This window comes from Ranitomeya variabilis, chromosome 2, assembly GCF_051348905.1.
Source record: "Ranitomeya variabilis isolate aRanVar5 chromosome 2, aRanVar5.hap1, whole genome shotgun sequence".
Classification (NCBI taxonomy): Eukaryota; Metazoa; Chordata; class Amphibia; order Anura; family Dendrobatidae; genus Ranitomeya; species Ranitomeya variabilis.
In genome coordinates, this window is record NC_135233.1 from 1,100,376,377 (window position 1) to 1,100,520,555 (window position 144,179).

General features: G+C 46.5%; 1 protein-coding gene across 2 annotated transcripts; it reads left to right on the forward strand.

Moving 5' to 3' along the window:
- Nucleotides 1–21,150: 21,150 nt before the first annotated feature.
- On the forward strand, nucleotides 21,151–114,263 carry LOC143808795 (fucolectin-4-like). Of its 2 annotated transcripts, none has more exons than XM_077291837.1 (4): nucleotides 21,151–21,663; nucleotides 107,576–107,648; nucleotides 113,112–113,397; nucleotides 113,817–114,263. In XM_077291837.1, exons 2-4 carry the CDS (start codon nucleotides 107,588–107,590, stop codon nucleotides 113,980–113,982), a joined length of 513 nt encoding a protein of 170 aa, XP_077147952.1. In that variant the 5' UTR covers nucleotides 21,151–21,663; nucleotides 107,576–107,587; the 3' UTR covers nucleotides 113,983–114,263. The 2 variants fall into 2 exon arrangements, with proteins under 2 accessions (XP_077147952.1, XP_077147951.1); XM_077291836.1 differs by having other exon boundaries at nucleotides 21,153–21,663; nucleotides 107,576–107,771.
- Nucleotides 114,264–144,179: the final 29,916 nt, after the last annotated feature.

Sequence of the window (144,179 nt, forward strand, 5' to 3'; positions counted from 1 at the left end):
CTGCCAGAAATTTCGGAAATGGTCGGTGCTTACTCAGTGGAATGAGTGTGCTCTGGCTGCAAATTACTCTAGTCATTCAGATTGATCGGCGGTTGCGGGAGCTCAAACCTGTGCACCATTTGGCGGTGTCTTCTGAACAGACACCTGAATCTATGCAATGTGACAGAATTCTGACCAGAAGTGAACGGCAAAATTATAGACAGCAAAATGGGTTGTGCTTTTACTGTGGTGACTCAGCTCATGTTATCTCAGCATGCTCTAAGCGCAAAAAAAAGGTTGATAAATCTGTCACCATTGGTACTTTACAGCCTAAGTTCATTTTGTCTGCTACCCTGATTTGTTCCCTGTCATCTTACCCGGTTAATGCCTTTGTAGATTCAGGTGCTGCCCTGAGTCTGATGGATTGGTCATTTGCCAGGCGCTGTGGTTTTGATTTGGAGCCTTTAAAATTCCCTATTCCACTAAGGGGAATTGACTCTACGCCATTGGCTACAAATAGACCTCAGTACTGGACACAAGTGACCATGTGCATGACTGTCATGATTCCCCAATGGCATGGGAACATCAGAAACACAAAAATAACAGACTAGCTCTCGGGTGATGGAAACTCAAGCTGACCGTGACCTAAATCTACCACACAACTAACAGTAGCCAGGAAGCATTCCTACGGCTGCCTAGATGCCATGCGCCAGCCGGAGAACTAGCTACGCCTGGAAGAGGAAGGAACAGACCTGGCTTACCTCTAGAGAAATTCCCCAAAGATGATAGTAGCCCCCACGTATATTAACGGTGAGTTCAGAGGAAAAGACATACACAGTATGAAGGTAGATTTAGCAAAGCGAGGTCCACTTACTAGATAGAGGAAGGATACAAAAGAGGACTTCACGGTCAGCTGAAAAACCCTTTCAAAAAACCCATCCTGAAATTACTTTAAGACTCCTGTGTCAACTCATGACACAGGAGTGGCAATTTCAGTCCACAAGAGCTTCCAGTAACAGGAAATGACAAAACTGTAAACTGGACAAGAAAAACAAAACAATAAGGACAAGAGTCCTTTTAGCTGATCAGCAGACTAGTAGCAGGAACATGCAACTGAATGACTCAGGTTACAATGATGACCGGCAAGGAAGTGACTGGAGAGCAAGGCTAAATAGGGAACTCCCAAAACTGATGGAAGCAGGTGAGCTGAGGCAGAAAAGCACACACAAGTCTCCAGTACCACCAGCCACCACCAGGGGAGCCAAAAAGCGGATCACAACAGTACCCCCCCTTAAGGAGGGGGCACCGAACCCTCACGAGAACCGCCAGGGCGACCTGGATGAGCCCTATGAAAGGCAAGAACCAAATCCGAGGCATGAACATCAGAGGCAGTTACCCAAGAATTATCTTCCTGACCATAGCCCTTCCATTTAACCAGGTACTGGAGTCTCCGCCTGGAAATACGGGAGTCCAAGATCTTCTCTATAACGTACTCCAATTCACCCTCAACCAGCACAGGAGCAGGAGGCCCAGCAGAAGGAACCACCGGCACCTCGTATCTCCGCAACAACGACCGATGGAACACATTATGGATAGCGAAAGATGCCGGAAGGTCCAAACGAAAGGAAACAGGGTTAATAATCTCCAAAATCCTATAGGGACCGATGAACCGAGGCTTAAATTTAGGAGAAGAAACCCTCATTGGGACAAAACGGGAAGACAACCACACCAAGTCCCCAACACGAAGGCGAGGACCAACCCGACGCTGGCGGTTAGCAAACCGCTGAGTCCTCTCCTGGGACAAATTCAAATTGTCCACCACTTGTTCCCAAATCCGATACAACCGATCCACCACAGCATCTACTCCAGGACAATCCGAAGACTCCACCTGACCAGAAGAAAAACGGGGATGAAACCCCGAATTGCAAAAGAAAGGGGAAACCAAAGTGGCAGAACTGACCCGATTATTAAGAGCAAACTCCGCCAACGGCAAAAAGGCAACCCAATCATCCTGATCCGCAGACACAAAACACCTCAAATACGTCTCCAAAGTTTGATTAGTTCGCTCCATCTGGCCATTAGTCTGAGGATGGAAGGCAGACAAAAAAGACAAATTAATGCCCAACCTGGCACAGAATGCCCGCCAAAATCTAGAAACGAACTGGGTACCCCTATCAGAAACGATATTTTCAGGAATACCATGCAAGCGAACCACATTTTGAAAAAACAAAGGAACCAACTCAGACGAGGAAGGCAACTTCGGCAATGGCACCAAATGAACCATCTTAGAAAAACGGTCACACACCACCCAGATAACAGACATCCTCTGAGAGACAGGAAGATCAGAAATAAAGTCCATCGAGATGTGCGTCCAAGGCCTCTTCGGAATAGGCAAGGGCAACAACAACCCGCTAGCCCTAGAACAACAAGGCTTGGCCCGAGCACACACATCACAAGACTGCACAAAAACACGCACATCACGAGACAGAGATGGCCACCAGAAGGATCTAGCCACCAAATCCCTGGTACCAAAAATTCCAGGATGACCCGCCAGCGTAGAAGAATGAACCTCCGAGATGACTCTACTGGTCCAATCATCAGGAACAAACAGTCTACTAGGTGGACAGCGATCAGGTCTATCCGCCTGAAACTCTTGCAAAGCACGTCGCAGATCTGGGGAAATAGCGGATAATATCACCCCATCCTTAAGGATACCTGTAGGTTCCGAATCACCAGGGGAATCAGGCTCAAAACTCCTAGAAAGGGCATCCGCCTTCACATTCTTAGAACCTGGTAGATATGAGACCACAAAATTAAACCGAGAGAAAAACAATGACCAGCGCGCCTGTCTAGGATTCAGGCGCCTGGCAGACTCAAGATAAATCAGATTCTTGTGATCAGTCAAAACCACCACCTGATGTCTAGCACCCTCAAGCCAATGACGCCACTCCTCAAATGCCCACTTCATGGCCAAAAGCTCCCGATTACCGACATCATAATTTCTTTCGGCGGCAGAAAATTTTCGAGAAAAGAACGCACAAGGTCTCATCACTGAGCAATCGGAACTTTTCTGCGACAAAACCGCCCCCGCTCCGATCTCGGAAGCATCGACCTCAACCTGAAAGGGGAGAGAGACATCGGGCTGGCGCAACACAGGGGCAGACGAAAAGCGGCGCTTAAGTTCCCGAAAGGCCTCCACAGCGGCAGAGGACCAATTGGCAACATCAGCACCCTTCTTAGTCAAATCCGTAAGAGGCTTAGCAACACCAGAAAAACCAGTTATAAATCGACGATAAAAATTAGCAAAGCCCAAGAGCTTCTGAAGACCCTTTAGAGAAGTAGGCTGCGTCCAGTCACAAATAGCCCGAACCTTGACAGGGTCCATCTCAACAGAAGAAGGGGAAAAAATGTACCCCAAAAAGGAAATCTTTTGAACCCCAAAAACACACTTAGAACCCTTTACACACAGAGAATTCTCCCGCAAGACCTGAAAAACCCTCCTGACCTGCTGAACATGAGACTCCCAGTCCTCAGAAAAAATCAAAATATCGTCCAAATACACAATCATAAATTTATCCAGATATTCACGGAAAATATCATGCATAAAGGACTGAAAAACTGAAGGCGCATTAGAAAGGCCGAAAGGCATTACTAAATACTCAAAGTGGCCCTCAGGCGTATTAAATGCGGTTTTCCACTCATCCCCTTGCTTAATTCGCACCAAATTATACGCCCCACGGAGATCAATCTTGGAGAACCACTTAGCCCCCCTTATGCGAGCAAACAAATCAGTAAGCAGCGGCAACGGATACTGATATTTGACAGTAATTTTATTCAGGAGTCGATAATCAATACAAGGCCTCAGCGAGCCATCCTTTTTAGAGACAAAGAAAAACCCAGCTCCTAAAGGTGATGAAGAAGGACGAATATGTCCCTTTTCCAGGGACTCCTTAACATATTCTCGCATGGCAGCATGCTCAGGTACAGATAGGTTAAACAAATGACCCTTTGGAAATTTACTGCCTGGAATCAGATCTATGGCGCAATCACACTCTCTGTGGGGAGGGAGAGAACCAATTTTAGGCTCTTCAAAAATATCCCCAAAATCCGACAAAAATGCAGGAATCTCAGAGGGAATAGATGACGAGATAGGAACCAAAGGTATGTCCCCATGAGCCCCCCAACATCCCCAGCTTAACACAGACATAGTTTTCCAGTCCAGTACTGGGTTATGAGATTGTAACCATGGTAATCCAAGCACTAAAACATCATGTAAATTATACAACACGAGGAAGCGAATCATCTCCTGATGGTCTGGAGTCATACGCATAGTCACTTGCGTCCAGAACTGTGGTCTATTACAAGCCAGAGGTGTAGAATCAATACCCTTCAGAGGTATAGGAACTTCCAGAGGCTCCAAATCAAACCCACAGCGCCTGGCGAAGGACCAATCCATGAGACTCAGAGCGGCGCCAGAGTCCACATAGGCATCCACGGTAATAACTGATAATGAACAAATCAGAGTTACAGACAGAAGAAATTTAGACTGTAAAGTGCCAATAGAAACAGACTTGTCAACCTTCCTAGTACGTTTAGAGCATGCTGATATAACATGCGCGGAATCACCACAGTAGAAGCACAAGCCATTTTTGCGCCTATAATTCTGCCGCTCGCTTCTTGACAGAATTCTGTCACATTGCATTTTCTCTGGCGTCCCTTCAGAAGATACCGCCAAATGGTGCACGGGTTTGCGCTCCCGCAAACGCCGATCAATCTGAATCGCCATTGTCATGGACTCATTCAGACCTGTGGGCGTAGGAACCCCCACCATGACATCCTTAACGGCATCAGAAAGGCCCTCTCTGAAATTTGCCGCTAGGGCACACTCATTCCACTGAGTAAGCACAGACCATTTACGAAATTTTTGGCAGTATATCTCAGCTTCATCTTGCCCTTGAGACAGGGCTATTACAGCTTTTTCAGCTTGAATCTCCAAATTAGGTTCCTCATACAGCAACCCTAAAGCCAGAAAAAACGCATCCACAATGAGCAACGCAGGATCCCCTGGTGTCAATGAAAATGCCCAATTTTGAGGGTCACCTCGCAGCAAAGAAATCACAATCTTAACCTGCTGAACAGGATCTCCAGAGGAGTGAGGTCTGAGAGAAAGGAATAATTTACAATTACATTTGAAATTCAAAAACCGAGATCTATCTCCGGAAAATACCTCTGGTGTAGGAATCTTAGGTTCAGAAATAGGAGTACGTATAACATAATCTTGTAAATTCTGAACCTTCGTAGCAAGATTATTTAAACCTGCAGCCAAACTCTGAGGGTCCATCCTTAAACCGGAGAGATCAGAGCCATTCAAAGATTAGAAGGAGAGAAAGGCAAGGCTGTAAATAGAGCAGAAATACAACTGAGCCAACTAAGTAGCAAACATGAGAGGAAAAAAAAAAAAAAAAAATCTACAGACTTCTTTTACTCTCCTTTCTTCTGCCAATTACTTTAACAGCGGCCGGTCATACTGTCATGATTCCCCAATGGCATGGGAACATCAGAAACACAAAAATAACAGACTAGCTCTCGGGTGATGGAAACTCAAGCTGACCGTGACCTAAATCTACCACACAACTAACAGTAGCCAGGAAGCATTCCTACGGCTGCCTAGATGCCATGCGCCAGCCGGAGAACTAACTACGCCTGGAAGAGGAAGGAACAGACCTGGCTTACCTCTAGAGAAATTCCCCAAAGATGATAGTAGCCCCCACGTATATTAACGGTGAGTTCAGAGGAAAAGACATACACAGTATGAAGGTAGATTTAGCAAAGCGAGGTCCACTTACTAGATAGAGGAAGGATACAAAAGAGGACTTCACGGTCAGCTGAAAAACCCTTTCAAAAAACCCATCCTGAAATTACTTTAAGACTCCTGTGTCAACTCATGACACAGGAGTGGCAATTTCAGTCCACAAGAGCTTCCAGTAACAGGAAATGACAAAACTGTAAACTGGACAAGAAAAACAAAACAATAAGGACAAGAGTCCACTTAGCTGATCAGCAGACTAGTAGCAGGAACATGCAACTGAATGACTCAGGTTACAATGATGACCGGCAAGGAAGTGACTGGAGAGCAAGGCTAAATAGGGAACTCCCAAAACTGATGGAAGCAGGTGAGCTGAGGCAGAAAAGCACACACAAGTCTCCAGTACCACCAGCCACCACCAGGGGAGCCAAAAAGCGGATCACAACACATGACTCCTGTTCATCAGGAGGTGATTCGCTTTCTTGTATTGCATAATTTGCATGATGTTGTCGTGTTGGGTCTACCATGGTTGCAGACTCATAATCCAGTCCTGGATTGGAAAGCTATGTCTGTGTCAAGTTGGGGTTGTCAGGGAATTCATGGTGAAGCTCCTGTGGTGTCAATTGCTTCGTCCACTCCTTCTGAAGTCCCTACGTTTTTGTCAGACTACCAGGATGTATTTGAGGAGCCCAAACTCAATTCTCTACCTCCTCATAGGGACTGTGATTGTGCTATAAATTTGATTCCTGGTAGTAAGTTTCCTAAGGGACGACTTTTCAATTTATCTGTGCCGGAGCATGCTGCCATGCGGAGTTATATAAAGGAGTCTTTGGAGAAGGGACATATTCGCCCGTCCTCTTCCCCTCTTGGTGCGGGATTCTTTTTTGTGGCTAAGAAGGATGGTTCCCTGAGACCTTGTATTGATTATCGTCTTTTGAATAAAATCACGGTCAAATTTCAGTATCCTTTGCCATTGTTTACTGATTTGTTTGCTCGCATTAGGGGGTCTAGTTGGTTCACCAAGATAGATCTTCGTGGTGCATATAACCTTGTGCGTATAAAACAGGGTGATGAATGGAAAACTGCATTTAATACGCCTGAAGGCCATTTTGAGTACCTGGTGATGCCTTTTGGACTTTCTAATGCTCCTTCAGTCTTTCAGTCCTTTATGCACAACACCTTCCGTGAATATCTGGATAAGTTTATGATTGTGTATCTGGATGATATTCTGTTTTTTTCGGATGATTGGGAGTCTCATGTTAAGCAGGTCAGGATGGTCTTTCAGGTCCTGCGTGACAATGCTTTATTTGTGAAGGGCTCAAAATGTCTTTTTGGAGTCCAGAAGATTTCTTTTTTGGGTTTCATTTTTTCTCCTTCTACTATTGAGATGGACCCAGTCAAGGTTCAGGCTATTCATGACTGGATGCAGCCTACATCTGTTAAGAGTCTTCAGAAGTTCTTGGGTTTTGCTAATTTTTACCGTCGCTTCATAGCTAATTTTTCTGGTGTTGTTAAGCCTTTGACGGATTTGACCAAGAAAGGTTCTGATGTGACTAATTGGTCCTCTGCGGCTGTGGAGGCCTTTCGGGAGCTGAAGCGCCAGTTTTCTTCGGCTCCGGTCTTATGTCAGCCAGATGTCTCACTTCCCTTCCAGGTGGAGGTTGATGCTTCCGAGATTGGAGCGGGGGCTGTTTTGTCGCAGAGAAGCTCCGATGACTCTGTGATGAAGCCATGTGCTTTCTTTTCAAGAAAGTTTTCGCCTGCCGAGCGGAATTATGATGTCGGTAATCGGGAGTTGTTGGCTATGAAGTGGGCATTTGAGGAGTGGCGACATTGGCTCGAGGGAGCTAAGCATCGTGTGGTGGGCTTGACTGATCACAAGAATTTGATTTATCTCGAGTCGGCCAAGCGGCTGAATCCCAGACAGGCTCGTTGGTCGTTGTTTTTCTCTCGTTTTGATTTCGTGGTTTCGTACCTGCCTGGTTCGAAGAATGTGAAGGCTGATGCTCTTTCTAGGAGTTTTGTGCCTGACTCTCCTGGAGATTCAGAGCCGGCTGGTATTCTTAGAGAAGGGGTGATTTTGTCTGCCATCTCCCCAGATTTGCGACGTGTGCTGCAAGAGTTTCAGGCGGATAGACCTGATTGCTGTCCACCGGAGAGACTGTTTGTCCCGGATAGATGGACCAACAGAGTCATCTCCGAGGTTCATTCTTCGGTGTTGGCGGGCCATCCTGGAATATTTGGTACCAGAGACTTGGTGGCCAGGTCTTTTTGGTGGCCTTCCTTGTCGCGGGATGTGCATTCCTTTGTGCAGTCTTGTGGAATTTGTGCTCGGGCTAAGCCTTGCTGTTCTCGAGCCAGTGGTTTGCTGTTACCTTTGCCTGTCCCGAAGAGGCCTTGGACGCACATTTCCATGGATTTTATTTCGGATCTCCCTGTCTCTCAGAGAATGTCTGTCATCTGGGTGGTGTGTGATCGTTTTTCTAAGATGGTCCATTTGGTGCCCTTGCCTAAGTTGCCTTCCTCCTCCGAGTTGGTTCCACTGTTTTTTCAAAATGTGGTTCGTTTGCACGGGATTCCTGAGAACATTGTTTCTGACAGAGGATCCCAGTTTGTGTCTAGATTTTGGCGGACCTTTTGTGCTAAATTGGGCATTGATTTGTCTTTTTCGTCGGCCTTACATCCTCAGACGAATGGCCAAACCGAGCGAACTAATCAGACCTTGGAGACTTATTTAAGATGTTTTGTTTCTGCTGATCAGGACGACTGGGTTACTTTTTTGCCGTTGGCCGAGTTTGCCCTTAATAATCGGGCTAGTTCTGCTACTTTGGTTTCTCCTTTCTTTTGTAATTCGGGGTTTCATCCTCGTTTTTCCTCAGGTCAGGTGGAGCCTTCTGACTGTCCTGGAGTGGATGTTGTGGTTGATAGGTTGTATCAGATTTGGAATCATGTGGTGGACAATTTGAAGCTGTCTCAAGAGAAGGCTCAGCTATTTGCCAACCGCCGTCGCTGTGTGGGTCCCCGACTTCGCGTTGGGGACTTGGTGTGGTTGTCTTCTCGCTTCGTTCCTATGAAGGTCTCCTCTCCTAAGTTCAAGCCTCGGTTTATCGGTCCTTATAAGATTCTGGAAGTCCTTGGCCCTGTGTCATTTCGTCTGGACCTCCCAGCATCATTTGCTATTCATAATGTGTTCTATCGCTCGTTGTTGCGGAGGTATGTGGTGCCTGTGGTTCCTCCGGTTGAGCCTCCTGCCCCGGTGCTGGTTGAGGGAGAATTGGAATACGTGGTGGAGAAGATCTTGGATTCTCGTATTTCTAGACGGAGGCTCCAGTATTTGGTTAAATGGAAGGGCTATGGTCAGGAGGATAATTCTTGGGTTGTCGCCTCTGATGTTCATGCGGCTGATTTGGTTCGTGCCTTCCATGTGGCTCATCCTGATCACCCTGGTGGTTTTCATGAGGGTTCGGTGACCCCTCCTCAAGGGGGGGGTACTGTTGTGAACTCTGTGTTCAGGCTCCCTCTTGTGGTCACTGGTGGTATGGTGTGACTTTTGCTTTGGGCTCCCCCTGGTGGCTTTTTCTGTTATCCTGCTGGTCTCTGGCTATCAGCTGGTTCGTTATCCTCTGGGAGGTTCCTATATAGCTCTGTTTTACTTCCACTTGTGGCCGGCTGTCGATGTAATCAGTGCTACTCAGATTCCTTCTGACTTCCTTGCTCCCAGTCCATCCAGGACAAGCTAAGTTTTGTTTGCTCATTGTTTGATCAGCAGTGTTTATCATGTTTTCTGTTCCAGCTTGCTAAAATGTAATGCCCTTGCTTGTTGGTTGCTCTAGTGGGCTGAGTTTCTCCCCACACACCGTTAGTTGGTGTGTGGGTTCTTGAAATCTCAGGATGGATATTTTGTAAGGGTTTTTTATTTATCGCATAGACCCCTGCTCTATTTTCTGCTTTCTAGTACTAGTGGGCCTCTTTTTGCTGAATCTGATTTCATCCCTGTGTATGTGCCTTCTTCTTACTTCACCGTTAATATTTGTTGGGGGCTTATATATCTTTGGGGATTATTTCTCTGGAGGCAAGCGAGGTCTTTCTTTCTCTTTAGGGGTAGCTAGTTCCTCAGGCTGGCTCGGGACGTCTAGGAATTTTTTAGGCACGTTCACCGGCTACCTCTAGTTGTGTTGGATAGGTTCAGATTTGCGATCAGTCCAGTTACCATCTCCCTAGAGCTCGTCCTTAGTTTAATCACTTGCTGGTCTATTTGTGATCCTCAGCCACTAGGGATCATAACACTCCCCCCGTCGCAGCCACAGCAGTGAACTATACCGGCGTCTATGATGACGGTACAGTTCAAAGCAATGATGGAGGAGAGAGTGTCAGCTGATGCTCCGTCTCCCATCATTCCACCTCTGCCTCTGACACTGCGGGTGCGTGATGACATCACTTCATCGCGCACCCGCTGTGTGTGGGGCCCAGGCAGTGCAGCATCTGCACAGGTGATGGTGGCCGTCATATTGGCAAAGCCTGTGGCGGCTGCTAGGACCGGGAACAGGCGGCTCCGGAGCTGGTGGGTGGCACGTGGACCAAGCCGCCCAGGAGGGGGATGCCGCAGTGGGTCAGCCATGTGGAGGATCCGGGGATGAACATGGAGGTGTATGGGACCGGCAGAAGTGAGGTGTGTCTGCTGCCCGTGTGTCGCCGTCCTTGGCCCCCAGCGTCCCTGGCCCCCTGTGACACCAGCCCCGTTTCCTCCCTGCTCTCCCGTGCCCCATGTCCTAGTAGGTCCCCAGGTTCTGGTCATTGTGTTCCTCCGGGCCCCCCATACACGCCTTGTTCCTCCTCCCCTGGTCCCCCAATGCTCCCCATCTTCCATGCCCTGAGTCCTCCTGAACCCCCCATGCATTCCCTGCCCCTTGTCCACATGTGACTCGTCTGCCCTGCTCTCAAGTCTCCCCTGTCCCCTTTCTCACCGTGTGTTCCCCATCTACCCTGTCCTCGTAATCCCTGTGCCCCCTTCTTCCCTCCTCCCAAGTCTCCCCCCGTCTTCCCCTGTCCCCTTGCAGCCCTGTCTCCCCGTGCATTCCTATCTACTCTGCCCTCGGAGTCTCCTTGTGTCCTTTTGTGCCGTTCTCCCCTTCCTCCTAGTCCCCATGAGTCCCCTTGTGCTTGTGTCCCTTGATCCGTGTGTAGCCTTGTGTCAGTCTCCCTTGCCCACTAGTCCCTGTGCGTCCCCTTGAGCCTGTCTCCCTTGTCCCCTTATGCTTGTGTCCCTTGTCCCCGTGTGCCAGTCTCCCTTGCCCATTAGTCCCTGTGAGTCCCCATGTGCCTGTCTCCTTTGTCCCCTTGTGCTTGTGTCAGTCTCCTTTGTCCCCTTGTGCTTGTGTCAGTCTCCCTTGCTCACTAGTCCCTGTGTGTCAGTCTCCCTTTCCCACTAGTCCCTGTGTGTCCCCTTGTGCTTGTATCCCTTGCCCACTAGTCCCCTTGTGTCAGTCTCCCTTGCCCACTAGTCCCCGTCTGTCCCCTTGTGTCAGTCTCCCTTGCCCACTAGTCCCTGTGTCCCCTTGTGCCAGTCTCCCTTGTCCACTAGTCCCCATGTGCCCCTTGTGTCAGTCTCCCTTGCCCACTAGTCCCCGTGTGCCCCTTGTGTCAGTCTACCTTGCCCACTAGTCCCCGTGTGTCCCCTTGTGTCAATCTCCCTTGTCCCCTTGTGTCAGTCTCCCTTGCCCACTAGTGCCCTTGTAACCTTCTCCCCTGCCTCCTAGCCCCCATGTTTCCCCTTGTGCCTGTCTTCCTTGGCTCCCTAGCCCCCCTATGTTACCCTTGTGCCTGTCTCCCCTAGCCCCCTTGTGCCCTCTCCCCTGCCTCCTCATCACCGTTTGCTTGTGTCTTTCTTACTGCCCCTGTATGGAGGGGCTGCATTATACTATGAGGGGGCTGCATTATATTCTATGGGGGTTACATTGAATTGTATGGCAAGGCTGCAGTATACTCTGTGGGGTGGCTGCATTATACGCTGGGGTGGCTGCATTATACTATATGTGGGCTACATTATACTGAATCGAGGACTATGGGGAATATATTATACTATATGAAGAACTATGGGGTGCATTATACTGTGGGAAGTGAATTGTGTGACATGGATGATGATGGCGGTGCATTGTACTATATGGAGCACTATGAGGAGTGTATTATACTATATGGAGGACTGAGCAGTGTATTTTAATATATGGAGGACTATGTGGAGTGTATAATACTAAACGGAGGACTGAAAAGTGTATTATACTATATGGAGGACTATGAGGGGTGCATTATACTATATGGAGCACTATGAGCAGTGTATTATACTATATGGAGGACTGAGGAGTGTATTATACTATATGGAGGACTGAGCAGTGTATTATACTATATGGAGGACTGAGCAGTGTATTATATTATATGGAGCACTATGAGGAGTATATTTTAATATATGGAGGACTATGAGGAGTGTATTATACTATATGGAGGACTGAGCAGTGTAATATATTATATGGAGCACTATGAGGAGTGTATTATGCTATATTGAGCACTATGAGGAGTGTATTTTAATTTATGGAGGACTATGAGGAGTGTACAATACTATATGGAGGACTATGGGGAGTGTATTATACTATAAGGAGGACTGATGATGGATGATGATGGCGGTGCATTGTACTATATGGAGCACTATGAGGAGTGTATTATACTATATGGAGGACTGAGCAGTGTATTTTAATATATGGAGGACTATGTGGAGTGTATAATACTAAATGGAGGACTGAAAAGTGTATTATACTATATGGAGGACTATGAGGGGTGCATTATACTATATGGAGCACTATGAGCAGTGTATTATACTATATGGAGGACTGAGGAGTGTATTATACTATATGGAGGAGTGAGCAGTGTATTATACTATATGGAGGACTGAGCAGTGTATTATATTATATGGAGCACTATGAGGAGTATATTTTAATATATGGAGGACTATGAGGAGTGTATTTTAATTTATGGAGGACTATGAGGAGTGTACAATACTATATGGAGGACTATGGGGAGTGTATTATACTATAAGGAGGACTATGAGGAGTGTATTATACTATAAGGAGGACTATGGGGGTGCATTATACTTCTTATAAGGATCCCCATGACTTCTATGTTAGCCCCTGATGAGTATAATGGTTTATTTTCTTTTATACATTACATAATAATGGTAGTACAGGGGACAAATATATCCCAGGATGGGGCACCGGATAGTTATGCCACTGAGGTCACACTATACAACTTTGCAATAAAGCTATAGTGTGCGAAATGAATAGGGAAAATGTGAATTTGGGAGGAAAATATTTTGGCATGGTGGGGGGGGGGGGGCATTTGAAAGTTCACATCAGGGCCCATAACTTTGTAGTTACGCCACTGGTAACCAGGAAATACTTTTGAGACACAGTGCAAAGCTCAAAAGGGAAAGAGCGCCATATTATTGTGCAGATTTTACTATTATGGTTTGAGGGTGCCATGTTACATTGGCAGAGCCCCTGAGATGCCAGAACAGCAGAACCCCCCATAAGTGACCTCATTTTACAAAATACATGTCACAATGAATTCATCTAGGGGTGCAGTGATCATATTGACCTCACAAGTGTGTCACAGAATTTCATACCATTGGGCAGTGAAGAAAAAATAATTACAATTTTACCACAAAAATTTTGTTTTAGCCCCAAATTTTACATTTTCACACGAGAAAATGGGTAAAAATTGGCACCAAAATTTGTCCCACAATTTCTGCTGAATGTAGAAATACTCCATATGTGGCTGCACAGTACTGGGAGTGATGAAGTCCTATTTGCCTCCTGGAGTGCAAATTTTGCTACAATAGTTTGCGAACTCCATTTACAGAGCCCCTAAGTACTAGAGAGCAAAATCCTTCCACAGATGGCCCCATTATGGAAATTATACCCCTGCCAAACATGTGGATGCTATATATGGTTTCGGTACACTGTGGGGCTCAGAAGGAAGGGGGTCATTTAGATTTGGTAGCGCAGAATTTGCTGAATTTCTTTTGCCAAATGAGAAGCCATTTCACTTTTCCAGGCCTTTGTGTTACCAGTAACGTGGAAGCCCCCTATATTTCCATTAAAAGATGACAGATCTGAGTGGGAACTTGCTTTTTTTGCTGATTGAGTGAAGATTTTATTGGGAACATTTTACATAAAGTTTGGGATCACATTTATCCGGCACTCTACGCTGAGCACTTACTTTGGGGTTTACATCTAAATCTTCGAGTGACGTGACAGATGAAACTCTCGTGGGATCCATTCACTATAATGAGGCAGCAGAGTTAGTCTGGCCTCTGTTCAGCGTTATCCTTCCTTCCAGAGGTGCACAAAAGTACGGTGGACTACTTTTTTATGCATGCCTAAAAAGATGGACACCGCCGGATCACAGGCCAGACGGCATCCACAGTGCCTCCATCTGACTCATTACAGGGAATCTTCGGCCAGAGATTCTGTCTGAATCATGTATTTCAGAGATTTACACGGAAACCCCAGTGTAAGCGCTCAGCGTAAAGTGCAGGATAAATGTGCGCCAAGCCTTGCTGCGATCTTTGGGAGGAAGAATGAACAAATCCACCGCATGTAAATAATTGGTTTTATTTATTTATTACAACGTTCCTGATGCGGTACGTGATTAGGCGACTTTATTCTTTGGGTCGGTGCGATTACAGCGATACCAGATTTATATCGGGTTTTTATGTTTGGCTGCTGTCACTGTTATGACCCCAATGGCGAGGGTCTCAGAGGAACGTGGAAGTCTGCAGAATACAAAAATCCAGCTCATAGGGCAGTGGTAACTGGGTTGACCATATATCTACTCCTAACGCCAACACTAGAAGTAGCCGGGGATCATTCCTACGTTGATTCTAGATGACACGCGCCAGCCGGAGAATCTAGCTACCCCTAGTAGAGGAAAACAAAGACCTTTCTTGCCTCCAGAGAAGGGGACCCCAAAGCTGGATAGAAGCCCCCCACAAATAATAACGGTGAGGTAAGAGGAAATGACAAACACAGAAATGAACCAGGTTTAGCACAGAGAGGCCCGCTTACTGATAGCAGAATAAAGAAAGGTAACTTATATGGTCAACAAAAACCCTATCAAAATCCACACTGGAAATTCAAGAACCCCCGAACCGTCTAACGGTCCGGGGGGAGAACACCAGCTCCCTAGAGCTTCCAGCAAAGGTCAGGATATAGATTTGGAACAAGCTGGACAAAAATACAAAACCAAAACAAATAGCAAAAAGCAAAAGGCAGACTTAGCTGATATAACTGGAACCAGGATCAGTAGACAAGAGCACAGCAGACTAGCTCTGATAACTATGTTGCCAGGCATTGAACTGAAGGTCCAGGGAGCTTATATAGCAACACCCCTAACTAATGACCCAGGTGCGGATAAAAGGAATGACAGAAAAACCAGAGTCAAAAAACTAGTAACCACTAGAGGGAGCAAAAAGCAAATTCACAACAGTACCCCCCCCCCTTAGTGAGGGGTCACCGAACCCTCACCACGACCACCAGGGCGATCAGGACGAGCGGCATGAAAGGCACGAACTAAATCGGCCGCATGAACATCAGAGGCGACCACCCAGGAATTATCCTCCTGACCATAGCCCTTCCACTTGACCAGGTACTGAAGCCTCCGCCTGGAGAGGCGAGAATCCAAGATCTTCTCCACCACGTACTCCAACTCGCCCTCAACCAACACCGGAGCAGGAGGCTCAGCAGAAGGAACTACAGGCACAATGTACCGCCGCAACAAGGACCTATGAAATACATTGTGAATAGCAAACGACACAGGAAGATCCAGACGAAAAGATACAGGATTAAGGATTTCCAATATCTTGTAAGGCCCAATAAAACGAGGTTTAAATTTGGGAGAGGAGACCTTCATAGGAACAAAGCGGGAAGAAAGCCATACCAAATCCCCAACGCGTAGTCGGGGACCCACACCGCGGCGGCGGTTGGCAAAGCGCTGAGCCTTCTCCTGTGACAACTTCAAGTTGTCCACCACATGATTCCAGATCTTCTGCAACCTATCCACCACAGAATCCACCCCAGGACAGTCAGAAGGCTCCACATGACCCGAAGAAAAGCGAGGATGGAAACCAGAGTTGCAGAAAAAAGGCGAAACCAAGGTGGCGGAACTAGCCCGATTATTAAGGGCAAACTCAGCCAACGGCAAGAATGTCACCCAATCGTCCTGATCAGCAGAGACAAAACACCTCAAATAAGCCTCCAAAGTCTGATTGGTTCGCTCCGTCTGTCCATTAGTCTGAGGATGGAAAGCAGACGAAAACGACAAATCAATGCCCATCCTACTACAAAAGGATCGCCAGAACCTGGAAACGAACTGGGATCCTCTGTCTGACACAATATTCTCAGGGATGCCGTGCAAACGAACCACGTTCTGGAAAAACACAGGAACCAGATCGGAAGAGGAAGGCAGCTTAGGCAAAGGAACCAAATGGACCATCTTGGAGAAGCGATCACATATCACCCAGATAACGGACATGCCCTGAGATAGCGGAAGATCAGAAATGAAATCCATGGAGATATGTGTCCAAGGTCTCTTCGGGACAGGCAAGGGCAAGAGCAAACCGCTGGCACGAGAACAGCAAGGCTTAGCTCGAGCACAAGTCCCACAGGACTGCACAAATGACCGCACATCTCTTGACAAGGAAGGCCACCAAAAGGACCTGGCCACCAGATCTCTGGTGCCAAAAATTCCCGGGTGACCTGCCAACACCGAGGAATGAACCTCGGAAATGACTCTGCTGGTCCACTTATCCGGGACAAACAGTCTGTCAGGTGGACAAGACTCAGGCCTATCAGCCTGAAATCTCTGCAACACACGTCGCAGATCCGGAGAAATAGCTGACAAGATAACTCCATCTTTAAGAATACCAACAGGATCAGCGACTCCAGGAGCATCAGGCACAAAGCTCCTAGAAAGAGCATCGGCCTTCACATTCTTTGAACCTGGTAAATACGAGACAACAAAATCAAAGCGGGAGAAAAACAATGACCAGCGGGCCTGTCTCGGATTAAGGCGTTTAGCAGACTCGAGATACATCAGATTTTTGTGATCAGTCAAGACCACCACACGATGCTTAGCACCCTCGAGCCAATGACGCCACTCCTCAAATGCCCATTTCATGGCCAACAACTCCCGATTGCCCACATCATAATTTCGCTCGGCAGGCGAAAACTTCCTAGAGAAAAAGGCACAAGGTTTCATAACAGAGCAACCAGGGCCTCTCTGCGACAAAACGGCCCCTGCCCCAATCTCCGAAGCATCCACCTCAACCTGAAAGGGAAGTGAGACGTCAGGCTGGCACAAAACAGGCGCCGAAGTAAACCGGCGTTTCAACTCCTGGAAAGCCTCCACGGCAGCAGGAGCCCAGTTAGCTACATCGGAGCCCTTCTTGGTCATATCCGTCAAAGGTTTCACAATGCTAGAAAAATTAGCAATAAAACGACGGTAGAAGTTAGCGAAGCCCAAGAACTTCTGAAGACTCTTAACTGACGAGGGCTGAGTCCAATCAAGAATAGCTCGGACCTTGACTGGGTCCATCTCCACAGCAGAAGGAGAAAAAATGAACCCCAAAAAGGGAACCTTCTGTACACCAAAGAGACACTTTGAGCCCTTGACAAACAAAGAATTTTCACGCAAAATTTTAAAGACCAACCTGACCTGCTCCACATGCGAATCCCAATTATCAGAAAAAACCAAAATATCATCCAGATAAACAATCAAAAATTTATCCAGATACTTCCGGAAAATGTCATGCATAAAGGACTGAAAAACTGAAGGCGCATTGGAGAGCCCAAAAGGCATCACCAAGTACTCAAAATGACCTTCGGGCGTATTGAATGCGGTTTTCCATTCATCACCTTGCTTAATGCGCACAAGGTTGTACGCACCACGAAGGTCTATCTTGGTGAACCACTTGGCACCCTTAATCCGGGCAAACAAGTCAGACAACAGCGGTAAAGGATACTGAAATTTGACAGTGATCTTATTTAAAAGCCGATAATCAATACAAGGTCTCAAAGATCCGTCCTTTTTTGCCACAAAAAAGAATCCCGCACCAAGAGGGGAAGAAGACGGACGAATATGTCCTTTCTCCAGAGACTCCTTGATATATGAACGCATAGCGGTATGTTCAGGTACCGACAGATTAAACAGTCTTCCCTTAGGAAACTTACTGCCTGGGATCAAATCTATAGCACAGTCACAGTCCCTATGAGGAGGCAGTGCACTGGACTCAGACTCACTGAAGACATCCTGATAATCAGACAAATACTCCGGAACTTCCGAAGGCGTAGAAGAAGCAATAGACACAGGCAGGGAATCCCCATGAATACCACGACAGCCCCAACTTGAGAGTGACATAGCCTTCCAGTCCAGGACTGGATTATGGGTCTGTAACCATGGCAGCCCTAAAACAACCAAATCATGCATTTTATGTAAAACCAGGAAACGTATCACCTCGCGGTGTTCAGGAGTCATGCACATGGTAACCTGTGTCCAATACTGCGGTTTATTTGCTGCCAATGGTGTAGCATCAATACCCCTAAGAGGAATAGGATTTTCTAATGGTTCAAGAGTAAAACCACAGCACTTAGCAAATGAGAGATCCATGAGACTCAGGGCAGCACCTGAATCTACAAACGCCATGACAGGATAAGATGACAGTGAGCAAATCAAAGTTACAGACAGAATAAATTTAGGTTGCAAATTACCAACGGTGACAGGACTAACAACCTTAGCTATACGTTTAGAGCATGCTGAGATAACATGTGTAGAATCACCACAGTAGTAGCACAAGCCATTCCGGCGTCTATGAATTTTCCGCTCATTTCTAGTCAGGATTCTATCACATTGCATTAAATCAGGTGTCTGTTCAGACAACACCATGAGGGAATTTGCGGTTTTGCGCTCCCGCAACCGCCGGTCAATTTGAATAGCCAGTGCCATAGTATCATTCAGACCTGTGGGAATGGGAAAACCCACCATAACATTCTTAATGGCTTCAGAAAGGCCATTTCTAAAATTAGCGGCCAGTGCACACTCGTTCCAATGTGTCAGCACGGACCATTTCCGAAATTTTTGGCAATACACTTCAGCCTCGTCCTGCCCCTGAGACATAGCCAGCAAGGCCTTTTCTGCCTGAATCTCAAGATTGGGTTCCTCATAAAGTAAACCGAGCGCCAGAAAAAACGCATCAAGATCAGCCAATGCCGGATCTCCTGGCGCCAGCGAAAAAGCCCAATCCTGAGGGTCGCCCCGTAAGAACGAAATAACAATTTTTACTTGCTGAGCAGAATCTCCAGATGAACAGGGTCTCAGGGACAAAAACAATTTACAATTATTCACGAAATTCCTAAACTTAAACCTGTCTCCGGAAAATAGTTCAGGAATCGGTAATTTAGGTTCTGACCTAGGATTTCTGATAACATAGTCTTGTATGCCCTGCACACGAGTAGCCAGCTGGTCCACACTTGTAATCAAGGTCTGGACATTCATGTCTGCAGCAAGCATAGCCACTCTGAGGTAAAGGGGAAGAAGAAAAAAAAAAAAAAAAAAACTCAGAATCTTCTTTCTTATAATCCCTCTTCTGCAATGCATTAAACATTTAATACTGGCCTGGCAAACTGTTATGACCCCAATGGCGAGGGTCTCAGAGGAACGTGGAAGTCTGCAGAATACAAAAATCCAGCTCATAGGGCAGTGGTAACTGGGTTGACCATATATCTACTCCTAACGCCAACACTAGAAGTAGCCGGGGATCATTCCTACGTTGATTCTAGATGACACACGCCAGCCGGAGAATCTAGCTACCCCTAGTAGACGAAAACAAAGACCTTTCTTGCCTCCAGAGAAGGGGACCCCAAAGCTGGATAGAAGCCCCCCACAAATAATGACGGTGAGGTAAGAGGAAATGACAAACACAGAAATGAATCAGGTTTAGCACAGAGAGGCCCGCTTACTGATAGCAGAATAAAGAAAGGTAACTTATATGGTCAACAAAAACCCTATCAAAATCCACACTGGAAATTCAAGAACCCCCGAACCGTCTAACGGTCCGGGGGGAGAACACCAGCCCCCTAGAGCTTCCAGCAAAGGTCAGGATATAGATTTGGAACAAGCTGGACAAAAATACAAAACCAAAACAAATAGCAAAAAGCAAAAGGCAGACTTAGCTGATATAACTGGAACCAGGATCAGTAGACAAGAGCACAGCAGACTAGCTCTGATAACTACGTTGCCAGGCATTGAACTGAAGGTCCAGGGAGCTTATATAGCAACACCCCTAACTAACGACCCAGGTGCGGATAAAAGGAATGACAGAAAAACCAGAGTCAAAAAACTAGTAACCACTAGAGGGAGCAAAAAGCAAATTCACAACATGTCACACACTAAAAAAATGCATCTTGTTGCCAGAAGAAGGTTTTGCATCCCCATATTTTGAGAGCTATAATTTTTCCATATTTCGGCCGACAGAGTCATGTTATGGCTTGTTTTTTGCGGGACGAGCTGATGTTTTTAATGGCACCACTTTCAGGCACATAACTTTTTTGATCGCTTTCTATTCTGATTTTTGGGAAATAGAATGTACAAAAGCCGGCAATTCAGGAATTGTTTTTTTTTTCCTGAGTTCCGCGTGTGGAAAAAATTCATAAGGCAGCTTTATTCTTCGGGTCAGTATGATTACAGCGATACCTCAGTTATATCTTTTTTGATGTTTTTCCGCTTTTACACAATAAAAACTTTTATAGAAAAAATAATTATTTTTGCATCGCCTTATTCTGAGAGTTATATCTTGTTTTATTTTTCCGCTGATGTTGTTTTCTTACGGGACAAGATGGCGTTTTCAGCGGTACCATTTTTATTTACATTTGATTTTTTGATCGCGTTTTATTCCACTTTTTCCAAGCGGTATGATGGTGGAACATGGTTTGCTTCTTTGTTTGTGTTTTTTTGTGGCGTTCGCTGAAGGGAATAACTAGAGGACAATTTATAGATCAGCTGAGCTAATCATGGAAGTTTCACAAGTCTGATCCTATAGTAGTAGGTACAGTAATTGCCTGTGTGCATGGACATGAAATGTTTCATAGAATTATTTAGCTGATAAAGTTAAATGTACAAATATCCCACAGGTTTATAATAATGAATATTACTAGCAGTTTATTTAATATTTACAAATACCCAAGGGAAAAAAGGTCATACTGCATGACAGTGATCATCTCCCCTACCACGTGCTTCACCACTGCTCCATCACCATATATTTGTGTTTCTTCAGATACTTTGTTATCCCTGACACCTGAGGAAGAGACCTAAGACGTCCTGAAAGCCGCTCTGTAACATTGTTTATTTTATTTTTGCTGCCATTAATAGGTCTCATAACTACAAGGTTATTATTTTGTTCTTCCAACCGGCGACACGGAACCAAACCCCTTTTTTTCTTTGTGAGACGCCACATTCAGTTACTGTGCTACATCACAACAAGAAGCTGCAGCCGTTCCAGACCCGCTGTGCCAACCATCACATATCCTCTGGATTATAGAAGGATTATTGGAGTTTTTTACATGTGCCGTATATGGCGGTCATCACTGAGCAGATCCATAGTTGGTTAGAACAGATAATAAATTGTGACAACGACTTCGTTCTTCCTATACATACCTCAGACTTCATGATCCGGTGCATTGAGCAGTAAGCGACGACTCGGGCATCTGCTTGGACAAGACTCGGGGTTATCCGCAAATATATATCACGGGAGCAAATAACCTGCACTTCAGTGTCCACGGGTAAGAAATGGTTTTTACTTTTATCTTTAATGTCAACACAATGGAAAAGTAGAGTGACACCGGCATGTGTAGTCCTAATTGTCAAGTGCAAGTTTGGAATTTGAATTTACTTTTCCAACTTTCCATAACTTTTTGGAACTTTTCCTAACTCTCCACTGCTATAAAGTGTGGTCTGCACTTAATAACAATTAATGTGTTAAATGATGCTTGTATACCATAAAACAACAAAACAAATCAGCATCATTTTCTTGTGTCCAATGCAGTAACACTTACACTCACAATCTTAAGATTCATGTGTCTGTCTGGGTTTCCTCATAGCTGTAGCGTTCATTACGGCTGGTTACTATATGCATAAAATTTACCACTTGGCTGTTAGCTCAGAGTTTTTGTAAGTGAAACTCAGCCCATTATGCCAGGTGCTGCTGACCTTGGAGAGATCACTATGGCTGACCATGGAGAGGTGGCAATGGCTGAACGTGGAGAGGTGGCAATGGCTGAACGTGGAGAGGTGGCAATGGCTGACAATGGAGAGGTGGCCAAGGCAGGCCATGGAGAGTTGGTGATAGCTGAACATGGAGAGGTGGCGATGGCTGACCATGGAGAGGTGGCCATGGCTGACAATGGAGAGGTGGCCAAGGCAGGCCATGGAGAGTTGGCAATAGCTGAACATGGAGAGGTGGCAATGGCTGAATGTTGAGAGGTGGCAATGCCTGACAATGGAGAGGTGGCCAAGACAGGCCATGGAGAGTTGGCGATAGCTGAACATGGAGAGGTGGCGATGGCTGACCATGGAGAGGTGGCCATGGCTGACAATGGAGAGGTGGCCAAGGCAGGCCATGGAGAGTTGGCAATAGCTGAACATGGAGAGGTGGCAATGGCTGAATGTTGAGAGGTGGCAATGCCTGACAATGGAGAGGTGGCCAAGACAGGCCATGGAGAGTTGGCGATGGCTGAACATGGAGAGGTGGCGATGGCTGACCATGGAGAGGTGGCCATGGCTGACCAAGGAGAGGTGGCGATGGCTGACCATGGAGAGGTGGCCAAGGCAGACTATGGAGAGGTGGCCATGGCTGACCATGGAGAGGTGGCAATGGCTAACCATGGAGAGGTGGCGATGGCAGGTTTATTCAGCATAGAACTTCCACCATCAACGAACTGAGCCACACAAAAATAGCTGCCATACCACTGACAGGTGCACCCGGCAGGGGAAGGGCAATAGAGGTGATAAATACACAGCGGTTCAGGTAGGCCACCGTAAAGTTATATAAATACAAGTGCAAGGGTTAATCACAGTTTACTGTATTGTTGAAGATATGTGATGTATTATATGATCTGGCCCGTAGAGGTCAATGGCGAGAGGTTGTATTCGCAGCGCCGAGATTTGGTAGTTAGTGACAGTTGCTAGAGGGAAAGAAGCTGGCTTATTTCGTCTGGGTAGAGTGATGTGACTCTTGATCGGTTGTTGGTGACTTTGAGGCTAGTGATGAGCGAGTGTGCTCATCAATACTCATCACTTGCTCGAACATCAGGGTGCTTGGGATGCTCGCTACTCGGCGAGTGTTTTTTAATGTTCGAGCTGGAGCTCGAGTCCCCACCCCGCATATTTGCATATATAGTTTTGTAGATAGCCAATGAACATGTGGAGATTGCCTGCCAGTCACTGCAATGTCGCAGCCATCTTTGTTGTGGCATTACTGTGATTGGCTAACCACATAGCTTCATCAGGTCTATATAAGACCCATGACACCATGCTTGGCACATTGGATTGTAGCTGTGTATTAGCCAGGGATTCAACCACAATTATTTTTCTATGCAGTACAACAACAGCCCTTCTTAGGGCTAATGATAATTAATAGTAATACTGCTGTTAGCAGCTCTTATGCAGAGATTGTGCTGAAGGAATAGGGTAGGACAGGATAGCGTGAATTGTATGTCCTTCATGCTGCAACTCAAACCAAAACCCCTTCTCAGGGCTAATAATCTTTTTTTTCTTCTCTTAATCCTGCAAATTGTTCTGAGCAGGGAAATATTATACACCATTTATACTGCGGCAGTTGTGTGTTAAAAGCTACAGCCAGACTTGGTTGGATTTCAATCGCATTGCTATATTGATACTGCAGTGTAAACAGTCCATCTCAGGTGGGCAGAATTTCCTGCAATAGTAATACTGCAAATGTTTTCAGTAGTAAAAATTTATACTGCATTTATCATGCTAGAGCTGTGCCTCATAACACCCCCCAAAATTATTTGTTTTACAAATCACATTGCTATATTGATACTGCAGTGTTATACGTTCATCTGAGGTGGGAATATATTGCTGGCATACTGCAATTTTTTTCAACAGTGACATTTTATACAGCATTTATCATGCTACAGTTGAGCCTCAAAACACACAAAAAACTTTGGTTACAAATAGCATTACTGTCATGATTCAGGCAGGGATTTCCTTGTTTCTCCTTTCCCAGTCTGATCATGTCAGGGGTTAACCTTCCCTGCTTCGTTCCCATTTCCGGTGTGCTATATCTCGGTCTTGCTACCTGTGTGCAGTGCCAGTTATATTTCTTGCCTTCGGTGTGAGTAGCTGGCTCTGGAGAGTTCTTGATCTGTCCTGCTCTGTTCACCTGACCCTTCCTATGTCTGCTTACCTTATCCTGACCCGTGTCTGCTTCTCATCTCTCTGTGAGTTGGGATTTCCCTGTATTTGACTTACTCTCATCTTTGACTTGATTCAGCCTCTCCCTGCTGATATCTCTATTAGTGACCAGTTACTGACCTTGGCTCGCTTCCGACTTTGTCTTTTTCTTTGCCCTTCTTTGTACTTCAATGACCTCTGGTGTCTACCTGGCTCTCTGTCTACTCCTCTGTCATCTAGTGATTGCTTCGCTGTGTTACTACCAGTCTGCTGCTTAGCCATACATTCAGCCCACTCACCTCTCTGCTGCCAACTAGTGGAGTGTATGTCACTTTGCATGAACTCTCAACAGCTGGGGCATTGCCAGACCCCAGAAGTGGATAGAATCTGTTGCCCCGGACCTAAGACATTAACATGGGCATTGCCAGACCCCAGGAGGGGAATAGGATCGGTTGCCCTGAAACAAAGACTGGAACACAGGCACCAGGACCATGTAAGGGCCCCGCCCAAAGGGACTTTAAGCATCCAGATTCTGAAATGGGGGACTGCCACCTCTTTAGGCCGTCGTGGCTGTTGTGGGTACGGCTAGGGAGAGAGCAGGAAGCAAGTGTTTGTACTTTATTTAACTCTGTTATTAAAAATTGCTATCCCTGTTGGACTGCAGTGGTGACTTTAATACGTTTGTTCTGCCTTTCTCTGTGCAAGGTGCCGGGGTGTCTACTGACTGTGGCTTAGTTGACTCGGCTGGGACTATCACCCCGGGTCACCTTGTTACAAGAGCACAACAAACAAACATCATGTCGATCTAGCTTCCTGTCCTACATTATAAGGGGGGGGCAGAATACCACTCTTGAAGCCAGACTACTGTAAAAGGTTGTTGGATGAATAGCAGATACTGCTTCCAGTCACTTTGCAACACCACCCTGTCTTCCACACGTTCCAGTCTCAGTAGTTGTGAGTCTGGACCACATAATACTCACCCTGATCCTCCTTCCTGCCACCATGCCAAGTGCATGGAGACTGTGATCCTACACTTGGACACTCCAAAGAGCTGTTCATATTTCCATTTATAGATTCTGGCCTCATGCCCTACCCATTTCAAGCAGGACATGAGGACTTTGCATGTAGCGATGTTCAAGTATTTGAGCAGCCACGCTCCCAAGAAGGCGACAGTGGGAAAATGCAAATACTGTCACAAGAGCTGGATGATGATGAGACACAATTGCCAACAAGTGGCGTTGTTAAGTCAGCAAGTCAGCACTAGGACCAGTGTGCAGAAGTGGAAGACAAGGTGGTGGACGATAAAGTCACTGACCCAACCTGGGAAGGTGACATGCAGTGCGAGGTCAGCAGCTCACAGGATGAGAAATCTGCAGCACCACAACAGGCAAGAAGAGGCAGTGGGGTAGCCAGAGACACGAGGCGGGCCACTGTCCCCAGAGTACCAACACGGCTGAAGTTGCCAAGCCAAGGTTTAGGTATTCTTGAGTCTGGCACTTTTTTAAAGACAGTCCAGTTAATGCAAAAAAGGCCATTTGTAACACCTGCCATGCCAGCATCAGCAGGGGCAGCAAAACTACCAGCCTGACCACCACCAGCATGCTCAGGCACATGCAAGCAAAGCACCCAACTACTTTGGCCGAACTCCAGGGTCCAGAAACAGTATCTGCAGGTGACACCATTGCCTCTTCTCCTGTTCTATGTGCACGCTAATCCCCTGTCCATGACATAGACAAGGATGCCTCCCACCCTGCACCTGTCATTGCACATTTGCAACCACTGTCAGCCACCACGTCCACATCCTTTTCCCAGCGCATCACTCAGTTGTCCCTACCCCAGTCCTTGGAACGCAAGCGTAAATACGCAACCACCCACCCATAGGCTACAATGCTAAATGGCCACTGGAAATATTGCTGTTTAGGCTTGTGGAGACAGAACCTTTCCACAACCTCATGGCGGCAGCTGTCCCTCACCACCACTATTTCTCCCGGTGTGCTGGCCCCACCTTACACAAGCACATGTCCCAAAACATCAGCCGTGCTCCAACCAATGCTGTGACTGGAAGGGTCCACTTAAACATGTGGACAAGTGCTTGTGGCAAGGGACTCTACATTTCCCTGATGGCACAATGGGTGAACATTGTGGAAGCCGGGACCCAGTTGGACCCTGGAAAGGAAGACGTGCTATCGACACAGAGGATTGAGGGCCATGGTTCAATCAGGGTTGTCCCCACTTTCTACAGCAGTTTCTGCACTTTCTCCTTCTCCTCACCCTCTATCTCAGAAACATCAACATCAGTTGCCAGCTGGAAGCACTGCAGCACTGCCTCGGCCACGTGGCAACAAGCTCTACTGAAGCTAATCTGCTTAGGTGACAAACCGCACACTGCTGCAGAGTTGTTGAAAGGTCTAACAGATAAGACTGATCTGTGGCTCTCGCCCCTGAACCTACAACCAGGCATGGTCATGTGTGACAATGGCTGAAATCTGGTGGCAGCTCTGAAGCTTGGCTACCTTGCACATGTACCATGGAGCGCCCCCAGACGCAGGGCCGCGGGGTACTCGGTACCGGGCCTCTCAGTCTCGGTCCTGGGGTTGTCACGGTGGCTAGACCCGGTCCGTGACCCTGCTAAGGGGCGTCCAATGAAAGGTGTGTTGAGGGTGCGTAGTGCAGGTCGCGATGAATAACGAGGACACAGGGTTGCAGTCTCTTTACCTCTTTACTGAAGGCTTCAGGATCCGCAATACAGAGCACTGCTAACAGGGCTGGCTGAGACCGGCCGGTCCGATGGCACATCCAGAGTTCCCTTTGCAGGTGGAAATCAGTGCCTACCTTCTAGCGCCTGTGTGTTGTAGTACCTCCCTGCTGAGCACCATGGGATAGTCCTCACAACTGTTGTGTCTGTTTCTGATGTTCTTTCTCACAACTTGTATCTGTTCTGATGTTCTTCTCCGTCCCCCAGATGATATGGCTAGGACGCACCCGTATGATGGGTAGGCCTGGAGTTCTTCCGGGACCCTAGCGTCACCCCTCTCCCACAATTGCCTCCTATGTCTGCTTAGGTGATTTAGGTGAGACAGCCAACCTAAAGTCAACTGTCCTGCCTCTGTTTGAAGTATTGCTTGGAGCCTAATACTTCCTCGGCGTTTCGGCCACCGGCTACGCGCCTCAGTAGGATGTTGCCACGATCTTAAGGCACGACTCCTACTGGTTTATCTCCTTTTTGCTGCGATTTCATTTCTCACTTCTCCACAATAAACCTCGCTTCTTATCCTTCCTTAAGATACCGCCGCAATCAGGTGCAGGCGCGGTTCTGTAACGTTCTGTCCTTTTCGCCAGGCCTCTGTCAGGATCCCACCCCTGACAGGGACCCCCCTGAATCTTCCCCCGCAACACCCTCTGCCACAGGATGTTGCCTGGATCCAACCCAGTCAGATTCTGGCTAACCCTATCCAGCCCCCAGTTTTACCAGATTGTGAGGAGTGGCCTAATACATAGAACCCTTTGCTCCCCCTGGTGGCCAGAGTGTGAAGTGTAATGTGTGACTGTGATACCTGGTCAGGTGAACTCCTTTAGTGCCATCAGACGTACCATCACTCCCCTTAGTGGCGGAGCGTCAGTACTGCAACGACCAGGACTCTGGGGTGCTGCACTCCCCTGTTGTGGATTCTGTTTTTGGGCTCCCTCTGGTGGTTACAACTGGTACTGGGTGACTTTGGTGGGTTGCGGTCTCTGGTTTCCACCTGTCCATCAGAGGCTGGGTGTTTCCTATTTAACCTGGCTTTCCTGTCATTCCCTTGCCGGCTATCAATGTACTCAGATGTGCTCAGTTTGGTTCTGACTACCTGCTTCCAGATCTCTCAGGATAAGCTAAGTTATGCTTTTCAGTTGTTTTGTTTTTTGTCCAGCTTGCTAAATATTACTCTATGCTAGTTGGAAGCTCTAGTGGGCTGAGGTGCTCCCCATGTGCCATGAGTTGGCACATGGGTGCTTGTAATCTCAGGATGGTTTTTGATTAGGGTTTTTTGCTGACCGCTCAGACCCCTTTTGTATCCTTCTGCTTTCTAGTTATAGCAGGCTGTCATGGTTCCCAATGGCAGGGGAACGTCAGGACACATAAATAACGAACGAGCTCTTGGGTGATGGAATCTCGAGCTGACCGTGAGCTAAACCTACCACACAACTAATAGTGGCCGGGGGGCGTGCCTACGTTTTATCCCTAGACGTCTCTCGCCAGCCGGAGAACTAACTTACCCTAGTAGAGGAAAAAACAGACCTGGCTTACCTCTAGGGAAATTCCCCCAAAAAGGAGACAGAAGCCCCCCACATATATTGATGGTGAGTCCAGAGGAAAAGACATACGCAGTATGAAGGTAGGTTCAGCAAAGCGAGGTCCGCTTACTAGATAGTAGAAAGATACAAAAGGGAACTGCACGGTCAGCTGAAAACCCTTTTAAAATACCATCCTGAAATTACTTTAAACTCATGTGTCAACTCATGACACCGGAGTGGTAATTTCAGCCCACAAGAGCTTCCAGCTACAGAGAATGACTTAACTGTAAACTGGAACAAAAATGCAAACAAACTTAGGACTAAGAGTCCAACTTAGCTGATCAGTAGTCTAGGAGCAGGAACATGCAACAGAAAGGCTCTGGTTACATTGATGGCCGGCAAGGCAATGACTGAAGAGCAGGATTAAATAGGAACACCCCACTACTGATGAAAACAGGTGAACTGAGTCACCAGTACCACTAGCCACCACCAGAAGGAGCCCAAAAGCAGATTCACAACAGTACCCCCCCCCCTCAAGGAGGGGGCACCGAACCCTCACAAGAACCACCAGGGCGATCCGGATGAGCCCTATGAAAGGCACGAACCAAATCAGAGGCGTGAACATCAGAAGCAGTTACCCAAGAATTATCTTCTTGACCATAGCCCTTCCACTTAACCAGATATTGTAGTCTCCGTCTGGAAATACGGGAGTCCAAGATTTTCTCTACAACATACTCCAATTCACCCTCAACCAGCACAGGAGCAGGAGGCTCAGTAGAAGGAACAACCGGCACCTCATACCTCCGCAACAACGACCGATGGAAGACATTATGGATAGCGAAAGATGCCGGAAGGTCTAAACGAAAGGATACAGGGTTAAGAATCTCCAAAATCCTATAAGGACCGATGAACCGAGGCTTAAACTTAGGAGAAGAAACCCTCATAGGGACAAAACGGGAAGACAACCACACCAAGTCCCCAACACGAAGATGAGGACCAACACGACGACGGCGGTTAGCAAAATGCTGAGTCTTCTCCTGGGACAACTTCAAATTGTCCACCACCTGTCCCCAAATCCGATGCAACCTATCCACCATAGTATCCACCCCCGGACAATCCGAAGACTCCACCTGACCGGAAGAAAAACGAGGGTGAAACCCCGAATTGCAAAAGAAAGGAGAAACCAAAGTGGCAGAACTAGCCCGATTATTGAGGGCAAACTCTGCCAACGGCAAAAAGGCAACCCAGTCATCCTGATCCGCAGACACAAAACACCTCAAATAAGTCTCCAAGGTCTGATTAGTTCGCTCAGTCTGGCTATTAGTCTGAGGATGGAACGCAGACGAAAAAGACAAATCAATGCCCATCCTAGCACAGAATGCCCGCCAAAATCTAGACACGAACTGGGTCCCCCTGTCAGAAACGATATTTTCCGGAATACCATGCAAGCGAGCCACATTTTGAAAAAACAGAGGAACCAATTCGGATGAGGAAGGCAACTTAGGCAAGGGTACCAAATGAACCATCTTTGAAAAACGGTCACACACCACCCAGATGACAGACATTTTCTGAGAAGCAGGGAGATCAGAAATAAAATCCATAGAGATGTGAGTCCAAGGCCTCTTCGGAATAGGCAAGGATAACAACAATCCGCTAGCCCGAGAACAACAAGGCTTGGCCCGAGCACAAACATCACAAGACTGCACAAAAACTCGTACGTCTCGAGACAGGGAAGGCCACCAGAAGGACCTAGCCACCAAATCCCTAGTACCGAAGATTCCAGGATGGCCTGCCAATGCAGAAGAATGAACCTCCGAGATGACTCTGCTGGTCCAATCATCAGGAACAAACAGTCTACCAGGCGGGCAACGATCAGGTCTATCCGCCTGAAACTCCTGCAAAGCCCGTCGCAGGTCTGGGGAAACAGCAGATAATATCACCCCATCCTTAAGGATACCTGTAGGTTCAGAATCACCAGGGGAATCAGGCTCAAAACTCCTAGAAAGGGCATCTGCCTTCACATTTTTAGAACCTGGTAGGTATGAGACCACAAAATTAAACCGAGAGAAAAACAACGACCAGCGCGCCTGTCTAGGATTCAGGCGCTTGGCAGACTCAAGATAAATCAGATTCTTGTGATCGGTCAATACCACCACCTGATGTCTAGCCCCCTCAAGCCAATGACGCCACTCCTCAAAAGCCCACTTCATAGCCAAAAGCTCCCGATTACCAATATCATAGTTTCGCTCGGCGGGCGAAAATTTTCGAGAAAAGAACGCACAAGGTCTCATCACGGAGCAGTCGGAACTTTTCTGCGACAAAACCGCCCCAGCTCCGATCTCGGAAGCGTCGACCTCAACCTGAAAAGGAAGAGCAACATCAGGCTGACGCAACACAGGGGCAGAAGAAAAGCGGCGCTTAAGCTCCCGAAAGGCCTCCACAGCAGCAGGGGACCAATCAGTAACATCCGCACCCTTTTTAGTCAAATCAGTCAAAGGTTTAGCAACATCCGAAAAACCAGTTATAAATCGACAATAAAAATTAGCAAAGCCCAAGAACTTCTGCAGGCTCTCAAGAGAAGTAGGCTGCGTCCAATCACAAATAGCCCGAACCTTGACAGGATCCATCTCAATGGAAGAAGGGGAAAAAATGTACCCCAAAAAAGAAATCTTTTGAACCCCAAAAATACACTTAGAACCCTTCACACATAAGGAATTAGCCCGCAAAACCTGAAAAACCCTCCTGACCCGTTGGACATGGGAGTCCCAGTCATCCGAAAAAACCAAAATATCATCCAGACACACAATCACAAATCTATCCAAATACTCACGGAAAATGTTATGCATAAAGGACTGAAAGACTGAAGGGGCATTTGAAAGACCAAAAGGCATCACCAAATACTCAAAATGGCCCTTGGGCGTATTAAATGCGGTTTTCCACTCATCCCCCTGCTTAATTCGCACCAAATTATATGCCCCACGAAGATCAATCTTAGAGAACCACTTAGCCCCCTTTATTCGAGCAAACAAATCAGTCAGCAGTGGCAAAGGATACTGATATTTGACTGTAATTTTATTCAAGAGTCGATAATCAATACACGGCCTCAAAGAGCCATCTTTTTTAGATACAAAGAAAAAACCGGCTCCTAAGGGAGATGAAGAAGGACGAATATGTCCCTTTTCCAGAGACTCCTTAATATACTCTCGCATAGCAACATGTTCAGGTACGGATAAATTAAACAAACGACCCTTTGGAAATTTACTGCCTGGAATCAGATCTATGGTACAATCGCAATCTCTGTGAGGAGGGAGTGAACCAAGCTTAGGCTCCTCAAAAACATCACGATAATCAGACAAAAATGCCGGAATCTCAGAGGGAATAGATGATGAAATGGAAACCAAAGGTACGTCCCCATGAGCCCCCTGACATCCCCAGCTTAACACAGACATTGCTTTCCAGTCAAGGACTGGGTTATGAGATTGTAACCATGGCAATCCGAGCACCAAAACATCATGTAGATTGTACAACACAAGGAAGCGAATCACCTCCTGATGGTCTGGAGTCACACGCATAGTCACTTGTGTCCAGTATTGTGGTTTATTACTAGCCAATGGCGTAGAATCAATACCCTTCAGAGGTATAGGGACTTCCAGAGGCTCTAGATTAAACCCACAGCGCCTGGCAAAGGACCAATCCATAAGACTCAAAGCGGCGCCAGAGTCGACATAGGCGTCCGCGGTAATTGACGATAATGAACAAATCAAGGTCACAGATAGAATAAACTTAGACTGTAAAGTGCCAATTGAAACAGACTTATCAACCTTCTTTGTGCGTCTAGAGCATGCTGATATAACATGAGTTGAATCACCACAATAGAAGCACAACCCATTTTTTCGCCTAAAATTCTGCCGTTCGCTTCTGGACAGAATTCTATCACATTGCATATTCTCTGGCGCCTTCTCAGAAGACACCGCCAAATGGTGCACAGGTTTACGCTCCCGCAAACGCCGATCAATCTGAATAGCCATTGTCATGGACTCATTCAGACCTGTAGGCGCAGGGAACCCCACCATAACATCCTTAATGGCATCAGAGAGACCCTCTCTGAAATTCGCCGCCAAAGCGCACTCATTCCACTGAGTAAGCACAGACCATTTACGAAATTTTTGGCAGTATATTTCAGCTTCATCTTGCCCTTGAGATAGGGCCATCAAGGCTTTTTCAGCCTGAATCTCTAAATTAGGTTCCTCATAAAGCAACCCCAAAGCCAGAAAAAACGCATCCACATTGAGCAACGCAGGATCCCCTGGTGCCAATGCAAATGCCCAATCTTGAGGGTCACCTCGCAGCAAGGAAATTACAATCTTAACCTGCTGTGCGGGATCTCCAGCGGAGCGAGGTCTCAGAGAAAAAAATAATTTACAATTATATTTGAAATTCAGAAAACGAGATCTATCTCCGGAGAAAAACTCTGGTATAGGAATTCTAGGTTCAGATATAGGAGCATGTATAACAAAATCCTGTAAATTTTGAACTTTTGTGGCAAGATTATTCAAACCTGTAGCCAAACTCTGAGGATCCATTTTAAGCAGGTGAGATCAGAGCCATTCAAGGGTTAGAAGGAGAGGGAGACAAAGACTGCAATTAGGGCTGAAATGCAACTGATTCAACTATAGAGCAAACACAGAGGGAAAAAAAAAAAAAATTTGCAGACTTCTTTTTCTCTCCTTTCTTCTGCCAACAGTTTTAACACGTGGCCGGCCATACTGTCATGGTTCCCAATGGCAGGGGAACGTCAGGACACATAAATAACGAACGAGCTCTTGGGTGATGGAATCTCGAGCTGACCGTGAGCTAAACCTACCACACAACTAATAGTGGCCGGGGGGCGTGCCTACGTTTTATCCCTAGACGTCTCTCGCCAGCCGGAGGACTAACTAACCCTAGTAGAGGAAAAAACAGACCTGGCTTACCTCTAGGGAAATTCCCCCAAAAAGGAGACTGAAGCCCCCCACATATATTGACGGTGAGTTCAGAGGAAAAGACATACGCAGTATGAAGGTAGGTTCAGCAAAGCGAGGTCCGCTTACTAGATAGTAGAAAGATACAAAAAGGAACTGCACGGTCAGCTGAAAACCCTTTTAAAATACCATCCTGAAATTACTTTAAACTCATGTGTCAACTCATGACACCGGAGTGGTAATTTCAGCCCACAAGAGCTTCCAGCTACAGAGAATGACTTAACTGTAAACTGGAACAAAAATGCAAACAAACTTAGGACTAAGAGTCCAACTTAGCTGATCAGTAGTCTAGGAGCAGGAACATGCAACAGAAAGGCTCTGGTTACATTGATGGCCGGCAAGGCAATGACTGAAGAGCAGGATTAAATAGGAACACCCCACTACTGATGAAAACAGGTGAACTGAGAAAGAAAACAGACCCGAGTCACCAGTACCACTAGCCACCACCAGAAGGAGCCCAAAAGCAGATTCACAACAGCGGGCCTCGTTTTGCTAACTCTATTTTCATATCTATGTGCGTGCCTTCCTCTCATTTTCACCGTCAATACATGTGGGGGGCAACTATACCTTTGGGGTTTATTTCTCTGGAGGCAAGCTAGGTCTTTATTTCCTCTGCAGTGCTAGTTAGCTCTTAGGCTGGCGCGAGGCGTCTAGAATCAACGTAGGCACGCTCCCTGGCTATTTCTAGTTGTGTTGGTCAGGAGTAGGGCAGCGGTCAGCCCAGGTTCCATCACCCTAGAGCTCGTCCGTTATTTGAGTTATTTTTGCTTGTCCAGTGCGATCCCCTAGCCATTGGGATCCATAACAGTATAGCCGGCCCACGAAGTGTTAATTGTTTGGGCTGAAGCAGGAGAAAGAGAAGTGTTGAGGGGAAATTTTTTTTTCCCTCAGAGTTTTGCTGCCTAGCCTTTAATTGCTGTCTAGCTGCTTCTTACCTCCTCTTAACCCTTGAATGGCTCTGACCTTAGCTGTTTAACATGGATGTCCAGAGTTTGGCTTCCAGCCTGAATAATCTTGCTGCAAAAGTTCAAAACATACAGGATTTTGTTGTTCACACTCCTATGTCTGAACCTAGAATTCCTATTCCAGAGTTTTTTTCTGGAGATAGATCTACCTTCCTGAATTTCAGGAACAATTGCAAATTGTTTCTTTCTTTGAAATCTCGCTCCTCTGGAGACCCTGCTCAGCAGGTCAAGATTGTAATATCTTTCCTGCGGGGCGACCCTCAGAATTGGGCATTTGCATTGGCACCAGGGGATCCTGCATTGCTCAGTGTGGATGCGTTTTTTCTGGCACTGGGATTGCTCTATGAGGAACCTAACCTGGAGATTCAGGCTGAAAAGGCTTTATTAGCCCTCTCTCAGGGGCATGATGAAGCGGAAGTATATTGTCAAAAATTTCGGAAATGGTCGGTACTTACTCAGTGGAATGAGTGCGCCCTGGCTGCAAACTTCAGAGATGGTCTTTCTGAGGCCATTAAGGATATTATGGTGGGGTTCCCTGCGCCTACAGGTCTGAATGAGTCTATGACTATGGCCATTCAGATTGATCGGCGTTTGCGGGAGCGCAAACCTGTGCACCAGTTGGCGGTGTCTTCTGAACAGGCACCTGAGACTATGCAATGTGATAGAATTCAGTCCAGAAGTGAACGGCAAAATTATAGACGGAAAAATGGATTGTGTTTTTATTGTGGTGATTCAGCTCATGTTATATCAGCATGCTCTAAACGCACAAAAAAGGTTGATAAATCTTTTGCCATTAGTACTCTGCAGTCTAAGTTCATTTTGTCTGTAACTCTGATTTGTTCACTGTCATCCATTTCCGTCGATGCCTATGTGGATTCGGGCGCTGCCCTGAGTCTTATGGATTGGTCATTTGCCAAACGCTGCGGTTTTAGTCTGGAGCCTCTGGAAGTTCCTATTCCTTTGAAGGGAATTGACTCTACACCATTGGCTATGAATAAACCGCAGTACTGGACACAAGTGACCATGCGCATGACTCCCGTTCATCAGGAGGTGATTCGCTTCCTTGTACTGTATAATTTACATGATGTACTAGTGCTTGGTCTGCCATGGTTACAAACTCATAATCCAGTCCTGGATTGGAAAACAATGTCTGTGTTAAGCTGGGGATGTCAGGGGGTTCATGATGATGCACCTCTGATTTCAATCGCTTCATCTAATCCTTCTGAGGTCCCTGCGTTTTTGTCTGACTATCGGGATGTTTTTGAGGAGCCTAAGCTCAATTCGCTCCCTCCTCATAGGGATTGTGACTGTGCTATAGAATTAATTCCTGGCAGTAAGTTCCCTAAGGGTCGTTTATTTAATCTGTCAGTGCCAGAGCATACTGCTATGCGGAATTATATTAAGGAGTCCTTGGAAAAGGGACATATTCGTCCATCTTTGTCCCCTCTGGGAGCAGGTTTTTTTTTCGTGGCTAAAAAAGATGGTTCCCTGAGGCCTTGTATAGATTATCGCCTTCTGAATAAGATTACAGTCAAATATCAGTATCCATTGCCATTATTGACTGATTTGTTTGCTCGCATTAAGGGGGCTAGGTGGTTCACTAAGATAGATCTTCGCGGTGCGTATAATCTTGTGCGGATAAAGCAGGGTGATGAGTGGAAAACCGCATTTAATACGCCTGGGGGCCATTTTGAGTATTTGGTAATGCCTTTTGGACTTTCTAATGCTCCTTCAGTCTTTCAGTCCTTTATGCACAATATTTTCCGTGAATATCTGGATAGGTTTATGATTGTGTACTTGGATGATATTTTGGTGTTTTCTGATGACTGGGAGTCTCATGTTCTACAGGTCAGGAAGGTGTTTCAAGTTCTGCGGGCCAATTCTCTGTTTGTGAAGGGCTCAAAATGTCTCTTCGGAGTCCAGAAGATTTCTTTTTTGGGGTACATTTTTTCTCCTTCTACTATTGAGATGGATCCCGTCAAGGTTCAGGCGATTTGTGACTGGACACAACCTACATCTGTTAAGAGTCTTCAGAGGTTCTTGGGTTTTGCTAATTTTTATCGTCGGTTCATTGCTAATTTTTCCAGTGTTGTTAAACCTTTGACTGATTTGACTAAAAAGGGTGCTGATGTTGCTGATTGGTCTCCTACGGCTGTGGAGGCCTTTCAGGAACTTAAGCGCCGGTTTTCTTCTGCTCCTGTGTTATGTCAACCAGATGTTTCACTTCCTTTTCAGGTTGAGGTTGATGCTTCCGAGATTGGAGCGGGGGCGGTTTTGTCACAGAGAAGTTCCGATGGCTCGGTGATGAAGCCATGTGCGTTCTTTTCTAGAAAATTCTCGCCCGCCGAGCGCAATTATGATGTGGGTAATCGGGAGCTTTTGGCCATGAAGTGGGCATTTGAGGAGTGGCGTCATTGGCTTGAGGGTGCTAGACATCGTGTGGTGGTCTTGACTGATCACAAAAATCTGATTTACCTTGAGTCTGCCAGGCGTCTGAATCCTAGACAGGCTCGTTGGTCGTTGTTTTTTTCTCGTTTCAATTTTGTGGTTTCATACCTGCCAGGTTCAAAGAATGTGAAGGCAGATGCTCTTTCCAGGAGTTTTGTGCCTGACTCTCCTGGAGACTCTGGGCCTACTGGTATCCTTAGGGATGGGGTAATATTGTCCGCCGTCTCCCCAGACTTGCGACGTGCATTGCAGGAGTTTCAGGCGGATAAACCTGATCGTTGTCCACCAGAAAGACTGTTTGTTCCGGATGATTGGACCAGTAGAGTCATCTCCGAGGTCCATTCTTCTCTGTTGGCTGGTCATCCGGGAATATTTGGTACTAGAGACTTGGTGGCCAGGTCTTTTTGGTGGCCTTCCTTGTCAAGGGATGTGAAGTGTGTGCTCGGGCTAAGCCTTGCTGTTCTCGGGCCAGTGGGTTGTTGTTATCCTTCCCTATCCCGAAGAGGCCTTGGACGCACATTTCCATGGATTTTATTTCAGATCTCCCTGTCTCACAGAAAATGTCCGTTATCTGGGTTGTGTGTGACCGCTTTTCTAAGATGGTTCATTTGGTACCCTTGCCTAAGTTGCCTTCCTCCTCTGAGTTGGTCCCTTTATTTTTTCAGAACGTGGTTCGTTTGCATGGGATTCCGGAGAATATCGTTTCTGACAGGGGATCCCAGTTTGTGTCTAGATTTTGGCGGACGTTTTGTGCTAAGATGGGCATTAATTTGTCTTTCTCGTCTGCATTCCATCCTCAGACGAATGGCCAGACGGAGCGAACTAATCAGACCTTGGAAACTTATTTAAGGTGTTTTGTTTCTGCTGATCAAGATGACTGGGTTGCTTTTTTGCCACTGGCCGAATTTGCCCTTAATAATCGGGCTAGTTCTGCTACTTTGGTTTCTCCTTTCTTTTGTAATTCGGGGTTTCATCCTCGTTTTTCCTCTGGTCAGGTGGAGCCTTCGGATTGTCCTGGAGTGGACGTGGTGGTGGACAGGCTACATCAGATTTGGAATCAGGTGGTGGACAATTTGAAGTTGTCTCAGGAGAAGGCTCAGCAGTTTGCTAATCGCCGTCGCCGCGTGGGTCCCCGACTTCGTGTTGGGGACTTGGTGTGGTTGTCTTCTCGTTTTGTCCCTATGAAGGTCTCTTCTCCCAAGTTCAAGCCTCGGTTCATCGGTCCTTATAAGATCTTGGAGATTCTTAACCCTGTATCTTTTCGTTTGGATCTCCCAGCATCGTTTGCTATTCATAACGTGTTCCATCGGTCGTTATTGCGGAGGTATGAGGTGTTATGACCCCAGTGGACAGGGTCTCAGAGGAACGTGTAAGTCTGCAAGATACAAAAATCCAGCTCATAGGGCTGTGGTAACTGGGTTGACCAAATAGCTACTCCTAACGCCAACACTAGAAGTAGCCAGGGATCATGCCTACGGTGATCGCTAGATGACTCGCGCCAGCCGGAGAATCTAACTACCCCTAGGAGAAGAAAACAAAGACCTCTCTTGCCTCCAGAGAAAGGGACCCCAAAGCAAGATACAAGCCCCCCACAAATAATAACGGTGAGGTAAGAGGAAATGACAAACACAGAAATGAACCAGGTTCAGCAAAGAGAGGCCAGCTTACTAATAGCAGAATATAGCAAGATAACTTATCTGGTCAACAAAAACCCTATAAAAATCCACGCTGGAGATTCAAGAACCCCCGAACCGTCTAACGGTCCGGGGGAGAACACCAGCCCCCTAGAGCTTCCAGCAAAGGTCAGGATACAGATAGGAACAAGCTGGACAAAAATACCAAACAAAACAAAAGCAAAAAGCAAAGAAGCAGACTTAGCTTGAAAAACAGGAACCAGGATCAGAGGACAAGAGCACAACAGATTAGCTCTGATTTCAACGATGCCAGGCATTGAACTGAAGGTCCAGGGAGCTTATATAGCAACGCCCCTGAACTAACGGCCCAGGTGAGGATATAGAAAAAGACAGACGCTCTAGAGTCAAATCACTAATGACCACTAGAGGGAGCAAAAAGCAAAATCACAACAGTACCCCCCCCTTAGTGAGGGGTCACCGAACCCTCACCACGACCACCAGGGCGATCAGGATGAGCGGCGTGAAAGGCACGAACTAAATCGGCCGCATGAACATCAGAGGCGACCACCCAGGAATTATCTTCCTGACCATAGCCCTTCCACTTGACCAGGTACTGAAGCCTCCGCCTGGAGAGACGAGAATCCAAGATCTTCTCCACCACGTACTCCAACTCGCCCTCAACCAACACCGGAGCAGGAGGCTCAGCAGAAGGAACCACAGGCACAACGTACCGCCGCAACAAGGACCTATGAAACACGTTGTGGATAGCAAACGACACAGGAAGATCCAGGCGAAAGGATACAGGATTAAGAATTTCCAATATCTTGTAAGGACCAATAAAACGAGGTTTAAATTTGGGAGAGGAAACCTTCATAGGAACAAAGCGGGAAGAAAGCCACACCAAATCCCCAACACGTAGTCGGGGACCCACACCGCGGCGGCGGTTGGCAAAGCGCTGAGCCCTCTCCTGTGACAACTTCAAGTTGTCCACCACAAGATTCCAGATCCGCTGCAACCTATCCACCACAGAATCCACCCCAGGGCAGTCAGAAGGTTCCACATGACCCGAAGAAAAACGAGGGTGGAAACCAGAGTTGCAGAAAAACGGCGAAACCAAGGTGGCGGAACTAGCCCGATTATTAAGGGCAAACTCAGCTAACGGCAAGAAGGTCACCCAATCGTCCTGATCAGCAGAGACAAAACACCTCAAATAAGCCTCCAAAGTCTGATTAGTTCGCTCCGTCTGTCCATTAGTCTGAGGATGGAAAGCAGACGAAAACGACAAGTCAATGCCCATCCTACTACAAAAGGATCGCCAGAATCTGGAAACGAACTGGGATCCTCTGTCTGACACAATATTCTCAGGGATGCCGTGCAAACGAACCACGTTCTGGAAAAACACAGGAACCAGATCGGAAGAGGAAGGCAGCTTAGGCAAAGGAACCAAATGGACCATCTTAGAGAAGCGATCACATATCACCCAGATAACAGACATGCCCTGAGACACCGGAAGATCAGAAATGAAATCCATGGAGATATGTGTCCAAGGTCTCTTAGGGACAGGCAAGGGCAAGAGCAACCCGCTGGCACGAGAACAGCAAGGCTTAGCTCGAGCACAAGTCCCACAGGACTGTACAAATGACCGCACATCCCTAAACAAGGAAGGCCACCAAAAGGATCTGGCCACCAGATCTCTGGTGCCAAAAATTCCTGGGTGACCTGCCAACACCGAGGAATGAACCTCGGAAATGACTCTGCTGGTCCACTTATCAGGCACAAACAGTCTGTCAGGTGGACAAGAATCAGGCCTATCAGCCTGAAATCTCTGCAACACACGTCGCAGATCTGGAGAAATAGCTGACAAGATAATACCATCCTTAAGAATACCAACAGGTTCAGCGACTCCAGGAGCATCAGGCACAAAGCTCCTGGAAAGAGCATCGGCCTTCACATTCTTTGAACCTGGTAAATACGAGACAACAAAGTCAAAACGGGAGAAAAACAATGACCAGCGGGCCTGTCTAGGATTCAGGCGTTTAGCAGACTCGAGATACATCAGATTTTTGTGATCAGTCAAGACCACCACACGATGCTTAGCACCCTCGAGCCAATGACGCCACTCCTCAAATGCCCATTTCATGGCCAACAACTCCCGATTGCCCACATCATAATTTCGCTCCGCAGGCGTAAACTTCCTAGAGAAAAAGGCGCAAGGTCTCATAACAGAGCAACCAGGGCCTCTCTGTGACAAAACGGCCCCTGCTCCAATCTCTGAAGCATCCACCTCAACTTGAAAGGGAAGCGAGACATCAGGCTGGCACAAAACAGGCGCCGAAGTAAACCGACGTTTCAACTCCTGGAAAGCCTCCACGGCAGCAGGAGCCCAATTAACCACATCGGAGCCCTTCTTGGTCATATCCGTCAAAGGTTTCACAATGCTAGAAAAGTTAGCGATAAAAAGACGGTAGAAGTTAGCGAAACCCAAGAACTTCTGAAGACTCTTAACTGACGAGGGCTGAGTCCAATCAAGAATAGCTCGGACCTTGACTGGGTCCATCTCCACAGCAGAAGGGGAAAAAATGAACCCCAAAAAGGGAACCTTCTGTACACCAAAAAGACACTTTGAGCCCTTGACAAACAAAGAATTTTCACGCAAAATTTTAAAGACCATCCTGACCTGCTCCACATGCGAGTCCCAATTATCAGAAAAAAACAGAATATCATCCAGATAAACGATCAGAAATTTATCCAGATAGTTCCGGAAAATGTCATGCATAAAGGACTGAAAAACTGAAGGGGCATTAGAGAGCCCAAAAGGCATCACCAAGTACTCAAAATGACCTTCGGGTGTATTGAATGCGGTTTTCCATTCATCCCCTTGCTTAATGCGCACAAGGTTGTACGCACCACGAAGGTCTATCTTGGTAAACCACTTGGCACCTTTAATCCGGGCAAACAAGTCAGACAACAGCGGCAAAGGATACTGAAATTTGACAGTGATCTTATTTAAAAGCCGATAGTCAATACAAGGTCTCAAAGATCCGTCCTTTTTAGCCACAAAAAAGAATCCCGCACCAAGAGGGGAAGAAGACGGACGGATGTGTCCTTTCTCCAGAGACTCCTTGATATATGAACGCATAGCGGTATGTTCAGGTATCGACAGATTAAACAGTCTTCCCTTAGGAAATTTACTGCCTGGAATCAAATCTATTGCACAGTCACATTCCCTATGAGGAGGCAATGCACTGGACCTGGACTCGCTAAAGACATCCTGATAATCAGACAAGTACTCCGGAACTTCCGAAGGCGTAGAAGAAGCAATAGACACAGGCAGGGAATCCTCATGAATACCACGACAGCCCCAACTAGACACTGACATAGCCTTCCAGTCAAGGACTGGATTATGGGTCTGTAACCATGGCAGCCCCAAAACAACCAAATCATGCATTTTATGTAGAACGAGAAAACGTATCACCTCGCGGTGTTCATGAGTAATGCACATGGTAACCTGTGTCCAATACTGCGGCTTATTTTCTGCCAATGGCGTAGCATCAATACCCCTAAGAGGGATAGGATTTTCTAATGGTTCAAGAATAAAACCACAGCGCTTAGCAAATGAGAGATCCATAAGACTCAGGGCAGCACCTGAATCTACAAACGCCATGACAGGATAAGATGACAGTGAGCAAATCAAAGTTACAGACAGAATAAACTTAGGATGCAAATTACCAACGGTGACAGGACTAACAACCTTAGATATACGTTTAGAGCATGCTGAGATAACATGTGTAGAATCACCACAGTAGTAACACAAGCCATTCCGGCGTCTATGAATTTTCCTCTCATTTCTAGTCAGGATTCTATCACATTGCATCAAATCAGGTGTCCGTTCAGACAACACCATGAGGGAATTTGCGGTTTTTCTATCACATTGCATCACATCAGGTGTCTGTTCAGACAACAACATGAGGGAATTTGCGGTTTTGCGCTCCCGCAACCGCCGGTCAATTTGAATAGCCAGGGACATGGTATCATTCAGACCTGTGGGAATGGGAAAACCCACCATAACATTCTTAATGGCCTCAGAAAGGCCATTTCTAAAATTAGCGGCCAGTGCACACTCGTTCCAATGTGTCAGCACGGACCATTTCCGAAATTTTTGGCAATACACCTCAGCCTCGTCCTGGCCCTGAGACATAGCCAGCAAGGCTTTCTCTGCCTGAATCTCAAGATTGGGTTCCTCATAAAGTAAACCGAGCGCCAGAAAAAACGCATCAATATCAGCCAATGCCGGATCTCCTGGCGCCAACGAAAAAGCCCAATCCTGAGGGTCACCCCGTAAGAATGAAATAACAATTTTTACTTGTTGAGCAGAGTCTCCAGACGAACAAGGTTTCAGGGACAAAAAAAATTTACAATTATTCCTGAAATTCCTAAACTTAAATCGGTCTCCTGAAAACAGTTCCGGAATCGGAATCTTGGGTTCAGACCTAGGATTTCTGGTAACATAATCTTGTATACCCTGCACACGAGCGGCAAGCTGGTCCACACTTGTAATCAAGGTCTGGACATTCATGTCTGCAGCAAGCTTAAGCCACTCTGAGGTAAAGGGGAAAAGAAAAAAAAAAAAAATGAGAGAGGGAAAAAAAAACTCAAAATTTTCTTTCTTATAATCCCACTTCTGCAATGCATTAAACATTTAATACTGGCCTGGCATACTGATATGACCCCAGTGGACAGGGTCTCAGAGGAACGTGTAAGTCTGCAAGATACAAAAATCCAGCTCATAGGGCTGTGGTAACTGGGTTGACCAAATAGCTACTCCTAACGCCAACACTAGAAGTAGCCGGGGATAATGCCTACGGTGATCGCTAGATGACTCGCGCCAGCCGGAGAATCTAACTACCCCTAGGAGAAGAAAACAAAGACCTCTCTTGCCTCCAGAGAAAGGGACCCCAAAGCAAGATACAAGCCCCCCACAAATAATAACGGTGAGGTAAGAGGAAATGACAAACACAGAAATGAACCAGGTTCAGCAAAGAGAGGCCAGCTTACTAATAGCAGAATATAGCAAGATAACTTATCTGGTCAACAAAAACCCTATAAAAATCCACGCTGGAGATTCAAGAACCCCCGAACCGTCTAACGGTCCGGGGGGAGAACACCAGCCCCCTAGAGCTTCCAGCAAAGGTCAGGATACAGATAGGAACAAGCTGGACAAAAATACCAAACAAAACAAAAGCAAAAAGCAAAGAAGCAGACTTAGCTTGAAAAACAGGAACCAGGATCAGAGGACAAGAGCACAACAGATTAGCTCTGATTTCAACGATGCCAGGCATTGAACTGAAGGTCCAGGGAGCTTATATAGCAACGCCCCTTAACTAACGGCCCAGGTGAGGATATAGAAAAAGACAGACGCTCCAGAGTCAAATCACTAATGACCACTAGAGGGAGCAAAAAGCAAAATCACAACAATGAGGTGCCCGTTGTTCCTTCGGTTGAGCCTCCTGCTCCGGTGCTGGTGGAGGGAGAATTGGAGTATGTTGTTGAGAAGATCTTGGATTCTCGTGTTTCCAGACGTAAACTCCAGTATTTGGTTAAGTGGAAGGGTTATGGTCAGGAGGATAATTCCTGGGTGGTCGCCTCTGATGTTCATGCGACTGATTTGGTCCGCGCCTTCCATAGAGCTCATCCTGATCGCCCTGGGGGTTCTCGTGAGGGTTCGGTGGCCCCTCCTCAAGGGGGGGGTACTGTTGTGGATTCTGTTTTTGGGCTCCCTCTGGTGGTTACAACTGGTACTGGGTGACTTTGGTGGGTTGCGGTCTCTGGTTTCCACCTGTCCATCAGAGGCTGGGTGTTTCCTATTTAACCTGGCTTTCCTGTCATTCCCTTGCCGGCTATCAATGTACTCAGATGTGCTCAGTTTGGTTCTGACTACCTGCTTCCAGATCTCTCAGGATAAGCTAAGTTATGCTTTTCAGTTGTTTTGTTTTTTGTCCAGCTTGCTAAATATTACTCTATGCTAGTTGGAAGCTCTAGTGGGCTGAGGTGCTCCCCATGTGCCATGAGTTGGCACATGGGTGCTTGTAATCTCAGGATGGTTTTTGATTAGGGTTTTTTGCTGACCGCTCAGACCCCTTTTGTATCCTTCTGCTTTCTAGTTATAGCGGGCCTCGTTTTGCTAACTCTATTTTCATATCTATGTGCGTGCCTTCCTCTCATTTTCACCGTCAATACATGTGGGGGGCAACTATACCTTTGGGGTTTATTTCTCTGGAGGCAAGCTAGGTCTTTATTTCCTCTGCAGTGCTAGTTAGCTCTTAGGCTGGCGCGAGGCATCTAGAATCAACGTAGGCACGCTCCCTGGCTATTTCTAGTTGTGTTGGTCAGGAGTAGGGCAGCGGTCAGCCCAGGTTCCATCACCCTAGAGCTCGTCCGTTATTTGAGTTATTTTTGCTTGTCCAGTGCGATCCCCTAGCCATTGGGATCCATAACACTCCCCCCCGGTTAAATCCAGTACTCCGAGACCGGGAAGAAAACAACAATACATGTCAGCAAAAGACATACAAAATTTTGAAATGCAATGAACAAGTAAATATAACAGTGCTTCCCTTTATGGGAGGTGAGGACTCTTGAACGTTACAAACAAAAACATGTTTAAATATTTTAAATAACATACTATAAATAACTTCTATTACCCAGCCGGGTATTCTACTAAGTGCAAATTCTGAACAATAATTTAACTTTCCTTTAAGGGCGTATAGGCTGAACCCACTAAAGGCTTACTATAAAACTCTGAAATATAAATTAACTTCTTCTTTACTTCTCTTTTCTAAGTGCAACATTTTTCTTTTTTTTTTTTTTTACTCTCTGATTTTTCATATGCAGGACTGCCTGTCTCTCTGCCCAGGCCTACTGCCTCTTTTCTTAGTACAGGATCAATTAACCATCTCTCTATGGCTCTCAGGAGGACTCACTAACTAACCCCTACGGATTTACTTTATTGAAATTCAGCTTTCAACTCTTTCCTGTCCTCAATCTCTAGTAACATTATTAAACATTCTCTATAACTATCTAACTAACTACATATTACTTCTATGTAAAACATTATTACCATTTACTTTCTTTAAGGCAACATTATACTTTAAGTGCAACTAGTGAAGGTTCCCTTTAAGAGGGACCCAAGTCTTTTTGAGGTAATGCAGACTCTCTATCTGCAAGTCCAGTTATGGCAAGAGCTTCCATGCTGTACTCAGGAACAGTCTCTTCAGAAATCTCTCCTTCTTGTAAAACCAGTAAAGGGCACCTTTAAGAAGGTGCGAACTATTTACAATACAGTTTGTGAACCAATCACTGTCCATGATTCGGCAGTCTTTGTAACATTGATGAACAAAAGCAGAAATAAAAAGCAAAAACAATAGGGATCCCGGGTAAACAAATGGATCCCTTTAAGAATAACCCTGGTCAGGTTTAAAGCAGCAAAACATCAGGAAGACAAACAAGTAACTATTTACAGTTGCAGAATATCGGAGCTTACTCTGGTTCTGGTGGCCGTAGCTCTGCAGGCAGCAGTGGGCGGGGCCATCCGCCCGGGTGCCTGCAGCTACCAAGTGTTGTACCAGAAGCCCCCTCGCTCCAAACAGGGGTCTGGGTACCCACAGTCTTGGATCCTGAAACGACCTGGGTACTGGTCATCACTGCGGCCAAGCTTCCGGCTACCACAGTGGTAGCAACAGTGCAAGTGGTGGTCTTGACAACGGTGCAGGTTGGGGTAACCACTGTGGTCTTTGTGGTAATGGTAGACCGGTCACAAGAGGGCGCCTTCGCCACAGGGGGCGGCTTCACCGGCACCTTACTCAGCGGCGTCGCGGAGCCCCGCCTCTTGTTGACGTTCAGGGCGAACCACCCCTTTTCCCCAAAGTGGCGGGTGTAGGTGACTTCATCCCCCGGGTAGAGATCCCGATCCGGGTGGCCCTCTCTGAGGTCGGACTCTACATCCCTCCGATTCACGAACACTTCGGCGTACAGGCCCGGCTCCTTAATAAAGCCCCAGCTCCCGTGGAGTTTAAAGGCGATGATAATGCCCTGCCGACGCGGGGCCTGGTGAGTGGTGCAGTCCTTGCGGGCCCGGTCCTTCACCGCTAGGTCCCGCTGGTGATGGGCCTCCCACCCGGCCTGGTACTCTTTCTCCTTCTTCTCCCACTGTTGGTTTAGCTGGACCTGGTACTCTTCCCAGCTGAGGGCCTCCACCATCTCCCCTTCCTGCGTCTTCACCCCGGGGAACCCCATAAAGTTGGACCCCGGGTTCACCCAGCGGCACACCGTGCGCTCTGCATAGACCGCGCCCGGCAAGGTGATTGGCGAGATCGGGGCCTTTAGGAGGTGCTCCATGCCTGTGGCCTGGTCCCAGGGAAGGAGGCGCTGGAGTCGATAGGTCCCAGGGGAAGGTGGCGCTGCAAGTGGGCCTATCAGCAGGTCCTCCGCTAGCGGGGCAGGGTCGGCGGGCTTACTGGCTGGTGCAACGTCCTCCCTCATGGCTGGCTCCGCTGGTGGTGACATCGGTGGAGACATCAGCAGCAACTCGAGCAGCGGTACAGGAACCGATGTTGGGGAATCCTCCGCTGGCGTCTCCTGGGGTGCGGCCTTGGTCTCCACCCGCAGTTGGAGGAGTTGTCCAATTAAGTCCTCTATCTCAAGCTGCAGGAGACCCGCATCGGCTGTGGAGGATGGGCCTCTATGCTCCTCCGGGTAGCTGGGGGAGTTCTCCACTTCAACCCCACACTCTGGGTCTGAGCGGTCAGCCATCGCGTCCTCCACGTGGGTCACTTCCTGGCCTTTTTCCCGCTCTCTCCTACGTTTCTCTTTCTTTGCCTCCGCCCCCCATTGAGGATTAGGAGGCGGATCTCGGCTGCTGACGGACACGTCCTCAAGGTACAGAAATATTTAGACTGGGCGGCCATTGTCTTTCGCGCTCTTCAGCTTGTCTACGCCCACTTCCACGCCCTTCTTCTTCTCCTGCGCTCCCCTTGGCGCTGCAATGGCAGCAGTTTTGGCGGGAAGTGGCAATACACAGTCTTTGCAATAAGTCACAGTTCAAGCACAATTCAGACACAGTTCCAAGGCACACATGACCTGATTCTTCAGGCTTAAGTAGATCCTGTTTGTGACGCCAAGTTAAAGCGCACCCAGACGCAGGGCCGCGGGGTACTCGGTACCGGGCCTCTCAGTCTCGGTCCTGGGGTTGTCACTGTGGCTAGACCCGGTCCGTGACCCTGCTAAGGGGCGTCCAATGAAAGGTGTGTTGAGGGTGCGTAGTGCAGGTCACGATGAATAACGAGGACACAGGGTTGCAGTCTCTTTACCTCTTTACTGAAGGCTTCAGGATCCACAATCCAGAGTACTGCTAACAGGGCTGGCTGAGACCGGCCGGTCCGAAGGCACATCCAGAGTTCCCTTTGCAGGTGGAAATCAGTGCCTACCTTCTAGCTCCTGTGTGTTGTAGTACCTCCCTGCTGAGCACCACAGGATATCCCTCACAACTGTTGTGTCTGTTTCTGATGTTCTTTCTCACAACTTGTATCTGTTCTGATGTTCTTCTCCGTCCCCCAGATGATATGGATAGGACGCACCCGTATGACAGGTAGGCCTGGAGTTCTTCCGGGACCCTAGCGTCGCCCCTCTCCCACAATTGCCTCCTATGTCTGCTTAGGTGATTTAGGTGAGACAGCCAACCTAAAGTCAACTGCCCTGCCGCTGTTTGAAGCACTGCTTGGAGCCCAATACTTTCTCGGCGTTCCGGCCACCGGCTACGCGCCTCAGTAGGATGTTGCCACGATCTTAAGGCACGACTCCTACTGGTTTATCTCCTTTTTGCTACGATCTCGTTTCTCACTTCTCCACAATAAACCTCGCTTCTTATCCTTCCTTAAGATACCGCCGCAATCAGGTGCAGGCGCGGTTCTGTAACGTTCTGTCCTTTTCGCTAGGCCTCTGTCAGGATCCCTCCCCTGACAGGGACCCCCCTAAATCTTCCCCTGCAACACCCTCTGCCACAGGATGTTGCCTGGATCCAACCCAGTCAGCTTCTCCCTAACTTCCTATCCAGCCCCCAGTTTTACCAGATTGTGAGGAGTGACCTAATACATAGAACCCTTTGCTCCCCCTGGTGGCCAGAGTGTGAATGTAATGTGTGACTGTGATACCTGGTCAGGTGAACTCCTTAAGTGCCATCAGACGTACCATCACTCCCCTTAGTGGCGGAGCGTCAGTACTGCAACGACCAGGACTCTGGGGCGCTGCATACCATACCCGGTCCCTGTGCTCAACTTAGTGGTTCATTGGTTTCTTAAAACCTACCGAGATCTGCCTGATCTACTGTACTTGTGAAAGTATGCCGCGTGTGTGCCCATTTCCGCAAGTAGGCTACTGCTGCTGCAACCATGGTTGTGCTGCAGCAGCATCTGCAACGTCCGAATACAGTACCCAATTTTATAAAGATAAATCATAAAAAACATAACTTTTAATATTAAATGCTAAAAACATTATGCAGTTGGAGCGCCCCCAGACGCAGGGCCGCGGGGTACTCGGTACCGGGCCTCTCTGTCTCGGTCTTGGGGTTGTCACGGTGAGCTGACCCGGTCCGTAACCCTGCTAAGGGGCATCCAATTAAAGGTGGTGGTGCGTGGTGCGACAAAATAACGAAGACACAGGGTTGCAGTCTCTTTACCTCTTTACTGTAGGATTCAGGATCCGCAATCCAGAGCACTGCTAACAGGGCGGGCTGAGACCGGCCGGTCCGAAGGCACATCCAGAGTTCCCTTTGCAGGTGGAAATCAGTGCCTACCTTCTAGCGCCTGTGTGTTGTAGTACCTCCCTGCTGAGCACCACGGGATAGTCCTCACAACTGTTGTGTCTGATCTTGATGTTCTTTCTCACAACTCTCGTTTCTATTCTGATGTTCGTTCTCTCCGTCCCCCAGATGATTTGGCTAGGACGCACCCATATGACAGGTAGGCCTGGAGTTCTTCCGGGACCCTAGTGTCGCCCCTCTCCCACAATTGCCTCCTATGTCTGCTTAGGTGATTTAGGTGAGACAGCCATCCTATAATTAACTGTCCTGCCGCTGTTTGAAGTACTGCTTGGAGCCCAATACTTCCTCGGCGTTCCGGCCACCGGCTACGCGCCTCAGTAGGATGTTGCCTCGATCTTACGGCACGACTCCTACTGGTGTTATCTCCTTTTTGCTGTTATCTCGTTTCTCACTTCTCCACAATAAACCTCGCTTCTTGTCCTTTCTTGAGATACCGCCGCAATGTAGTGCAGGCGCGGTTCCTTAACGTTCTGCCTTGTTCGCTAATCGCTAGGCCTCTGTCAGGATCCCACCCCTGACAGGGACCCCCCTGAATCTTCCCCCTGCAATAGCCTCTGCCACAGGATGTTGCCTGGTTCCAACCCAGTCAGCTTCTGACTAACTTTCTATCCAACCCCCAGTTTTACCAGATTGTGAGGAGTGGCCTAATACATAGAACCCTTTGCTCCCCCTGGTGGCCAGAGTGTGAAGTGTATTGGTGCCTGTGATACCTGGTCAGGTGAACTCCTTCAGTGCCATCGAACATACCATCACTCCCCTTAGTGGCGGAGCAACAGTACTGCAACGACCAGGACTCTGCGGCGCTGCACTCCCCCCCGGTTAAATCCAGTACTCCCGGACTGGGAAGAAAACAACAATACATGTCAGCAAAAAGACATACAAATTTTGAAATGCAATGAACGAGTAATAAGTAATAATAACAGTGCTTCCCTTTATGGGAGGTGAGGACTCTTGAACGTTACAAACAAAACATGGTTAAATATTTTAAATAACATACTATAAATAACTTCTATTACCCAGCCGGGTATTCTACTAAGTGCAAATTCTGAACAATAATTTAACTTTTCGTTTAAGAGCGTATATGCTGAACCCACTAAAGGCTTACTATAAAACTCTAAAATATAAATTAACTTTTTCTTTATTTTTCTCTTCTAAGTGCAACATTTTCGTTTTACTCTCTGATTGTTCATATGCAGGACCGCCTGTCTATCTGCCCAGGCCTACTGCCTCTTTTCTTAGTACAGGATCACTGAGCCATCCCTCTATGGCTCCTGGGAGGACTCTCTCACTAACCCCTACGGGTCTACTTCCTGTCCTCAATCTCTAGCAACATTATCAAACATTTTCTCTAACTATCTAACTGGCTACATATAACTTGCTATGTAAAACACTATTACTATTCACTTTCTTTTAAGGCAACATTATACATTAAGTGCAACTGGTGAACATCCCCTTTAAGAGGGAACCAAGTCTCTTTGAGGTAGCGCAACTTCTCAAGTCGCAAGTCTGTTTACAGCAGGAATTCCTGTACTGTTTCCAGGAACAGTTTCTTCGAAAAGAGTTCCTCTTCTTGTAAAACCAGTAGGGGGCACCCTTAATAAGGTGCAAACTATTTACAATGCAGTTTGTGATCCATTCACCTTCCATGATTCGGCAGTCTTTGTAACATTGTGGAACAAAAGCAAAAAGGAAAACAAAAGCAAAAATAAAAAGCAATAGGGATCCCGGGTAAACAAAGGGATCCCATTAAGAACAACCCTGGTCGGGTATTAGCAACAAAAAGCAGGAAAACAAGCAGTTAACTATTTACAGTTTCAGGTTTCCGAGGTTTAGTTGGACGGCTTCCAGGGCTGCACCTGGCACTTAACCCTTCTTGGCCCGGGATGGGTGACGTCCAGGGTTGCACCCAGTGCTGGATAAACACCGTTAATCCGTCTTTCATGTACGGTTAAGTCATGCGCAGCGATGGAGGTCTGCGTAGCTTGAGTATGGGCATTTGCTGCAGCAGAGGTAGCTTCTGCTGCAAGATCAGTCACTGTAACGGAGTCAGCAGCCGTGGCACTAGCAGTCGCTGGAGTGGTGTCGGCCATCAGGGCAGGGTCGTTCTTCATACCTGCTTCAGATGCGGTCCCTCCGGTGCCGGTCTGCTCGGTCTCCGCTGGGGTCTGGAACGCTGGTTGCGGGCCCTTGTGCTGCGACGTTGCCATCTTTGTTTGCAGCATCTCGCTTTCCGGCAGGGCCTTGCTTTCTGGCCTCAGAGCGCTGCGACTTCTTTCCTGCTCCGGACCAGACGATGCTGCCCACAGGCGTCTGGCGAGGCTTCCGACGAAAGTCTTCTTCCACCCGGTCTCAGTGCTCAGCTGCATCCGCCGGGGTCGGTCGCTGAGCTCGTCCACTCCGGCCTGCAGGAATTCAGCATCAGCGGTGGAGGCCTGGTTACTAGAGTTGAGCGACTTTCATTTTTTTAAGATCGAGTCGGGTTTTGTGAAACCCGATTTTGTCCAGAGTCGAGTCGAGTGCAGTCGGCCGATTATCGCTAAAAGTCGGGGATCGACCGAAACACGAAACCCAATGCAAGTCAATGGGGAAGCATAGTCGGCAGTGAGTGGAGGCCAGGAAAACACCTACAGTGCCCATTTTAATGCCAAAAACATCCATTCTTGTTTCTGAAGCTTGTCAATCTTAATTAACTTTATAATAATAGTTGGGCATAGGGAATTGGGGGTCATTTGGCAAAAGTTGTGGGGGGAGTAGGGCCGGCTCAAGTTTTTCGTGGGCCCAGGAAATGCGGACTACGTCGGCGGTGTTGCAGGGAAAGGTAAGTATTTCAACGTTGCAAGTGCTGTGATCCTGAGCAAGCAGGGGGGGCCCACTCGTTCGCATTGGCACTGGCACAGGGCCCCTCAAAGTACAGCGATGTGTGTTTGCATGGCGGGGGCGCCTCCCACCAGCAGCGACACTTTTGCGTACTCTGAGGGGCCCTGTGCCAGTGACGTCGCCAACGAGTATGCCCCCCCACCTGATGACGGAACCTGCACTTTCATCTGCACCTTCCTCTCTGTCCCTGTGTAAGGTGGTATAACATGCGGGAAGGGGAACCTTACTTTCAGCAGGGTCAGATTCTGGCTGTGTAGAGTATAAGGTCTAGGTCAATGTACCAGCAGACTCATCTAGCAGTGGCTGGGCAATGGGCAGGATGAGGAGGAAACAGATATAGGGCCAAAGAATAAAGTAGGCTAAATGCAGTTCAAAATTGGTAACAGGACTAAACAGGCGGCATTGCTTTGTTCAGTGGAGTAGCAAACCCAAGAGCAGCAGACACTGTTTCAAGGGCATAACCACACTAGTAGGCCAAATGCAGTTTAATATCTGATAGTATAGGCCGAAAGCCAGAATGTGGAAGCTCAGCTTTGTTCAGTTGAGGACAACACCAGGCAGGGGCAGACATTCACCTTTAGTAGGCCGGAACAGCCAATTGCATTTTTAAAAATGGTAATTTGGAACTGAAGGTTGAAGCTCAGCTTTATTCAGTTGAGGACAACACCAGGCAGGGGCAGACAGACACCTTTAGTAGGCCGGAACAGCCAATTTTTAAAAAAAACAGCAGTTAGTAAGAGGCAGAAGGTAGAAGCTCAGCTTTATTCAGTTGAGGACAACACCAGGCAGGGGCAGACAGACACCTTTAGTAGGCCGGAACAGCCAATTTTATAAAAAAAAAGCAGTTAATAAGAGGCAGAAGGTAGAAGCTCAGCTTTATTCAGTTGCAGCTTCTTGGCAATAATATAAAGAAGACGCGACAGGACAACACTCGGTGGATGCCATATCTGTGTTTTCAATGGAAAAAAACCTTTCAGTTAACTACTTGCAGGAGAAAGTTTTTGTAGCTGGTGGCCAATTTTTGTACTGTACCAGTTTTTTGTTGTATGTGTTTTTGTTTTTAATGTTAAAATGTCTGCATTTGATATCTCTCCAGTATTTTCTTTTTTATAAGCAAAATACTGCAGTTTTACATCGGTTACATGGATACACAGGCAGCTTGGTAGTGAGTGGAGGAGTATTTAAAGTAGGGACCGCAGACAGGCTATCAAAGGCCTAAAATAACAAACAATAGGCTCATGGCAGCTTTACAGCGGTTACATGGATACACGGGCAGGCAGCTGGTGATGAGTGGAGGAGTATTTAAAGTAGGGACCGCAGACAGGCTATCAAAGGCCTAAAATAACAAACAATAGGCTCATGGCAGCTTTACAGCGGTTACATGGATACACAGGCAGCTTGGTGGTCAGTGGAGGAGTATTTAAAGTAGGGACCGCAGACAGGCTATCAAAGGCCTAAAATAACAAACAATAGGCTTATGGCAGCTTTACAGCGGTTACATGGATACACGGGCAGGCAGTTTGGTGGTGAGTGGAGGAGTATTTAAAGTAGGGACCGCAGACAGGCTATCAAAGGCCTCAAATAACAAACAATAGGCTCATGGCAGTTTTACAGCGGTTACATGGATACACAGGCAGCTTGGTGGTCAGTGGAGGAGTATTTAAAGTAGGGACCGCAGACAGGCTATCAAAGGCCTAAAATAACAAACAATAGGCTCATGGCAGCTTTACAGCGGTTACATGGATACACAGGCAGCTTGGTGGTGAGTGGAGGAGTAGTGCAAGGAGTGTCTGTCCCAGTACTCCCAAAATATAAATAGATGTTAATGTCTCGCAAAACAACCAAAACAAAAAAAAAGGTGGCATACTTAGGTACAGGGGTGGGCTCATCTGCTGAGTTTCTGACATAGTAATTTGGCAGTAACTATTTAATGGTGCCAATATAGGACACAGACACAGACTACTTTAAGTTGCATCATAGATGTCTACAAATTTGTATTGTCAGTGCCAGACATTGAATGATGTCAGCGAATAGACTAAAGATTGGTGGAGCTGTGCGACATAATTTTGCACGTGGTAGAGCACATTTTGAGCTGGGGTAGGGGGGAACTCTCTTGAGGCCGGCGGGACCGCCCCAGGGCCCCTCATGTTACAACGGTGTGTCTGACGTTGGGTGCGCACCACCACCGCCAGAGACACTACATTGTACTATGAGGGACCCAGTAGCAATGCCGTCAACCAAAAGCGAGCACACCCACCTCTTCAGACAAACAGCAGTCTCACGGGTGCTTGCGCCAAGTCGCGATACCACGGCCCCGTGTGGGGAGTTTTGCCATTTAGGGAGGTGTAAACATGTCGTATGCTGTACAATCAGCTGCAGCAAATTAGACATTAGAAAAGTAATTCACAGGCAAGAGCTTTTCATAGGAAAGCTAGGTGTCGGCCGGGCAAGGTGGGGCAAAAGATTTCGAAATCCAGTTGTGGTTCATTTTAATGAATGTTAGATCGTCAACATTTTGGGTAGCCAGACGAGTCCTTTTTTCGGTTAATATTGAACCTGCAGCACTGAATACTCTTTCTGATAGGACACTTGCTGCCGGGCAAGCAAGCTCCTGCAATGCATATTCTGCCAATTCTGGCCAGGTGTCTAATTTGGAGGCCCAGTAATCAAATGGGAATGACGGTTGAGGGAGAACATCGATAAGGGATGAAAAATAGTTAGTAACCATACTGGACAAATGTTGTCTCCTGTCACTTTCAATTGATGCAGCAGTACCTGTCCTGTCTGCGGTCATAGCAAAATCACTCCACAACCTGGTCAGAAAACCCCTCTGTCCAACGCCACTTCTGATGTGTGCACCCCTAACACTCCTAGTCTGCTGCCCCCTGGAGCTCGTGTGAGAACGATCACGTGCGCTGTGTGCTGGGAATGCCTGAAGCAAACGGTCAACAAGAGTTGATTGTTTGGTTGCTAATATTAGTTCCAAGTTCTCATGTGGCATAATATTTTGCAATTTGCCTTTATAGCGTGGATCAAGGAGGCAGGCCAACCAGTAATCGTCATCGTTCATCATTTTCGTAATGCGTGTGTCCCTTTTTAGGATACGTAAGGCATAATCCGCCATGTGGGCCAAAGTTCCAGTTGTCAAATCTCCGGTTGTGATTGGTTGAGGGGCAGTTGCAGGCAAATCTACGTCACTTGTGTCCCTCAAAAAACCAGAACCCGGCCGTGACACGCAACCAATTTCCTGTGCCCCCGGGAAAGGTTCGGCATTAAAAATATACTCATCCCCATCATCCTCCTCGTCCTCCACCTCCTCTTCGCCCGCTACCTCGTCCTGTACACTGCCCTGAACAGACAATGGCTGACTGTCATCAAGGCTTTCCTCTTCCTCTGGTGCAGACGCCTGCTCCTTTATGTGCGTCAAACTTTGCATCAGCAGACGCATTAGGGGGATGCTCATGCTTATTACGGCGTTGTCTGCACTAACCAGCCGTGTGCATTCCTCAAAACACTGAAGGACTTGACACATGTCTTGTATCTTAGACCACTGCACACCTGACAACTCCATGTCTGCCATCCTACTGCCTGCCCGTGTATCCTCCCACAAATAAATAACAGCACGCCTCTGTTCGCACAGTCTCTGAAGCATGTGCAGTGTTGAGTTCCACCTTGTTGCAACGTCTATGATTAGGCGATGCTGGGGAAGGTTCAAAGACCGCTGATAGGTCTGCATACGGCTGGCGTGTACAGGCGAACGTCGGATATGTGAGCAAAGTGCACGCACTTTGAGGAGCAGGTCGGAGAACCCAGGATAAGTTTTCAATAAGCACTGCACCACCAGGTTTAAGGTGTGAGCCAGGCAAGGAATGTGTTTCAGTTGGGAAAGGGAGATGGCAGCCATGAAATTCCTTCCGTTATCACTCACTACCTTGCCTGCCTCAAGATCTACTGTGCCCAGCCACGACTGCGTTTCTTGTTGCAAGAACTCGGATAGAACTTCCGCGGTGTGTCTGTTGTCGCCCAAACACTTCATAGCCAATACAGCCTGCTGACGCTTGGCAGTAGCTGGCCCATAATGGGACAACTGGTGTGCAACAGTGTCATCTGCCGATGGAGTGGTTGGCCGACTGCGGTCTGTGGAAGAGCTGTAGCTTCTGCAGGAGGACGAGGAGGAGGAGGAGGAGGGGGTGCGAACGCCTACAGCCAACTGTTTCCTAGACCGTGGGCTAGGCACAACTGTCCCTAAATTGATGTCGCCTGTGGACCCTGCATCCACCACATTCACCCAGTGTGCCGTGTTGGACACATAACGTCCCTGGCCATGCCTACTGGTCCATGCATCTGTAGTCAGGTGCACCTTTGTACTCACAGATTGCCTGAGTGCATGGACGATGCGCTGTTTAACATGCTGGTGCAGGGCTGGGATGGCTTTTCTGGAAAAAAAGTGTCGACTGGGTAGCTCGTATCGTGGTTCAGCGTACTCCATCAGGGCTTTGAAAGCTTCGCTTTCAACTAACCGGTAGGGCATCATCTCTAACGAGATTAGTCTAGCTATGTGGGCGTTAAAACCCTGTGTACGCGGATGCGAGGATAAGTACTTCCTTTTTCTAACCAGAGTCTCATGTAGGGTGAGCTGGACTGGAGAGCTGGAGATCGTGGAACTTTCGGGTGTGCCGGTGTACATGGCAGACTGAGAGACGGTTGGAGACGGTATTGTTTCCGCCGGTGCCCTAGATGCAATATTTCCTCCTACAAAACTGGTGGTTCCCTGACCCTGACTGCTTTTGGCTGGCAAAGAAACCTGCACAGATACTGCCGGTGGTGCGGAAAATGGTGGCCTTACAGTGACGGAAGGGATGTTGCGTTGCTGACTAGCTTCATTGGCCGAGGGTGCTACAACCTTAAGGGACGTTTGGTAGTTAGTCCAGGCTTGAAAATGCATGGTGGTTAAGTGTCTATGCATGCAACTAGTATTTAGACTTTTCAGATTCTGACCTCTGCTTAAGCTAGTTGAACATTTTTGACAGATGACTTTGCGCTGATCAGTTGGATGTTGTTTAAAAAAATGCCAGACTGCACTCTTCCTAGACTCGGATCCCTTTTCAGGGATTGCAGACTGAGCTTTAACCGGATGGCCACGCTGTCCTCCAACAGGTTTTGGCTTTGACACGCGTTTTGGGCCAGATACGGGCCCGGCAGATGGAACCTGTTGCGATGTTGATGCTTGCTGCGGCCCCTCCTCCACCTCCGCTTCTGAACTACTGCCGCCTGCACCCTGTTCCCCCAATGGCTGCCAATCGGGGTCAATAACTGGGTCATCTATTACCTCCTCTTCGAGCTCGTGTGCAACTTCGTCTGTGTCACTGTGTCGGTCGGTGGTATAGCGTTCGTGGCGGGGCAACATAGTCTCATCAGGGTCTGATTGTGGATCTGTACCCTGAGAGGGCAATGTGGTGGTCTGAGTCAAAGGAGCAGCATAGTACTCTGGCTGTGGCTGTGCATCAGTGCACTCCATGTCAGAATATACTTGTAATGGGCATGGCCTGTTAAATGTTTCACTTTCTAAGCCAGGGACGGTATGTGTAAAGAGCTCCATGGAGTGACCCGTTGTGTCGCCTGCTGCATCCTTCTCTCTTGTTGTAGTTTTTGCTGAGGAGGACAAGGAAGCGACTTGTCCCTGACCGTGAACATCCACAAGCGACGCGCTGCTTTTACATTTACCAGTTTCGGAAGAGGAGGCAAAAGAGCTAGAGGCTGAGTCTGCAATGTAAGCCAAAACTTGCTGTTGCTGCTCCGCCTTTAAAAGCGGTTTTCCTACTCCCAGAAAAGAAAGCGTTCGAGGCCTTGTGTAGCCTGACGACGAAACTGGCTCCACAGCTCCAGACTTAGGTGGAATATTTTTATCCCCACGACCACCTGATGCTCCACTACCACTACCATCATTACCAGCTGACAATGAACGCCCACGACGACCTCTTGCACCAGACTTCCTCATTGTTTTAAAATCTTAACCAAAGTAACTTTATTTGTTGCTGTCAAACAACTTACACGGTGAGCTATAACTTCAGTATGATTTCAATATCCCTTAACAGGTTGGTGAGACCACAAGGAAAATCAGGCACAATGTTACACACTCTGTTTTCTGTGGCACAAAATCACAGAGATGACACACACGCAGGACTGTCACTCAAGCACTAATGTCAATATTAATCTCCCACCTAATTTATTTATTTTTTCAGGGAGACTTTAGAAACCAAATAATATTAAAAAAACCAAAAAAATAAATAGCCTTTCTATGGCCCACTGAATGAGAGAGAGAGGTGGCACACCCAGGAGTCAAGACTGGCACACAAGCTGAAAGGGCAATATTACTCTCCCACTGTTTTTTTATGTATTTTTTGTTTTTTAAGGGAGACTTTAGAAACCCAATAATATTAAAAAAAAAAAAAAAAAAAAAAAGGCTTTCTATGGCCCACTGAATGAGAGAGAGAGGTGGCACACCCAGGAGTCAAGACTGGCACACAAGCTGAAAGGGCAATATTACTCTCCCACTGTTTTTTTAGGTTTTTTTTTTTTTTCAGGGAGACTTTAGAAACCCAATAATATTAAAAAAAAAAAAAAAATAGGCTTGCTATAGCCCACTGAATGAGAGATAGCACACACAGCAGTGGCACACAAGCCCTGACTGAGGCCAATATTTTTCTCCCACTGATTGATGTAGTGTTTTTGTGTTGAGGTAGAATTTAGAACACAAATCACGGAAAAAATAAATAGGCTTTCTATGGCCCACTGAATGAGAGGGAGAGAGGTGGCACACCCAGGAGTCAAGACTGGCACACAAGCTGAAAGGGCAATATTACTCTCCCACTGTTTTTTTATGTATTTTTTGTTTTTTAAGGGAGACTTTAGAAACCAAATAATATTAAAAAAAAAAAAAAAAAAAAAGGCTTCCTATGGCCCACAATTAGAGAGAGAGAGGTGGCACACCCAGGAGTCAAGACTGGCGCACAAGCTGAAAGGGCAATATTACTCTCCCACTGTTTTTTTATGTTTTTTTTTTTTTTCAGGGAGACTTTAGAAACCAAATAATAAGAAAAAAAATAAATAAATAAATAGGCTTTCTATAGCCCACTGAATGAGAGATAGCACACACAGCAGTGGCACACAAGCCCTGACTGAGGCCAATATTTTTCTACCACTGATTGATGTAGTGTTTTTGTGTTGAGGTAGATTTTAGAACACAAATCAAGGAAAAAAAAAAAATGCTTTCTATGGCCCACTCAGTGAGAGATGGCACACACAGGGATGGCACTGTAGCAGAAATGCCAATCTTAATCTCCCACAAAAAAAACAACAAAAAAAAACCAGGGACTGTCCTACAATTACTATCTCCCTGCAGTAATCTAAGCCAGGTATGGCAGGCAGCAATAGGAGTGGACTGATGCACAAATTAAATAAAAAGTGTGGACAAACAAAAAAGATAGCTGTGCAGAAAGGAACAAGAGGATTTGTGCTTTGAAAAAAGCAGTTGGTTTCCACAGTGGCGTACACACAGCAATACAGCTATCACGGAGCCTTCTAGGGCAGCCCAATGAGCTACAGCGCTGAGGAAAAAAAAAAAAAATAGCTTCCACTGTTCCTGCACACCGAAGGTGGTGTTGGACAGTGGAAATCGCTACAGCACAAGCGGTTTGGTGGTTAGTGGACCCTGCCTAACGCTCTCCCTGCTTCTGACGAAGCGGCAGCAACCTCTCCCTAAGCTCAGATCAGCAGCAGTAAGATGGCGGTCGGCGGGAACGCCCCTTTATAGCCCCTGTGACGCCGCAGACAGCAAGCCAATCACTGCAATGCCCTTCTCTAAGATGGTGGGGACCAGGATCTATGTCATCACGCTGCCCACACTCTGCGTTCACCTTCATTGGCTGAGAAATGGCGCTTTTCGCGTCATTGAAACGCGACTTTGGCGCGAAAGTCGCGTACCGCATGGCCGACAAGCACAGGGGTCGGATCGGGTTTCATGAGACGCCGACTTAGCCAAAAGTCGGCGACTTTTGAAAATGATCGACCCGTTTCGCTCAACCCTACTGGTTACGGTGCCCCTCCGGGTGGCTGGGGGAGTCCTCTGCTCCGACCCCACGCTCCGGCTCCGGGGTGGCTGGCCATGGCGTCCTCCACGTGGCTGACTCCTTATTTGTCCTTTTTCCGCTCTCTCCTTCGTGGGCAGTTTCGCTTTCGTTGTCGCCGCCCCCCATTGAGGATCAGGAGGCGGATCTCGGCTGCTGACGGACACGTCCTCAAAGTACGGAAATATTTAGACTGGGCGGCCATTGTCTTTTGCGCTCTTCAGCTTGTTTACGCCCACTTCCACACCCTTCTTCTTCTCCTGCGCTCCTCTTAGCGCTGTAATGGCGGCAGTTTTGGCGGGAAGTTTTGGCGGCAAATGGCAATCCACAGTCTTTGCAATAAATCACAGTTCAAGCACAATTCAGTCACAGTTCCAAGAAACACATGACCTGATTCTTCAGGCTTAAGTAGATCCTGTTCGTGACGCCAAGTTTGGAGCGCCCCCAGACGCAGGGCCGCGGGGTACTCGGTACCGGGCCTCTCTGTCTCAGTCTTGGGGTTGTCACGGTGGCCTGAACCGGTCCGTGACCCTGCTAAGGGGCGTCCAATTAAAGGTGGTGGTGCGTGGTGCGACGAAATAACGAAGACACAGGGTTGCAGTCTCTTTTCCTCTTTACTGTAGGCTTCAGGATCCACAATCCGGAGCACTGCTAACAGGGCTGGCTGAGACCGGCCGGTCCGAAGGCACATCCAGAGTTCCCTTTGCAGGTGGAAATCAGTGCCTACCTTCTAGCGCCTGTGTGTTGTAGTACCTCCCTGCTGAGCACCACGGGATATCCCTCACAACTGTTGTGTCTGATCTTGATGTTCTTTCTCACAACTCTCGTTTCTATTCTGATGTTCGTTCTCTCCGTCCCCCAGATGATTTGGCTAGGACGCACCCATATGACGGGTAGTCCTGGAGTTCTTCCGGGACCCTAGTGTCGCCCCTCTCCCACAATTGCCTCCTATGTCTGCTTAGGTGATTTAGGTGAGACAGCCAACCTATAATTAACTGTCCTGCCGCTGTTTGAAGCACTGCTTGGAGCCCAATACTTCCTCGGCGTTCCGGCCACCGGCTACGCGCCTCAATAGGATCTTGCCTCGATCTTACAGCACGACTCCTACTGGTGTTATCTCCTTTTTGCTGTGATCTCGTTTCTCACTTCTCCACAATAAACCTCGCTTCTTGTCCTTTCTTGAGATACCGCCGCAATGTAGTGCAGGCGCGGTTCCTTAACGTTCTGCCTTGTTCACTAGGCCTCTGTCAGGATCCCACCCCTGACAGGGACCCCCCTGAATCTTCCCCCCCGCAACACCCTCTGCCACAGGATGTTGCCTAGTTCCAACCCAGTCAGCTTCTGACTAACTTTCTATCCAACCCCCAGTTTTACCAGATTGTGAGGAGTGGCCTAATACATAGTACCCTTTGCTCCCCCTGGAGGCCAGACTATGAAGTGTATTGGTGCCTGTGATACCTGGTCAGGTGAACTCCTTCAGTGCCATCAGAGGTACCATCACTCCCCTTAGTGGCGGAGCAACAGTACTGCAACGACCAGGACTCTGGGGCGCTGCACATATATACTGTATGCCAAAATATACAATCATGACTTCCACAGCCAAGTTAAATGTCTGCATTGTGAGGGGGTAGGGAAAAAATCACCCTAATATACTGCTAATGTCTCCCTTCCTACCAGCGGAGGTTGACACCTGAGTGGCGACCCCACTCGTCGACGGCTATCCTTCCATCTCCCTAAATGACCCTGTTATTATTATTATTCATTTTTATAGCGCCATTTATTCCATGGCGCTTTACATGTGAAATACGGGGCAAATATAGACAAATACATTAGACATGAGCAAAAAAAAACAAGGCACATGGGTACATAAGGAGGGAGGACCCTGCCCGCGAGGGCTCACAATCTGCAGGGGATGGGTGATGATACACTAGGAGAGGGATAGATTATAAAGGTATAGGGTGCAGAGGACTCAGCAGTAAGGTACCATGTGTGTTATAATCAGGTCAACATAGCACTCTGCTTCTGATATATCATATGGCACGTGTAATATATCAGGGAGGTGAAGCTTATAAAGCCGAAAGACAGAAGAGTAGTTTCTCAAGAAATGTGGCTATACTGGGAGAAAAAGTTATATATACAATATATATATATATATATATATATATATATATATATATATATATATATATATAATCTAGAAATAATCTCCCCCATCAGTTGGTATAATAATTTCAGTATAACACAGGAAAATATATTATAAGGTACAGACACATGTCAATATTTAATATTGCACATAGTCCTTGGTAAGATACATAGGGTATTGAAATCCTAAATAAAAAAAGAGAGAGGCACCTTAATTTACGCACCAAAAATGTTTTTGTGTACAATGGTAGCCAGATTGCATATTCCTATTGCATAGAGCAATAGAGGCAAGGGAACACTATCGAAGGTCTGGGACAGTTTTCTCAGACCCTCCCAGAGCTCTGACAAGGAGGGAAAGAAGGAAGATTCTGAAGGCATACCTTAATGACCATACCAGCATCCTCCGTGATTCCTCTGTGCCTTTTAATTATTGGGTATCCAAGCAGGACACTGTTGTGAACTCTGTTTCCGGGCTCCCTCCTGTGGTCGTGAGTGGTACTGTGTGAGTTCTCTCTTTGGGCTCCCCCTGGTAGCTCTTTTTGTTATTTTACAGGTTTCTGGCTGGGATCAGCTGTCTCGTCATCTGCTAGTCAGGTTTCCTATTTAATCCACCTGGTCCTTCATTCCTTGCCTGTTGTCGTTGTATTCAGTGCTATTCTGATTCCTCCTGTCTACATCCGTTATCAGTCTCTCCAAGAGAAGCTAAGTTCTGTTTGCTTATTTTTGCTCATCTGTGTTCTAGATGTTTCCTAGTATATGATGAGTTTTGTCCAGCTTGCTAATATGTGATTTCCTTGCTTGCTGGTGCTCTGGGGTGCTGAGTTGCTCCCCCCACATCGTTAGTTGGTGTGGGGGTTCTCGCATTCTCTGCGTGGATATTTTTGCATAGGGATTTTTACTGACCGCACAGATCCCTTGCTATTTTCTGCTATCTAGCGTTAGCGGGCCTCATTTGCTCAACCTGTTTCATCTCTGTGTTTGTCTTTTCCTCTTAACTCACCGTTATTATTTGTGAGGGGCTTCTATATTTCTGGGGTTATTTCTCTGAGGCAAGTGAGGTCTTTACTTTCTCTTTAGGGGTAGTCAGTTTCTCAGGCCGTGAAGAGACGTCTAGGATTTCAGGAAACGTTCCACGGCTGCCTATAGTGTGTGCGGTTAGGATCAGGTTTGTGGTCAGTCCAGTTACCACATCCCCAGAGCTCATCCTATTATCTTCTACTTAGCTGGTTAGATTTGTGATCCTAAGCCACTGAGGATCATAACAGTACAACAGGCCCGAAAGTGTTTAATGCATCGCAGAAGTGGGATAAGAGAAGTCCTGAGTACAATTTTTTTTTTTTCCTCTCCCTTTGCTGCAGTCTGTCCAGCTTCTCTCATCCCCTTAATCTCTGGGTGGCTTTGAGTTCAGCTGCAGACATGGATATTCAGAGTCTGACTTCTAGTGTGGATCATCTTGCTGAAAGGGTGCAAAGCATTCAGGATTTTGTTGTTCACAGTCCTATGTCTGAGCCAAATGTACCTATTCCTGAGTTGTTTTCTGGAGATAGATCTAGGTTTCTGAATTTTAAGAATAATTGTAAATTATTTCTTTCTTTGAGACCTCGTTCCTCTGGTGATTCCGCTCAGCAAGTTAGAATTGTTATCTCCCTGTTACGTGGCGACCCTCAGGATTGGGCTTTCTCCCTGGCGCCGGGAGATCCTGCATTGCTGAATGCGTTTTTTCTGGTGCTTGGACTGCTTTATGAGGAACCTAATCTTGAGAACCAGGCAGAAAAGGCCTTGCTGGCTCTCTCTCAGGGTCAGGAGGAAGCTGAGGTGTATTGTCAAAAATTTCGGAAATGGTCGGTGCTTACTCAATGGAATGAGTGTGCCCTGGCTGCAAATTTCAGAGAAGGTCTTTCTGAAGCCATTAAGAATGTTATGGTGGGGTTCCCCACGCCTGCGAGTCTGAATGAGTCAATGGCTTTGGCCATTCAGATTGATCGGCGTTTGCGGGAGCGCAAACCTTCGCACCATCTGGCGGTGTTTTATGAACAGAAACCTGAGTCTATGCAATGTGATAGGACTCTGACCAGAATTGAACGGCAAAATCATAGACGTCAGAATGGGTTGTGCTTTTACTGTGGTGATTCAGCTCATGTTATCTCAGCATGCTCTAAGCGTACAAAAAACTTCGCTAAATCTGTCACCATTGGTACTGTACAGCCTTAATTCATTTTGTCTGTTACTTTGATTTGCTCTCTGTCATCCTACTCAGTTATGGCTTTTGTAGATTCAGGTGCCGCGCTGAATCTGATGGATTTGTCATTTGCCAATCGCTGTGGTTTTATTCTTGAGCCATTACAGTTCCCTATTCCATTGAAGGGAATTGATGCTACACCATTGGCCAAGAATAAACCTCAATACTGGACTCAGGTGACCATGTGTATGACTCCTGCACATCAGGAGGTGATTCGCTTTCTTGTGTTATATAATTTGCATGACGTTGTCCTGTTGGGTCTGTCATGGTTGCAGGCTCATAATCCAGTCCTGGATTGGAAAGCAATGTCTGTGTTGAGTTGGGGTTGCCAGGGAATTCATGGCGATGCTCCATTGGTATCAATTGCTTCCTCTACTCCTTCTGAAGTCCCTGAGTTTTTGTCGGACTACCAGGATGTATTTGATGAGCCCAAATCCAGTGCCCTACCTCCTCATAGGGATTGTGATTGTGCTATAAATTTGATTCCTGGTAGTAAGTTCCCTAAGGGACGACTGTTTAATTTGTCTGTACCAGAGCATGCCGCTATGCGGAGCTATGTAAAAGAGTCTTTGGAGAAGGGACATATTTGCCCCTCCTCGTCCCCTCTTGGTGCGGGATTCTTTTTTGTGGCCAAGAAGGATGGTTCGTTGAGACCCTGTATAGATTATCGCCTTCTAAATAAAATCACGGTCAAATTCCAGTATCCCTTACCATTGTTGTCTGATCTGTTTGCTCGGATTAGGGGGTCTAGTCGGTTCACCAAGATAGATCTTCGCGGTGCGTATAATCTTGTGTGTATAAAACAGGGCGATGAATGGAAAACAGCATTTAATACGCCCGAAGGCCATTTTGAGTACTTGGTGATGCCTTTTGGACTTTCTAATGCCCCTTCTGTGTTTAAGTCCTTCATGCACGATATTTTCCGAGAATATCTGGATAAATTTATGATTGTGTATCTGGATGAAATTTTGGTCTTTTCAGATGATTGGGAATCCCATGTGAAGCAGGTCAGGATGGTATTTCAGGTCCTGCGTGCCAATACCTTATTTGTGAAGGGTTCCAAATGTCTCTTCGGAGTCCAGAAAGTTTCCTTTTTGGGCTTTATTTTTTCTCCTTCTTCTATTGAGATGGACCCAGTGAAGGTCCAGGCTATTCATGATTGGACTCAACCTACATCGGTTAAGAGTCTTCAGAAGTTCTTGGGTTTTGCTAATTTTTACCGTCGCTTCATTGCTAATTTTTCTGGTGTGGTTAAACCTTTGACGGATTTGACCAAGAAGGGTTCTGATGTGACTAACTGGTCTCCTGCGGCCATTGAGGCCTTTCAGGAGCTGAAGCGCTTGTTTTCTTCGGCTCCAGTTTTATGTCAGCCAGATGTCTCTCTTCCCTTCCAGGTCGAGATTGATGCTTCTGAAATTGGAGCAGGGGCTGTTTTGTCACAGAGAAGCTCTGATTGCTCTGTGATGAAGCCATGTGCCTTCTTTTCAAGAAAATTTTCGCCGGCTGAGCGAAATTATGATGTTGGTAATCGGGAGTTGTTGGCAATGAAGTGGGCATTTGAGGAGTGGCGACACTGGCTAGAGGGAGCTAAGCATCGTGTGGTGGTCTTGACTGATCATAAAAATTTGATTTATCTTGAGTCGGCCAAGCGGTTGAATCCTAGACAAGCTCGTTGATCGTTGTTTTTCTCACGTTTCGATTTCGTGGTCTCGTACCTTCCTGGTTCGAAGAACGTGAAGGCTGATGCTCTTTCTAGGAGTTTTGTGCCTGACTCCCCTGGAGTTTCTGAGCCGGCTGGTATCCTCAAAGAGGGGGTAATTTTGTCTGCCATTTCCCCAGATTTGCGACGGGTGTTACAGGAATTTCAGGTGGATAGACCTGACCGTTGTCCATCAGAGAGACTGTTTGTCCCAGATAGATGGACCAGCAGAGTTATTTCCGAGGTCCATTCTTCAGTGTTGGCGGGTCATCCTGGGATTTTTGGTACCAGAGATTTCGTGGCTAGATCCTTCTGGTGGCCTTCCTTGTCGAGGGATGTGCGTTCCTTTGTGCAGTCCTGTGGGATTTGTGCTCGGGCTAAGCCTTGCTGTTCTCGTGCCAGTGGTTTGCTTTTGCCTTTGCCGGTTCCTAAGAGGCCTTGGACGCATATTTCCATGGATTTTATTTCGGATCTTCCGGTCTCTCAGAGAATGTCTGTCATCTGGGTGGTTTGTGATCGTTTTTCTAAAATGGTCCATTTGGTGCCCTTGCCTAAGTTGCCTTCTTCCTCCGATTTGGTTCCGTTATTTTTTCAGAATGTGGTTCGTCTGCACGGCATCCCTGAAAACATTGTGTCTGACAGAGGATCCCAGTTTGTGTCCAGATTTTGGCGGTCCTTTTGTGCTAAGATGGGCATTGATTTGTCTTTTTCGTCGGCCTTCCATCCTCAGACGAATGGCCAAACCGAGCGAACTAATCAGACCTTGGAAACTTATTTAAGATGTTTTGTTTCTGCTGATCAGGATGATTGTTGGGTGACTTTTTTGCCATTGGCCGAGTTTGCCCTTAAAGGGGTTGTCCACTACTTTCAATTAACCCCCCTATGTATCCCCCCAGGGCCCCTGATGATTTGTGTAATTACCTTCTTTAGCCGTTTTCGCCTGTGAGCGGCGCAATTCCGGCGGCTGAGTCCGGGTCACGTGACCCCCAGGCTTCAGCCGCCGCTCATTTCCGCCGACGTCACGTCAATTTCCAGACTAAGAGTGACTGGGCTGTGGGCGGGGCTGAGGCTGCCTGCGGGGCTGTGCTGACGGCGGGCGGGGCTAGGCAGGGATGTGCGGGCGGGCGCCGGTGCTGTGTGTCCCCGGCGCTGTGCGGTCCCGGGCGCCGGCGCTGTGCGGTCGCGGGTGCCGGCGCTGTGCGGTCGCAGGTGCCGAGCGGTCCCGGGCGACGTGCGGTCCCGGGCGCCGGCGCTGTGCGGTCGCGGGCGCCGGCGCTGTGCGGTCGCGGGTGCCGGCGCTGTGCGGTCGCGGGTGCCGGCGCTGTGCGGTCGCCGGTGCTGTGCGGTCCGGGCGCCGGCGCTGTGCGTACCGGTATGTGCTCGGGTGTGTGTGTGTGTGTGTGTCTGTGTGCAGGCATCGTCCGATGGGACAACAAGTCCCATCGGGCTCTGCCTGCTACAGTGGCAGGGAGTGACACATTAGCCAATGATGGGACAGTAGTAGTCCCATCATCCGGCTAATGTGTTGAATGTAATAATAATAAAAAAAAAAATACACATATACATATACAATACATACATACATACATACATACAACACACACCATGCGACGACATGCGCCATGCGACGACACTCACCATGCGGCGACATGCGCCATGCAACAGCATGCAAGACATGCAGCATGCGACGACATGCGCCATGCACCATGCAATGACACTCACCATGCGGCGGCATGCGACTTGTACCATGCAATGACATGCACCATGCAACTACATGCACCGTGCGATGACATGCGACATGCACCATGCGACGACATGCGCCATGCAACTACATGCAGCATGCGACAACATGTGACATGCGAGGCATGCAGCATGCGACGACATGCGCCATGCAACTACATGCACCATGCGGCGACATGCACCATGCAACGACACTCACCATGCGGCGTCATGCGACATGTTCCATGCAATGACATGCACCATGCGGCGACATGCACCATGCAACTACATGCACCATGTGATGACCTGCGACATGCACCATGCGGCGACATGCACCATGCAACTACATGCACCATGCGATGACCTGCGACATGCACAATGCAACTACATGCACCATGCGACGACATGCAGCATGCGACGACATGCGACATGCAAGACATGCAGCATGCGATGACATGCGCCATGCAACTACATGCACCATGCGGCGACATGCACCATGCAACGACACTCACCATGCGGCATCATGCGACATGTACCATGCAATGACATGCAGCATGCGGCAACATGCACCATGCAACTACATGCACCATGCGATGACATGCGACATGCACCATGCGACGACATGCGCCATGCAACTACATGCACCATGCTATGACATGCACCATGTGACGACATGCGCCATGCAACTACATGCACCATGCGACGACATGCACCATGCAACTACATGCACCATGCAAAGGCATGCGACATGCAGCATGCGACGACATGCGACATGCACCATGCGACGACATGCGCCATGCAACGACATGCGCCATGTGACAACATGCGACATGCCGCATACAGTACATACATACATACAGTACATACATACAGTACAGACATAAAAAAAAATATAGACATACAGTACATGTAACATAGATTACATACTCACCATCACTTGTCACTTTGATCCCCGAAGCCAGTGTCATAAAAAATATTAAAATAATAAACAAACAATATACTCCCTGATCTGCAGAAATCCAATTAAAACGAGTGTCCCACGACGATCTCCCGTGGAGAACAGGAGCATCTGCTGATGCAACCACTCTCCAGGGGCTCCAGGAACACAATGAGGGGAGGAAGGTATCCTTCCACAATGTATTCCCCGCAATGTATTCCTACGCCCCTGTGAGAAAACAGTCCCTAGTCTCACTTTATGGCATGCTGTATGAGAAAGTTCCCAAGCAGCTTTTTGCCATAAAGTGAGACCAGTGAACTATAGTAACCTCAGTGATGCACTGCAGGAGCCATTGTCTCCTGTCAGTGTGTCACTGAGGGTCCAATAGAGCAGTGACATCACCCGATGTCACTGTTCTATAGGGGAGGTCATCGTGGGACCCTCGTTATTAATTGGACTACGGCGGACAGGTAGTATATGGTTTATTATTTTACGTTTTTTGCAGGGGCTGAAGTATGGTAAGTATGGTGAAATGAAGAATATTAAAATACTTTTTCCTAATGTGTGTGTGTTTTATTAACCCTTTATTAATATTGGATTAATAATGGATAGGCGTCTTATTGACGCCTCTCCGTTATTAACCCGGCTTAATGTCACCTTACAATAGCAAGGTGACATTAACCCCTTATTACCCCATATCCCACCGCTACACGGGAGTGGGAAGAGAGGGGCTTAGGCTGGTTTCACACTTGCGTTTTTATCTGCATGCGTTTTTTAAAAAACCGCATGTGTGAAAAAACGCATGTAAACGTGGTAAAACGCTGCGTTTTTTAGATGCATGCGTTTTTGCATGTAGGAAAAAAACGCTGCGTTTTGCCGCGTTTACATGCGTTTTTTCATGCGTTTGCGTTTTTAAAACGCATGCTGAGAAGTGTGTGACAGCTGCCAATCATCAAAATCCACAAGAAAACCCACTATAAATAGAAATAGCTAGGGGTAGGGTTAGGGCCTAACCCTAACCCTAAACGTGACAGAAATACGTGGCACTGAAATACGTGGCACGTGGCACTTACATATGTGGCACTTAAATACGTGGCACTGAAATACGTGGCACTTACATAGGTGGCACTTAAATCCGTGGCACTGAAATACATGGCACATGGCACTGAAATCCGTGGCACTTTAATCCGTGGCACTGAAATACGTGTCACGTGGCACTTAAATACGTGGCACTTACATACGTGGCACTTACATACGTGGCACTTACATACGTGGCACTCACATATGTGGCACTTACATACGTGGCACTTAAATACGTGGCACATGGCACTTACATACGTGGTACTTATATACGTGGCACGTGGCACTTACATACGTGGCACTTACATACGTGGCACTTACATACGTGGCACTTACATACGTGGCACTGAAATATCGTGTTACTATGTCATAAAATGTTCATTAAACGGTTAGGGGTGAGGTTAGGGGTAGGGTTAGGGTTTGGATCCCTTTATCACCCTGATGGTGGTGGGTGGCTTTTCAGTGTTTTTTCAGTTTTTTTTCTATAAAAACGCATGCATTTTTAACGCAAACAAACGCGCGCGTTCAAAAACGCATGCGTTGCTGAAAACGCATCAAAATGCATGCGAAAAAACGCATGCGTTTTTAATGTTAAGTATAGGAAAAAAAACGCATGCGTTTTTTAGCGCTAAAACGCAGCGTCCAAAAACGCAAGTGTGAAACCAGCCTCAGTGCCGGAATTGGCGCATCTAAGGCTACGTTCACATTTGCGTTGTGTGCCGCAGCGTCGGAGACGCAACGCACAACGCAAACAAAAACGCAACAAAACGCACGCTAAAACGCTGCGTTTTGCGACGCATGCGTCCTTTTTGGCCGAAAGTTTGGACGCAAAAAAAATGCAACTTGCTGCGTCCTCTGCGCCCAACGCTTGTGGCCAAAAAAACCCATGCGTCGCAAAACGCAGCACAATGCATGTCCATGCGCCCCCATGTTAAATATAGGGGCGCATGACGCATGTGGCGACGCTGCGGCGCCGAACGCTAATGTGAACGTAGACTTACAGATGCGCCATTTCTGGGGTGGCTGCGGACTGGTATTTGTAGCCGGGGGGGGAACCAATATCCAAGGCCCCTCTCTAGGCTATTAATATCAGCCCGCAGCTGTCTGCGTAGCCTTTCTGGCTATAAAATATAGGGGGACCCCACGTCATTTTTTGGGGGGGGTCCCCCTAGTTTACTAGCCAGTAAAGGCTACGCAGACAGCTGCGGGCTGATATTCATAGCAGGCTACAAATATTGGCCCCCGGCCGTCGGCTTTCCCCCTCTGGCGCAGAAAATTGCGCGGGAGCCCACGCCGTTTTTTTTCAGTTTTTTATTAAATTAAACGCTCATTAAGCCCTGTTTCACACTTGCGTTGGCACGGGTCCATCGCTATGCGTTGGGCCGACGTACCGACGCACGTTGTGAAATTTGTGCACGTCGTGGGCAGCGGATGCAGTTTTTCAACGCATCCGCTGCCCATTCTGAAGTCCGGGGAGGAGGGGGCGGAGTTTTGGCCGCGCATGCGCGGTAGAAAATTGGAGACGTGACGGATGTGCCAACGGTCCGCCAAAACACGACGCATCCGTTGCACGATGGACGCGATGTGTGGCCATCCGTCGCGATCCTTCACTAATGCACGTCTATGGGTAAAAAACGCATCCTGCGAGCACATTTGCAGGATCCATTTTTTTCCCAAAAAGACGGATTGCGAAAAACGCAAGTGTGAAAGTAGCCTTATAGAAACATCGGCCTTTCTATTATATATCTATGGATATATCTATCTATAGATATATTTATCTATAGATATATCTATAGATACATAGATGTATCTATCCATATATTTGGGTGCCTTCACACATCAGGTTTTTGCCGTGAGGCACAATCCGACGAGTTTTGAAAAAAACAGATCCATTTTTTTCCGTCAGATCCGTCTTTTTCTCATAGAGTTTCATCCGTTTTTTGCCGGATCCGTCAAAAACGCTGTTTCCGCCGGATGGAAAACACATACAGAGGAACGTTTTTTCTGTCCGGCGAAAAAACGCACAGCGACGGATCCGGCAAAAAAAGTATGAAACTGAGCTGTGAAATGATGAATCCGGCCTTGGAATCTGTTTTTTCATGCATGTTTCCATTCAAATCATGCACATTTTCCGTTTATTTACTTATTTCCAAAAACGGCATTAAAACCGTGCATAAACCGCACCAAAAAAAGCATAAAAACTGCACCAAAAACTGCATCAAAACTGCACCAAAAACTGCATCAAAACCTGGTGCAGTTTTGCAGTTTTGGTGCGGTTTTGATACAGTTTTTGGTGCAGTTTTAATGCAGTTCTTGGTGTGGTTTTGGTGCGGCTTTTTCCGCAGCATGTGCACAAGTCTGCGGCTCCCATAGACTTACATTGGTTGTGCACTACACTGCGGATTTGATGCAATTCAGTGCAGCAAAAAACACTGTGGATCTGCAATCAGATCCGCAACGTGTGCACACAGCCTTAGTATTTAGTGAACCTAGCCAAAAAGCCAAGCAAAAAACAAGTGTGGGATTGCACTTTTTTTGCCATTTCATTGCACTTTGAATTTTTTTCACATTTTCTGCTACACGACATGGTAAAACCAATGATGGCGTTCAAAAGTAGAACTTGTCCCGCAAAAGATAAGCCCTCACATGGCCAAATTGACGGAAAAATTATGGCTCTGGAAAGAAGGGGAGCGATAAAGGAAACCAAAAATGCTCCAGGGGGTGAAGGGGTTTAGAAACATGGATATGGACATATCTATGGAAATAGACATAGATATATACAGGGCCGGACTGGGACTAAAATTCAGCCCTGGCATTTGAAGTTACACAGGCCCACTTGTCACATGGTGACTGTATAATATCTTTGTACACTTGTAGGCAGGGCCGGTTTTAGGCAAAGTGGGGCCCTAGGCAAAGTTTAAAATGGGTCCCCAAATGCTAACATATTGCACATCACACAGAAGCCTTTCTGTTGTATTTACGTGCGCTGAGTTCAGGCCGCTAAACGAGTTTGATCGACAATACTGAAGTTGTTCAACGCTTGTTTCCCGGCCTCTTTCCACCAGCTGAGGAATAATGATGAGACAGAACGATCACTAATAGATCACCATACAGTATCATGTTTTCAGCAGCACATCTACAGTTTACACTGGCAATGTGCTGCTGACAACAAGGCTTTTTGTTCCAGCAAAAACAATCCGAATATGCAGCATTTTACTTGTTTAGTAAAATACACCCCATAGTCCTCCATATATTATAATGTGCTCCATAGTCCTCCATATAGTATAATACACTCCCTATAGTCCTCCATATATTAAAATACACTGCTCAGTCCTCCACATAGTATAATACACTCCTCATAGTCCTCCATATAGCATAATACAATCCTCATAGTCCTCCATATAGCATAATACAATCCTCATAGTGCTCCATATAGTATAATGCACCGCCACAGTCATCCATGTAGTACAATTCACTTCCCATAGTATAATGCACCCCATAGTTCTTCATATAGTATAACGTATTCCCCATAGTCCTCGATACAGTATAATGCAGCCCACATATAGTATAATGCAGCCACCCCTGAGTATAATGCAGCCACCCCAGAGTATAATGCAGCCACCCCACAGAGTATAATGCAGCCACCCCAGAGTATGTAACCCCCATAGAATATAATACAGCCCACCTCCCCATAATATATAATGTAGCCCCCCATAGAATATAATGCAGCCCCCCATAGTATATAACGCAGCCTCCCCCATAGAATATAATATACCCCCACAATAGTATATAACACAGCCACATAGTACATAACATGGCCTCCCCCATAGAATATAATATACTCCCCATAGTATATAGCAAAGCCCGCATATTATATAGCACAAACCGCATAGTATACAGCACAGCCTGCATACTATAGCACAGCTCGCGTAGTAGATAACACAGCCCACACAGCAGTATTCAGCACAGACCACACAGTAGTATACAGCACAGACCACACAGTAGTATACAGCACAGCCCACGTAGAAGTATACAGCACAGTCCACACAGTAGTATACAGCACAGCCCACAGAGTAATATATACAGCACAGCCCACAAAGTAATATATACAGCACAGCCCACAAAGTAATATATACAGCACAGCCCACAGAGAACTATATACAGCACAGCCCACAGAGAACTATATACAGCACAGCCCACAGAGAACTATATAAAGCACAGCCCAGAGTACTATATACAGCACAGCCCAGAGTACTATATAAAGCACAGCCCAGAGAGTACTATATACAGCACAGCCCAGAGTACTATATACAGCACAGCCCAGAGAGTACTATATACAGCACAGCCCACAGAGTACTATATACAGCACAGCCCACAGAGTACTATATACAGCACAGCCCACAGAGTACTATACACAGCACAGCCCACAGAGTACTATATACAGCACAGCCCACAGAGTACTATATACAGCACAGCCCACAGAGTACTATATACAGCACAGCCCACAGAGTACTATATACAGCACAGCCCACAGAGTACTATATACAGCACAGCCCACAGAGAACTATATACAGCACACAGTAGTATACAGCACAGAGCACAGCCCACAGCGAACTATATACAGCCCACAGTAGTATACAGCACAGAGCACAGCCCACAGAGAACTATATACAGCACAGAGCACAGCCCACAGAGAACTATATACAGCCCACAGTAGCATACAGCACAGAGCACAGCCCACAGATAACTACCGTATATACAGCCCACAGTAGTATACAGCACAGAGCACAGCCCACAGAGAACTATATACAGCCCACAGTAGTATACAGCACAGAGCACAGCCCACAGAGAACTATATACAGCCCACAGTAGTATACAGCACAGAGCACAGCCCACAGAGTACTATATACAGCACAGCCCACAGAGAACTATATACAGCACAGCCCACAGAGAACTATATAAAGCACAGCCCAGAGTACTATATACAGCACAGCCCAGAGTACTATATACAGCACAGCCCAGAGAGTACTATACACAGCACAGCCCACAGAGTACTATACACAGCACAGCCCACAGAGTACTATATACAGCACAGCCCACAGAGTACTATATACAGCACAGCCCACAGAGTACTATATACAGCACAGACCACAGAGTACTATATACAGCACAGACCACAGAGTACTATATACAGCACAGCCCACAGAGTACTATATACAGCACAGCCCACAGAGAACTATATACAGCACACAGTAGTATACAGCACAGAGCACAGCCCACAGCGAACTATATACAGCCCACAGTAGTATACAGCACAGAGCACAGCCCACAGAGAACTATATACAGCACAGAGCACAGCCCACAGAGAACTATATACAGCCCACAGTAGCATACAGCACAGAGCACAGCCCACAGATAACTATATACAGCCCACAGTAGTATACAGCACAGAGCACAGCCCACAGAGAACTATATACAGCCCACAGTAGTATACAGCACAGCGCACAGCCCACAGAGAACTATATACAGCCCACAGCAGTATACAGCACAGAGCACAGCCCACAGAGAACTATATACAGCCCACAGTAGTATACAGCACAGAGCACAGCCCACAGAGAACTATATACAGCCCACAGTAGTATACAGCACAGCGCACAGCCCACAGAGAACTATATACAGCCCACAGCAGTATACAGCACAGAGCACAGCCCACAGAGAACTATATACAGCCCACAGCAGTATAAAGCACAGAGCACAGCCCACAGAGAACTATATACAGCCCACAGTAGTATACAGCACAGAGCACAGCCCACAGAGAGCTATATACAACCCACAGTAGTATACAGCACAGAGCACAGCCCACAGAGAACTATATACAGCCCAGAGTAGTATACAGCACAGAGCACAGCCCACAGAGAACTATATACAGCCCACAGTAGTATACAGCACAGAGCACAGCCCACAGAGAGCTATATACAGCCCACAGTAGTATACAGCACAGAGCACAGCCCACAGAGAACTATATACAGCCCACAGTAGTATACAGCACAGAGCACAGCCCACAGATAACTATATACAGCCCACAGTAGTATACAGCACAGAGCACAGCCCACAGAGAACTATATACAGCCCACAGTAGTATACAGCACAGAGCACAGCCCACAGAGAACTATATACAGCCCACAGTAGTATACAGCACAGAGCACAGCCCACAGAGAACTATATACAGCCCACAGTAGTATACAGCACAGCGCACAGCCCACAGAGAACTATATACAGCCCACAGTAGTATACAGCACAGAGCACAGCCCACAGATAACTATATACAGCCCACAGTAGTATACAGCACAGAGCACAGCCCACAGAGAACTATATACAGCCCACAGTAGTATACAGCACAGAGCACAGCCCACAGAGAACTATATACAGCCCACAGTAGTATACAGCACAGAGCACAGCCCACAGAGAACTATATACAGCCCACAGTAGTATACAGCACAGAGCACAGCCCACAGAGAACTATATACAGCCCACAGCAGTATACAGCACAGAGCACAGCCCACAGAGAGCTATATACAGCCCACAGCAGTATACAGCACAGAGCACAGCCCAGAGAACTATATACAGCCCACAGCAGTATACAGCACAGAGCACAGCCCACAGAGAACTATATACAGCCCACAGCAGTATACAGCACAGAGCACAGCCCACAGAGAACTATATACAGCCCACAGCAGTATACAGCACAGAGCACAGCCCACAGAGAGCTATATACAGCCCACAGCAGTATACAGCACAGAGCACAGCCCACAGAGAACTATATACAGCCCACATCTCTTCTCTTCCTCCCCTCACCTCCTCCGAGAATGGCCCCACAGTCCAGAAAAAAAAAAAACTCTCCTCACCTCTCCTCGTGCCCAGCGTTGCTTCCTGGTTCCTGCTCCTGTCTCAGCAGCTGCAGTCTGCCCGGGACACAGCAGGTGCGCGATGATATGACGTCATCGCGCACCCGCAGTGTCAGAGGCAGAGCGGGGAATGATGGGAGAGGAGCGTCTGTAGACGCTCTCTCCTCCATCATTGCATTCAACTGTAGTTGAATGCGACGGCGGGGGCGGCGGATTGAGCGGCCCACCACTGGCACCGGCCCTTCTGGCATTTGCCAGAAGTGCCCTATGGCCAGTCCGGCCCTGGATATATAGATATATCTGTATCTATCTATCTATCTATCTATCTATCTATCTATCTGTGTGTAATGGAGTGTGGGTTGGACAGATGTAAAAGAGGAGGTTGGACAGAAATGACATCACAAATCTTTTTGAAGCTAGAGGAGGGAGAGGAGGGAGGGGTTGGGGTGTATTTTGGAGAGGGTGTGCTAGGTTCAGGCTTAGTAGCAGTGCAATGCATCATGGAACTTGTAGTATTAGAGCACAATAACTCAGGAGAAAGGAAGTTGTCGATTAACCCCATGAGAGCTGAATCCAGCACTAAAATGTGCTGCTACAGCATGATAAAAGGTAATATTGCTAAAATAAACACAGTAGATGTTTTCAGTGGCCCATAATAGCAAGATTTATGAAAAAAAAAAAAAAAAGGTTATAGTAGTGGACAACTTCTTTAATAATCGGGCTAGTTCGGCTACTTTGGTTTCGCCTTTTTTTTGTAATTCTGGTTTTCATCCTCGTTTTTCCTCGGGTCAGGTTGAGTCTTCTGACTGTCCTGGGGTGGATTCTGTGGTGGATAGGTTGCAGCAGATTTGGAACCATGTGGTGGACAATTTGACGTTGTCAAAAGAGAAGGCTCAGCGCTTTGCTAACCGTCGTCGCTGTGTGGGTCCCCGACTTCGTGTTGGGGATTTGCTGTGCTTGTCTTCTCGTTATGTTCCTATGAAGGTTTCTTCTCCTAAGTTTAAACCTCGTTTTATCGGTCCTTATAAAATTTTGGAAATCCTCAACCCTGTGTCATTTCGTTTGGACCTCCCGGCATCATTTACCATCCATAATGTGTTCCATAGGTCTTTGTTGCGGAGGTATGTGGTGCCTGTGGTTCCTCCTGTCGAGCCTCCTGCTCCGGTGCTGGTTGAGGGAGAATTGGAATACGTGGTGGAGAAGATCTTGGATTCTCGTATTTCAAGACGGAGGCTTCAGTATTTGGTTAAGTGGAAGGGCTATGGTCAGGAGGATAGTTCCTGGGTTGTCGCCTCTGATGTTCATGCGGCCGATTTGGTTCGTGCCTTCCATGTGGCTCACCCTGATCGCCCTGGGGGTTCTGGTGAGGGTTCGGTGACCCCTCCTCAAGGGGGGGGTACTGTTGTGAACTCTGTTTCCGGGCTCCCTCCTGTGGTCGTGAGTGGTACTGTGTGAGTTCTCTCTTTGGGCTCCTCCTGGTGGCTCTTTTTGTTATTTTGCAGGTTTCTGGCTGGGATCAGCTGTCTCGTCATCTGCTAGTCAGGTTTCCTATTTAATCCACCTGGTCCTTCATTCCTTGCCTGTTGTCGTTGTATTCAGTGCTATTCTGATTGCTCCTGTCTACATCCGTTATCAGTCTCTCAAGAGAAGCTAAGTTTGGTTTGCTTATTTTTGCTCATCTGTGTTCTAGATGTTTCCTAGTATATGATGAGTTTTGTCCAGATTGCTAATATGTGATTTCCTTGCTTGCTGGTGCTCTGGGGTGCTGAGTTGCTCCCCCCACATCGTTAGTTGGTGTAGGGGTTCTCGCATTCTCTGCGTGGATATTTTTGCATAGGGTTTTTTACTGACCGCACAGATCCCTTGCTATTTTCTGCTATCTAGCGTTAGTGGGCCTCATTTGCTCAACCTGTTTCATCTCTGCGTTTGTCTTTTCCTCTTAACTCACCGTTATTATTTGTGGGGGGCTTCTATATCTCTGGGGTTATTTCTCTGAGGCAAGTGAGGTCTTTACTTTCTCTTTAGGGGTAGTCAGTTTCTCAGGCCGTGAAGAGACGTCTAGGATTTCAGGAAACGTTCCACGGCTGCCTATAGTGTGTGCGGTTAGGATCAGGTTTGCGGTCAGTCCAGTTACCACATCCCCAGAGCTCGTCCTATTATCTTCTACTTAGCTGGTTAGATTTGTGATCCTAAGCCACTGAGGATCATAACAGGACACGTGGCATGAACTGGCTCTCTACGCCTTTGAGGTCCTGGCCTGCCCTGCAGCTAGCGTTTTGTCAGAGAGGGTTTTTAGTGCCACTACTGGAATTATAACTGATAGCAGCATCCACCTGTCAACTGAAAATGCTGACAGGCTGACTCTTATCAAAATGAACAAGTGCTGGATTGGCCCCGACTTCTCTACTCCACCAGATCACAGCAGCGGAACATAAACTCAAATGCAGTGCTTTGGGTTTTTTTTCCTTGTCTATTCCCATGCACCCCTTCCCACCCAAACATAGGTATAGGCTTCAGGATTTCGTGGTTTTTTTGTCATCCTCCTCCTCCATATCAACAGGGTGATCATGCTACCCTCGCTATAAATTTTTTAAGGGTGTTTATGAAGCCCACATTAACAATTTTTTTGAGGCCTACCTTGACCATTCTTTTATATATATATATATATATATATATATATATATATATATATATATATATATATATATATATATATATATATATATATATATATATGTATACCCCCCTCGGGTAAATGTTTTTCAGCGCTTAGTGCATGTGCATTACCAGTCTAGAATACCCACTCCTTAATAATGGCAAAAAAAAATGTTTTCTGATACCCTCCACTACGTCTCTTCAAAGGGCTATTGGAGTGCTTACTTCTTATTTTTAGCATTCTTTTCAGTGCGCGCACTTTACCACTCCTTAGTAATGGAAAAAAAGGTTTTCTGAGTATCCACCTTTTAGTTGAGTGAAACATTTTTGAAACCAGAAGAGCCGATGGGTTCTATTAGTATATAATCCAGTGCCTTGTTGTGGGCTGTCAGGTGGTCGTCACATAGAGAGTTCTCACAATGCATACAGGATTTCTCAGCTGGGACTGGAGAGTTTGTATAATAAATATAGAAGATCCTGGTCTGCTCCATATCAGATGGAATAGATGTGAAATGCTCGACTATATTCCCCAGCAGGGTTGATGAAATAACAGTCTTTGATGCTGCTATATTAAAATAACCATTATTTTCAGGGCTAATTAAAATAGATTCTATTCTGTCATAATAATACTGCTTATCTGCAATTCGTCTCCCATGAGGTGAGGCAGTAGGGATAGCATAGGATAGGCATCTAGTCAGGGATAATAATAATAATCTTTATTTATATAGCGCCAACATATTCCGCAGCGCTTTACAGTTTAACAGTTTCAAACACAACAGTCACAAGTAACAACGTTAACAATACAATAATTAAAGCACAATAAGACAAAATACGACGCCCCTGCTCGTGAGAGCTTACAATCTACAATGAGGTGGGGAGATACAAAGTACAGGTGTGTATTTACAATGATGTAATTACAATGATGGTCCAGCCATCTTCAGGGGGTGGGGGATATATGGAGATAGTGAAAGGGCTATACACACAAACAAAATGAGTTTGATTAGGGAACGTGGTAGGCCGCTCTGAACAAATGTGTTTTGAGGGAGCGCCTAAAACTATGCAAGTTGTGGATGGTCCTAATATATTGGGGTAGAGCATTCCTGAGGATTGGCGCAGCACGGGAGAAGTCTTGGAGTTGGGAGTGGGAGGTACGGATTAGTGCAGAGGTTAGTAGAAAGTCGTTTGCAGAGCGCAGCGGTCGGCTAGGCCGATAGACAGAAATGAGGGAGGAGATGTAAGGGGGGCCGCACTGTGGAGAGCTTTGTGGGTGAGAGCAAGTACTTTGAATTGTATCCCGTAATGAATGGGCAGCCAATGTAACGACTGGCGAAGAGCGCATGCATCTGATTAACGATTAGCCAGATGGACGACCCTGGCTGCTGCATTAAGGATGGACTGGAGAGGGGAAACTCGAGTGAGGGGGAGGTCAATTAATAGAGCGTTACAGTAGTCCAGGCGGGAGTGGATCAGGGTGACAGTGAGGGTTTTTGTTGTTTCCATGGTGAGAAAAGGGCAGATTCTAGAGATGTTCCTTAGGTGTAAGAGGCAAGAGCGAGCAAGAGATTGTATATGGGATGTGAAGGAGAGATCGGAGTCAAACATAACACCCAGACAGCGCGCCTGCTGCCGGGGTGTTATTATGGTGCCACCAACGGAGAGGGAAATGTCAGATTTAGGGAGGTTAGTAGATGGCGGGAGCAGAAGAAGTTCAGTTTTGGAGAGGTTGAGTTTCAGATAGAGAGCGGACATGATGTCGGAGACTGCGGACAGTCAGTGGCGTTCTGTAGTACAGCGGGGGTAAGGTCAGGGAATGACGTGTATAGTTGTGTGTCATCAGCATAAAGATGGTACTGAAAGCCAAATCTGCTGATGGTCTGTCCAATTGGGGCCGTGTAGAGAGAGAAGAGAAGGGGGCCAAGTACTGAGCCCTGAGGTACCCCGACAGTGAGAGGAAGAGGAGATGAAGTGGAGCCAGAGAACAGAACACTGAAGGAGCGGTCAGAAAGATAGGAAGAGAACCAGGAGAGAGCAGTGTCCTTAATGCCTAGTGACTGGAGCCTAGAGAGTAGGAGAGGGTGGTCAACAGTGTCAAAAGCTGCAGAAAAGTCGAGAAGAATGAGCAGAGAGTGGTCACCGTTACGTTTTGCTGTCAGAAGGTCATTGGTCACCTTGATGAGTGCAGTTTCTGTCGAATATAGGGGGCGGAAACTGGACTGTGAAGGGTCTAGGAGGGAGTGAGTGGAGAGGTAATGGGTAAGGCGGGAGTATATCAGGCGCTCCAAGAGTTTAGAGATTAAGGGGAGATTGGAGACTGGTCTGTAGTTGTTTGTGCAGGATGGGTCGAGGGTGGGTTTTTTTTAGTAATGGAGTAATGATAGAGTGTTTGATGGAGGAGGGGAAAATGCATGAGGAGAGGGAGAGATTAAAGATTTTAGTTAGGTGAGTTGTGACAACTGGAGAGAGAGACTGGAGGAGGTGTGAGGGAATTGGGTCGGTAGTGCATGTAGTTGGACGAGAAGAAGAGAGGAGCCTGGAGACTTCTTCTTCTGTGATAGGATCGAGTGTGGAAAGTGAGCCAGGGATTATTACGTTATAAATTCTAATCCTTGCTGCTGCTTTTTTCCATGGATTCATTGACCGATTCATGTTTTTTTACAGTGATTTGTACTTAGAAATTCATCAAATCCTGCAGTGTTACTTGCGTTACTCCAGAGTTTGTTGCTGCCACGTACAAGAAAAATTATTTTCAGGGACAATGCAATCCCTTATATATTCTACAATAATACTGCTCTTATCTGCATTTTGTCTAAGGTGACGTATTGCAGTAGGAATAGCTTATGACAGGCATCTAGTCAGGGATTATTGCCTTATAAATTCTAAGCTTTGCTGCAGCTTTTTTCCATGGACTCATTAACCAATTTAATTATTTTTACGGTGTTCTGTACTGAGAAATTAATCAAGACAGACAATATTAATTGATTACTGTGTCCATTTGCAGTTTCTCTGCATCATCTGTATGTAAGAAGTAGTGGTGGGAGACTTTACGCTACTGGAGCTGGACTTACCACTTCTCAACTCTCCCGCGCTTTGCTTCCATCCATTTCTAGGTCCTTCTTTAACCCCTTAACGACCGCCGATATGCCTTTTAACGGCGGCAGTTAAGAGTACTTAAACCACAGAAAAAGTGTATAGCGCCCTCCAGAGTCAGATTTTCTCTGGGGTCCCGGTTGCCGGGGGTAGCCGAAACCCCAGAGAACATGATTCGGGTCAGTTTTTAGCGATCCTCGGGTTGCAATGGTAAATAACCATTTAGCGGCGGCCGCAAAAAAACCCATTTAATTTCCCATTTAATTTCTCTGTCCTCCGATGTGATCGCACATCAGAGGACAGAGAAATGGGGTCCCTAATAGCCCCCTGATACTCACCCATCTCCCCCGATGCTCCTCGTGGCTCCCGATGGGCGCCGCCATCTTTTTCCAGGAAAAAAATGGCGGGCGCATGCGCAGTGCACCCGCCGGCCGGCTCCCAGCAGATCTTTGGGGTTTTGACTGCTGGGGGTAGCCGAGACCCCAAAGAACATGATCGAGGTCAGTTTTACCAACCCCTGTTTTTCGATCGCCCGTAATGAACCGTTTACCGGCGACCGCAAAAAAAAAAAAAAAAAGCGGCGTGTCATTCTGTTATGACCCCAGTGGACAGGGTCTCAGAGGAACGTGTAAGTCTGCGAGATTCAAAAATCCAGCTCATAGGGCTGTGGTAACTGGGTTGACCAAATAGCTACTCCTAACGCCAACACTAGAAGTAGCCGGGGATCATGCCTACGGTGATCGCTAGATGACTCGCGCCAGCCGGAGAATCTAACTACCCCTAGGAGAAGAAAACAAAGACCTCTCTTGCCTCCAGAGAAAGGGACCCCAAAGCAAGATACAAGCCCCCCACAAATAATAACGGTGAGGTAAGAGGAAATGACAAACACAGAAATGAACCAGGTTCAGCAAAGAGAGGCCAGCTTACTAATAGCAGAATATAGCAAGATAACTTATCTGGTCAACAAAAACCCTATAAAAATCCACGCTGGAGATTCAAGAACCCCCGAACCGTCTAACGGTCCGGGGGGAGAACACCAGCCCCCTAGAGCTTCCAGCAAAGGTCAGGATACAGATTGGAACAAGCTGGACAAAAATACCAAACAAAACAAAAGCAAAAAGCAAGGAAGCAGACTTAGCTTGAAATACAGGAACCAGGATCATAGGACAAGAGCACAACAGATTAGCTCTGATTTCAACGATGCCAGGCATTGAACTGAAGGTCCAGGGAGCTTATATAGCAACGCCCCTGAACTAACGGCCCAGGTGAGGATATAGGAAAAGACAGAAGCACCAGAGTCAAATCACTAATGACCACTAGAGGGAACAAAAAGCAAAATCACAACAGTACCCCCCCCCTTAGTGAGGGGTCACCGAACCCTCACCACGACCACCAGGGCGATCAGGACGAGCGGCGTGAAAGGCACGAACTAAATCGGCCGCATGAACATCAGAGGCGACCACCCAGGAATTATCTTCCTGACCATAGCCCTTCCACTTGACCAGGTACTGAAGCCTCCGCCTGGAGACACGAGAATCCAAAATCTTCTCCACCACGTACTCCAACTCGCCCTCAACCAACACCGGAGCAGGAGGCTCAGCAGAAGGAACCACAGGCACAACGTACCGCCGCAACAAGGACCTATGAAACACGTTGTGGATAGCAAACGACACAGGAAGATCCAGGCGAAAGGATACAGGATTAAGGATTTCCAATATCTTGTAAGGACCAATAAAACGAGGTTTAAATTTGGGAGAGGAAACCTTCATAGGAACAAAGCGGGAAGAAAGCCACACCAAATCCCCAACACGTAGTCGGGGACCCACACCGCGGCGGCGGTTGGCAAAGCGCTGAGCCCTCTCCTGTGACAACTTCAAGTTGTCCACCACAAGATTCCAGATCCGCTGCAACCTATCCACCACAGAATCCACCCCAGGGCAGTCAGAAGGTTCCACATGACCCGAAGAAAAACGAGGGTGGAAACCAGAGTTGCAGAAAAACGGCGAAACCAAGGTGGCGGAACTAGCCCGATTATTAAGGGCAAACTCAGCCAACGGCAAGAAGGTCACCCAATCGTCCTGATCAGCAGAGACAAAACACCTCAAATAAGCCTCCAAAGTCTGATTAGTTCGCTCCGTCTGTCCATTAGTCTGAGGATGGAAAGCAGACGAAAACGACAAGTCAATGCCCATCCTACTACAAAAGGATCGCCAGAATCTGGAAACGAACTGGGATCCTCTGTCTGACACAATATTCTCAGGGATGCCGTGCAAACGAACCACGTTCTGGAAAAACACAGGAACCAGATCGGAAGAGGAAGGCAGCTTAGGCAAAGGAACCAAATGGACCATCTTGGAGAAGCGATCACATATCACCCAGATAACAGACATGCCTTGAGACACCGGAAGATCAGAAATGAAATCCATGGAGATATGTGTCCAAGGTCTCTTAGGGACAGGCAAGGGCAAGAGCCACCCGCTGGCATGAGAACAGCAAGGCTTAGCTCGAGCACAAGTCCCACAGGACTGTACAAATGACCGCACATCCCTAGACAAGGAAGGCCACCAAAAGGATCTGGCCACCAGATCTCTGGTGCCAAAAATTCCTGGGTGACCTGCCAACACCGAGGAATGAACCTCAGAAATGACTCTGCTGGTCCACTTATCAGGCACAAACAGTCTGTCAGGTGGACAAGAATCAGGCCTATCAGCCTGAAATCTCTGCAACACACGTCGCAGATCTGGAGAAATAGCTGACAAGATAATACCATCCTTAAGAATACCAACAGGTTCAGCGACTCCAGGAGCATCAGGCACAAAGCTCCTGGAAAGAGCATCGGCCTTCACATTTTTTGAACCTGGTAAATACGAGACAACAAAGTCAAAACGGGAGAAAAACAATGACCAGCGGGCCTGTCTAGGATTCAGGCGTTTAGCAGACTCGAGATACATCAGATTTTTGTGATCAGTCAAGACCACCACACGATGCTTAGCACCCTCGAGCCAATGACGCTACTCCTCAAATGCCCATTTCATGGCCAACAACTCCCGATTGCCCACATCATAATTTCGCTCCGCAGGCGAAAACTTCCTAGAGAAAAAGGCGCAAGGTCTCATAACAGAGCAACCAGGGCCTCTCTGCGACAAAACGGCCCCTGCTCCAATCTCTGAAGCATCCACCTCAACCTGAAAGGGAAGCGAGACATCAGGCTGGCACAAAACAGGCGCCGAAGTAAACCGACGTTTCAACTCCTGGAAAGCCTCCACGGCAGCAGGAGCCCAATTAACCACATCGGAGCCCTTCTTGGTCATATCCGTCAAAGGTTTCACAATGCTAGAAAAGTTAGCGATAAAACGACGGTAGAAGTTAGCGAAACCCAAGAACTTCTGAAGACTCTTAACTGACGAGGGCTGAGTCCAATCAAGAATAGCTCGGACCTTGACTGGGTCCATCTCCACAGCAGAAGGGGAAAAAATGAACCCCAAAAAGGGAACCTTCTGTACACCAAAAAGACACTTTGAGCCCGTGACAAACAAAGAATTTTCACGCAAAATTTTAAAGACCATCCTGACCTGCTCCACATGCGAGTCCCAATTATCAGAAAAAAACAGAATATCATCCAGATAAACGATCAAAAATTTATCCAGATAGTTCCGGAAAATGTCATGCATAAAGGACTGAAAAACTGAAGGGGCATTAGAGAGCCCAAAAGGCATCACCAAGTACTCAAAATGACCTTCGGGCGTATTGAATGCGGTTTTCCATTCATCCCCTTGCTTAATGCGCACAAGGTTGTACGCACCACGAAGGTCTATCTTGGTAAACCACTTGGCACCTTTAATCCGGGCAAACAAGTCAGACAACAGCGGCAAAGGATACTGAAATTTGACAGTGATCTTATTTAAAAGCCGATAGTCAATACAAGGCCTCAAAGATCCGTCCTTTTTAGCCACAAAAAAGAATCCCGCACCAAGAGGGGAAGAAGACGGACGGATGTGTCCTTTCTCCAGAGACTCCTTGATATATGAACGCATAGCGGTATGTTCAGGTATCGACAGATTAAACAGTCTTCCCTTAGGAAATTTACTGCCTGGAATCAAATCTATTGCACAGTCACATTCCCTATGAGGAGGCAATGCACTGGACCTGGACTCGCTAAAGACATCCTGATAATCAGACAAATACGCCGGAACTTCCGAAGGCGTAGAAGAAGCAATAGACACAGGCAGGGAATCCTCATGAATACCACGACAGCCCCAACTAGACACTGACAAAGCCTTCCAGTCAAGGACTGGATTATGGGTCTGTAACCATGGCAGCCCCAAAACAACCAAATCATGCATTTTATGTAGAACGAGAAAACGTATCACCTCGCGGTGTTCAGGAGTCATGCACATGGTAACCTGTGTCCAATACTGCGGTTTATTTTCTGCTAATGGCGTAGCATCAATACCCCTAAGAGGGATAGGATTTTCTAATGGTTCAAGAATAAAACCACAGCGCTTAGCAAATGAGAGATCCATAAGACTCAGGGCAGCACCCGAATCTACAAACGCCATGACAGGATAAGATGACAGTGAGCAAATCAAAGTTACAGACAGAATAAACTTAGGATGCAAATTACCAACGGTGACAGGACTAACAACCTTAGATATACGTTTAGAGCATGCTGAGATAACATGTGTAGAATCACCACAGTAGTAGCACAAGCCATTCCGGCGTCTATGAATTTTCCTCTCATTTCTAGTCAGGATTCTATCACATTGCATCACATCAGGTGTCCGTTCAGACAACACCATGAGGGAATTTGCGGTTTTTCTATCACATTGCATCACATCAGGTGTCTGTTCAGACAACAACATGAGGGAATTTGCGGTTTTGCGCTCCCGCAACCGCCGGTCAATTTGAATAGCCAGGGACATGGTATCATTCAGACCTGTGGGAATGGGAAAACCCACCATAACATTCTTAATGGCCTCAGAAAGGCCATTTCTAAAATTAGCGGCCAGTGCACACTCGTTCCAATGTGTCAGCACGGACCATTTCCGAAATTTTTGGCAATACACCTCAGCCTCGTCCTGGCCCTGAGACATAGCCAGCAAGGCTTTCTCTGCCTGAATCTCAAGATTGGGTTCCTCATAAAGTAAACCGAGCGCCAGAAAAAACGCATCAATATCAGCCAATGCCGGATCTCCTGGCGCCAACGAAAAAGCCCAATCTTGAGGGTCACCCCGTAAGAATGAAATAACAATTTTTACTTGTTGAGCAGAGTCTCCAGACGAACAAGGTTTCAGGGACAAAAACAATTTACAATTATTCCTGAAATTCCTAAACTTAAATCGGTCTCCTGAAAACAGTTCAGGAATCGGAATCTTGGGTTCAGACCTAGGATTTCTGGTAACATAATCTTGTATACCCTGCACACGAGCGGCAAGCTGGTCCACACTTGTAATCAAGGTCTGGACATTCATGTCTGCAGCAAGCTTAAGCCACTCTGAGGTAAAGGGGAAAATAAAAAAAAAAATAAAAAAATGAGAGAGGGAAAAAAAAAACTCAAAATTTTCTTTCTTATAATCCCACTTCTGCAATGCATTAAACATTTAATACTGGCCTGGCATACTGTTATGACCCCAGTGGACAGGGTCTCAGAGGAACGTGTAAGTCTGCGAGATTCAAAAATCCAGCTCATAGGGCTGTGGTAACTGGGTTGACCAAATAGCTACTCCTAACGCCAACACTAGAAGTAGCCGGGGATCATGCCTACGGTGATCACTAGATGACTCGCGCCAGCCGGAGAATCTAACTACCCCTAGGAGAAGAAAACAAAGACCTCTCTTGCCTCCAGAGAAAGGGACCCCAAAGCAAGATACAAGCCCCCCACAAATAATAACGGTGAGGTAAGAGGAAATGACAAACACAGAAATGAACCAGGTTCAGCAAAGAGAGGCCAGCTTACTAATAGCAGAATATAGCAAGATAACTTATCTGGTCAACAAAAACCCTATAAAAATCCACGCTGGAGATTCAAGAACCCCCGAACCGTCTAACGGTCCGGGGGGAGAACACCAGCCCCCTAGAGCTTCCAGCAAAGGTCAGGATACAGATTGGAACAAGCTGGACAAAAATACCAAACAAAACAAAAGCAAAAAGCAAGGAAGCAGACTTAGCTTGAAATACAGGAACCAGGATCATAGGACAAGAGCACAACAGATTAGCTCTGATTTCAACGATGCCAGGCATTGAACTGAAGGTCCAGGGAGCTTATATAGCAACGCCCCTGAACTAACGGCCCAGGTGAGGATATAGGAAAAGACAGAAGCTCCAGAGTCAAATCACTAATGACCACTAGGGTTGAGCGAAACGGGTCGATCATTTTCAAAAGTCGCCGACTTTTGGCTAAGTCGGCGTCTCATGAAACCCGATCCGACCCCTGTGCTTGTCGGCCATGCGGTACGCGACTTTCGCGCCAAAGTCGCGTTTCAATGACGCGAAAAGCGCCATTTCTCAGCCAATGAAGGTGAACGCAGAGTGTGGGCAGCGTGATGACATAGATCCTGGTCCCCACCATCTTAGAGAAGGGCATTGCAGTGATTGGCTTGCTGTCTGCGGCGTCACAGGGGCTATAAAGGGGCGTTCCCGCCGACCGCCATCTTACTGCTGCTGATCTGAGCTTAGGGAGAGGTTGCTGCCGCTTCGTCAGAAGCAGGGATAGCGTTAGGCAGGGTCCACTAACCACCAAACCGCTTGTGCTGCAGCGATTTCCACTGTCCAACACCACCTTCGGTGTGCAGGAACAGTGGAAGCTATTTTTTTTTTTTTTTCCTCAGCGCTGTAGCTCATTGGGCTGCCCTAGAAGGCTCCGTGATAGCTGTATTGCTGTGTGTACGCCACTGTGGAAACCAACTGCTTTTTTCAAAGCACATATCCTCTTGTTCCTTCCTTTCTGCACAGCTATCTTTTTTGTTTGTCCACACTTTTTATTTAATTTGTGCATCAGTCCACTCCTATTGCTGCCTGCCATACCTGGCTTAGATTACTGCAGGGAGATAGTAATTGTAGGACAGTCCCTGTTTTTTTTTTTTGTTTTTTTTTGTGGGAGATTAAGATTGGCATTTCTGCTACAGTGCCATCCCTGTGTGTGCCATCTCTCACTGAGTGGGCCATAGAAAGCCTATTTATTTTTTCCGTGATTTGTGTTCTAAATTCTACCTCAACACAAAAACACTACATCAATCAGTGGTAGAAAAATATTGGCCTCAGTCAGGGCTTGTGTGCCACTGCTGTGTGTGCTATCTCTCATTCAGTGGGCTATAGAAAGCCTATTTATTTATTTATTTATTTTTCTTATTATTTGGTTTCTAAAGTCTCCCTGAAAAAAAAAAAAAAAAAAAAAAACAGTGGGAGAGTAATATTGCCCTTTCAGCTTGTGTGCCAGTCTTGACTCCTGGGTGTGCCACCTCTCTCTCATTCAGTGGGCCATAGAAAGGCTATTTATTTTTTTGGTTTTTTTAATATTATTTGGTTTCTAAAGTCTCCCTGAAAATAAAAGAAAAAAAACTTAAAAAAACAGTGGGAGAGTAATATTGCCCTTTCAGCTTGTGTGCCAGTCTTGACTCCTGGGTGTGCCACCTCTCTCTCTCATTCAGTGGGCCATAGAAAGCCTATTTATTTTTTTTTTTAAATATTATTGGGTTTCTAAAGTCTCCCTTAAAAAACAAAAAATACATAAAAAAACAGTGGGAGAGTAATATTGCCCTTTCAGCTTGTGTGCCAGTCTTGACTCCTGGGTGTGCCACGTCTCTCATTCAGTGGGCCATAGAAAGCCTATTTATTTATTTTTTTAAATATTATTGGGTTTCTAAAGTCTCCCTTAAAAAACAAAAAATACATAAAAAAACAGTGGGAGAGTAATATTGCCCTTTCAGCTTGTGTGCCAGTCTTGACTCCTGGGTGTGCCACGTCTCTCATTCAGTGGGCCATAGAAAGCCTATTTATTTATTTTTTTAAATATTATTGGGTTTCTAAAGTCTCCCTTAAAAAACAAAAAATACATAAAAAAACAGTGGTAGAGTAATATTGCCCTTTCAGCTTGTGTGCCAGTCTTGACTCCTGGGTGTGCCACCTCTCTCATTCAGTGGGCCATAGAAAGCATTTTTTTTTTCCTTGATTTGTGTTCTAAAATCTACCTCAACACAAAAACACTACATCAATCAGTGGGAGAAAAATATTGGCCTCAGTCAGGGCTTGTGTGCCACTGCTGTGTGTGCTATCTCTCATTCAGTGGACCATAGAAAGCCTATTTATTTATTTATTTTTTTTCTTATTATTTGGTTTCTAAAGTCTCCCTGAAAAAAAAAAAAAAAAAAACAAAACAGTGGGAGAGTAATATTGCCCTTTCAGCTTGTGTGCCAGTCTTGACTCCTGGGTGTGCCACCTCTCTCATTCAGTGGGCCATAGAAAGCCTATTTATTTTTTTTAAAAAATATTATTGGGTTTCTAAAGTCTCCCTTAAAAAACAAAAAATACATAAAAAAACAGTGGGAGAGTAATATTGCCCTTTCAGCTTGTGTGCCAGTCTTGACTCCTGGGTGTGCCACCTCTCTCATTCAGTGGGCCATAGAAAGCCTATTTATTTATTTTTTTAAATATTATTGGGTTTCTAAAGTCTCCCTTAAAAAACAAAAAATACATAAAAAAACAGTGGGAGAGTAATATTGCCCTTTCAGCTTGTGCGCCAGTCTTGACTCCTGGGTGTGCCACCTCTCTCTCTCTAATTGTGGGCCATAGAAAGCCTTTTTTTTGTTGTTTTTTTTTTTGTTTTTTTTTTAATATTATTTGGTTTCTAAAGTCTCCCTGAGAAAAAAAAATAAATAAATTAGGTGGGAGATTAATATTGACATTAGTGCTTGAGTGACAGTCCTGCGTGTGTGTCATCTCTGTGATTTTGTGCCACAGAAAACAGAGTGTGTAACATTGTGCCTGATTTTCCTTGTGGTCTCACCAACCTGTTAAGGGATATTGAAATCATACTGAAGTTATAGCTCACCGTGTAAGTTGTTTGACAGCAACAAATAAAGTTACTTTGGTTAAGATTTTAAAACAATGAGGAAGTCTGGTGCAAGAGGTCGTCGTGGGCGTTCATTGTCAGCTGGTAATGATGGTAGTGGTAGTGGAGCATCAGGTGGTCGTGGGGATAAAAATATTCCACCTAAGTCTGGAGCTGTGGAGCCAGTTTCGTCGTCAGGCTACACAAGGCCTCGAACGCTCTCTTTTCTGGGAGTAGGAAAACCGCTTTTAAAGGCGGAGCAGCAACAGCAAGTTTTGGCTTACATTGCAGACTCAGCCTCTAGCTCTTTTGCCTCCTCTTCCGAAACTGGTAAATGTAAAAGCAGCGCGTCGCTTGTGGATGTTCACGGTCAGGGACAAGTCGCTTCCTTGTCCTCCTCAGCAAAAACTACAACAAGAGAGAAGGATGCAGCAGGCGACACAACGGGTCACTCCATGGAGCTCTTTACACATACCGTCCCTGGCTTAGAAAGTGAAACATTTAACAGGCCATGCCCATTACAAGTATATTCTGACATGGAGTGCACTGATGCACAGCCACAGCCAGAGTACTATGCTGCTCCTTTGACTCAGACCACCACATTGCCCTCTCAGGGTACAGATCCACAATCAGACCCTGATGAGACTATGTTGCCCCGCCACGAACGCTATACCACCGACCGACACAGTGACACAGACGAAGTTGCACACGAGCTCGAAGAGGAGGTAATAGATGACCCAGTTATTGACCCCGATTGGCAGCCATTGGGGGAACAGGGTGCAGGCGGCAGTAGTTCAGAAGCGGAGGTGGAGGAGGGGCCGCAGCAGGCATCAACATCGCAACAGGTTCCATCTGCCGGGCCCGTATCTGGCCCAAAACGCGTGTCAAAGCCAAAACCTGTTGGAGGACAGCGTGGCCATCCGGTTAAAGCTCAGTCTGCAATCCCTGAAAAGGGATCCGAGTCTAGGAAGAGTGCAGTCTGGCATTTTTTTAAACAACATCCAACTGATCAGCGCAAAGTCATCTGTCAAAAATGTTCAACTAGCTTAAGCAGAGGTCAGAATCTGAAAAGTCTAAATACTAGTTGCATGCATAGACACTTAACCACCATGCATTTTCAAGCCTGGACTAACTACCAAACGTCCCTTAAGGTTGTAGCACCCTCGGCCAATGAAGCTAGTCAGCAACGCAACATCCCTTCCGTCACTGTAAGGCCACCATTTTCCGCACCACCGGCAGTATCTGTGCAGGTTTCTTTGCCAGCCAAAAGCAGTCAGGGTCAGGGAACCACCAGTTTTGTAGGAGGAAATATTGCATCTAGGGCACCGGCGGAAACAATACCGTCTCCAACCGTCTCTCAGTCTGCCATGTACACCGGCACACCCGAAAGTTCCATGATCTCCAGCTCTCCAGTCCAGCTCACCCTACATGAGACTCTGGTTAGAAAAAGGAAGTACTTATCCTCGCATCCGCGTACACAGGGTTTTAACGCCCACATAGCTAGACTAATCTCGTTAGAGATGATGCCCTACCGGTTAGTTGAAAGCGAAGCTTTCAAAGCCCTGATGGAGTACGCTGAACCACGATACGAGCTACCCAGTCGACACTTTTTTTCCAGAAAAGCCATCCCAGCCCTGCACCAGCATGTTAAACAGCGCATCGTCCATGCACTTAGGCAATCTGTGAGTACAAAGGTGCACCTGACTACAGATGCATGGACCAGTAGGCATGGCCAGGGACGTTATGTGTCCATCACGGCACACTGGGTGAATGTGGTGGATGCAGGGTCCACAGGCGACATCAATTTAGGGACAGTTGTGCCTAGCCCACGGTCTAGGAAACAGTTGGCTGTAGGCGTTCGCACCCCCTCCTCCTCCTCCTCCTCGTCCTCCTGCAGAAGCTACAGCTCTTCCACAGAACGCAGTCTGCCAACCACTCCATCGGCAGATGACACTGTTGCACACCAGTTGTCCCATTATGGGCCAGCTACTGCCAAGCGTCAGCAGGCTGTATTGGCTATGAAGTGTTTGGGCGACAACAGACACACCGCGGAAGTTCTATCCGAGTTCTTGCAACAAGAAACGCAGTCGTGGCTGGGCACAGTAGATCTTGAGGCAGGCAAGGTAGTGAGTGATAACGGAAGGAATTTCATGGCTGCCATCTCCCTTTCCCAACTGAAACACATTCCTTGCCTGGCTCACACCTTAAACCTGGTGGTGCAGTGCTTATTGAAAACTTATCCTGGGTTCTCCGACCTGCTCCTCAAAGTGCGTGCACTTTGCTCACATATCCGACGTTCGCCTGTACACGCCAGCCGTATGCAGACCTATCAGCGGTCTTTGAACCTTCCCCAGCATCGCCTAATCATAGACGTTGCAACAAGGTGGGACTCAACACTGCACATGCTTCAGAGACTGTGCGAACAGAGGCGTGTGTTATTTATTTGTGGGAGGATACACGGGCAGGCAGTAGGATGGCAGACATGGAGTTGTCAGGTGTGCAGTGGTCTAAGATACAAGACATGTGTCAAGTCCTTCAGTGTTTTGAGGAATGCACACGGCTGGTTAGTGCAGACAACGCCGTAATAAGCATGAGCATCCCCCTAATGCGTCTGCTGATGCAAAGTTTGACGCACATAAAGGATCAGGCGTCTGCACCAGAGGAAGAGGAAAGCCTTGATGACAGTCAGCCATTGTCTGGTCAGGGCAGTGTACAGGACGAGGTAGCGGGCGAAGAGGAGGTGGAGGACGAGGAGGATGATGGGGATGAGTATATTTTTAATGCCGAACCTTTCCCGGGGGCACAGGAAATTGGTTGCGTGTCACGGCCGGGTTCTGGTTTTTTGAGGGACACAAGTGACGTAGATTTGCCTGCAACTGCCCCTCAACCAATCACAACCGGAGATTTGACAACTGGAACTTTGGCCCACATGGCGGATTATGCCTTACGTATCCTAAAAAGGGACACACGCATAACGAAAATGATGAACGATGACGATTACTGGTTGGCCTGCCTCCTTGATCCACGCTATAAAGGCAAATTGCAAAATATTATGCCACATGAGAACTTGGAACTAATATTAGCAACCAAACAATCAACTCTTGTTGACCGTTTGCTTCAGGCATTCCCAGCACACAGCGCACGTGATCGTTCTCACACGAGCTCCAGGGGGCAGCAGACTAGTAGTGTTAGGGGTGCACACATCAGAAGTGGCGTTGGACAGAGGGGTTTTCTGACCAGGTTGTGGAGTGATTTTGCTATGACCGCAGACAGGACAGGTACTGCTGCATCAATTGAAAGTGACAGGAGACAACATTTGTCCAGTATGGTTACTAACTATTTTTCATCCCTTATCGATATTCTCCCTCAACCGTCATTCCCATTTGATTAAAGGGCCTCCAAATTAGACACCTGGCCAGAATTGGCAGAATATGCATTGCAGGAGCTTGCTTGCCCGGCAGCAAGTGTCCTATCAGAAAGAGTATTCAGTGCTGCAGGTTCAATATTAACCGAAAAAAGGACTCGTCTGGCTACCCAAAATGTTGACGATCTAACATTCATTAAAATGAACCACAACTGGATTTCGAAATCTTTTGCCCCACCTTGCCCGGCCGACACCTAGCTTTCCTATGAAAAGCTCTTGCCTGTGAATTACTTTTCTAATGTCTAATTTGCTGCAGCTGATTGTACAGCATACGACATGTTTACACCTCCCTAAATGGCAAAACTCCCCACACGGGGCCGTGGTATCGTGACTTGGCGCAAGCACCCGTGAGACTGCTGTTTGTCTGAAGAGGTGGGTGTGCTCGCTTTTGGTTGACGGCATTGCTACTGGGTCCCTCATAGTACAATGTAGTGTCTCTGGCGGTGGCGGTGCGCACCCAACGTCAGACACACCGTTGTAACATGAGGGGCCCTGGGGCGGTCCCGCCGGCGTCAAGAGAGTTCCCCCCTACCCCAGCTCAAAATGTGCTCTACCACGTGCAAAATTATGTCGCACAGCTCCACCAATCTTTAGTCTATTCGCTGACATCATTCAATGTCTGGCACTGACAATACAAATTTGTAGACATCTATGATGCAACTTAAAGTAGTCTGTGTCTGTGTCCTATATTGGCACCATTAAATAGTTACTGCCAAATTACTATGTCAGAAACTCAGTAGATGAGCCCACCCCTGTACCTAAGTATGCCACCTTTTTTTTTGTTTTGGTTGTTTTGCGAGACATTAACATCTATTTATATTTTGGGAGTACTGGGACAGACACTCCTTGCACTACTCCTCCACTCACCACCAAGCTGCCTGTGTATCCATGTAACCGCTGTAAAGCTGCCATGAGCCTATTGTTTGTTATTTTAGGCCTTTGATAGCCTGTCTGCGGTCCCTACTTTAAATACTCCTCCACTCATCACCAGCTGCCTGCCCGTGTATCCATGTAACCGCTGTAAAACTGCCATGAGCCTATTGTTTGTTATTTTAGGCCTTTGATAGCCTGTCTGCGGTCCCTACTTTAAATACTCCTCCACTGACCACCAAGCTGCCTGCCCGTGTATCCATGTAACCGCTGTAAAGCTGCCATGAGCCTATTGTTTGTTATTTTAGGCCTTTGATAGCCTGTCTGCGGTCCCTACTTTAAATACTCCTCCACTGACCACCAAGCTGCCTGCCCGTGTATCCATGTAACCGATGTAAAACTGCCATGAGCCTATTGTTTGTTATTTTAGGCCTTTGATAGCCTGTCTGCGGTCCCTACTTTAAATACTCCTCCACTGACCACCAAGCTGCCTGCCCGTGTATCCATGTAACCGATGTAAAACTGCCATGAGCCTATTGTTTGTTATTTTAGGCCTTTGATAGCCTGTCTGCGGTCCCTACTTTAAATACTCCTCCACTCACCACCAGCTGCCTGCCCGTGTATCCATGTAACCGCTGTAAAACTGCCATGAGCCTATTGTTTGTTATTTTAGGCCTTTGATAGCCTGTCTGCGGTCCCTACTTTAAATACTCCTCCACTCACCACCAAGCTGCCTGCCCGTGTATCCATGTAACCAATGTAAAACTGCCATGAGCCTATTGTTTGTTATTTTAGGCCTTTGATAGCCTGTCTGCGGTCCCTACTTTAAATACTCCTCCACTCATCACCAGCTGCCTGCCCGTGTATCCATGTAACCGCTGTAAAACTGCCATGAACCTATTGTTTGTTATTTTAGGCCTTTGATAGCCTGTCTGCGGTCCCTACTTTAAATACTCCTCCACTCATCACCAGCTGCCTGCCCGTGTATCCATGTAACCGCTGTAAAACTGCCATGAGCCTATTGTTTGTTATTTTAGGCCTTTGATAGCCTGTCTGCGGTCCCTACTTTAAATACTCCTCCACTCACCACCAAGCTGCCTGTGTATCCATGTAACCGCTGTAAAACAGCCATGAGCATATTGTTTGTTATTTTAGGCCTTTGATAGCCTGTCTGCGGTCCCTACTTTAAATACTCCTCCACTCACCACCAAGCTGCCTGCCCGTGTATCCATGTAACCGATGTAAAACTGCCATGAGCCTATTGTTTGTTATTTTAGGCCTTTGATAGCCTGTCTGCGGTCCCTACTTTAAATACTCCTCCACTCATCACCAGCTGCCTGCCCGTGTATCCATGTAACCGCTGTAAAACTGCCATGAGCCTATTGTTTGTTATTTTAGGCCTTTGATAGCCTGTCTGCGGTCCCTACTTTAAATACTCCTCCACTGACCACCAAGCTGCCTGCCCGTGTATCCATGTAACCGCTGTAAAACTGCCATAAGCCTATTGTTTGTTATTTTAGGCCTTTGATAGCCTGTCTGCGGTCCCTACTTTAAATACTCCTCCACTCATCACCAGCTGCCTGCCCGTGTATCCATGTAACCGCTGTAAAACTGCCATGAGCCTATTGTTTGTTATTTTAGGTCTTTGATAGCCTGTCTGCGGTCCCTACTTTAAATACTCCTCCACTGACCACCAAGCTGCCTGCCCGTGTATCCATGTAACCGCTGTAAAACTGCCATGAGCCTATTGTTTGTTATTTTAGGCCTTTGATAGCCTGTCTGCGGTCCCTACTTTAAATACTCCTCCACTCACCACCAAGCTGCCTGCCCGTGTATCCATGTAACCGCTGTAAAGCTGCCATGAGCCTATTGTTTGTTATTTTAGGCCTTTGATAGCCTGTCTGCGGTCCCTACTTTAAATACTCCTCCACTGACCACCAAGCTGCCTGCCCGTGTATCCATGTAACCGCTGTAAAACTGCCATGAGCCTATTGTTTGTTATTTTAGGCCTTTGATAGCCTGTCTGCGGTCCCTACTTTAAATACTCCTCCACTGACCACCAAGCTGCCTGCCCGTGTATCCATGTAACCGCTGTAAAACTGCCATGAGCCTATTGTTTGTTATTTTAGGCCTTTGATAGCCTGTCTGCGGTCCCTACTTTAAATACTCCTACACTCACCACCAAGCTGCCTGTGTATCCATGTAACCGATGTAAAACTGCAGTATTTTGCTTATAAAAAAGAAAATACTGGAGAGATATCAAATGCAGACATTTTAACATTAAAAACAAAAACACATACAACAAAAAACTGGTACAGTACAAAAATTGGCCACCAGCTACAAAAACTTTCTCCTGCAAGTAGTTAACTGAAAGGTTTTTTTCCATTGAAAACACAGATATGGCATCCACCGAGTGTTGTCCTGTCGCGTCTTCTTTATATTATTGCCAAGAAGCTGCAACTGAATAAAGCTGAGCTTCTACCTTCTGCCTCTTATTAACTGCTTTTTTTTTATAAAATTGGCTGTTCCGGCCTACTAAAGGTGTCTGTCTGCCCCTGCCTGGTGTTGTCCTCAACTGAATAAAGCTGAGCTTCAACCTTCTGTTCCAAATTACCATTTCTAAAAATGCCATTGGCTGTTCCGGCCTACTAAAGGTGTCTGTCTGCCCCTGCCTGGTGTTGTCCTCAACTGAATAAAGCTGAGCTTCAACCTTCTGTTCCAAATTACCATTTCTAAAAATGCCATTGGCTGTTCCGGCCTACTAAAGGTGTCTGTCTGCCCCTGCCTGGTGTTGTCCTCAACTGAATAAAGCTGAGCTTCTACCTTCTGTTCCAAATTACCATTTTTAAAAATGCCATTGGCTGTTCCGGCCTACTAAAGGTGTCTGTCTGCCCCTGCCTGGTGTTGTCCTCAACTGAATAAAGCTGAGCTTCTACCTTCTGCCTCTTACTAACTGCTGTTTTTTTTAAAAATTGGCTGTTCCGGCCTACTAAAGGTGTCTGTCTGCCCCTGCCTGGTGTTGTCCTCAATTGAATAAAGCTGAGCTTCAACCTTCTGTTCCAAATTACCATTTCTAAAAATGCCATTGGCTGTTCCGGCCTACTAAAGGTGTCTGTCTGCCCCTGCCTGGTGTTGTCCTCAACTGAATAAAGCTGAGCTTCTACCTTCTGTTCCAAATTACCATTTTTAAAAATGCCATTGGCTGTTCCGGCCTACTAAAGGTGTCTGTCTGCCCCTGCCTGGTGTTGTCCTCAACTGAATAAAGCTGAGCTTCAACCTTCTGTTCCAAATTACCATTTCTAAAAATGCCATTGGCTGTTCCGGCCTACTAAAGGTGTCTGTCTGCCCCTGCCTGGTGTTGTCCTCAACTGAATAAAGCTGAGCTTCAACCTTCTGTTCCAAATTACCATTTCTAAAAATGCCATTGGCTGTTCCGGCCTACTAAAGGTGTCTGTCTGCCCCTGCCTGGTGTTGTCCTCAACTGAATAAAGCTGAGCTTCTACCTTCTGTTCCAAATTACCATTTTTAAAAATGCCATTGGCTGTTCCGGCCTACTAAAGGTGTCTGTCTGCCCCTGCCTGGTGTTGTCCTCAACTGAATAAAGCTGAGCTTCTACCTTCTGTTCCAAATTACCATTTCTAAAAATGCCATTGGCTGTTCCGGCCTACTAAAGGTGTCTGTCTGCCCCTGCCTGGTGTTGTCCTCAACTGAATAAAGCTGAGCTTCTACCTTCGGTTCCAAATTACCATTTTTAAAAATGCCATTGGCTGTTCCGGCCTACTAAAGGTGTCTGTCTGCCCCTGCCTGGTGTTGTCCTCAACTGAATAAAGCTGAGCTTCAACCTTCAGTTCCAAATTACCATTTTTAAAAATGCAATTGGCTGTTCCGGCCTACTAAAGGTGTCTGTCTGCCCCTGCCTGGTGTTGTCCTCAACTGAATAAAGCTGAGCTTCTACCTTCTGCCTCTTACTAACTGCTGTTTTTTTAAAAAATTGGCTGTTCCGGCCTACTAAAGGTGTCTGTCTGCCCCTGCCTGGTGTTGTCCTCAACTGAATAAAGCTGAGCTTCTACCTTCTGCCTCTTACTAACTGCTGTTTTTTTAAAAAATTGGCTGTTCCGGCCTACTAAAGGTGTCTGTCTGCCCCTGCCTGGTGTTGTCCTCAACTGAACAAAGCTGAGCTTCCACATTCTGGCTTTCGCCCTATACTATCAGATATTAAACTGCATTTGGCCTACTAGTGTGGTTAGGCCCTTGAAACAGTGTCTGCTGCTCTTGGGTTTGCTACTCCACTGAACAAAGCAATGCCGCCTGTTTAGTCCTGTTACCAATTTTGAACTGCATGTAGCCTACTTTATTCTTTGGCCCTATATCTGTTTCCTCCTCATCCTGCCCATTGCCCAGCCACTGCTAGATGAGTCTGCTGGTACATTGACCTAGACCACTACATTCCCCTTATACTCTACACAGCCAGAATCTGACCCTGCTGAAAGTAAGGTTCCCCTTCCCGCATGTTATACCACCTTACACAGGGACAGAGAGGAAGGTGCAGATGAAAGTGCAGGTTCCTTCATCAGGTGGGGGGGCATACTCGTTGGCGACGTCACTGGCACAGGGCCCCTCAGAGTACGCAAAAGTGTCGCTGCTGGTGGGAGGCGCCCCCGCCATGCAAACACACATCGCTGTACTTTGAGGGGCCCTGTGCCAGTGCCAATGCGAACGAGTGGGCCCCCCCTGCTTGCTCAGGATCACAGCACTTGCAACGTTGAAATACTTACCTTTCCCTGCAACACCGCCGTGACGTAGTCCGCATTTCCTGGGCCCACGAAAAACTTGAGCCGGCCCTACTCCCCCCACAACTTTTGCCAAATGACCCCCAATTCCCTATGCCCAACTATTATTATAAAGTTAATTAAGATTGACAAGCTTCAGAAACAAGAATGGATGTTTTTGGCATTAAAATGGGCACTGTAGGTGTTTTCCTGGCCTCCACTCACTGCCGACTATGCTTCCCCATTGACTTGCATTGGGTTTCGTGTTTCGGTCGATCCCCGACTTTTAGCGATAATCGGCCGACTGCACTCGACTCGACTCTGGACAAAATCGGGTTTCACAAAACCCGACTCGATCTTAAAAAAATGAAAGTCGCTCAACTCTAATGACCACTAGAGGAAGCAAAAAGCAAAATCACAACACATTCAGAGAAATAGCGGGATTCGGGGACCCTGTCATACTTATCGGTGTCCCTGTGTCCTCCTGCATCCCCTCCTGGCCGCCGGCTTCTTCCTCCGGGAAGAAAATGGCAAGCGTATGCGCAGTGCGCCCGCCGTGATATGTCGACTGGCAGAGAAAGATTCTTCCTCTTGTTTTATTTTGGTCACTGTGAGATCCTATCACAGTGATCAAAATAAAAAAAAATAGTAAATAACCCCCCCCTTATCACCCCCTTAGTTAGGAAAAAATGATAAAATAAAAAATATTTATGTATTTCTATTTTCCAATTAGGGTTAGGGTTAAGGTTAGGGTTAGGGTTGGGGCTAAAGTTAGGGTTAGGGTTGGGGCTAAAGCTAGGGTTAGGGCTAGGGTTAGGGTTGGGGCTAAAGTTAGGGTTAAGGTTGGGGCTAAAGTTAGGGTTAGGGTTGGGGATAAACTTAGGGTTAGGGTTGGGGCTAAAGCTAGGGTTAGAGTTGGGATTAGGGTCAGGGTTGGGATTAGGGTTTAGATTAGGGTTAGGGTTGGTATTAGGGTTAGGGTTGGCATTAGGGTTACGTTTGGGATTAGGGTTAGGTTTAGGATTAGGGTTAAGGTTAGGGTTGGGATTAGGGTTAGGTTTGAGGTTAGGGTTGAGATTATGATTAGGGTTGTGTTGGGCTTAGGGATTTGATATGGTTAGGGTTGGGATTAGGGTTAGGGGTGTTTTGGCATTAGGGTTGCGATTCGGGTTATGGTTAGTGTTGGGTTTAGGGTTAGGGGTGTCTTGGAGTTAGGGTTTTGATTAGGGTTATGGATTGGGTTGGGATTAGCAATAGGGGTGTGTTGGGGTTACGGTTGGAGTTAGAATTTGGGGGTTTCCACTGTTTAGGTACATCAGGGGGTCTCCAAACGCGACAGCCAATTTTGCGTTCAAAAAGTAAAATAGTGCTCCCTCCCTTCTGAGCTTTGCCGTGCGCCCAAACAGTGGTTTATCCCCACATATGGGGTATCAACTTACTCAGGACTGATTGGACAACAACTTTTGGGGTCCAGCTTCTCCTGTTACCCTTGCGAAAATAAAAAAAAATTGGGGGCTAAAAAATCATTTTTGTGAAGCACTTGGGCATTCAAAATGCTCATCACATATCTGGATAAGTTCCTTGGGGGGTCTAGTTTCCAAAATAGGGTCACTTGTGCGGGGTTTCTACTGTTTAGGTACATCAGGGGCTCTGAAAATGCAACATAACACCCGCAGACCATTCCTTCAAAGTCTGCATTTTAAAACGTCACTACTTCCCTTCCAAGCCCTGATGTGTGTCCAAACAGTGGTCCCCCCACATACAGGGTATCAGCGTACTCAGAACAAATTGGACAACAAATTTTGGGGTCCAATTTCTCCTGTTACCCTTGGGAAAATAAAAAATTGGGGGCTAAAAAATCATTTTTGTGGAAAAAAATATATATTTTCACAACTCTGCATTATAAACTTCTGTGAAGCACTTGGGCGTTCAAAGTGCTCACCACACATCTAGATACGTTCCTTGGGGGGTCTAGTTTCCAAAATGGGGTCACTTGTGGGGGGTTTCTACTGTTTAGGTACATCAGGGGCTCTGCAAATGCAAAATGGCGCCCGCAGACCACTCCATCAAAGTCTGCATTTTAAAACGTCACTACTTCCCTTCTGAGCCCCCATGTGTGCCCAAACAGTGGTCCTTCCCCACATATGGGGTATCAGCGTATTTAGGACAAACTGGACAACAAGTTTTGGGGTCCGATTTCTCCTGTTACCCTTGAGAAAATAAAAAATTGCGAGCTGAAAAATCATTTTTGAGGGAAAAAAAGGATTTTTTATTTTCAAGGCTCTACATTATAAACTTCCGTGAAGCACCTGGGGGTTTAAAGTGCTCACCACACATCTAGACAAGTTCCTTAAAGGGTCTAGTTTCCAAAATGAGGTCACTTGTGGGGGGTTTCCACTGTTTAGACACATCAGGGGATCTCCAAACGCGACATGGCGTCCGATCTCAATTCCAGCCAATTCTGCATTGAAAAAGTCAAATGGCGCTCCTTCTCTTCCAAGCCCTGCTGTGCGCCCAAACAGTGGTTTACCCCCACATATGGGGTATCTGCGTACTCAGGGCAAATTGCACAACAAATTTTGTGTTCATTTTCTCTTTTTACACTTGTGAAAATAAAAAAAAATTGGTTCTGAAGTAAAATGTTTGCAAAAAAAAGTTAAATGTTCATTTTTTCCTTCCACATTGTTTCAGTTGCTGTGAAGCACATCAAGGGTTAATAAACTTCTTGAATGTGGTTTTGAGCACCTTGAGGGGTGCAGTTTTTAGAATGGTGTCAAGTTTGGGTATTTTCTGTCATGTACACCCCACAAAGTGGCTTTAAATGTGAGATGGTCCCTAAAAAAAATGGTTTTGTAAATTTTGTTATAAAAATGAGAAATCGCTGGCCAACTTTTAACCCTTATAACTTCCTAACAAAAAAAAATTTAGTTTCCAAAATTGTGCTGATGTAAAGTAGACATGTGGGAAATGTTACTTATAAACTATTTTGTGTGACATATGTCTCTGATTTAGGGGCATAAAAATTCAAAGTTTGAAAATTGCAAAATTTAAAAAATTTTCGCCATATTTCCATTTTTTTCATAAAAATTGCAAGTAATATCGAAGAAATGTTAACACTATCATGAAGTACAATATGTCACAAAAAAACTATCACAGAATAAGCGGGACCCGTTAAAGCGTTCCAGAATTATAACCTCATAAAGTGACAGTGGAAATGTAAAAAATTGGCTCGGTCATTACCAAATTGGCTCTGTCACTAAGGGGTTAAGTATATTTGGGGTCATTGCCCTGCTGGAAGACCCGTGACCTATAATGAAAACTCAGCTTTCTGACGCTGAGCAGTACGCAAAATACTTTGGTATTTTAACATTTCATGATGCCTTGCACACAGTCAAGGCCAGAGACAGCAAATCAACCCCAAGATATCTTTGAAACTCAACCATATTTGACTGTAGGTACGGTTTTCTTTCCTTATTCCATTTGTAGTATACAGTAGAATCATGTATTTTACCAAAAAGCTCTATCTTTGTCTCCTGCCTGCTGGACCTCTAAAAATAGTGGGGGCCGCCTGCCGTTCCTCTATAAATTGCGAGTACCGGCTGCTGACCCTCCTAGTTTCAAACTTTACAGTATTAATACGAAAAAGAAAATTTGCCCACCTCAGATGGATACATTTTGTTACAGTAGGAATAAACCGCTATGCAAAACATAGCTGTCTGCTGGCCTTCCAAAAATGCTTAGTGAGGCCGGCTGCTGGCCCTCAAAAATTACAGTGAGGGCTGCCTGATGGATTTCCACCAATAGAAAGGGCCACTTAATGGCCCTGAAAAAAAATTTGTGATTTTCAGAGTCCCTCCTTCATACATTAAACAGGGTGTGTCTGATCATGTCTCACACACCACATGATCAGATAAGGTAGTAAAATTATAAAATTACATTTCCTGATGAATGTTTTTTTGTCACCATTGAAAGCAATGCAAACAGGCAAAAATGCAGCAAAAACACTTCGTGTGAACATAGCCAAAGGTGTGGAGGAGCATTTTTTCCCTCTTATTTATTTGCTTTATATACAATTCATTATCCGGGAAGGAATGTTTCTTAACATTTTTTCCAGTAAAATCCATTATAACTGCGGTTTTGTGTATTTTAGTGTCAGTCCGTAAAAGACGCGTAATACTCTGACAACATTGTTTCCAGCAGCGACCAGGGTGTCAGAGATGCTTCCAGGGGTCTTCCTCATGCTGTTCCCATGACATTTCGCGGCTGTCTCCATTAATTTCAGCTATTTTTCTACCCCTCCAGACCTCCGAGCATTTTAGTACTGGCTCATCACTATCCAAGACACATTGTTCAGCTTGGCATGAGCTGACTCGGTGAGGATAGCCAAGTACCCAGCATATTGGGCTAGGCCATGTGAGGCCTCATCTCTAAGGACTTAGCGAAGCCCGGCATTGGAGAGGTCGGCATTCCCTAAGAGCTTCAAGACAGCATTTCTGATTATCTGGGATTCAGCTCAGCAAGGACCCTTCTACTTTAGTTTCAGGATGTACAGTACAGACCAAAAGTTTGGACACACCTTCTCATTTAAAGATTTTTCTGTATTTTCATGACTTTGAAAATTGTACATTCACACTGAAGGCATCAAAACTATGAATTAACACATGTGGAATTATATACTTAACAAAAAAGTGTGAAACAACTGAAATTATGTCTTACATTCTAGGTTCTTCAAAGTAGCCAGCTTTTGCTTTGATGACTGCTTTGCACACTCTTGGCATTCTCTTGATGAGCTTTAAGAGGTAGTCACCGGGAATGGTCTTCCAACAATCTTGAAGGAGTTCCCAGAGATGCTTAGCACTTGTTGGCCCTTTTGCCTTCACTCTGCGGTCCAGCTCACCCCAAACCATCTCGATTGGGTTCAGGTCTGGTGACTGTGGAGGCCAGGTCATCTGGCGTAGCACCCCATCACTCTCCTTCTTGGTGAAATAGCCCTTACACAGCCTGGAGGTGTGTTTGGGGTCATTGTCTTGTTGAAAAATAAATGATGGTCCAACTAAACGAAAAACTGGATGAAATAGCATGCCGCTGTAAAATGCTGTGGTAGCCATGCTGGTTCAGTATGCCTTCAATTTTGATTAAATCCCCAACAGTGTCACCAGCAAAGCCCCCCCACACCATCACACCTCCTCCTCCATGCTTCACGGTGGGAGCCAGGCATGTAGAGTCCATCCGTTCACCTTCTCTGCATCGCACAAAGACACGGTGGTTGGAACCAAAGATCTCAAATTTGGACTCATCAGACCAAAGCACAGATTTCCACTGGTCTAATGTCCATTCCTTGTGTTCTTTAGCCCAAACAAGTCTCTTCTGCTTGTTGCCTGTCCGTCCTTAGCAGTGGTTTCCTAGCAGCTATTTTACCATGAAGGCCTGCTGCACAAAGTCTCCTCTTAACAGTTGTTGTAGAGATGTGTCTGCTGCTAGAACTCTGTGTGGCATTGACCTGGTCTCTAATCTGAGCTGCTGTTAACCTGCGATTTCTGAGGCTGGTGACTCGGATAAACGATAAACTTATCCTCAGAAGCAGAGGTGACTCTTCTTCTTCCTTTCCTGGGGCGGTCCTCATGTGAGCCAGTTTCTTTGTAGCGCTTGATGGCTTTTGCCACTGCATTTGGAGACACTTTCAAAGTTTTCCCAAATTTTCGGACTGACTGACCTTCATTTCTTAAAGTAATGATGGCCACTGGTTTTTCTTTACTTATCTCCTTTTTTCTTGCCATAATACAAATTCTAACAGTCTATTCAGTAGGACTATCAGCTGAGTATCCACCAGACTTCTGCACAACACAACTGATGGTCCCAACCCCATTTATAAGGGAAGAAATCCCACTTATTAAACCTGACAGGGCACAACTGTGAAGTGAAAACCATTCCCGGTGACTACCTCTTGAAGCTCATCAAGAGAATGCCAAGAGTGTGCAAAGCAGTCATCAAAGCAAAAGGTGGCTACTTTGAAGAACCTAGAATATAAGACATAATTTCAGTTGTTTCACACTTTTTTGCTAAGTATATAATTCCTCATGAGTTAATTCATAGTTTTGATGCCTTCAGTGTGAATGCACAATTTTCATAGTCATGAAAATACGGAAAATCTTTAAATGAGAAGGTGTGTCCAAACTTTTGGTCTGTACTGTACCTGTACCATCTTTTCTCTGAATATATGCTCATATATAAATAGACTTATAGAGGTCTAGTTAGTTAGGACAAAAGGTGTCTTTTGTAAGCGACATGTCAAAACTGCTCCGCATAGGCAATTACTAAAGTACTGGTCTTATAACACTGCCATTTTATTGATTAATGCATAGAAAGGGTTAGTCACATTGTATTTTTCTCCCATATAACTTTTAATTCTGTTTGCATGTACCTGCGTATACTCTTACTCAGCATTCACGTTCATCTTCCATTGATCCTAATGTAATTATTTTGCTTGTTTTCCAGTGTTGCGGAATAATGATGTTGTTCCTCATTTTCGTCATCTTATGGATTTCCGTGTCCAGTGGCACAGATCACTGTGAGTTCTGTAATAACAATAAAATGATGAGTCGGGGGGACGAAAAGGATGAATTCTGGCAGAGCTTGTCTTTTCTACCATCTTCTGTTTTCTCAGGCTTCTTGAAGTCAAGATCCAAGACTTGTGAGTTCAGTCCTTCACTTCTCGCTCCTGTAATCAGACCGTTCATCAAAATAATGTTATAGCAAGAACCAACTGCACACACAAAGTCCCTGAGTTTCTCTTTCATAGCCACCAAAAATAGTTGTTGTACGTACTTCCAACCTGCTGGCTTCCCCATCAATGTCATCATTGTTGCACAAAGCATATGTAAGCGGCAGCCAGGGCCATAGTCATGGCCCGCATAGATGTCTGCTTTAGCGCGCCCTGGCCACCAGCACCAAATACAAATAGTTCCACTGTCAACCTTGCCTGGTTCCCAGGGTCCTCTCTGAGTTGCAGGGAAATTTCTTCCTTCACGTTAGTACGTAAAGAGACAGAGTCCAGTTCCAACTTTAAATGATCAACTTTATTTGATTCCATATGCAGCACGACCAGATCAGCTCCAGCATTGACATGGGATTCCACACAGTGCACATCCTTCACTCTCCCTGTGCTCCTCCTCACGTCTCTGGGTATGCTCCCGGGTCATACCGTTTCACTCGGTACCGCAGCCTGTATGGCTTAACTCAGTTCAGGAATTCCCCTGTCCATTTCACACCAGACATATGGGCATCCACCCATGTAGAAAGCTGCCACATCTTGGAACAACCTGCTTTTCTATTCTGCTGTGACTTCTGCAGCAGCCTTCTCCTGTAGCTTCTGGCCACTATAGACCCTGGACGGATGGGCTCCTAGCTTATTCAATGTTGCGGAGTCACTATGCTGTTCAAGGGCTCTAAAGCTCGTCCAGACTGTTTGGGCTCCCTGGCCATACTGGGCTATCTGGGCTCCCTGGCCCTACTGACTAAAAGCAGGAAGCTTTCTATCTTATCCCACAGTTGGCCCCTCCTATGTTAACTATTTGTCATACTAAACTAAGTGTGCTAAAATGCCCGCCTCCAGTGGGCTAACTTGAGTACTGCACTCTCCCTATATACAATGGACACATAGCAGCATTATGATATCTAACCATATATACAGAGTAGGACATTTACATTTATCAACATTTAACCGGGATGAGTGTGAAGCTTAAAACAGTCTTTGCAACTCCTTACATTCCCCCTTCTTTTAATAATGGTCATCCCTGACCATTCGCACATAAAACTTTATTATGTACAACGTAATACTCCACACAGGGAGGCAATTGAAGTAGAGATATATGGCTCACCGCGAGCAAAGTTTTTTTTTTTTTTTAGCGACACATAAGAGTTCTTTTTTCTCTGAAGAGGGCCTGACACACAGTCCTCCAGGCCCCAGTCCCGTCCTCGGAAGAGTTCGGCTTTATTTTTTTTATGGTGCAACAAGCACAACTCTCTCTTTTTAGCAGAAATGTTTATTCTTCATCAACATGCATCCCATGCCACCTTGTCCTCCTTTGAGCCCCAGGCCCGGGTTCGGGCCGATGACGACTCTGCAACTGCAAGAGACATGGGCTGCCAAGGCAAAACAGAGACAGAGTTTGATGAAGCAGTGGCCCGGGAACAGGGCGCTGACTAGGCCTGCTCTGGGGCCGTATACAGCTCCAGATCATCCTTCTGGTACAGGGTGACAGCCACCGCGAAACATCCCCGCGGGTTGTCCTCTTTAAAAAAGGAAACCAAATCCCCTTCTTCCCGGGGCCTTCTGAATTTGACAAAGGCGGCATTGATGTAGATCTTGTCATTAGTGCCTTCCTCTCGTATGAAGCCATACCCATGATCAACGTCCGCATAGACTAGCGGTCCGTGAGTGCGACACGGCCGCCTGGCCATAGCACCCCCTCCAGGTCGGCATAGCTCTGCCCACACTTCTTTCTCATGCTGTTTTTTTCCCCTCAATAACTCCGGCAATCCAAGTGGCCTGCCTGGGGGATGGGAAGGGACCCTCTGTCTGCAGATTGGGATGAGACGAGCTATTACTAGACATGGTTCTAGTCTCCTGGGTTTGGTAAGCGGGAGTCAGGACGAGAGGCGTGGGACCGCTATGCAGGGGCTCACCCCCAGGACGGGAGGCTGAGTGACAGACGGGGTGGGGGTGAGGGGCCGAGGCGTGGACCAGCTTGCCAGGATCAAGGGCCGAGGTGCACTCACCACCTCCTGTTCCAGCATCCTGACCATGCCCATCCCGCGTCCACTGAATTCCTCCTCCAATACAGCTGCACACTACAGCTCCCAATGTTAAAGTTCCAGCTCAGACTTCATTTCCAGCACGGGCTCCTCCAGGGCGGTTGTTGTTTCCTGTTCCCAATGACGTTGAAGTACTGGCTCTGGGAGAAAAGATTCCAGCTTCCAAGGATGATGTTCAAGCTCTGGCAGCCGCCGGCAGCTCTCCTCAGCAGGTACAGAGAATAGGTCCATCTGGAATTCGTTGGCGACTCCCCTCTGTCATCTGGGTCAGGTCTTCTCCTCTTCTTGCCGCCACTGCCACTCGACGTGGCCTATGCTGCCGCAGGTGCAAGAGTGGCCAATTGCTGCTGGTGCCGAGTCTCGCAATGACACCACGCATCTGCACCTGGTGTTTTCCTCTGGGCCCCACCCGTCCCAAGGTGGGGTCACTTCCGACCACTCCACCCATTTCTCTGCAATCTGTTGTAAGGGGCAAGGCCTTCTTCTTCTCATAGTCGCCCACCATTGGTAGACTGGGGGATGCTGCCAGACGGATTTTCGTGCCATCTCTGGGTCAGGACGCCCACAAAGGGTGGGATCAAAGTTGTTGTTCTCTACTTTGGCACCATTTTCCGCCATCTTTAGAGCCGCCATCTTGGTCACAAATTCAGTGTCAGTCTCATCCAGGGTTTCTGTCACATCCAATATACTAGTCCCATCCAGGATATCAGTATCTTCATTTTTCACGGCATCCCCACATTGCCAGGCTGCGGGATCCTGCTGACTATAGCAAGAGAGAGTGGCAGCCAGGGCCGCAGTCATGGCCCGCACAGATGTCTGCTTTAGCGTGCCCTGGCCACCCGCACCACATAGACACAGTCCCACTGTCTGACTTGCCTGGTTCTCACGGTCCTCTCTGAGTCGCAGAGAATGTTCTTCCTTCACTTTACTGCATAAAGAGACAGAGTCCAGTTCCAACTTTAAATGAACAACTTTACTTCCACGTCCAGATCAGCTACAGCATTGACATGGGATTCCACACAGTGCACATCCTTCACTCTCCTTATGTTTCTCCTCACATCTCTGGGTATGCTCCCAGGTTGTACCATCTCACTTGGTACCGCAGCATCCTGCCTGCACGGTTTAACTACTTTCAGGAATTCCCCTGTCCATTTCGCAACAGACATAAGGGCATCTGCCCACGTAGAAAGCTGCCACATCTTGGAGTGACTTGCATTTCTATTCTGCTGTCACTTCTGCAGCAGCCTTCTCCTGTAGCTTCTGACCACTGTAGACCCTGGACAGCTGGGCTCCTAGCTTATTCAACATTGCGGGGTCATTATGCTATCCCAGGGCTCAAATGCCCATCCGGACTGTTTTGGCTCCCTGGCCCAACTTAGCTGTTTGGGCTCCCTGGCCCTACTGGGCTGTCTGGGCTCCCGGGCCCTACTGACTAAAAGCAGGAAACTCTCTATCTTATCCCACAGTTGGCCCCTCCTATGTTAACTATTTGTCATACTAAACTAATTGTGCTATAATGCCCCGCTCTAGTGGGCTAACTTGAGTACTGCACTCTCCCCATATACAATAGAGACATTGCAGCATTAAGATATCTAACCGTATATACAGAGTAGGACATTTACATTTATCAACCGGGATGAGTGTGAAGCTTAAAACAGACTTTGTAACCCCTTACACATGCACGACTTTGCCTGGGACCTACTAAGAGAAGCCATGGATGTCGGCAGGTTGAAGGAAGTTCTCTAGGATCTGGTCTGGTGACCACAGGCTATAACATGGGTGCTTTATGCACAAGTCTATTTATCAATGCATTGTGAAAATCCAATAGAATCTGGATTTTATTGTCATTGCTAAAGGCAGACTTCAGACAATCAAACAAATAGGAATTTTGTGGAGTTGTTGGGTAAAATAAGAAACTGATGAAAAAATTAAATCAGAAGACAGAAATCACTGATATTGATACAATCAGAGCAATAGAATAAAAATTGAAGAAACTGGTGCGAAACGCGCATCGGGGTCTGTACTTCACTCTCTCGAGGATGATCCAACCTTCCTTGGTAGATTTCTTACTTTTCCCCATTTTGTAATTTTTTTGCATTTGCACTTTCCATTGTTTGGCTGTTTGCCCATCATTTCGGGATACCAATTTTATGTGTCTATTTTCTGCTGCTCTCTTGAATTATTCCACAATATTGCTGCCATAATTTAACATAAGTATGTATAGCTGGAGTTATACAGACTTGTGCTTAAATATATGATTGTACTTATATACCTCACTTTCTTGGATTTCTCTTCCCTGTACCAGTTTCCTGGGGGAGTGGGGTCCTTTGTTCCACACTCCTATCTTTTATCCAGAATTTTCTTCTATTGTTCTGATTGTATCAGTAAAGTTTATCATAGTGATTTAGATGTTCCACTTCCATTGTTTATCGGTTTCTTATATTTGCTGGGATTATCCCTCTTAGTTGTGGGCCTTTCTTCTTGGGTATTTTTGTTTGGTAAGACGAAGCTCAAAATATGTCCTCTGAGTCATTCAGGCGGCAGCTAGACATTGTGAGAACCCCATCGATCAGCTCCTCATGTCTCAGCTTCCTAGACCTCTATAAGATTTCAAGGAAAGGAGGTTAGAGATTGCAAAGTGACAGGTAAAGAAACACCACAGAATGAGAATCCCATCAACATCTCCCCGTACTTCAGCTTTCAGGGTTCCTGTGAGCATGGAGATATCAGGTTTTTGGTAGGTCTCCACATGATAGGTGAAAACTCTCTGATCACTGAGAATAAGAGTGCTCGGACCCCACAGATTCTGAGAACGGGTCTCTACGGTGCCCTTTCGAGTGGAGATGGAGTACTGTCACAACCACTCTATTCATTGCCTGATGGTGTCCTTGTCTGTCTCCAGCAGTCCCATGCTACACCATTGCTCCATTCTCATGTGGCAATGAATTAGCGGGGATCCTATAATTGGGACCCCAAACAATCAGCAAGTTATCAAGTTACCATTTGCTGACTTAGTACAACCCCAATAATGGGTCAAGCAAGGGTTACAGTGATGTAAGGGCTCTGCCAACGCCACCTGTCATCTGTATGAAGCAGTGAAAGACCTTTCCTTCATCACTCCAACAATTAGGTCCTCCTGTTTTTATGTCATTCAAATCCAGTTTTACATCTACATCAGTTGCTCAGTTTATGTTTATTTTTTTGTATTGAATTATAGTGCAGAATGTGGCCCTTCGGGGACGGTCAACACAGTCTTCAAATTTTGAAATCCTAAGTGCCTCCATTAATGCCATTGATGGAAATGTGGATTCTCTCTACAACCACGGATCTTGCTTTGCTACTAAATCTGAGCCGTCACCTTGGTGGAGAGTGGATCTATTGGAAGCATACAGAATATCACACATAACAATCACCATCCGAGGCGACTGCTGTGCGGACTTGATAAGTGGAGCCGAAATTCTTATTGGAGACTCGTTGGCTAATAATGGGAATAACAACCCCAGGTAAGCAATCTACAGAGGACAGCAGAATATATATTTAAGGTAGCATAAAGCCTTCCAAATTGTGTAGTAATCTCATTGTCTAGTTACACACAGAAGGTGAGGAATTGGTACTGGCACTTCCTTAGCCTCTCTTTCCAGCATGCAATGCTCCTCATTGTCCAGTGGTATGCTGGTCTGATCTGAGTCACCCCCTCTTTTAAGGACCAGGAAGGATCTGTCTTGATGTCACTGATCAGACTGATTGGACTTGACAACAGGCAGTAAATTGCAAGCTAGACAGAAGGGAAACACCTGGTGTTCATCATTATGGAACAGTTTTTCAAGCAGAAAATGGCATATTTGCAGAAGCAATTACTTGAAATGGTTTGAAAAAAGAAACTGACATGGGTGTCTGTGTAATAATCTGTGTTTCTCCATAGATGCGTGACAATTACAACAATCCCGCTGGCCGCTAGTCAGACCTTCCAATGTGACGGCATGATAGGGCGATACGTGAACATCATAAGACCTGGAATTACGGGATTTCTGAGCTTCTGTGAGGTTGAGGTTTTTGCAACTCCTGTTAATTGTCGCTGTTATACATAATGAACAAGAACAAGACCGGTCTGTCCAGTAAAATATTTGGAAACGGCGTAAAATAGCCTTCCTGAGAGATACTATGACCTGATTGAAAATGTCTTCTCTTTTCTGAATCAGTGCATCCTTCTGATATGTTGGTTTGCTATTAATATCATATACAGGATTTGTTAGGACAAATCTTTTGATAATTTTGCACCACGGTTTATCTGACAAAGGTCTGTAATGTGAGACCCAAGCATTACTTGGGTTTATTTTGAATTGCTTAACAATTAAAATGATCTATCGGAGTGCGGGGTTTTTATTTTCTACATTTATCTTCATGTCATAAATTTTGGCCATTCTGATCCTTCATACACGCAACAGTACATGTTATGAGTTCTTCATCACATTTTCACGTAATGGAGTGGGATTTACAGCCACAGCTTGGGACCATTGAGGAGAAACGCCATCAAGAGTGGTGTGGCCACATGTGGGGATTTCTCATGAACTTATAGGCACTGCTCAGCTTATGCTGTGTTATAAAGTTTTCCTCTGCTGCGGGTCTTCACTTTTACAGGGATCAGGCAGATGTGTAAAGGTGGAGGAGTTGTCCGGACACCCTCTCTGCTGATTTAATGCTTTGCAATGACAAGTTTCATGCTTGCAATTTTACATACTGTGTGCAGCAGCAGTTTAGTTAGTAAAGGACAGGACTAACAGAAGCCAGCCCAAGTCGGGAGGAGGTGCATGGGCCAGCGGGAAGCTAGTTCCTGTTTCTAAGGCAGTTAGAAAGGACATATTGAAGAGATAGGAAGTTTTATTGTTTAGAAGGTCACAAGTTGGAGAGTGTGTGCAGAGGCGGAAGAATTAAAGTAAATGATCCTTTATAGGGCCGGAGTGCAGAGATAGAAGCAACGATTGCAAGAAGATTTCTTTCATTATCAGTCAGTACCTGGAGTAGCAAAAACAGATCTGAGGGAGGTGTAATGCCTCTAGACAGCTAGAAGGAGTGGGCTACAAAAAGGCGATGTGGAAACTAGTCCCGAGTTACTGAGGTTAGTAGAAGCTGCTCACACTGCTGTACACTCTATCTGATCAAATACTGGAGATACCAGAGGTGTTTAGGATAGAAGAGGCTGCTCACACTAATGTCTACCCTGAATATCTGATCTAATCCTGGAGATACCAGGGTTGCTGAAGTAAGAAGAGGCAGGTGACACTGCTGTCCATCATGTCTATCTGATCTAATACTGGAGATACCAGGGGTGCTGAGGTACGAAGAGGCTGCTCACATTGCTGTCCATCCTGTCTATCTGATCTAATACTGGAGATACCAGGGGTGCTGAGGTAAGAAGAGGCTGCTCACATTGCTGTCCATCCTGTCGATCTGATCTATTACTGGAGATACTAAAGGTGTTGAGGTAAGAAGAGGCTGCTCACTCTGCTGTCCACCCTGCTTGATCTAATACTGGAGATACCAGAGGTGCTGAGGTGGGAAAAGGCTGCTCACACTGCTGTCCACCCTGTTTGATCTAATACTGGAGATACCAGAGGTGCTGGGGTAAGAAGAGGCTGCTCACTCTTCTGTCCACCCTGTTTGATCTAATACTGGAGATACCAGAGGTGCTGGGGTAAGAAGAGGCTGCTCACTCTTCTGTCCACCCTGTTTGATCTAATAATGGAGATACCAGAGGTGCTGAGGTAAGAAGAGGCTGCTCACTCTTCTGTCCACCCTGTTTGATCTAATACTGGAGATACCAGAGGTGCTGGGGTAAGAAGAGGCTGCTCACTCTTCTGTCCACCCTGTTTGATCTAATACTGGAGATACCAGAGGTGCTGGGGTAAGAAGAGGCTGCTCACTCTTCTGTCCACCCTGTTTGATCTAATAATGGAGATACCAGAGGTGCTGAGGTAAAAAGAGGCTGCTCACACTGCTGTCCACCCTGTCTATCTGATCTAATACTGGAGATACCAGGGGTGCTGAGGTAAGGAAAGGCTGCTCACACTGCAGTCCACCCTATCTTACCTAATACTGGAGATACCAGAGGTAAGAAGGTTTTACTTTCCACATATGCATCTATAGATTTTTAACCTAATAAAAAGTTTTAAAACACAGCACAGCAATCAAATATTTTTCTCATTTATCATTATTTATTGTTTTCTTACTTTTTCCTTTCCCCTGATTTTTTGGGTCATTTACATCCTTTTTTAGTTATTAATGTGTGTCAAATATGATTAGTCTATGAAATCCATTCTAGAATGTTCAATGTTCACTGGATACAGCGTTTCTCCTGTTAGTTTGTTTCCTCTTTGTTACTTGAGGATTCTCACTGGAAGGGGATGGAAAAACAGACTATAAAATACTCACCTGTGGAATCTGTGTAAGATACCCTGACAAAGGCAAAAGGAGCTTCCCCAAAATGCATTGGTTGGATTTTTAGTCTCCACGGGACTCCGTATCTTTGTGACATCATACACCTTTTCAGTCCCAGCAATCAAATGGTTGGATCTCTGTAAATCGGCCAAGAGCAGTAGTCATGGCCAAGTGGCTGTCCAGTTTTGCTCTGGTTCTTTACAGGAAAACAGTGTCCCAGTCACAGTGTGCTGTCAGGTGTGAGGTGCATCACACTCACTTGTAGGCCACAGGCCTCCTCTGTCTCCAGGCCTCCATCTTCAGGAGCCGCTGCACATAATTTAGGGGACACCAAGTTCTTTACAATAAGCAAATGTTCGAGTTCATCAAGTTGTAACATGTGGGGTAGGGTACAACACTTTATATTCCATACTTACTTATCACAACAGATGTTCAGCCCTACCATTTGTCCTTGAGCAACCCTTCGCCCACTGGCTCTGTTAGGCCAAGGGATCTCCCTTCACGTTCGGCAGTGCACCCGGGATGCATTACCTTCCATCATGGCGGGTCTCTGTCCATCTTCCCCTGTATGCCAAAGGTAAAATGTTCCCGGCAGCCGCTATACCAGTCTTTGAGCTCTGGGCACAACAGGACAGTCCAATTGGAATTCTAGTATGCATTCTACTGCCTCAAATGTTAGACAGATGCTGACCCTAGCAGCCCACTGGAATTGAACTTGATTTGTCACGGTGCTTCCCTATCTGACCCATTACCAGGAAACGCCCACTCTTTACAAACACTAGTTCTATCCATTAACTATATTCTATCCTGTAGATTGAACCTATTATAATTATCTTATGTTCTATCCTAAACGACTCACTATACACTACCGTTCAAAAGTTTAGGTTCACCCAGACAATTTTGTGTTTTCCGTGAAAACTCATACTTTTATTAATCAAATGAGTTGCCAAATGAATTTAAAATCTAGTCCAGACATTGGCAAGGTTAGAAAAAAAGATTTTAATTTGAAATAATAATTTTCTCCTTCAAACTTTGCTTTCGTCACAGAATGCTCCCTTTGCAGAAATTACAGCATTGCAGACCTTTGGCATTCTAGCAGTTAATTTGCTGAGGTAATTGCATATAAGGCAAAATAATTAACTCCAAACAAAAATGTTCCTCCACCACTTGGGCTATGTTCACACGCAGCGTTTTTGATGCATTTTTCAACTTTTGCATTTCTTTCAAACAATAGAAATGCATTCACTGGGAAATGTCATTGTAACATTTAACAACCCTAGCCGGCCATGTGGTGTGTGACACATAAGGAGAAACATCTTGTTTCATTTATGAAAGAGGGACTCAGTCTTAAAGTCTCAAAGCCTATTTTTAGAGGGGCATCAGGCGGCATTAATATTCTTAAAGGGCCATTATTAAACAGTGGGTCTCCTATGCTGTTATTGCCTATGAAGTGAGTGCCTGGGCTGCCAAGAATTACAACGCACCCCAATATCCCTTTCACGAGAGGTACAGGAGGGCTTCCTGAAAAAATGTTGCAATGAATGCAAGGCCTGCCCTGCTGTCAAGTTATATGCACCCCAAAAAGCCTTTGAATCCAGGTACTGGATGGCCACAGGAAACCCACTTCACAGTCTTCAGTTGGTCCTGCCATACTGTTTCCTTATGCATTGAATGCAAGGGCCACCTTGCCCCAAATTTGCACACACCCCAATCCCCCTTGGAAGAAACATGGAGGAGGGCCCCATAAAAATACTGTCCCATAACAAAGGAGCGGGTCTCCTAGACTCGTAATGCCCATTAGTGTATGGGCTGACATACATTTCCCAAAGGGGGATACATTTTTTTTTAAATATTTAATTGGGATCACAGACACCCTTGACAAAAAATTGACTGTCTTTAGTAGCACGGAACACGTGAACCCTGGTGATCTAGTGGTGGAAAATGATGAGAGGTGGAGGAAGGCCTCATTAAAAACTAGGCCCAATTTAAAGGAGCAGGTCTCCTAGACTTGTAATAGGTTATACATTATTTAAAAAAATATTTAAGTGGGATCACAAACACCCTTGCTATAAAATTGACTGTCTGTAGCAGCATGGAACGCTGACCTAATTTAAAGAAGCGTGTCTCCTAGACTTGTAATGCCCATACACTAAGTGCATGGGCTGACATACATTTCCCCAAGGGGGATACATTTTTAAAAAATATACTATGGGAATCATAGGCACCCTTGCCACAAATTGGACTGCCTGTAGCGGCACAGAATACGTTAAGCCTGGTGATCTAGTTGTGGAGAATGAGGAGATAAATCAAACTGAAATAAAAAAAAAATAGGATGTGAATCCACCCATGAAAGTAAATAACAAAAGTGAGGGGTGAACACAGGTTCATATATATGATGCCAGATTGTGTCCAACGAGATATGTTTGTCCCTAGCAACAGCTCAGAGACAGTGATATAAAGAAATATATAATAGTATTTCAATATTTTCATATTGTAGAGATTTCTCTCGCGCATCACCCCTACTCTGGAACTCTCTACCACAATATATCAGATATCTCACATACCTTCAAAAAGAACCTGAAGACCGACCTCTTCCGACAAACCTACAACCTGCAACCTGCAGTAACCACTGATCGACCAAACCACTGCACGACCAGTTCTATCCTCACCCATCCCTTGTAGATTGTGAGCCCTCGCGGGCAGGGTCCTCTCTCCTACTGTACCAGCTGTGACTTGTATTGTTCAAGATTATTGTACTTGTTTTTATTATGTATACCCCTCCTCACCTGTAAAGCGCCATGGAATAAATGGCGCTATAATAATAAATAAATAATGATAATAGTATACACTGGGTCATAAAAGGACAGTGCAAAGATATTAAAACTGGAATATATAAGAATAACTGGGAAAAATATACGTACATCTCCTTTTGATGACAGTTCCCCCGGGGGAGTTTATTTTGTTTTCTAATTAGTAGCGGATATCTGAAAAACACCCTTGCACAAAAATGTAGTGACTTTTGCATCACGGAATACGTTCACACTGGTGTTGTACTGGTTATAGATGATGAGGATGAGGATAAGGAGGATAACACCAAACAGACGAAATCAGGAAGCGGATAGCCATGTGTGGTTGGGGAGAGGTGCATGACAATACACCCCCACAAAAAGACAATGTACTAGAGGTTATGTTTCACTGTTTTCACTTGGTGGTGTACAGAAGTCTTTCCCAATCCAGGCCTTGTTCATTTTTATAAGAGTCAGCCTGTCAGCATTTTCAGTTGACATGCGTATGCGCTTATCTGTTATAATTCCACCAGCGGCACTAAAAACCCTCTCGGACAGAACGCTAGCAGCAGGGCAGGCCAGGACCTCCAGGGCGTAGAGAGCCAGTTCATGCCACGTGTCCAGCTTGGATACCCAATAATTAAAAGGCACAGCGGAATCACAGAGGACATTTGTACGATCTGCAAGGTACTCCCTCAGCATCTTCCCAAACATTGCACTTCTTGTGACAGCACCCCTTGCCTCTGTGAGGTTACGATGGGATGGTCTGAGAAAACTGTCCCAGAACTTTGCTGTTGTTCCCCTGCCTGAGCTGGATCGTACTTCTGTCTCTCTCGCTTGGAGTCCTTGGTTGTACAACAAACTCTGACGTCTGCTGCCAACGTTCTCACATGGGGATTTTCTAAGTAATTCCGCTACAAGGGCCCTCTGGTACTGCAACATTTTAGTACACCTCACTGCCTCTGGCAGAAGAGATTGAAAGTTCTCCTTGTAGTGTGGGTTTAGAAGTGTCACCAAGCAGTAATGAGTGTCACCAAAAATTTTAATAATGCGAGGGTCATGTGAAACGCAATGCAACATAAAGTCAGCCATGCGTGCCAGACTGCTAATAGGCAAGACTTCCGTGTCCTCACCAACCGGACGAATGACCATGCCGTCCTCCTCATCCTCCTCCTCCTCCTCCCTATCCTCAGGCTATCCCCGCTGAACAGATGGTATGACAGCTGTGCTTGTAGTACCGTTTATAGCACATGAAAGTAGCTCCTGTTCTTCCTTCTCCTCCTCATTGCCTGCCAATCCACATTGGGAAGACATGAGGCTGGGCTGAGTGTAACCCCCCTGTATGGTTCCTTGGTCCATGTCCTCATGCTCTGCCTGTAATGCATCCTATTTAATTGTGAGCAGAGAGCTTAGAAGCAGGATGGTGATTCTAATTATGGCGTCATCGCCGCTCACCATCTTGGTGCAGTCCTCAAAGTTTTGTAGGATGGTACATATGTCTGACATCCATGTCCACTCCTGAGGTCTTATGTGTGGAGTCTGAACTGAATATTGACGGCCTTGTTGATGTTGGTAGTCAACAATTGCCCTCTTCTGCTCACAAATCCTTTCCAACATAAGGAGCTTAGAGTTCCAACGCGTGGGGACATCACACACTAGTCGGTGAGTCGGAAGTTGCAAACGCTGCTGAAGTGTGGCAAGGGTGGCTAAAGCTGTAGCTGACTTTCTAAAATGGGCAGACAGCATACTTTCACTAGCAGATCCAGCAGCTCCGGGTAGCTTTTCAGAAAACGTTGAACCACGAGGTTAAGCACATGGGCCAAGCAAGGTAAGTGTGTGAGCTCACCTTGCCTCAGAGCTGCCTCCAGGTTCTGGCCTTTGTCACACACGGCCATGCCTGGCTGTAGGTTCAGCAGCGTCATTAAAATATCTGACTGCTCTTTCAGCGTTGTCCACAAGTCTTCTGCATTGTGCGGTTTGTTACCTATGCAGATTAGCTTCAGCACAGTGGAACAAGGCTAGCAGACAGAACTATGGAACTTATGCCTGCGAAGCTACGATTTTTCAAACACAGATACACCAGGCCTCAGCCTGACATAACAGACTGTATAAAAAAAATTTTTGGGGGGTGAATTTTGGAAAAAAAAAAAAAAGAAAGGAGAACAAGGCTAGCACACAGGACTATGATACATATGCCTGCGAAACTACGATTTTTCCACCACAGATACACCAGCCGTCAGCCTCAGATAACAGACTGATCTAAATGTAGCCTTGATTTTTTTGGTCACAACTAAATTATGTCAATAAGTTGGCTATGACAGCAAAAGAAAAAATAAAGATTTTTTGGCGCACTCACATCTGGTGTCTGGGACAAAAAAAAAAATTTAAAAAAAGGTAGATTTGCACGTTCTTAGATTTCAATAACCCGGCTGTATTAGGCAGCGTGAACAAGCAAATAAATGTTAAAATAAGGGGGCTGTCGATTGCTTTAGAATAAAAGGAGCAGGTATAAGGTGAAGAAAAAAACACCCACAGAAATCTGTAGCTAGATATATATTAAATAAGCAGCAGCAGACAGTAATGGAGCTTTTGGAGGGATGCAGTGAGAGCTATGTACTCACATACAGTGCCTGCAGGCCTTGCACTGATGTGGATATGTGCACATAGACTCCCCTGCCTACCTAGCTCTGCAATCTCGGGACCCCCGAATTAGCCCTAAAAGGGACTGTTGGTTTCTCAGGAGTTGTGGACTGAACAGTGGCAGACCTACACTATCTCTTAGGCTACTTTCACATTTCCGTCGGTAGTCGCCCGTCACAAAGCGTCAGCGCGACGTACCGACAGAAGTTTGTCCTTTCACATTTCCGTCTGCAGTCACGGGGAGGAAAGACACAGAGAGAGAGATTTCCTGCCGGGCATACGCAGACGGAAAAACAGGATACAATGCACAGAAAAAGTTCCCTTGAACGTTTTTTCCAGACCAGACGACGGGCCGTCAAAATCCAACGCAACCAGTGCACGACAGACGAAATGTGTGGCCATACGTCGTGATCCGTCGGTAAAACAAGTCTATGGGGAAAAAAACGCATCCTGCGGGCAAATTTGCAGGATGCGTTTTTTTCCCAAAACTACGCATTGTGACGGATTCTAAACAACGTAAGTGTGAAAGTAACCTTAGGCTCCCGTCACACTAGCAGTATTTGGTCAGTATTTTACATCAGTATTTGTAAGCCAAAACCAGGAGTGGAACAATTAGAGGAAAACTATAACAGAAACATCTGCACCACTTCTGCATTTATCACCCACTCCTGGTTTTGGCTTACAAATACTGATGTAAAATACTGACCAAATACTGCTAGTATGACGGCAGCTTTAAAAGCACGATTCTGACCTTATCTCAGCAGCAGCTCTCCCTACACTCGCTAAATCCAGAGCAGAATGCGGCGCCTGGTCTCTTATAGACCTGATGACGCTGTGCGGCCAGCCAATCACTGTAATACCACAATAAAGATGGCTGCGGCATTACAGTGCATGGCTGACAATCCCTGCATTGTCATGGCGCTCTAAAGAGTGCCAGAATTGCAGGGCGGAGACCCAAGCTCCGGCGGAATAATACTTGGTGGTCATCGAGTACACCGAGCATAGTGATACTCGGGCAAGTACCGAGTAGTGGCGAGCACGTACGCTCATCACTAAAGCTTGGCTATTTCCGGAACCAGTGCAGAACACTTGTGCAACCCAGAAACTTGCCCAGAGTGACAGGCCAGGGAGGAAACACAGAAAGTAATGAGGAGCTCCTCCCATAAGACAGGGGCAAGTCAGGTCCACAATACACCATGCTCCTAACATAGAAAACCCCACCAGTGGGACTAATGCTCCAAATTGCCCTAAAGGTGGATGGGGTTGCAAGATCTTTTCTCATGGACACTGGTGCAGCCAGAAGTGTGTTGAGATATGTGGAAATCCCTGACCCCACCTGCCTTTCGGAATCCTCTGTGTCTTCAGTGGGGATTGATGATAAAGTCAGACATTCCCCGCTTACAAAGCCCCTGAAGGTGTGGACTCAGCCAGGGCAACCTCTATTCTGTCCCAGTTCTTTGTGTTAAGGACCTGTATACTCAACCTGCTGAGTTACTGTAGAAGCTGAAAGTGACCATAGTGTTCCATGAAGATAGAACTGTGACACTTTCTTCGCCCCTGACTCAAGAAGAATCAATCATACTGGCGGGCCCTACAAGAACCTCAAACAACTGATGCAAGCCTACCTCAGGAGGTTCTGGATGTAGTATCGGAGAGTCTATGGTCCAAGGGACCCCAGGACATGTGAGAACTTCAAGTTGCCCCTATACGGTTGTCACTCAAGCCAGATACCCTGTACCCTCATAAGGCCCAGTATCTCTTGTCCATAGCCCAGAGTCAGGCCGTCTCTGACCAAGTAAAAGTCTTCTTGAAGACAGGAACCATTATTCCCTGCACGTCGCCTTGCAATACCCCACTTTTCCCAGTTAAGAAAAAGACTGCAAAATGAGAACCAGCTAAGTTCAGAATGTGCATGACCTGAGGGCCATGAACGAGACTATGGTATTTGAAATCCGAATTGTGCCAAATCCACATACTCTGCTCTCAAATGTGCCAGCCACGGCAACAGTGTTCACAGTGATCGATGTGGCCAACGCTTTTTTCAGTGTTCTCCTTCACCTGGACAACAAGTACCTGTTCACTTTCATGCACCAGGGTGCCCAACAGACGAAACATCTGACAGACGACCGGAAGACCACAGTGGAGAAGATGACTCCTCCAACAACTTCAAAGGCGTACAGGCCTTCCTTGGTCTAGTTTCATGTTGCAGAACTTGGATCCCTGATTCCTCAGTCTTGATGCATCCTCTGTACGTTTGCATCAATGTGACCACGTTCTTTCTCTCGGGTGCAACCTTCAGCTCATTCAGGAAATTAAAAGACTCTATAACCTCAACACCAGCACTAGGCCTACCTGACTACGAGAAGCCATTTTGTTTATACCTGATGAAAAAAGAAAGCCATGCCACTGGGGTCCTGACGCAGATTCACGGAGGAAAACAGAGACCCCCTAGGCTACTTTTCAGCTTGCCTGGATCCAGTTGCAAGGGGAGCCCCCTCCTGCATGAAGGCAGTATTTGCAGCACACGCCCTCCTAGACAAGACTGCTTACATCATCCTTGATACAGGAAAGAAATATATCTTGGTACCGTGTTAGCCAGTAGATAGAAAAATATTTAGAATTGAGAGTCCTCAGTGGTTGATACCTTTTAATGGCTAACTGAAAAGATGGTAACAAATTGCAAGCTCGTATGTAGTCTCGAAAGCTTGCAATTTGTTACCATCTTTTCAGTTAGCCATTAAAAGGTATCAACCACTGAGGACTCTCAATTCTAAATATTTTTTTACATCATCCTTGGACATCCGCTGGAGATCCTGGCTCCGCATGACATCTCAGCAAACCTTAACCAAACCCAGCCAAAACACCTCTCCACCGACAGGCAACTTCGCCTCCAGTGCTCCTTACTCTTGTCTTGTCTGCACGGTGCTCAGTCTGGCCACTCTACTCCCCCTCCCAAGGGGGGATACAGACTCTCCAGATCAAAATCTGTGTGATACCTTTCACAAGGATCTGTACTTACTCCTGACTGATGACCATGATTGTTTCAGCATCATGCAACAGGAAACAGCAGGATAACCGACTGTGGCAGATGAGCTGCTGACCAACCCAGAGTTGATCCTTTACATAGATGCCTCCAGATTTGCAGATGATGAAGAAAGATTCTATGCAGGATGTGCAGTCACCAGCAATCAAGAAATCCTACAGTCCAGAAGTCTGCAACCTATCCTGTCAGCCCAGGAAGCAGAACTGATAGCCCTGACAAAAGCCTGCAGGATGGCAAAAGACAATACCAGAAGATACACCTAAGTCAGAATGATGATTCTGTATATCCTTTGTGTGGTACAGATTCTTGGGGTGGAAGGATAATTGGAGAAGCCATATTGGTGGTTTTTTATTCTTGCGATGATCGTTGGCTGCTGTGTTATCCGTTGTGCCTGCAGGATGATGGAAAAATCAGCTCGTGACACAACAACTCTGATATCACTCACTGCTGTTGATGCCCAGCTTGACCAAATGGATGTCCTGCCTGACCAGGAATACACACCTCTGACTACGCATGCTGTCGAATACGAGACCATGATTACCATTCCATGAACTCGTTAGGGACAGATCTACTGACTTCCCTTTGTGAGAGTGCACGAAGGGGATGTATTCATTAGGCATACATTATCTAACCGGCAGCACTATAGAGGTCCCAGCACATTGGTACAGAAGGTTAGGATTTTTAGGGCAAGTAAGAGATCTAAGGGGGGATTGTGATGGAAATATATAATATACTAGATGGTGGCCCGATTCTAATGTATCGGGTATTATAGAATATGCATGTCCACGTAGTATATTGCACAGCCCACGTAGTATATTGCCCAGCCACGTAGCATATTGGCCAGTCACGTAGTATATTGCCCAGCCACGTAGTATATTGCCCAGTGATGTAGTATATTGCCCAGTGACGTAGTATATTGCCCAGCCCACGCAGTATATTGCCCAGCCCACGTAGTATATAGCCCAGCCACGTAGTATATTGCCCAGCCATGTAGTATATTGCCCAGCCACGTAGTATATTGCCCAGTGACGTAGTATATTGCCCAGTGACGTAGTATATTGCCCAGCCACGTAGTATATTGCCCAGTAACTGTTGTGAATTCTGCTCTTGGGCTCCCTCCGGTGGTTGTAAGTGGCACTTTTGTGAGTTCTGCTCTTGGGCTCCCTCCGGTGGTTTTAAGTGGTACTGCTGCTCCTTGGATTTAGTAGCCAGCAGCTGCTTCCACTGATTGTCTTTCTGGCTCGGCTATTTAGCCTGGTTCTATCCTTCAGCCTGTGCCAGTTGTCAATGGTTCCTGGTTGGATTCACATCTCTGCTTGGATTTCCCTGATATTCTGACCAGTTCAGCAAAGATAAGTCCTTGCTTTGTTCTTTTGCAGTCCACTTGTTGTGGACTTAATCTTTCTGCACATTCTATGTTTTTTCTAGTCCAGCTTGTCAGTATGGATTTATTCAGTTAAGCTGGAAGCTCTGGGAAGCAGATTTACCCTCCACACCTTTAGTCAGGTGTGGAGATTTTTGTAAACTCTGTGGTGGATTTTTCTAGTTTTTAATACTGACCGCACAGTATTCTGTCCTGTTCTATCTATCTAGCTAGACTGGCCTCCTTTGCTACATCCTGGTTTCATTCTGCGTATGTCATTTCCCTCTCCACTCACAGTCAATATTTGTGGGGGGCTGTCCTATCCTTTGGGGATTTTCTCTGAGGCAAGATAGCTTTCCTGTTTCTATCTTTAGGGGTAGTTAGTCCTCCGGCTGTGAAGAGGTGTCTAGGGAGTGACAGGTAGGGTTGAGCGACTTTCATTTTTTTAAGATCGAGTAGGGTTTTGGGAAACCCGATTTTGTCCAGAGTCGAGTCGAGTGCAGTCGGCCGATTATCGCTAAAAATCGGGGATCGACCGAAACACGAAACCCAATGCAAGTCAATGGGGAAGCATAGTCGGCAGTGAGTGGAGGCCAGGAAAACACCTACAGTGCCCATTTTAATGCCAAAAACATCCATTCTTGTTTCTGAAGCTTGCCAATCTTAATTAACTGTATAATAATAGTTGGGCATAGGGAATTGGGGGAAAGTTGTGGGGGGAGTAGGGCTGGCTCAAGTTTTTCGTGGGCCCAGGAAATGCGGACTACGTCACGGCGGTGTTGCAGGGAAAGGTAAGTATTTAAAAGTTGCAAGTGCTGTGATCCTGAGCAAGCAGGGGGGGCCCACTCGTTCGCATTGCCACTGGCACAGGGCCCCTCAAAGTACGGCGGTGTGTTTGCATGGCGGGGGCGCCTCCCACCAGCAGCGACACTTTTGCGTACTCTGAGGGGCCCTGTGCCAGTGACGTCGCCAACGAGTATGCCCCCCCACCTGATGAAGGAACCTGCACTTTCATCTGCACCTTCCTCTTTGTCCCTGTGTAAGGTGGTATAACATGCGGGAAGGGGAACCTTACTTTCAGCAGGGACAGATTCTGGCTGTGTAGAGTACAAGGGGAATGTAGTGGTCTAGGTCAATGTACCAGCAGACTCATTTAGCAGTGGCTGGGCAATGGGCAGGATGAGGAGGAAACAGATATAGGGCCAAAGAATAAAGTAGGCTACATGCAGTTCAAAATTGGTAACAGGACTAAACAGGCGGCATTGCTTTGTTCAGTGGAGTAGCAAACCCAAGAGCAGCAGACACTGTTTCAAGGGCCTAACCACACTAGTAGGCCAAATGCAGTTTAATATCTGATAGTATAGGGCGAAAGCCAGAATGTGGAAGCTCAGCTTTGTTCAGTTGAGGACAACACCAGGGAGGGGCAGACACCTTTAGTAGGCCGGAAAAGCCTATTGCATTTTTTAAAATGGTAATTTGGAGCAGAAGGTTGAAGCTCAGCTTTATTTAGTTGAGGGCAACACCAGGGAGGGGCAGAAGCCGTTAGTAGGCCCTAACCACCATTTTTTTTTTTTTTAAAACCACTTAATGAGAGCCGGAAGGTTGAAGCTCAGCTTTATTTAGTTGAGGACAACACCAGGGAGGGGCAGAAGCCGTTAGTAGGCCCTAACCACCATTTTTTTTTTAAAACCACTTAATGAGAGCCGGAAGGTTGAAGCTCAGCTTTATTTAATTGAGGACAACACCAGGGAGGGGCAGAAGCCGTTAGTAGGCCCTAACCACCATTTTTTTTTTAAAACCACTTAATGAGAGCCGGAAGGTTGAAGCTCAGCTTTATTTAGTTGAGGACAACACCAGGGAGGGGCAGAAGCCGTTAGTAGGCCCTAACCACCATTTTTTTTTTTTAAACCACATAATGAGAGCCGGAAGGTTGAAGCTCAGCTTTATTTAGTTGAGGACAACACCAGGGAGGGGCAGAAGCCGTTAGTAGGCCCTAACCACCATTTTTTTTTTAAAACCACTTAATGAGAGCCGGAAGGTTGAAGCTCAGCTTTATTTAGTTGAGGACAACACCAGGGAGGGGCAGAAGCCGTTAGTAGGCCCTAACCACCATTTTTTTTTTTTTTAAAACCACTTAATGAGAGCCGGAAGGTTGAAGCTCAGCTTTATTTAGTTGAGGACAACACCAGGGAGGGGCAGAAGCCGTTAGTAGGCCCTAACCACCATTTTTTTTTTAAAACCACTTAATGAGAGCCGGAAGGTTGAAGCTCAGCTTTATTTAGTTGAGGACAACACCAGGGAGGGGCAGAAGCCGTTAGTAGGCCCTAACCACCATTTTTTTTTTTTAAACCACATAATGAGAGCCGGAAGGTTGAAGCTCAGCTTTATTTAGTTGAGGACAACACCAGGGAGGGGCAGAAGCCGTTAGTAGGCCCTAACCACCATTTTTTTTTTTTTTAAAACCACTTAATGAGAGCCGGAAGGTTGAAGCTCAGCTTTATTTAGTTGAGGACAACACCAGGGAGGGGCAGAAGCCGTTAGTAGGCCCTAACCACCATTTTTTTTTTTTTTAAAACCACTTAATGAGAGCCGGAAGGTTGAAGCTCAGCTTTATTTAGTTGAGGACAACACCAGGGAGGGGCAGAAGCCGTTAGTAGGCCCTAACCACCATTTTTTTTTAAAAACCACTTAATGAGAGCCGGAAGGTTGAAGCTCAGCTTTATTTAGTTGAGGACAACACCAGGGAGGGGCAGAAGCCGTTAGTAGGCCCTAACCACCATTTTTTTTTTTAAAACCACATAATGAGAGCCGGAAGGTTGAAGCTCAGCTTTATTTAGTTGAGGACAACACCAGGGAGGGGCAGAAGCCGTTAGTAGGCCCTAACCAAAGTTGAAGGCCAAATGCAGTTTAATTTCTGATACTATAGGCCGAAAGCCAGAAGGTGGAAGTTCCGATTTAGACAGTGGAGGACAATTTGAATTAGGGACTGCAGACAGACTTAGTAGGCTGTCCCCTGTGGACCATGCATCCACCACATTAACCCATTGCGCCGTAATGGACACGTAATCTTCCGTGGCCATGCCTACAGGTCCATGCGTCTGTTGTCAGGTGCACCTTTGTACTCACAGATTGCCAGAGTGCATGGACAATGCGGTCTTCTACATGCTGGTGGAGGGTTGGGATGGCTTTTCTCGCAAAAGAAGTGTCGACTGGTTAGCTTGTAGCGTGGTACAGCGTAGTCCATCATGGCCTTATTAATAGTAAATAAAATATATAACTAGGCTCTATGAACTTTTAAATAGGTTCCAGGGGTACACGGGCAGCATTGGTGTGGTCAGTGGAGGAGTATTGCAAGTAGGGGCTGCAGACAGGCTATCAAAGGCCTAAAATAACAAACAGTAGGCAGTCATGGCAGTTTTACATCGGTTACATGGATACACAGGCAGGCACTCCAGGCAGCATTGTGCTCAGTGGAGGAGTATTGCAAGTAGGGGCCGCAGACAGGCTATCAAAGGCCTAAAATAACAAACAGTAGGCAGTCATGGCAGTTTTACATCGGTTACATGGATACACAGGCAGGCACTCCAGGCAGCATTGTGGTCAGTGGAGGAGTATTGCAAGTAGGGGCCGCAGACAGGCTATCAAAGGCCTAAAATAACAAACAGTAGGCAGTCATGGCAGTTTTACATCGGTTACATGGATACACAGGCAGCTAGGTGGTGAGTGGAGGAGTATTTAAAGTAAGGACCGCAGACAGGCTATCAAAGGCCTAACATAACAAACAATAGGCTCATGGCAGTTTTACAGCGGTTACATGGATACACGGGCAGGCAGCTTGGTGGTGGTGAGTGGAGGAGTATTTAAAGTAGGGACCGCAGACAGGCTATCAAAGGCCTAACATAACAAACAATAGGCTCATGGCAGTTTTACAGCGGTTACATGGATACACGGGCAGGCAGCTTGGTGGTGAGTGGAGGAGTATTTAAAGTATGGACCGCAGACAGGCTTCGAAGGCCTAACACAATAAAATGGGCTGGCTGTAGGCACTTTAAAATTGGTTCCAGGGGTACACGGGCAGCAGTGGTCTGGTCAGTGGAGGCCTAGTGGAAGGAGGGACCGCAGACAGGCTTCGAAGGCCTAACACAATAAAATGGGCTGGCTGTAGGCACTTTAAAATTGGTTCCAGGGGTACACGGGCAGCAGTGGTCTGGTCAGTGGAGGCCTAGTGGAAGTATGGACCGCAGACAGGCTTCGAAGGCCTAACACAATAAAATGGGCTGGCTGTAGGCACTTTAAAATTGGTTCCAGGGGTACACGGGCAGCAGTGGTCTGGTCAGTGGAGGACTAGTGGAAGGAGGGAGCGCAGAAAGGCTTCAAAGGCCTAAAATAACAAACAATAGGCTCATGGCAGTTTTACAGCGGTTACATGGATACACGGGCAGGCAGCTTGGTGGTCAGTGGAGGAGTAGGGACCGCAGACAGGCTATCAAAGGCCTAAAATAACAAACAATAGGCTCATGGCAGTTTTACAGCGGTTACATGGATACACGGGCAGGCAGCTTGGTGCTGAGTGGAGGAGTAGTGCAAGGAGTGTCTGTCCCAGTACTCCCAAAATATAAATAGATGTTAATGTCTCGCAAAACAACCAAAACAAAAAAAAAGATGGCATACTTAGGTACAGGGGTGGGCTCATCTGCTGTGTTTCTGACATAGTAATTTGGCAGTAACTATTTAATGGTGCCAATATAGGACACAGACACAGACTACTTTAAGTTGCATCATAGATGTCTACAAATTTGTATTGTCAGTGCCAGACATTGAATGATGTCAGCGAATAGACTAAAGATTGGTGGAGCTGTGCGACATAATTTTGCACGTAGTAGAGCCCAGTTTGAGCTGGGGTAGGGGGGAACTCTCTTGAGGCCGGCGGGACCGCCCCAGGGCCACTCATGTTACAACGGTGTGTCTGACGTTGGGTGCGCACCACCACCGCCAGAGACACTACATTGTACTATGAGGGACCCAGTAGCAATGCCGTCAACCAAAAGCGAGCACACCCACCTCTTCAGACAAACAGCAGTCTCACGGGTGCTTGCGCCAAGTCGCGATACCACGGCCCCGTGTGGGGAGTTTGGCCATTTAGGGAGGTGTAAACATGTCGTATGCTGTACAATCTGCAGCAGCAAATTAGACATTAGAAAAGTAATTCACAGGCAAGAGCTTTTCATAGGAAAGCTAGGTGTCGGCCGGGCAAGGTGGGGCAAAAGATTTTGAAATCCAGTTGTGGTTCATTTTAATGAATGTTAGATCGTCAACATTTTGGGTAGCCAGACGAGTCCTTTTTTCGGTTAATATTGACCCTGCAGCACTGAATACTCTTTCTGATAGGACACTTGCTGCCGGGCAAGCAAGCTCCTGCAATGCATATTCTGCCAATTCTGGCCAGGTGTCTAATTTGGAGGCCCAGTAATCAAATGGGAATGACGGTTGAGGGAGAACATCGATAAGGGATGAAAAATAGTTAGTAACCATACTGGACAAATGTTGTCTCCTGTCACTTTCAATTGATGCAGCAGTACCTGTCCTGTCTGCGGTCATAGCAAAATCACTCCACAACCTGGTCAGAAAACCCCTCTGTCCAACGCCACTTCTGATGTGTGCACCCCTAACACTCCTAGTCTGCTGCCCCCTGGAGCTCGTGTGAGAACGATCACGTGCGCTGTGTGCTGGGAATGCCTGAAGCAAACGGTCAACAAGAGTTGATTGTTTGGTTGCTAATATTAGTTCCAAGTTCTCATGTGGCATAATATTTTGCAATTTGCCTTTATAGCGTGGATCAAGGAGGCAGGCCAACCAGTAATCGTCATCGTTCATCATTTTCGTAATGCGTGTGTCCCTTTTTAGGATACGTAAGGCATAATCCGCCATGTGGGCCAAAGTTCCAGTTGTCAAATCTCCGGTTGTGATTGGTTGAGGGGCAGTTGCAGGCAAATCTACGTCACTTGTGTCCCTCAAAAAACCAGAACCCGGCCGTGACACGCAACCAATTTCCTGTGCCCCCGTGAAAGTTTCCGCATTAAAAATATACTCATCCCCATCATCCTCCTCGTCCTCCACCTCCTCTTCGCCCGCTACCTCGTCCTGTACACTGCCCTGACCAGACAATGGCTGACTGTCATCAAGGCTTCCCTCTTCCTCTGGTGCAGACGCCTGCTCCTTTATGTGCGTCAAACTTTGCATCAGCAGACGCATTAGGGGGATGCTCATGCTTATTACGGCGTTGTCTGCACTAACCAGCCGTGTGCATTCCTCAAAACACTGAAGGACTTGACACATGTCTTGTATCTTCGACCACTGCACACCTGACAACTCCATGTCTGCCATCCTACTGCCTGCCCGTGTATCCTCCCACAAATAAATAACAGCACGCCTCTGTTCGCACAGTCTCTGAAGCATGTGCAGTGTTGAGTTCCACCTTGTTGCAACGTCTATGATTAGGCGATGCTGGGGAAGGTTCAAAGACCGCTGATAGGTTTGCATACGGCTGGCGTGTACAGGCGAACGTCGGATATGTGAGCAAAGTGCACGCACTTTGAGGAGCAGGTCGGAGAACCCAGGATAAGTTTTCAATAAGCACTGCACCACCAGGTTTAAGGTGTGAGCCAGGCAAGGAATGTGTTTCAGTTGGGAAAGGGAGATGGCAGCCATGAAATTCCTTCCGTTATCACTCACTACCTTGCCTGCCTCAAGATCTACTGTGCCCAGCCACGACTGCGTTTCTTGTTGCAAGAACTCGGACAGAACTTCCGCGGTGTGTCTGTTGTCGCCCAAACACTTCATAGCCAATACAGCCTGCTGACGCTTGGCAGTAGCTGGCCCATAATGGGACAACTGGTGTGCAACAGTGTCATCTGCCGATGGAGTGGTTGGCCGACTGCGTTCTGTGGAAGAGCTGTAGCTTCTGCAGGAGGACGAGGAGGAGGAGGAGGGGGTGCGAACGCCTACAGCCAACTGTTTCCTAGACCGTGGGCTAGGCACAACTGTCCCTAAATTGATGTCGCCTGTGGACCCTGCATCCACCACATTCACCCAGTGTGCCGTGATGGACACATAACGTCCCTGGCCATGCCTACTGGTCCATGCATCTGTAGTCAGGTGCACCTTTGTACTCACAGATTGCCTGAGTGCATGGACGATGCGCTGTTTAACATGCTGGTGCAGGGCTGGGATGGCTTTTCTGGAAAAAAAGTGTCGACTGGGTAGCTCGTATCGTGGTTCAGCGTACTCCATCAGGGCTTTGAAAGCTTCGCTTTCAACTAACCGGTAGGGCATCATCTCTAACGAGATTAGTCTAGCTATGTGGGCGTTAAAACCCTGTGTACGCGGATGCGAGGATAAGTACTTCCTTTTTCTAACCAGAGTCTCATGTAGGGTGAGCTGGACTGGAGAGCTGTAGATCGTGGAACTTTCGGGTGTGCCGGTGGACATGGCAGACTGAGAGACGGTTGGAGACGGTATTGTTTCCGCCGGTGCCCTACATGCAATATTTCCTCCTACAAAACTGGTGATTCCCTGACCCTGACTGCTTTTGGCTGGCAAAGAAACCTGCACAGATACTGCCGGTGGTGCGGAAAATGGTGGCCTTACAGTGACGGAAGGGATGTTGCGTTGCTGACTAGCTTCATTGGCCGAGGGTGCTACAACCTTGAGGGACGTTTGGTAGTTAGTCCAGGCTTGAGAATGCATGGTGGTTAAGTGTCTATGCATGCAACTAGTATTTAGACTTTTCAGATTCTGACCTCTGCTTAAGCTAGTTGAACATTTTTGACAGATGACTTTGCGCTGATCAGTTGGATGTTGTTTAAAAAAATGCCAGACTGCACTCTTCCTAGACTCTGATCCCTTTTCAGGGATTGCAGACTGAGCTTTAACCGGATGGCAACGCTGTGCTCCAACAGGTTTTGGCTTTGACACGCGTTTTGGTCCAGATACGGGCCCGGCAGATGGAACCTGTTGCGATGTTGATGCCTGCTGCGGCCCCTCCTCCACCTCCGCTTCTGAACTACTGCCGCCTGCACCCTGTTCCCCCAATGGCTGCCAATCGGGGTCAATAACTGGGTCATCTATTACCTCCTCTTCGAGCTCGTGTGCAACTTCGTCTGTGTCACTGTGTCGGTCGGTGGTATAGCGTTCGTGGCGGGGCAACATAGTCTCATCAGGGTCTGATTGTGGATCTGTACCCTGAGAGGGCAATGTGGTGGTCTGAGTCAAAGGAGCAGCATAGTACTCTGGCTGTGGCTGTGCATCAGTGCACTCCATGTCAGAATATACTTGTAATGGGCATGGCCTGTTAAATGTTTCACTTTCTAAGCCAGGGACGGTATGTGTAAAGAGCTCCATGGAGTGACCCGTTGTGTCGCCTGCTGCATCCTTCTCTCTTGTTGTAGTTTTTGCTGAGGAGGACAAGGAAGCGACTTGTCCCTGACCGTGAACATCCACAAGCGACGCGCTGCTTTTACATTTACCAGTTTCGGAAGAGGAGGCAAAAGAGCTAGAGGCTGAGTCTGCAATGTAAGCCAAAACTTGCTGTTGCTGCTCCGCCTTTAAAAGCGGTTTTCCTACTCCCAGAAAAGAGAGCGTTCGAGGCCTTGTGTAGCCTGACGACGAAACTGGCTCCACAGCTCCAGACTTAGGTGGAATATTTTTATCCCCACGACCACCTGATGCTCCACTACCACTACCATCATTACCAGCTGACAATGAACGCCCACGACGACCTCTTGCACCAGACTTCCTCATTGTTTTAAAATCTTAACCAAAGTAACTTTATTTGTTGCTATCAAACAACTTACACGGTGAGCTATAACTTCAGTATGATTTCAATATCCCTTAACAGGTTGGTGAGACCACAAGGAAAATCAGGCACAATGTTACACACTCTGTTTTCTGTGGCACAAAATCACAGAGATGACACACACGCAGGACTGTCACTCAAGCACTAATGTCAATATTAATCTCCCACCTAATTTATTTATTTTTTTTTCTCAGGGAGACTTTAGAAACCAAATAATATTAAAAAAAAAAAAAAAAAAGGCTTTCTATGGCCCACAATTAGAGAGAGAGAGGTGGCACAACCAGGAGTCAAGACTGGCGCACAAGCTGAAAGGGCAATATTACTCTCCCACTGTTTTTTATGTTTTTTTTGTTTTTTTCAGGGAGACTTTAGAAACCAAATAATATTAAAAAAACCAAAAAAAAAAAAGGCTTTCTATGGCCCACTGAATGAGAGGGAGAGAGGTGGCACACCCAGGAGTCAAGACTGGCACACAAGCTGAAAGGGCAATATTACTCTCCCACTGTTTTTTTAGGTTTTTTTTTTTTTTTCAGGGAGAATTAGAAACCAAATAATATTAAAAAAAAAAAAAATAGGCTTTCTATGGCCCACTGAATGAAAGGGAGAGAGGTGGCACACCCAGGAGTCAAGACTGGCACACAAGCTGAAAGGGCAATATTACTCTCCCACTGTTTTTTTATGTTTTTTTTGTTTTTTTCAGGGAGACTTTAGAAACCAAATAATATTAAAAAAACCAAAAAAAAAAAAGGCTTTCTATGGCCCACTGAATGAGAGGGAGAGAGGTGGCACACCCAGGAGTCAAGACTGGCACACAAGCTGAAAGGGCAATATTACTCTCCCACTGTTTTTTTAGGTTTTTTTTTTTTTTTCAGGGAGAATTAGAAACCAAATAATATTAAAAAAAAAAAAAATAGGCTTTCTATGGCCCACTGAATGAAAGGGAGAGAGGTGGCACACCCAGGAGTCAAGACTGGCACACAAGCTGAAAGGGCAATATTACTCTCCCACTGTTTTTTTATGTATTTTTTGTTTTTTCAGGGAGACTTTAGAAACCCAATAATATTTAAAAAAAAAAATAAATAGGCTTTCTATGGCCCACTGAATGAGAGGGAGAGAGGTGGCACACCCAGGAGTCAAGACTGGCACACAAGCTGAAAGGGCAATATTACTCTCCCACTGTTTTTTTAGGTTTTTTTTTTTTTTCAGGGAGACTTTAGAAACCAAATAATATTAAAAAAAAAAAAAAAAAAAAAAAAATAGGCTTGCTATAGCCCACTGAATGAGAGATAGCACACACAGCAGTGGCACACAAGCCCTGACTGAGGCCAATATTTTTCTCCCACTGATTGATGTAGTGTTTTTGTGTTGAGGTAGAATTTAGAACACAAATCACGGAAAAAATAAATAGGCTTTCTATGGCCCACTGAATGAAAGGGAGAGAGGTGGCACACCCAGGAGTCAAGACTGGCACACAAGCTGAAAGGGCAATATTACTCTCCCACTGTTTTTTTATGTATTTTTTGTTTTTTTCAGGGAGACTTTAGAAACCCAATAATATTTAAAAAAAAAAATAAATAGGCTTTCTATGGCCCACTGAATGAGAGGGAGAGAGGTGGCACACCCAGGAGTCAAGACTGGCACACAAGCTGAAAGGGCAATATTACTCTCCCACTGTTTTTTTAGGTTTTTTTTTTTTTTCAGGGAGACTTTTGAAACCAAATAATATTAAAAAAAAAAAAAAAAAAAAAATATAGGCTTGCTATAGCCCACTGAATGAGAGATAGCGCACACACAGCAGTGGCACACAAGCCCTGACTGAGGCCAATATTTTTCTCCCACTGATTGATGTAGTGTTTCTGTGTTGAGGTAGATTTTAGAACACAAATCACGGAAAAAATAAATAGGCTTTCTATGGCCCACTCAGTGAGAGATGGCACACACAGGGATGGCACTGTAGCAGAAATGCCAATCTTAATCTCCCACAAAAAAAAAACAAAAAAAAAAAAAAAACTGTCCTACAATTACTATCTCCCTGCAGTAATGTAAGCCAGGTATGGCAGGCAGCAATAGGAGTGGACTGATGCACAAATTAAATAAAAAGTGTGGACAAACAAAAAAGATAGCTGTGCAGAAAGGAAGGAACAAGAGGATATGTGCTTTGAAAAAAGCAGTTGGTTTCCACAGTGGCGTACACACAGCAATACAGCTATCACGGAGCCTTCTAGGGCAGCCCAATGAGCTACAGCGCTGAGGGGAAAAAAAAAAAAAAATAGCTTCCACTGTTCCTGCACACCGAAGGTGGTGTTGGACAGTGGAAATCGCTGCAGCACAAGCGGTTTGGTGGTTAGTGGACCCTGCCTAACGCTCTCCCTGCTTCTGATGAAGCGGCAGCAACCTGTCCCTAAGCTCAGATCAGCAGCAGTAAGATGGCGGTCGGCGGGAACGCCCCTTTATAGCCCCTGTGACGCCGCAGACAGCAAGCCAATCACTGCAATGCCCTTCTCTAAGATGGTGGGGACCAGGATCTATGTCATCACGCTGCCCACACTCTGCGTTCACCTTCATTGGCTGAGAAATGGCGCTTTTCGCGTCATTGAAACGCGACTTTGGCGCGAAAGTCGCGTACCGCATGGCCGACAAGCACAGGGGTCGGATCGGGTTTCATGAGACGCCGACTTAGCCAAAAGTCGGCGACTTTTGAAAATGATCGACCCGTTTCGCTCAACCCTAGTGACAGGAACATCCCACGGCTACTTCTAGTGTTGTGTTACGCTCAGGAACTGCAGTCTGTACAGGTACCACCTCCTCCAGAGCACGTCCCAAGTTGCTCCTAAACCACCAGCTCATAACAGTAACGTAGTATATTGCCCAGCGATGTAGTATATTGCCCAGCCACGTAGTATATTGCCCAGCCACGTAGCATATTGGCCAGTCACGTAGTATATTGCCCAGCTACGTAGTATATTGCCCAGCCACGTAGTATATTGCCCAACCACATAGTATATTGCAGAGCAACATAGTATACAGCACAGAGCCACGTAGTATATTGCCCAGTTACGTAGTATATTGCCCAGCCACGTAGTATATTGCACAGTTACGTAGTATATTGCCCAGTGACGTAGTATAGAGCACAGAGACACGTAGTATATTGCCCAGCCACATAGTATATTGCCCAGTGACGTAGTATATTGCACAGTTACATAGTATATTGCAGAGCGACGTAGTATACAGCACAGAGCCACGTAGAATATTGCCCAGTTACGTAGTATATTGCCCAGTGACGTAGTATATTGCCCAGTTACGTAGTATATTGCCCAGCCACGTAGTATATTGCCCAGCCACGTAGTATATTGGCCAGTCACGTAGTATATTGCCCAGCTACGTAGTATATTGCCCAGCCACGTATGTCACAGGTTAAAAAATAAAAAATAAACATATACAAACCTTCCAGGGCCCCTTGTAGTCATGTCACCTCCTTCTCGCGCAGGCGCGCAGGACCTGTGATGACGTCACGGTCACATGGCCGTGTCGCGGTCACATGACCGTGACGTCACGGCAGGTCCTTCTCACGCAGGCACGCAGGACCTCTGATGACGTCGCGGTCACATGACCGTGTCGCAGTCACATGACCATGACGTCATGGCAGGTCCTTCTCGCAGACCATCCTTGCCACCGGAACCTGCCGCTTGCATGGAGTCGTCATCTTCCAGCTCTCTGAACTGTGACTGCTCAGGCAGAGGGTGCACAGATGTGACATCATCACGCCCTCTGACCTGAACATCACAGTCATCAAACGCCAAAGCAGTGGAGCTGGGAGAGGTAAGTATCACAAGCACAGACACCGGGCCCCCATAGTGCGCAGGTGTCATCGACAGTGAGTGGGCCCCCCCGCCTGCTCAGGGCCCTGGCCCTTGCCCGGGTACGCCGGGTGCTGACGCCGGCCCTGCTAACAGCTAATATATACTGTACATTATAATCAATTGCTTAAAATGGCCGCCGCAGACCAGACATTGCCTTGGGATTTTCCAGAGATAAAGAGGAAGTCAAGATGTCTTTGGCCTGATTACAGAAAAAGCGACAGTTATACGTTAAATGCTTAATCAGCCTGTTGCTATGCTTTAATCACAATATTCCATATATTTAGATAACCAATAACAGAGAAGCTTGTGGAGCACCCGCCAGGGCCATGGGGTACTTGGGCCGGGCCGACGGTTTTTAAGAGGGTTGCCATGGCAGCAGTGACCCGGTCAGTGGCCCTGGGCGTCCAATAAATGGGGAGATTGAGTTCATCACGCCAGCCATGGTGTTTGGCAATGGATGGCTAACACTGCAGTTCAGGCCCACGGGGTAGTTGGTGATGCAGCAGAGTTATTACAGCTCTCCATAGGTAGAGCTAGCCCCCAGGGCAGTTGTGGTGTTAAATGTGATGGTGGTGGTCATAGCGCAGGGCAGGTGGCGCAGCAATAATTCAGAGGACACAGCAGGGTACAGTTTCCACACTTTACTCACAGTTCTTTATGGAATCCCCAGCCGGGTGCTGTGTCCTCCAGGTCTGTGGTCCAGTCAGCTCTTAGGTAATTCGGGGTACACTTTGCCAGAACCCCCTTCTTATGTTCCTTCACTGGCCATCTTACTGCGCTGGCTCTTGCCTCTCCTGCTCTGCGCCTTCACACACAGTGTCCCAAGCCAGCAGCCTTGGGTCTTGTCGGGCGACGTACTCCTGGTCCCCTTGATCTTATGCGGCTTCCATTTCAGCGAATGTGTGTGGTTGTGGCTGTGGCACATAGAATTACCACAGCCTCCGGTTTGCTAGCTGAGTCCTCAGTTTCTCCACTAGTCTAGGGCCAGTCCCCTACTGCGACCTGGTCCCTCCACCCAACTACGGTTGGCATGGATTTGGGTCCCACGGGTGGTTTCCTCACTACCCGTGCCCCTAGGACCCCATCTTCCTCTCTCACTCTCTAGAACGTCTCTCTCTCTCTGTCCTCTGGTGCTGGGATGAGCTCCTCCCTGCTCAAGTCCCCAATTCCAATTGACCAACTCCTCAACTAACTCCTCCCTCCTGTTTCCATGACAACTCCACTCTCTCCACCCACACCTTCTACCTAGTTCCCTCCAGGCCTATAGAGGTCTAGTGTTGGATGCTAGTGTGGGTACTGGGTAGTGTCCCCTCCTCTGGCCATTATGAGTGTATCATTACAACATCTACACTTTGTTCACAATATTTGAATAAGGTAGTGCAGTTGGTGCCTTTAAGAGTGTATGGTTGACCCTGCTTGTAATTTTTGGCAGGCTTCTCATTGTGTGCAGAGCTTTTGCGAATGTAGGAGTACCACAACTATACTTTGTTCACAAAATTTGAATGAGGCACTACAGTTGGTGCCTTCAAAGGTGCATGGATGACCCTGCTTGCAATTTTTGCCAAGCTTTGCACTTAGTGCATATCCTTTATGAGTTTTGGAGTACAAATACCGTACATGATAATTTGAACAGAATGTGTATTAGACCCTCCTTTATACCTTTATACAGGGTGTCATAGAAAATATTAAGATATCTAAAGCCACTGTGGTGGCAATCCCCCCCCCCTCCCCCTTTCATCCCCTCTCTCTGATGCAGCATGAGACAAGAGCTGGCAATCTAGCTGACACTCTTGGACATAGATTTACAATGGACACTGGGAAGTAGCTGTGACGACACAGCATTTCTTCTTAATTAAGCCAGACAAATTGTGTAGGTCCAGAATAATAAACTGTTGTCTGAAGTATTGACTCTTCTTATAGGACGAATATCTACCTATAATATTAAGGGTATGTGCACACGTTGCGGATTTCTTGCAGAAAATTCCTGAAGAAAACCGGAAATTTTCTGCAAGAAATCCGCATTTTTTTTTTGCGTTTTTTTTCCGTTTTTTTCGCGTTTTTTTAGCATTCTGCAAGCGTAATTAGCTTGCAGAATGCTAAAGTTTTCCAAGCGATCTGTAGCATCGCTTGGAAAACTGACTGACAGGTTGGTCACACTTGTCAAACATAGCGTTTGACAAGTGTGACCAACTTTTTACTATAGATGCAGCTTATGCCGCATCTATAGTAAAAGATAGAATGTTTAAAAATAATAAAAAAAATAAAAAAATGCTTATACTCACCCAGACATCTCCTCAGCGGCCGTCCGGCTCCTCTTCTAGCTGGTCTGTGCGCACAGGACCTCCCGTGACGTCACGGTCATGTGAGCGGTCACATGACCGCTCACGACCAATCACAGGACAGTGACGTCATTCGGCGAGGTCCTTCAGCGCACACCAGCTACAGGAACCGAACGGCAGCGTGCGAGGAGGCGGGAATACATCGAGGGTGAGTATAGGACTGTTTTTTATTTTATTTCTTATTTTTTGACCACTTATATGGTGCCCAGTGCGTGGAGGAGAGTCTCCTCTCCTCCACCCTGGGTACCAACCGCATATAATCTGCTTACTTCCCGCATGGTGTGCACAGCCCCGTGCGGGAAGTAAGCAGATCAATGGACCCCTAGGTGTGCGGAATCCCTGCAATTCCGCATTTTTAATGAACATGTTGCTTTTTTTTCCGCTATGCGATTTTTTCGCGGAAAAAATCGCAACATTTGCACAAAAAATGCGGAATACCCTGTAAATAATAGGAGGCTTATGTAAGCGTTTTTTTTCGCGTTTTTATCACGTTTTTATAGCGAAAAAACGCGAAAAAAACGCGAAAAATCCTGAACGTGTGCACATGGCCTAACTCCTACAGTTTATTTTCTGTTATCTTTGCAAAGCAGTAATGCATGGCCACTGAACAATGATGTGTGTTGATAAGTTGATTACATACATTGTCCATGCTAGACAGTTTGCTAACATTCCCAGAGGAGGAAAAACTATGCAAATAGATTACATAAACAAAGCAGGTTGGCCTCATTCATATCTCTCTCTGCTAATTGAAGGCCAGTTGTGAACTATATAAAGAGACTTTTTCTTCTGGTCTGTGTGACTCAGGATCTCAGCTTAGGAGACAATGGCCCTGGCTGGTAGTACACATGACTGCTTCATTGACCATCACTGAAACCCCAGAGGCTTTTTAAACAATCTAGGTTGGGACAATCGAGTCACCTGGTCAGATACCTCCCTGCTCTTGGTTAACTTCCTAAGCCTGTCATTACCTTCTCACTGTAGGAACCCACCAAAAGCGAGGAGCCGCTGGTTTGGGTATTCGGCACTGGAAGCAGTTCCCATCTTGGGTATTTCCTGGGACTGTTCTGTATACTTGTCACGCTCACGCCCTGACTGGTGGGCGTGTGAGCCCCACTATGCCACAAACGAGACTACCCTGGAAGGGGTGTGACTAAGAAAGCTGCCTTGGTTTTCACTGGAGCCTCTGATGGTGAGGTCAGGCTTGTGCGGCAGGCAGCTGCCAGGTGCCTCTCCAGGGCGGTGTCTGGCTGTGGCTGCTGATCCCACTTGGGGAGATGATACACTAGGACAGGTACGAGTAGCAGAGGGGCAAATTCTGCCTTATATACAAGTCATTTTACAGGATAGAATGTTTCTTAACATTTTATATCCTTTGCAATTTCTCTTTGATTTTGAATGTTTTATTGCCAGTCCTTAACCCCTTCATGCCGCAGCCCATTTTCGTTTTTGCGGTTTTGTTTTTTGCTCCCCGTCCCAGAGCCATAACTTTTTTATTTTTCTTCAATATGGCCATTTTTTTGTGGGATGAGTTGTACTTTTGAACAGCACTAATGATTTTACCATGCGCTGTACTCGAAAACGGGATAAAAATTCCAAGTGTGGTTAAATTGCAAAAAAGCGCAACGTATGCACAATTGTTTTCTGAATTTTTTTTTACCATGTTCACCAAATGCTAAAACTAACCTGGCAACATGATTCTCCAGGTCATTATGCATTCTTTGATACTAAACATGTATAGATTGTTTTTTATTTAAATGGTGAAAAAAAATCCAAAGTTTGTTAAAAAAAAAAAAAATTGCGTCATTTTCCGAGACCCATAGTGCCTCCATTTTTCGTGATCAGGGGCTGGGTGAGGGCTTATTATTTGCGTGCTGAGCTGACTTTTTTTAGTGATACCATTTTGATATGGATATGATCTTGTGGTGTGGAAAGATGAGGGTTCAGCGCCGGAGCCCACATCAAAGGGAGGGACACAACATGTGCGGTACATGTTACGGCACATGTCGTGAAGGGGTTAAAGTGGAGTAAAAGTTTGACCCCATTGTTCTCAGCAGCGACCTGGGAGTCAGAGATGCTTCCAGGAGTCTATCCCTTACTGTACATTTTCACTGCCCCCTAGACCTCTTTGCAGAGTCTCGGCTCGGCTTTCCCATTGACTCCCATTATACTCGTTACTAGATATGAAAATGTATTCGGAATTGCTCTGTTCAAGTAATGACCATTCAAGCATTTTCCTGCTCGCTTATCTCTGGTAATTATTTACTAACCTATAATATCACACCACATCATCGCAATCAGTAATATCCAATTTAATTATTATGAGTATACAAATATCATGGGTGATTATAAAATAATTATATATAATAATACATTATTAACCATGTCCTTCATGTCATATAACATTCTTATGTCACAGTCATGATTTCTTTTTCTACCCAATGGTGTCAATGTGTGTTTAGATGTAGCAAGTGTTTCAATCGTTATTGCTCAAATTTTATTAACATGATATATAAAACCAATAATACAAAAAAAGTATAACTAACATTGCTGTCCACCCTGTTTATCTGATCTAATGCTGGAAATAATAGTAATGTTGAGGAAAGAAGAGGCTGCTCACACTGCTGTCCACCCTGTCTCTCTGATCTAATGCTGGAGATACCAGGGGTGCTGAGATAAGAAAAGGCTGCTCACACTGCTGTCCACCCTTTCTATCCGATGTAATACTGTAGATATAAAAATATAAAAAATTTAAAAGTAAGAATTGACTGCTCACACTGCTGACTACTGTGACTATCTGATCTAATATTGCAGGTATCAACAGTGCTGAGGTAAGAAGGTACTGCTCACACTGCTGTCCACCCTGTCTATCTGATCTAATACTGGAGATACAAGGGGGGCTGAGGTAAGAAAAGGCTGCTCACACTGCTGTCCACCCTATCTATCCAATGTAATACTGTAGATATAA

Bases quoted from the DNA above. Each gene is read 5' to 3' on its own strand.
- LOC143808795 (XM_077291836.1), top strand. From the start codon at position 107,588: ATGATGTTGTTCCTCATTTTCGTCATCTTATGGATTTCCGTGTCCAGT. The intron at 107,772-113,111 runs GTGAGTTCAGTC...ATTGAATTATAG, and splicing joins GAAGTCAAGATCCAAGACTT to TGCAGAATGTGGCCCTTCGG. The intron at 113,398-113,816 runs GTAAGCAATCTA...GTTTCTCCATAG, and splicing joins AATGGGAATAACAACCCCAG to ATGCGTGACAATTACAACAA.